The 144179-nt window shown below is 43.4% G+C and overlaps 1 protein-coding gene and 1 non-coding gene across 2 annotated transcripts; both read left to right on the forward strand.

The window, feature by feature from the left end:
- Positions 1–25132: 25132 nt before the first annotated feature.
- Positions 25133–25207, forward strand: Trnat-ugu. Its single transcript has one exon. It is a non-coding gene; the product is annotated as a tRNA-Thr (tRNA).
- A 7691-nt stretch (positions 25208–32898) lies between these two features.
- On the forward strand, positions 32899–116522 carry LOC124798794. The gene is made up of 9 exons (XM_047262323.1): positions 32899–33053; positions 46553–46822; positions 66735–66943; positions 96788–96895; positions 107465–107564; positions 110134–110313; positions 110586–110643; positions 110811–110981; positions 111073–116522. The coding sequence occupies exons 1-9, from the start codon at positions 32899–32901 to the stop codon at positions 115792–115794; spliced, it is 5973 nt and encodes a 1990-aa protein (XP_047118279.1). The 3' UTR covers positions 115795–116522.
- Positions 116523–144179: the final 27657 nt, after the last annotated feature.

The raw sequence follows: 144179 nt of genomic DNA on the forward strand, positions 1-144179 counted from the left end.
GCCCCACAGGTATAGTTGCTTTAAGAAAACAAAAAACTTCGAACTCGTTTTTCGAGATTAAGTTAGTGAATTTGCAGGCTGAAGCATAGGATTGCGAGAGTATTTATTTGTGACTGAATATTAGAAACTGAATGATAAATACACTCCTGGAAATAGAAATAAGAACACCGTGAATTCATTGTCCCAGGAAGGGGAAACTTTATTGACACATTCCTGGGGTCAGATACATCACATGATCACACTGACAGAACCACAGGCACATAGACACAGGCAACAGAGCATGCACAATGTCGGCACTAGTACAGTGTATATCCACCTTTCGCAACAATGCAGGCTGCTATTTTCCCATGGAGACGATCGTAGAGATGCTGGATGTAGTCCTGTGGAACGGCTTGCCATGCCATTTCCACCTGGCGCCTCAGTTGGACCAGCGTTCGTGCTGGACGTGCAGACCGCGTGAGACGACGCTTCATCCAGTCCCAAACATGCTCAATGGGGGACAGGTCCGGCGATCTTGCTGGCCAGGGTAGTTGACTTACACCTTGTAGAGCACGTTGGGTGGCACGGGATACATGCGGACGTGCATTGTCCTGTTGGAACAGCAAGTTCCCTTGCCGGTCTAGGAATGGTAGAACGATGGGTTCGATGACGGTTTGTTCAGTGTCCACTCGACGATCACCAGTGGTGTACGGCCAGTGTAGGAGATCGCTCCCCACACCATGATGCCGGGTGTTGGCCCTGTGTGCCTAGGTCGTATGCAGTCCTGATTGTGGCGCTCACCTGCACGGCGCCAAACACGCATACGACCATCATTGGCACCAAGGCAGAAGCGACTCTCATCGCTGAAGACGACACGTCTCCATTCGTCCCTCCATTCACGCCTGTCGTGACACCACTGGAGGCGGGCTGCACGATGTTGAGGCGTGAGCGGAACACGGCCTAACGGTGTGCGGGACCGTAGCCCAGCTTCATGGAGACGGTTGCGAATGGTCCTCGCCGATACCCCAGGAGCAACAGTGTCCCTAATTTGCTGGGAAGTGGCGGTGCGGTCCCCTACGGCACTGCGTAGGATCCTACGGTCTTGGCGTGCATCCGTGCGTCGCTGCGGTCCGGTCCCAGGTCGACGGGCGCGTGCACCTTCCGCCGACCACTGGCGACAACATCTATGTACTGTGGAGACCTCACGCCCCACGTGTTGAGCAATTCGGCGGTACGTCCACCTGGCCTCCCGCATGCCCACTATACGCCCTCGTTCAAAGTCCGTCAACTGCACATACGGTTCACGTCCACGCTGTCGCGGCATGCTACCAGTGTTAAAGACTGCGATGGAGCTCCGTATGCCACGGCAAACTGGCTGACACTGACGGCGGCGGTGCACAAATGCTGCGCAGCTAGCGCCATTCGACGGCCAACACCGCGGTTCCTGGTGTGTCCGCTGTGCCGTGCGTGTGATCATTGCTTGTACAGCCCTCTCGCAGTGTCCAGAGCAAGTATGGTGGGTCTGACACACCGGTGTCAATGTGTTCTTTTTTCCATTTCCAGGAGTGTATCATACTTTTGTGGATGCTGTTTCCGTGTCTAAATAGAATTAAGCAAAAGCCATAAAACATAAACGTTCATTTTACGTAAAACTAGGGAATTATGGATAGAAAATAATATCATTCCTCACGAAAGAAAAACAAAACATTTCCCACGTAATGTTGAGATATTGTCAGAAAACTAAATGCTTCCTCCAAAGCTATATATATTTTGTTTTCTACGCTGCGGTGAACTAAATGACTCGCAGTGCAACAAATACAGGAACTGACTGTAGAACTGTAGCTCTTTCGCTTCTAAAAAAAAAAAAAAAAAAAAAAAAAAAAAAAAAAAAAAAAAAAAAAAAAAAAAGTCAACAGAGTGTGCCAGACCCCTTGTTATCCTCTCATGTGGCCAAATATTAAAACGATGACCGTCGCATTAATGTCAGAAATTTCGGGGAAGTTAGGTTAACTGCCCCGCTACAAGTGTGATGCTAGTACAACAAGTTCAGTTGATATCGGCTGTAAACGAGAAAACCTGTGACCGTCGAATCCGTTTACCATAGTGCACAATGATACAGCTTTTTGCCCTCCGTCACGTGACTTAGATGTTCGTTACAGAGATGGGAGCGCGCAGTGCAGGCGGTGCTTCCGTCGATAGATCGACCCGCGCCGGCCTGTGGGCCGCGTGGCAGTGCGGTGTTGTACTGTCACCTCGGACGCTGCGCGCTTCGTCTGTCATCTGGCGAGCCAGTGCGCGTGCGCACCGCCGCTCACGTGACCTCGGCTGGGGGGCTTTCTCTGCGGAAGTGAGTCGCCGCCACAGTCGCGGCGAGCGAGCGGTGGCGGGTAGCGTGCGTCCAGCTGCGTCGCGTGTTGTTTGGTGTTGTGCTGCGTGGCAGGGACGAGCCAGCGACCCCGGCCACTGGTGTAAACACACAGGTAGCGTCCATTCTCCCCGCTTTTGTTCTCGTTAGTGTGCATGGCGCTCGCTGCGGGGCGCTGGCGTAGTGAGTCTGTCGGGTAATGCGGGGGACCGCTGTGTCTGCGCAGCTAGTTCGTCCGGCGCGGAGCAGCCGATATGGTCTCAGTTTTGTCAAACATACGTGTTGTGTGTGCTACGTTTCTGTGACTTCGTCTAAGTGCAAGCCTGTTCGTTTACGTCCTCTTAAGTGCGGTTGGATAACAAAACCTGTGCCGTGAGGAATCCTAACGAACGGAATTAAAGGGTGAGTGGTTGTTAACGTACTAAAGTAATACTAGGCTTATATCGCTGGACCTCAATAACTTCACAGTCAGTTTCGATGGTTTGGGAGGCAATTATGTATGGACGTGATATCGAGGTAAGAAACAGCGTTCTGCAATCCAGTTTCTAAGGGAAATATTTAGAGGATGACGCGTAGAGCAGTACACTATTTAGACGCGGACGTCTTGGAGTGATCGTAGTCCGTGAGCAACGGGCGTCTTTTATTGTGTGCATATTCCGGCTGCCATTGGTGTTACGGGCTTGCATTTCCTACCACCGTGTACTCGTTTTCATACACAAATTTCTCTTAGTTTTCGCTGTTCTTTGTGACAGTAAAACTGTTGCCTTTCTGCTCGTGTTCTGTCCTGTCTTGCTATATGGGAGTTCACTACCTGAAACAACACAATCGCGTGACATATTTGTATTGTCCTGTACAATTTAACATTTCACAGCAGCCACTGAGCGTTTTTTTTTTTTTTTAATTCAGGAACAGAACAAAGAATCTGTACACATGTCAGGTTACACACTGAAAGTCAGTTTCGCATTTTTTGTATTACTTATTTGACGGCTCAACCCTCAGGAGCTATCGCAACGAAGCGAACCGCTGTCAGTGCATTATGGAGTGACTTAACGAAAGAAAATTTACTATATATCCAGAACTTGAAACTGTCGGGTATTACGAGCACTTCGTCCTCCATCCGTGTCGTGAGAACTAAATTATATTTTCACTAGATGACTAAAAACAAAAGCGAATGCAGCGATAATGTCTATGGAAGAGGCGCTGATAATTCTCGTTGGAATCTGGTTATTAACTACTTGTCAAAAGTGTAAACTTTTGACAGCCGCTCAGTGGATTACACGGAGGCTATCACGTCCAGTGTATATTGTCATTTTGGCGTGTAGTGAACAGAGTATACCAATTTTCTGAAGGCAATTTGCTCGAACAGGTAACAAGTATGCAGTTAGAAGCCGAACTGGTTGGCTAGTCAGTTAACACATCAGCATCCAAGGCACGCTGGGATCATCACGAGCACCCAGTGGCAATAGAACTTGTAGAGGGGGTAATGCAAGTGACAGGGCGGCTTAGCTGTCATAATGGGGGCGTGGGACCAGCACGTGGTCTTGTGTGTTCCTTCGCTGCCGGAGCAACAACAGACGCCGTTTCCATGACAGCGGGGTGCTGTACCATCAGGGGAAATGGCGAGTGTATACAAATGTGGTTGATGTAACACAATAACTATAGTGACCCCTGGTAGTTGCGTCACGTTTCTATGTCTGCAGAAGTTACTAGGCGTGCCCAGATCTCTGACAGGATCAAAGGGTTTCGGAGAAAGCTATTATTGTTTCAAGCACAACTGGAGGGAGAAAACCGTTCTCATTTTTGGCTGTTTCAAAGAGCCTTGTGCTACAATTTTTGAAGATGTCAGCCTTGATTTTCTGAATAAGTCACTTCTGACTTCAAGTACTTTTTGAGATTTTTAGATAATGACACAATTGAATGACATTCTTCTCTATCGGAATCCGTTTGATTGTAACCTTGTTGATGTGCCAGTTCAACTACAGCTGAAGCTCACTGATTTGCAAGTAAGTAATTTACTGAAAGAGAAGCACACAGAAGAAAACTTGTTGAAATTTACCACTGCTTATACGAAGTTGAGTTTCCGAAACTGAAATAATTTGTCGCAGGTATGACATCAGTGTCTGAAACAACTTTTGTGTATGAGCCCACATTTTCAAAAGTTAAATCAGCATATCGAACGAGATTGACTTATGAACAATTGAAAGCAATTCTGTTGATTAGATTCAGCAATATCATACCAAGTACTGATGATAACTTGACAGCCAAACTTCAGTTTAACAAATCTCACTAACTTCTTTTGCTATTTAGTTTGACAGATTCAGATATATTCTCACTAGTTCTGACTTGACTTATGTTTGCTAACGTCACCCTCTGTGATAGTAAACATCTTAGTTGTCCTTTTTTTTATTTGCGTGCCACGCACAGATGCCGAATTTAGTTTTCAGTTTTCTTCTCTCAGGGCTTTCAGTCGAGCTTGGAAGTATTGTATCGAGTTCAAATGCGGTCCACGCTCGACATTTTGCTAGTTATCTGGACCACTGTGAGAAATGGTTGGTGACGTGTGACTGAAAAGTCTCTGGGAGTTAATGCGTAGACCACCACCTGATCCAAGACTTGGAGACATTTAAAACCACCCTCCAACGTGAGACTTCGCATTAGGTTGGCCCGTCAAGCGAAAACACGACTGCGGACACGCCTTATTTTCTACACAGACTGAGAGGTAGCTTTTGGGGTGTTGTAGGGAGAGGTCTGTGCTTAATCAGAAAGGACTCCGAATAAATAATTTAGTGACTGGATGCAAAAGGATGAAGAGCTGGATAAATGTATTAGGAATCATAGTACTTAGTTACGTATTTCATATGATTTGCACGATTTCTATAGAAACGATGTAGGACGGGTCAGTTGACAGGTTGTGTGCCCACGGCTTGTCTGCTTCTACGTCCATACTCTGCAAACCACTGTGAAGTGCACGGCAGAGGGTGCTTAGCATGGTTTCTTGTTTAAAAAAATCGCGTATACCGCGCGGGAAGAATGACTGCTTAAACGCTTATGTACTTCGCCTTGATCTCCTCTTCTCGGACCCTACGGGAGCGGTACGTAGAATACCTCGACTCTCTTCACTGACGTTCTTGAAATTTCGTAAATACGCTTTCGCGGGACAATCTGCGTCTGCCTGAAAGTCTGGTAAATGGCGATTTCTCAACATTTCCGTGACACACTCCCATGAGCCGAACAAATCTGTGACCATTTTTGGCGCCATTTTTTGTAAGCATGGTGCCACAATTAGAGCAGTGGTTCCCAACCTGGGATAATTATCCACAAAAGGGGTGAAATGAAATTTTCTGAGGCGAAAAAAAAGGTGTTCAGTTGTTTCATTCACGACGGTTACGAAGTGAAATTATTTTTAAAAGGTAATTATTATCACAATTTCGTAAGACTGCAATCTTATTACATAGTTAAACATTTTTTACAGATACTAAACACTAGCATGTGAAGGTCCTAGCTGGGAAACGAATGTGTGAACATAATTTTCCTTACATGTTCCACACTGTAGGCTCCTACTTTGTACCATGCATCTGCGACAATAAAATTGAGATACATATCCTACATGACATTTGCTTAAATGTCTTTTGAAAATGCTTGCTCAGCGTTGTAGCCAGTTCCCGCAGTCGACCAGAAACTGCGTCACTGTTCACTTCGCAACAGATACGAACTAACTGGTAGCACAGCAGGGTAGTAACTTTGCTGTAGGTTCTAACAGCATTATTATTAAGAAATAGTAGTGGTCAGACACAAAGCATTGTCACGCTGGAGTTTTCCAATTTCTGCAGTTCAAAAGTAAAGAGCCCAGCAATTAAATGATTTACAAACAGTAGGCCTACGTGTAGTGCAATATTTTCACTCAGCTGAACGTAATGGATGCAACGTATGTGTGAACCAAGTGTCGTTAGGGGAACAGTACAGAGGAAGAATGTTTTGTAACAAATATTTATCCTCAGTGTGGATAGTTATTTTTCTTTGCAGAAAAGGAGTTGCAAGTAGCACTCGCGACGCACAGAGAATTTCATTGTATAAAAAGGAGGTCCTTACAAGGGAACATCCCCATCGCACCCCCCTCAGATTTAGTTATAAGTTGGCACAGTGGATAGGCCTTGAAAAACTGAATATAGATCAATCGAGAAAACAGGAAGAAGTTGTGTGGAACTATGAAAAAATAAGCAAAATATACAAACTGAATAGCCCATGCGCAAGATAGGCAACATCAAGGATAGTGTGAACTCAGGAGCGCCGTGGTCCCGTGGGTTGCGTGAGCAGCTGCGGAACGAAAGGTCCTTGGTTCAAGTCATCCCTAAAGTGAAAAGTTTACTTTCTTTATTATTGCAAAGTTATGATCTGTCCGTTCGTTCATTGACGTCTCTGTTCACTGTAATAAGCTTAGTGTATGTGTTTTGCGACCGCACCACAAAACCGTGCGATTAGTAGACGAAAGGACGTGCCTCTCCAATGGGAACCGAAAACATTTGATCGCAAGGTCATAGGTCAACCGATTCCTCCACAGGAAAACGTCTGATATATTCTGTACGACACTGGTGACGGCATGTGCGTCACATGACAGGAATATGTTGTCGACCCACCTAACTTGTACACTTGGCGAATGGGTAAAAAGATTCTCCTACCTTGCCCGATTTAGGTTTTCTTGTGGATGTCATAATGACTCCCAAAAAAGTGATGAAAACATAAGAGTTTGTCATGTAAACCGAAAATAAAAAATTAAAATTTTCACTCGAGGGAAGGCTTGAACCAAGAACCTATCGTTCCGCAGCTGCTCACGCTAACCACGGGACCACGGCGCTCCTCAACTCATATTCTTCTTTATACTGCATATCTTTCGCATGGACTACTCAGTTTGTATATTTTGCTTATTTTTTCATAGTTCCACACAACTTCTTCCTGTTTTCTCGATTGATCTGTGTTCAGTTTTTCAAGGCCTATCCACTGTGCCAACTTATAACTAAATCTGAGGGGGGTGCGATGGGGAGGTTCCCTTGTTAGAAATAACGAGTACCAATTGTGCCATGGACTCATTAGTTCATGGTTCAATAAGACACCTACGAAAACTAAGTATCATTTATCTTTCGCCATTTTAAAAATAGTGTTCAAAAATTTTTTTCTTGAAGATTAGTTGGGCGCTAATGTTGCTGATAGGGAGAGGGGGTGGGGATACTAGCTAGTATCTGATTGCATTCAGGGGTAGTGGTCTCAGAAAGATTGGGAACCACTGCACTAGAGCAATATTCAATGACGGGACACACATTTGTGATAAGTCTCATTTGTAGACTGGCAATGAACCCTAAGTCTTCCAGCTACGTTACTTACGGTTGAAGTATTGTCGTCATTGTCAACATATATTTAGACACAGATATTTGCATAAGTTGTGTGATTGTAATAGTAAATTGCTGATATTGTAGTGATAGAATACTAAGTTTTTTGTCTTTTGAAGAGCATAATTTTATATATGTGTATATCTTAAGAAAGTGCCGAATCTTTGCACCGCTTCGAGATCTTACCAAGATTTGCCTCAATATTTCTGCAACTTTTCTCGCACAGTACTTCATTATAGACATAACCATCTTCGAAAAGCCTGAGGTTGCTGTGAATATTGTCTGCCGGATTATTACTATACACCATGGACATTAAGCGGCCCAACACACTTCCCTGGGATGCACCGGCAGTCATTTCTTCTTTTGTCGATGACTATCCAACGAGGGTAACATGCTGCGTCCCACATGCCATGAAAGCCTCAGAGACACAAATACTGCTTGATACCTCAGTACAACAGTACTTAATGCCTTTCAGAAAGTCAATAAATAATGCATCGAACTAATTTACATCGATGGCTTTCAGGGCGTCATGTGCGAAAAGCGCGAGTTGAATTTCGCATGATCGGTATTTTGATAATCCACGCTTGTTGGCATGGCAGAGGTCATTCTGTTCGAGGTACTTCATTAAGTTCTAAGATTCTGCAGTATGATATAGGCTACGTTGGCCGTAGTTTCGTGGATGGCTTATGTTACCCTTCCTAGAGATGGACGTGACCCTTGCGTTTTTGTAGTCACTGGGCACAATTTTTTTGTTCAAGAGACTCAAGATATCTTATGGTTAAAATTGGGGCTAACCCAGCTGGAAATCGGTATAGAATCTAACACGAATCGCATCAGGTCGCGCAGCCTTGTTTAATTTTCTACGGTTTAGCTGATCCTCAACGCCACTCACACTAACATCTGTATACGACTCTTCTTCGCAGTGGTACAAGAAGTAAACTGTTCGTGCGTATGGCTATTTGGTCATTTGCAGAATAATAAGTAACACAATGGCTTGAATAAAAGTGGCCATATTAGTTTCTGTCGCGTTGATATTACAAGAGCAACACATGTTCAGCAACGAACATGACATATATCTCTTTTTTATTTACTGTATGACGCAGGTTACCATAGTGTTTGATTAAATGTACGCCTATGAAACAGGAGTCGTGGAGAAGAAATTGCTTCATATCATAAGGAACAGTCAAATGAACTCCTTCCACAAAGGGACCATCAAATGGTTCCATCCAAAAGTTGATCACCAGACGCGTTAAGACAATTATCCCACTGGAAGAGGATACAAAAAATTCCTGTATCGTAGAACGCGGTCGGCAGCTGACGGATCCACAACAGCATCTACTCTTGCACCTACTAGTCCGACTGAAAGCGACGTCCCCGCATGTTTTTCTTCAGGTCGCCAAAGATGAGAATCACACGATGAAAGAAATAGGGCTGCACGGAGGATGTTGCTGTGTTTCCCAACCAAAACGCTGAAGTGTAGCCTTCGTCCGATTGAGATTGTGGGGGCGGGCAGGGTCATTCCGTCTGATAGTATTCGTGACAGTTTTGACTTCATGGCGCGTCGCAATTTCTGCAAAGAGTCTTCATAGTTTCACCAACTGCGACATGGTCGCGTATACAAACAGTGACTCCAATACTGTCAAACGTTTCTTATTCCAGTCTTTGATCACAATATGAATTCTTTAGACGATGACCGGTTTCAGTCCGTAATGACCATCCTCAGATCTTTTTTACACCATGTCCTAAGGTGATTAGGCCATAATGGCATCTATGCTGATTATATGTTTTGACGATGCCATTATGGCCTTATCACTTTAGGACATGGTGTAAAAAAGATCTGAGGATGGTCATTACGGACTGAAACCGGTCATCGTCTAAAGAATTCATATTGTGATCAAAGACTGGAATAAAAAACATTAGTCTTCATAGTGCTGCACACTTATTGTCATACAACGCACAAACAATTCGACGAGCAAAGGGCCACAGCAGTTGGAGGTGGTTATCATGACCTTCCCGGGACTCGTGTGGATAGCTTTATTTATTTGGCAGGGAAAATGTAGGACGTTTCCACTGTTGTCTTTGCCATTCGCTCTCGGGCTGTCGGAATGCTGCCGGACGGAATCATCCTGTCGCACGATAACGCCTGCCCCGGCAGCGCCAGTGGGACGAAGACTACGCTTCAGCCATTTGACTGAGAAACACTGCAACATACTCCGAACAGGTCGGATTTTTAACAGTGTGATTCTCATATCTTTGGCGATTTGAAGAAAGACATCCGTGGATGTATGTTTCAGTCGGACGAGGAAGCGCAACAAATGGTTCAAAATGGCTCTAAGCACTATGGGACTTAACAGCGGAGGTCATCAGTAGTAGTAGTAGTAGTAGTAGTAGTAGTAGAGGGGTTTTTTGGGCGCACAACAGCAAGGTCTTCAGCGCCCGTTCAGTAACATAGGGAGACGGGTGTCAAGAAAAATCCCAGAACAGGAATATAAAACGGAACATAAAACACGGGTAACAATCGTTGAAAAATACGTGCTTATCCACACCGAAGCGTGGGATGAAGCAGGGTGTCAGCAGTAAAACATGGACAACACAGGATGAAAATGGTGGAGGGAGCTAAAACAATGTAGCAGATGGAAGTGGCTGGCTGACCACAAAGAAAAAAGGGGAGGAGCAGCCACTCTGCAATACACTAAAACCTCCAGCCTAAAAGTTGAGGCCAGAGTCCAGACACATCACAAAACTTTAAAACCCTAGACACACACGTCTCATCGTTAGCTAAAACACAGGGCAGATCCCCATAAACTTGTGCTTCTGCCCGTGCATCACGGTATAAAATGCAGTCTGTTAAAATGTGCCGGACAGAGATGTGCTCAGTCCCTTAAACTTAGAACTACTTAAACCTAACTAACCTAAGGACATCACACACATCCATGCCCGAGGCAGGATTCGAACCTGCGACCGTAGCAGCCGCGGAAAGCGCAACAGTGGGTGCGGTTGTGGATACGTCAGCGATTGATAGAGTTCTAACAAACAGGAATTGATGGTCTGATCTCCCCGTAAGATACATGTCTTAAAGCGTGTTGTGATTACTACTGAATGGAACCCTTCCATGGACCTGTTGTGGCGGGTATTTGGTTTACATTTGACTGCCCCTCATAGATTATAAATTTTTTTGATACCTGTCAGATTTACGTTGTTGGGCGAAGGCTCAAAGATTTTTGTGGCCGCACAGTGAACTGCTTTCTGAGCCAGCCATAGAAACGGGCAAAGTAGTCTTCCATCTTGTTGTTTAGTGGCTGTGGCCATTTTTATTCTCGTTTTACCGAGACTCACATTAGTTGTTGTGGGTCAAAAGCCAGCCCCAAATTGTATGTACGGTGACGTCTGTAACACCGGCTGTGCCACTGGATGGCTCAACGTCACAGTACTGTTCAGGAGGCGGCCAGGCGCACACGAGCGCTCGCGGCGAATAGGCGTCGTCATATAGCGCAGGGGAATTGCAAACTATGCGCCGTCTGCACAGGAATGGCCATGTCTTTCGTTTGCCCTAGCCTTAGACGCAAGCACTTATTCTCAGGGCGCAGTAATTAAAGCGCAGAGTTGTTCTTTTGAAGTCGATGAAAAGCAGGGCGGTGTAGGGGCTAAGAACTTCAAAAGTGAAGATCAGACACACAAACATCGGTTTACAACACGTCAGTGTACAGCGTCCAGCCACAGAACTTAGACCTGCAGTGTACAGGCGGACCTGCGATCTCTTTCATAATAAAACTTCTCGTAGGATTGTATAAAAATTTTCTCCGGCATAAATTTCAACGACGTTAAAAGTTTGTAGCTACGATTATGTCGGTTTTGGAAATTTGTGGGAAGGTCTTATGGGACCACACTGCTGAGGTCATCGGTCCCTAAGCCTACACACTACTTACTCTAACACACACACACACACACACACACACACACACACACACACACACACACACACACACACACACACACACCCATGCCAGGACTCGAACCTCCGACGGGGGGAGCCGCACGGACCGTACGGCTACCCCGCGAGGCCTCGGTGTTTGGAACTGCGTATTTGTGCGAGCAACTTTTTCCCGCAATGAAGAGAACTGAGCCTATCCACTGAAGCTCACTGACAGACTTCAGCTTAAAAGTTTATCGTCGAATCAGCAGTGCTGAGCAAGTGGTACCAGACAATGACGGTTTAATGAAAAGCAAAGTAGGTAATATTCATCGACATCCAGTGTCCTTACGTTTAACGTGAGAATAAAATAGCCACAAAATGCAACTTTGTCAGTTTAAACTACGTTCGAAAATGTAATTCGTGAGAAGTCTGCATCAGTCGTAAGAAATATTTTTCTTTCTTAGCTGCCGCCTGTTCTTAGTTTCATAAATTAACAGAAATTTAAGATTCATTTCATTGTCATTCCTCGTCAGTGTAACAGTGGTAGAAAATAAATTTGCAACGAAAGGCATTAGTTAGCCATCACGAAGCGATACGTCTCCGTAGAACTAACATTAGCGGTCGTAGAGCAGACTCTGTTGACAGTAGTTTCTGGCGCGGAGGTGGTGCGTTCAGATTCCAAAGCGTTGCATCGGGATTGCCACACGGCCTTCCGTGACTCATCAGTCCAGTCATCCACTGTGCAGCGGCGTAGCTTAGCACTGACTACAGAAATATGTAGCTTATGAGGGCCTGCTCTCCCGCTGTACCTCTCCTTATCACACTCTACGCACAGTCGTTGTGCTGTCTGGACTGCTGGGAGCACTTTGGAACTCGAGTGATTGCTTCTGCCGATTTAATAGTTTTACAACCACCCTCTGCAACGTTGGACGTCTGTCCGACAGTAAATGAGATCTGGCGGGCAGCTTTAGAAGAGTTGAGACGTCGCTGAGGATCTGTTATTCATACGACATGCAGTGACTAGTTCACGTTCCAAGCCACTGAGCGAGTCCCGGCTCTGGTGTTCCCTCTCTGCTGAACGACACAATACTCCCCGCCTGCTGCCGAGGTCATCTCTCGTCACATTTCCTCGGTACAGTTCCTCATTACGTGGGGATGTCCGGATGTTTTTCATCACATAGTGTATGAAGTCTGCCCTAGTCTAACAACATAGCATTAAACACGCAAAAAATGCTTCGTGGAATAGCACACCGATATGAATGCATCTCAAAGTAAAAGTCTGTTTTCCATTTTTGTTCTTTCTCCATCTTGTTCCGCGTTATACAGGGTGTATCATAATTAATGGTGTAAGCGCACGCAGTTGAAAGTACACGATACTAGAAGCAAAAAAAGTCTCAGTAAACATAGGGTCGAAAATGCATACTTTAAGAGCTACGAGCAATTTATCATCTTCGATACTGTGAAGCAAATCTTTTCTACTGCAAGCTCTTTGCTTTCCATATTTTGAGAAGTGATAATATGGACCAAAACAAGAAAAAAATGTTCCAGTAAACATGCGCTCTAGAATGCGTATCTTAAAAGTTATGAGCACTTGTTCATTAGAAGAGATGTGTTCCAAAGTACCCCAAATAAATAAGTGCTTATAGTTCTTTAGGTATGCATTTTAGAGCACATGTTTACTGGACTTTTTTTTCTTGTTTTGCTCCATGTTAGCACTTCTCAAAACAAAGCAAAGAGCTTGCACTAGAAATTCGCTTCACAGTACCGAAGATGAAAAATTGCTCTTAGCTCTTAAAGTATGCATTTACTGAGACTTTTTTGCTTCTAGTATCGTGTACTTTCAACTGTATGCCTTTACGCCATTAATTATGATACAGTCTGTATGTGGTACTTGCCACTCAAACTACAAGTATGTATTATTGGTTTCACGATAGAGGTCTGGCGTCACCGTGCGTGACCCAAGACATGCGCCACTACTGAATTTCCTCGATTTGTTTATAAGTGCGGTAGCACGCAGCCGGCCGGTGTGGCCGAGCGGTTCTAGGCGCTTCAGTCTGGAACCGAGCGACGGCTACGGTCGCAGGTTCGAATCCTGCCTCGGACATGGATGTGTGTGATGTCCTTAGGTTAGTTAGGTTTAAGTAGTTCTAAGTTCTAGGGGACTGATGACCTCAGATGTTAAGTCCCATAGTGCTCAGAGCCATTTGAACCAAGCTTAATAATGTTGCAAAGCGGTATGAAATGGAAAGAAAAAGTAAGGGCGGTAGCTGGGAAGGCGAATGGTAGATGTCGGTCTGTTGGGAGACTTTTAGGAAAGCGAAGCTCATTTATAAAGGAGGCCAACTACGAATCTTTTGTGACTCACTCTTGAGTACCGTTAGTGTGTTTGGGATCTGCACCAGGTCGGGTTAAAGGAAGACATCGAGGCAATTTATGTAGGTTCGATCAACACGCGAGTATTATGGAGACGCTTCTTGGTCCCAATTGGGAATCCAAGAGGGAAGACAACGTTCTTTACGCGAAACAGTATTGAGGAAATTTAGAGAACCAGCATTGTAGCTGACTGCAGAACGATTTTACTGTTGTCAACGAACATTTCTCGCAAGGACAGCGTAAACAAGGTAAGAAGAATAAGTGCGTAGACAAGGCAAGGCGAATTAGTGCTCGTATGAAGGGATATAGATTGTCGTTTTTCCACCGCTTCTTTTGCGCCTGGAAATGACTACACTAGTAGTACAAGGTACCCGCCAGCAAAAAATAGCTAGCTGAGCATGTATATAGTTGTACATTGTTAATACAAAAGAAGAAGAAGAAGAAGAAAAGAGGAAGAAGAAAAAGTTCCACCGTGGTTCGAATTCCGCATTAAACTATAGTCATACGTACAAGTGGCTGGATCAGTCGGTTGGAAGGTCCGACAAAGGCAGGGCATACCATATCCAGTAACGCACTGCGGTGTTAAAGCCAGTCTTCTGCTTGATGATGCCTTTACATTTGCAGCATCCTACCTCTTAACTTCAAAATTCAGTTTGATGGGAAGAAATTGAAACTGCTGTAACAAATCTATACTCGTATACGGGGACAACTGAAAAATCAAGTGTCCTCTGTTGTAAAAGACAGTTCATTACTGCTTGTTAATCAAATTACTAAATCTATCCTCGTGTAGAAATTGGGAGAGAGAGAGAGAGAGAGAGAGAGAGAGAGAGAAAAGCGGGGCCTGGAGGGAAAAAATGTCGCTGCAAGACATTTCTTAGTCCATTCGTTCTGATAGCATCACGAGAAGCCATTAAAACATTTGACCCGACACGTGGAAGAAGCTTTTCTATCGCGTGAGACAAATTACCCTTGGGCAGCTGGCGGCTGAAATTGCAACATCTGCCGTGCACTCAGTCTGTGGCGATTTCCGGGACTCACCCTCATGTAACGCCTCACACAAATATCTCTTCCCCGTCTGCTTCCTGTATGTCCGGCTGTGCACGGGTACGTACAGACTTTCAGTTGCACGCAAAATTTGCTCTTCATGTACACAGTTTTGTTACTGCGTCATCTGAACGCTAGCGTACCTAAACCATTCTCACGAGACGTGAACTGACGAAGGCAGATGTAAGCACAGGCGTGGCTGACAAGAGTTAGATTCCCCATACAGGAAATCTCTCATGGTCTAAGATCATATTAGAAGCCATATTTGCTGTGTTTTTTGATTGTTGTAGATAATTCAAAAGCCGACGAACCAAAGCTGAAATTTCACTGCTCTGCTGTTCAGAGTTGAGCTGTCAAAGCTATTTTATACGCTCCACATGTTGTTGCAAAACCCTCAAAATTACACGTATTGTACATGTCATAGCTACACACAGAAATACTCTACATGAATCGTGCTATCGTTCTGGTTCCTTTGAGGTGTAAAACGCTTGTTTCCGTAGTCTTATTTATCAAAAAACATAGCTTAAAGTTTTCCGTTTGTTGCACATGAAACTTCTAAAAAAATAAAGGTTACATTTAACTTCTCGCCACCTTAAGTGTTACACATGAATTATGGCTGGAATTTGAGCAGTTTTTCCGTAGTGACATTAGTTTTTTGCTGGGTGCATCATTTTTGAGTTATTTGCGTCTTACTAAGTCAACAGCACCACTATTCACAATTATTTATATTTAACACAGAACTAGTTCAACGTTTACTGATAGTCATTGTAGTTTGCTTACATATCTTTCTGCACCTTAATTTTGCATTAAAATTTGTTTTTTAACCCTTGGAATCGACAATCCGTCTCATAACTCAAGCTGTATTGCTTTAATAGCAGTTCAGAAACGGTTATCCGATAATGCTTTTCAAGCAGTCTCTGTGTTCTTTAAGATCGCATCAGGCGTTTAGAAGTTAGTAATTTTAAAAGCTGATAGGTACATTCATATCTTTCACCAGTATCTAAAGCATCGTTTCTCTGTTGCGTATGGAGCCGTTGTCTGTTCTTACTTTGTTGCTGTGAAATCTGTCACACGGCTAACTCCGTGGCCGTCGTATTCGGCCAGCAGCAAGGGTTGCCGTGTCGCCTGCTAGTCGGACACACGCCACCTCCGCGCCAGCTATGCCAGCCTGTGCCGGAAAGCGCGCCTCAGCGCGCCACGTCATCTGTCAAAACTCCCCGTCTGTCATCTCTCACAATGTTAAGTAAGCTAAGAATGACCAGCAAATTGCAAAGCATTTCGCCGGCCTCTGTGGTCGAGCGGTTCTAGGCGCTTCAGTCCGGAACCGCGCTGCTGCTACGGCCGCAGGTTCGAATCCTGCCTCCGGCGTGGATGTGTGTGATGTCCTTAAGTTAGTTAGGTTTTAGTAGTTCTAAGTTCTAGGGGACTGATAACCTCAGTAGTTGAGTCCCATAGTGCTTAGAGCCATTTGAACCATTTTTGAATCCAAAGCATTTCGATAAGACGCTGCCAGTGTGTCCAGAGGAAAGTTGTGAATGGTGACAAAAACCCGCGGTGTTTAAATAACCGTGATGGAGATGTTGCTACGAAAACAGAAAGAGCTTCGTCACAGATTTAAGACAAATCAAAGCCTAGTAACAAACAAAAGCTGAACGTACCGAAAATGAGCGTAAGAAGGGCAGTGAGAGAAACGTTGAGTGGATTCTATAGCAAATTTTGCTCAGCCGATCTGAACTGAAGCCTTAAGAAGTTAGGTTGTAAGTAAGCGGGTCGCAGTCACGTATTCAGTCGCAACGTGATCATACTGGCAACAAATCGTAAGACGACGGAAAGAAGATCGAAATACTGAAGTCGGTGTTTCCAAATTCTCTCATTGCGGAATATGGTGATATGATTTGTCCTTTCAACCATCGCACGAACGCAGAGATGGCAAACACTGAGATAAGTGTTCAGAAAAAGAAAATTAACTGATATCGCTCGAGAGTGAGTGGAAAGGCACCACGACTGGGGAGATATTGTGAAATACTACATAGTTTACCCCTTCTAGTAGCGTTTAACGTAGATCGCCTAGCGACGAAGGGTACTTAGAGATCGGCAAAGAGAAATCTTACTTTTTACAATATACAGGGTGTTACAAAAAGGTACGGCCAAACTTTCAGGAAACATACCTCTCTCACAAAGAAAGAAAATATGTTACGTGGACATGTGTCCGGAAACGCTTACTTTCCATGTTAGAGCTCATTTTATTACTCCTCTTCAAATCACATTAATCATGGAATGGAAACACACAGCAACAGAACGTACCAGCGTGACTTCAAACACTTTGTTACAGGAAATGTTCAAAATGTCCTCCGTTAGCGAGGATACATGTATCCACCATCCGTCACATGGAATCCCTGATGCGCTGATGCAGCCCTGGAGAATGGCGTATTGTATCACAGCCGTCCACAATACGAGCACGGAGAGAGTCTACATTTGGTACCGGGGCTGCGTAGACAAGAGCTTTCAAATGCCCCCATAAATGAAAGTCAAGAGGGTTGAGGTCAGGAGAGCGTGGAGGCCATGGAATTCGTCCGCCTCTAGCAATCCATCGGTCACCGAATCTGTTGAGAAGCGTACGAACACTTCGACTGAAATGTGCAGGAGCTCCATCGTGCATAAACCACATGTTGTGTCGTACTTGTAAAGGCACATGTTCTAGCAGCACAGGTAGCGTATCCCGTATGAAATCATGATAACGTGCTCCATTGAGCGTAGGTGGAAGAACATGGGGCCCAATCAAGACATCACCAACAATGCCTGCCCAAACATTCACAGAAAATCCGTGTTGACGTGATTGCACAATTGCGTGCGGATTCTCGTCAGCCCACATGTGTTGATTGTGAAAATTTACAATTTGATCACGTTGGAGTACATACTGTCGAAACTAAAATGAGCTCTAACATGGAAATTAAGCGTTTCCGGACACATGTCCACATATCTTTTCTTTATTTGTGTGTGAGGAACGTTTCCTGACAGTTTGGCCGTGCCTTTTTGTAACACCCTGTATATTAATATAGCGAAATGCAGGAACACCTGCAAAAGATCAGCCATTCGTTGAGAGACTCAAGTTTAACTTGAACGTAAATAAATTTAATGTATTGGTCCTAGGTAGGCAAAGGGATCCATCACTGTTCGATTACAGAATTGGCTACGAATTACAGGAAGCAGTAAGTGCCGTAAAATAAGTAGGAGGGGATAATTTATTTTAAAAAAAGCAAATTCCAGAGTTACTCATAGGAAGAACTTCTAATTCAACCACGAAAAAATTGGCTTACAAAGCGCTCGTCAGGCCGATTCTGGAGCACTGGTCACCGGTCCGGGGCCCTTACAGTTTGGATTAATAGAAGAGATTCAGAAGGTCCAGTGGAGGTCGGTGCAGTTCGTCACAGACTGGTGTAACAAGCGTGATAGCTTACGTAGATGCTCCACAAACTGAAGTGACAGCCGCTACAAGAGGCGACGTACATCACGGACAGGTTTGCTGTTGAAATTCCGAGAGGGCACATTCCAAGGAGAACCGAGCAGCATAACTACGTCCTCACACACACCCCCACACCAGAGTCAGAGCTCGCACTGGTTTATCAACGGTCGTTCTCACCAGGCACCATTTGGCAATGGAACAGGGGAGGCGGAAACGGCAGTGCTACCACCGCCACCACCAACCGTAAAATGGCCCGCGGCGTGTAGCTGTTTCTTCCTGTCGCAAGTCCAGACTGGTAAAATACACTGACTGTAAGCATTCGCTTCCACACAGATCGTGAACTTACTTTTGAAAATCCTGTACAGTTCTTCCTAAGCGCATCGGCCATTTTTATTCTTCTCTTTGTTTCTTTTGCTGTCCGTCCAGTTATGTCCTCTCTGCACAAAACACAGAAACCTATCTGGTTCTCTTTTTCGTTATTAAGTTCTACTCTTTTCTTTTCGATATGTTGATTACACATTTTTCAACATTATTGTTACTGATTCTGTTAAAGAGAAACCACTTTTCCGTCTTGGCTGTGATGTTATCATCACAGTCGTGTATTTCACACTATCAGCTGATTTCGGCGATGTACCGTTCTCCAGCTCATACTCACAACGTAGTAATTCTACGCTCTCGTCCTGTTTGAGTTTTATAAATGTACAACTGTCATTTACATATGTAACTGCTAGCGTAGTAGACGCGAACGGTAACAGAGAACCATCCTAGGCATCTGCTTAAATAACACTACTGCCGTAAACATAAAAACTAGTGGTGTGTTTCACAGAACATTGCCGTTCATGGGTTGATTTAGACATGTATGTAAGCGACTAAGAAACTAGTGTTACTTCAATGGACGATGAGTATGGCTCTTTCTTTTCGTCAGGGTCTACGCCAACAGCTGCATATGTATATGACACACTTATTTTGTGTACACCTACATAGTTAAAATGAGTCAGCACTTGAAAATTTCACATCGTCGCAATCAGCTGGTACTAAGGAATAAATTAGTGACAACACGACAGCCAGTGTGGAAAAGCGGATTGCCTTTTAATAAATTTGTGTCCATGTCACACGCCTTTTTTAGAGGAACCTATTGACAATTATGCCTTCTGCTGAAAGTGATTTATATAAATATATTTGTTGTTATATGTTAGCCATATTAGAAGCTCAGCAGTAAATCGGAGATGGTTCATACCAAGGGCCATACTGCCTCCTTGTTTTCAGAGTCTCTGTATCCGATGATTTGCTGTAGGACAGTTGGAAGTAGGTTTAGTAATATGGTATGTTCTTGTCTGTCCCCTCTTTCGGTGTCGAATGAGTTGATTACATGTGACACGTTAAATGTGTGTACCAACTGGGACTCCAACCCAGATGCCCTCCTCTGGCAGGCAGCGAATTGTTTGCGGACACGGTTCTCTCCTTCCAGAGAATCCAGCCACTGCTGCAAGGTGCTGTGTGATTCGTGAGACCAGCTCGGTAAGAGTAGTGATAACAAATTACATCGCTAGTACACTACTGGCCATTAAAATTGCTACACTACGCAGATGAGGTGCTACAAACGCGAAATTTAACCGACAGGAAGAAGATGCTGTAATATGCAAATGATTAGCTTTTTAGAGCATTCACACAAGGTTGGCGCCGGTGGCGACACCTACAACGTGCTGACATGAGGACAGTTTCCAACCGATTTCTCATACGCAAACAGCAGTAACCCGGCGTTGCCTGGTGAAACGTTGTTGTGATGCCTCGTGTAAAAAGGAGAAATGCGTACCATCACGTTTCCGACTTTGATAAAGGTCGGATTGTAGCCTGTCGCGATTGCGGTTTATCGTATCGCGACACTGCTGCTCGCGTTGGTCGAGATCCAATGACTGTTAGCAGAATATGGAATCGGTGGGTTCAGGAGGGTAATACGGCACGCCGTGCTGGATCCCAACAGCCTCGTATCACTAGCAGTCGAGATGACAGGCATCTTATCCGCATGGCTGTAATGGATCGTGCAGCCACGTCTCGATCCCTGAGACGACAGATGGGGACGTTTGCAAGACGACAACTGTCTGCGCTAACAGTTCGACGACGGTTTGCAGCAGCATGGACTATCAGCTCGGAGACCATGGCTGCGGTTACCCTTGACGCTGTGTCACAGACAGGAGCGCCTGCGATGGTGTACTCAACGACGAACCTGGGTACACGAATGGCAAAACGCCATTATTTCGGATGAATCCAGGTTCTGTTTACAGCATCATGATGGTCGCATGCGTGTTTGGCGACATCGCGGTGAACACACATTGGAAGCGTGTATGCGTCATCGCCATACTGGCGTGGTGGTATGGGGTGCCATTGGTTTATCGTCTCTGTTACCTCTTGTTCGCATTCACGGCACTTCGAACAGTGGTCGTTAAATTTCAGATATGTCACGACCCGTGGCTCTACCCTTCATTCGGTCCCTGCGAAACCCTACATTTCAGCAGGATAATGCACGACCGCATGTTGCAGGTCCTGTAAGGGCCTTTCAACATCGAAACAATTTCCTTTGACAACATCGAAACAATTTCCTTTGACAACATCGAAACAATTTCCTTTGACAACATCGAAACAATTTCCTTTGACAACATCGAAACAATTTCCTTTGACAACATCGAAACAATTTCCTTTGACAACATCGAAACAATTTCCTTTGACAACATCGAAACAATTTCCTTTGACAACATCGAAACTCTTTCCTTTGACAACATCGAAACTCTTTCCTTTGACAACATCGAAACTCTTTCCTTTATAATTTTAATACTACGTTTCATTGTCATTATTGCTAAGTGAAAGATACGTGAGCGCCATACCTTCATGCATATGCGTTTATATAAAGTAAGATAAGTATGTAGCATAAAGTTAATGTACGTGGTTAAAATTCACTTACTGTGTCCACGGCCCTAACGTTGTGTCCTGCTGTTGACAGTTCGTTATTACTGGTCGTAGCAATTCGGGAGGTAGGATATGGTAGCCGATTAGTTCGGTAAGTCTTACCTTGGTCGTCACAAACATTTCACTTTTTTCCCAATACGTCACAGTTTAATCTTGCTTGTCGCAAATATTTGGTTCTGTTCTTTTTTCCGATATGTCAAGAGTTTCCAAGTGGTGGTTAGAGTAGAAGCTAATAGAACATTTTAACCAATGAAATTTATGATCTCGGTTGCCGCAAATATTAGGCGGTTTTAATACGTCGGAATTTCCGAGATAGTGGTTGTAGCGAGTGGGACCTAACAGCTCAGACACCAACTGCGGGTCAAAAGGAAGCAATAGTACTCCATCCCCACCACGTCCTCGTTGCTAAAAGTGAAGGTGCCCTTCAAAAATGTATCGCGCAGTTACACAATAACTGGAGTAGCATTTCTTTTAAAGTCAAGCACCTCGGACAGGAAAGTACTGTAAATGCATACATTTAACTCGTGAGGCAGCCGCCACGCTCAGCTACGGTACTGTGCTGCTCCCCACAGTGAGTTGCTTTCTTCCCCAGAGCGGCTATTGTCTCCTAGTCAGGCCCGCCTGCTTTTCTTGTGTCCTGCGCTGCCGTGCTGCACGTCGACACGCTCTACTTGACGCAGTGCAGGGATTCTCTTTCTTGTCTTACTCCGTAATTCTGTTTCCCTAAGAACATGTAGGAGCGTAACTGGTTTCTATCATCACGCAAGTCAGCGGGACGTTTATTTCCTGCGATACGCACCGGCCCTGGGTTGAATGTCGCTCTTGGAATGACATTCCTTCAGCAGTAGTAGTACTGCTGCACTTCCGCCTGTCTACGGAGTATAGTTTTCAAATACACATTAGCAGCTGCAGTGAAAACAACAGGTAGTGGTGCTAAACCGACTGCAGGTCCTCAAGTTTTGGTCCTATTGTCTTCTTTCTTATATTCAAAGACGTATGACTATTTTATCATTACAATTGTCTCCAGTGCTTTAACTCCTCTTTTGCTTTTTGCTAACATCTTTTGTCTCCGACTTGTAGACTTACCGCCGGCCGAAGTGGCCGTGCGGTTAAAGGCGCTGCAGTCTGGAACCGCGAGGCCGCTACGGTCGCAGGTTCGAATCCTGCCTCGGGCATGGATGTTTGTGATGTCCTTAGGTTAGTTAGGTTTAACTAGTTCTAAGTTCTAGGGGACTAATGACCTCAGCAGTTGAGTCCCATAGTGCTCAGAGCCATTTGAACCATTTGTAGACTTACCGTCAGTGATTGTGTAATAGCTTTCGTAATGTCACTGTTATGGACTTTCTCCACGATATTCAGATACCTTGCGTCGGGGGTTTATTCTGTGTTCTGTATCCTTCTCAAAACCTGGTGGCATATCAAACACAATTCAAAGATATTTCAGTTCTTGACAGCCTTGCTGATAATCCCGTTGTCATCCAAGTATTTCTTCATATTCTATAGCCAAATGCCACTCCGCAAAAAAAAAAAAAAAAAAGTGCTAGACCCTGTTTCTTGCATTCACTGAATATTCGAGTAACTGGAAGTGCGGCTCACGTGACCCTAACCGCGGAGCATGGCACTGTCTTGTCGTACTACTAAGAGCGAGTTGGGCATATTTCTTCTTCATTCTTCAGCCAATTACGTACTCTTGTTCAGTTGCCCTGTTTTTGATGCTTGGTTACTTCTTGTCCTACGTATCTATTGATGTGTTCCATATTGGTCGATAATTTATTAGTGTTTTAAGTACTCTTCTTGCATTCATTCTTGTGACATGATTCTACATATGTTTCTGTAATCATTGATCTGTTTCTTTATGCTTGCAAGTGCTACGCCTAGTCAGACCATTGTATTCCTAATAGTGTCAGATAGTGTATAGCTAAGTACTCTTCTTGAATTCGTTTCCGTAGCTTGGATAGTTCATTCATTCCGGCTGTTACTGTCAAAGTCTCACTGCCGAGAAGTATAGACGCCATTCCCGTCGTAGAACTTCAGCCTGGTTTCTTTCCTCACCTTTTCATTCACTGGTGTGTACATGGTTCCTGTAATATAACTGAATCTTTAAATTTTATCAGTGTTATTAGGTTTGTAATTTTGACAGCCAGTTAAGAGTACAGACGGGGCCCCAGCAGGAAAGCAAGGAAAGCTGTAAGAGCCATCTGAAGATGGATTTTCAGTAAATCCGAAAGCGGTAATGGTTCGTTTTGAATAAACTTTCGTAAACTGCACTTGTGGCTGGTTGCAGTGTAAATTACAAGCCTTATAAAGTGTAAGACAGCCACAGTTCTGAATACGTCTACTTTTGACAAGATAGCACTTTTTCAGTATGTCTTTTTCGTTTGTCAAGGACACACTATTTCCTTATTTTCATCCAGTCTTTTTAGATCTCCATAGAATGCAACTCTCCTGTTCCTGATCGTGTCTGATACTCGCTCTATTATTCATAAACTTCTTTATTACTTCTCATTACTTTTTAATTTCCATTTTCATGTTTTGGTCCCAGATTATCCTGATTATTTTCCTTTCCTTCTCTTCCATTTCACCTGGTTGTTTAGCTGTATTTAACAAAAGGCATTCTGCTGCAAAAAGGCATTCTGGTTTAGTAACAGTATTGTAGTGCCGAAGTTTTGCATTTATGGAAACAGATTTCTTGTTATACATGTTTTTTGTTAGTTGAAAGGCCACCTTCATTTTTCTTGATCTTGCTAGGTTAGCTTCTTCGTCTAATGCATTTGGTCGTATTATTTCACGTAGATATTTAAATTTGGTAGCCTTTTTCACTCTGCCATAATCAGTTTCCATACATTTCGTTGCCTCATTCACATCTGTCATGTACTCTGTTTTTCGAAAGATGTATGTAGGCCTGCATTGTTGCATCTACTATAGATTCAGCTAAAATGGCAAGTTCTGCACAGACAGACAATCAAAACTTAGATTATTCCCTTTTCTTCCAGTTGTGATTTCTTTAATCCCTTCTGTTCTTGTCTTGCACTCCCCGATTACCTTTTCTAGCACACATTGAACAGCTATGGGGACAGTCCACCTATCTCTCTTACGCCATTTTTGATCTCAGAACTCTTGGAGGTTTCGCCTAAAAATTTAATTTTGCACTTGTTGGTGTGTCTTTTATGATTCAAATACTAATTATTAATAAAATATTGCAATGTTAGTTGCTACTCACCATATAGCGGAGATGCTGAGCTGCAAATAGGCACAACAAAAAGATTTTCACACTTAAATCTTTCGGCCAATGGCCTTTGTTAACAATACACACACATACGCACTCACACACACGCAAACGCAACTCACACACATACGACTGCAGTCTCAGGCAGAATCTTTGTATGAAGATGGTATCGGTTCTTTCGGACATGTCCGAAAGGACACATACCATTTTCATATACAGTTAAGGCTAACCGACCATTGACCTCCTCTTGTGCTGGATGCACACACATTGCCCGAACTCTTACGGGTCTCGGTAAGAGTGTCTGCCGCGAGTAATGAGTGTAATGGGCAGGGGTACTACGAATGTAGTGTGTGGACATTAAGTTGGGAATTTGAGTCTCACGGGGAGCGTGCAAGGGATAAATCCCTGCAGTCGCACTATCCTCTGTGCCCTCGGTGGCTCAGATGGATAGAGCTTCTGCCATGTAAGCAGGAGATCCCGGGTTCGAGTCCCGCTTGGGGCACACATTTTCAACTGTCCCCGTTGATGTGTATCAACGCCTGTCGACAGCTTAGGGTCTGGATTTAATTATCATTTCAAAATCTTTGTGTTGTGCCTATCTGTGACTCAGCATCTCCGCTATATGGTGAGTAGCAACTTTTCTTCACATAATATTGTTACATTCCATCCTGGATTTTCCATTGGTTGGTTACTTATCAAATAAATCGATGAAGACCTAAGTCGTCCATACGTTGTTCGAACTAATTTTCTTATGGGCAACATTATTTTGTTACAACAGCCATTCATAAAATAAACAATAGAATTATGTTAAGGGGGGTAGGATGTCAAACGGGCCGACTTGGAGCAGGAGAGGCACCACAGGACATTTTAATTTCCACTGTCTATACTTTTACAAATAAATTCATTAAACTTTAACAGCATGACCAGGAAGGGTTCAGGATTCATACTCATAGCAGTGGAAGCTCAAAAACGTAACAAAACACTTTTTTTTTTACATGTGAAATTTCATCATTTATTTTCACTTACTACCGGCTGCATTTGTTGCCATAGGTACACGTTTCTTCCTAAGTAAGAGAGATTCTTCGATGACTTTTGCACAGCATACAAACCATAGTTACAGCTGTATGAAACTCTAGAAGTTATTTAACTTACGAAAAAATGAATGAACTGTTACATTTTAAACTTCATGTTTAGAAAAAACTCAAGTTTTGTAGTTAATTATCTCAATTTTTTCACAGTTTTTTTAATAGATTTGGAAAATTCTAGAGTTTCATACACATGTAACTATTGTTTGTATGCTATGAAAAATTCATCGAAGAATCTCTTACTTCGGAAGAAAAGTGTACCTATAGCAACAAATGCAGCCAGTAATAAGTGAAAAAATGATGAAATTTCACATGTAAACAAAGGTATTTTGCTACGTTTATGAACTTCCACCGCGATGAGTGAGAGTCCTCAATCCTTCCTGGTCACGGTGACAAAGTTTTATGAATTTATTTGTAAAAGCATAGACAGTAGAAATTAAAATGTCCTGTGGTGACTCTCCTGCTCCAAGTCGGCCCGTTTGACGTCCTACCCCCCTTGATGTCACGAAAGTCGACGGAGATCGACGATCACCAGCGAGCTGCACTTTGGACAGGCACCCCACAAGCTTACAATAGTATTCGTTAGGCAACCTAGCGCCGCGCGGTATTAACCGAGCGGTCCAAGGCGCTGCAGTCATGGGCTGTGCGGCTGGTCCTGGCGGAGGTTCGAGTCCTCCCTCGGGCGTAGGTGTGTGTGTGTGTGTGTGTGTGTGTGTGTGTGTTTGTCCTTAGGATAGTTTAGGTTAAGTAGTGTGTAAGCTTAGGGACTGATGACCTTAGCAGTTAAGTCCCATAAGATTTCACACACGTTTGAAGCAGCCTAAAAAAAATGGTTCAAATGGCTCTGAGCACTATGGGACTTAACATCTATGGTCATCAGTCCCCTAGAACTTAGAACTACTTAATCCTAACTAACCTAAGGACATCACACACATCCATGCCCGAGGCAGGATTCGAACCTGCGACCGTAGCGGTCGCGCGGCTCCGGACTGAGCGCCTAGAACCGCTAGACCACCGCGGCCGGCGAAGCAGCCTAGCTCTGTGTTCCCTGAAGATGGCAAGTGAACGTTTCTAGTATGAGCGTGTTGGAATTTTGCGTTCGAGAAATTATACAGACTGCTAAAAATGCCTCGGGTAACTGTTTGCGACACAAAGTGACTTTCGATACTGAAAGACGGTGATGCTCGCTGTGATAAGAGCGGTTCTCGTGAGCGTGGGTAGTACCCGTATATATGCGCAGTTTGCCTATTTGGTAACTAGAGGTGGTGGCGCCAGTTATTAAATCGCAGTGGCGGCAGTCGCTCGCCGGCCAGCTTGTCCGTCAGCCGCGGCTCGGGTCGGCGTGACCGGCCCGCCGCTAAGTGCGCTTTCACGCGCCCGGCTCGGCCCGTACGTCATTTTCGAGTGCAGAACCGGTCCATCGCGCCGGGCTGCCCCGGAAAGTTGGTGCACCGGCCGCTGCTAAGGGCCCCAGGCAGGTACGCAACAGTAGCGCAGCAGCGGCAGCGAGCGAGGGAGGCGCCGCGCGCAAACGAGGCTGCGCCACCGAGCCGCGCAAGTAACCGGCTGCACTGCGACAACACAGCTTCTCCCGGCGTGTACAGTGTTCACATAACTGACGGGAATGCAGTCGGGTGACGGCGTCTACAACCGCCGACGTATCGACAGCAGCACGCCCTGCAAAACTGCAGCGAGCCAGCCCTGTGCAAGCGAACCTAAACCCTCGCCTTTCGCAGAAACTCCGCACAGATCACACATGCGCACAGTCACTACGACTGAGATGGGTTTTCGAGCTGCAACTGTTCTTTCTGGACTCGAAATCGTATCAGTTGTTTTGAAGAAGTGACAGTTCATTTCTATTTTATTTTCGCTCCTCGATCTTAACAGGACAATACTGTCTTTAAATCACTTGCATGTTACTATTCCTGAGAACCTCTTTCTTTAACACAGAGCGAGGTGGCGCAGTGGTTAGCACACTGGACTCGCATTCGGGAGGGCGATGGTTCAATCCCGCGTCCGGCCATTCTGATTTAGGTTTTCCGTGATTTCCCTAAATCGCTCCAGGCAAATGCCGGGGTGGTTCTTTTGAAAGGGCACACGGCCGACTTCCTTCTCCATCCTTCCCTAATCCGATGACGTCGCTGTCTGGCCTCCTCCCTCGAAACAACCATCCAACCCTCTTACTTTAACAAAAATGTCATTCATAAAGATCAAATAACATGAGGATAGCCGCGCGGTATAAGGCGCCTTGCCTCGGTTGACGCGTCTGTCCCCGTCGGAGGTTCGAGTCCTCCCCCGATGCATGAGTGTGTGCGTTGTCCTCAGCGTAAGTTAGTTAAAGTTGGATTAAGTAGTGTGTAAGCCTAGGGACCGATGACCTCAACAGTTTGGTGCCATATGACATTACCACCAACCATGAGGAAACCTTGTATCCAGAGAATTGTTCTCACTGCACATCAACCATTAATCAGACAGGTTCATATTATTTGCTGATTATGCTGTTTTCAAGAAACTACGTTCGTTGCCAAACCGTAAGGAATTTAAAAGACGCGGACAAAATTTCCGCTAGCCGTAATGAATGTCAGCTGCCATTATGTGTAAACAGAGGTAAGATAATGGAATAAGAAAGAGAGAGAACACAACAGTATGAGACTGCAAGATTGATGTTGAATAACTTGAGCACGTCACATGTATAGTCGTAGTATTCGTGAGGTTTACCAAAAATCGATACCTTTGAAAGGGAGCGTACACTCGGAATTAAGTTACGGAAGAGGGAAGGGAGACACAGATATGTTGGAAGGCTTCTGTGAAAGTGCGCTGCGTCCGTGAAGAAAATCGCGAACAAGACGCGACTGCGAGCAGTTCTGGAGTAGTGTTCCAGTGTTAGGAGTCCTTCAAGTCTATTTGACGACACGCATCGGACGAAGTCAGAGACTAGCTGGTAGGGTCTTAACAGATTGGTGTAGCCCACACGGTATTCTAACAGATGTTAGGCGATTTTGAATGAAATGTTTGTTGCGAAATTCTCTCGGTTAAATTTAGAGAAGCAGTATTGGATACACTGCAGTCAACATCGCACATAAAGAGCAAGATAGCGAAGATTAGGTCACTTACAGAGCATGGTCACTTTTTCGCGTTGAGTACTGGAGGAGACAGAAAATCGCTACGAAGTTCAACATTAAGCAATGGCTTGCAGAGTATTCTTGTAGGTGTGGAAGAGCTATTTCATAGGGCTGTTGCGTATCGTATGTATCCGGTACTGAGCAACGAGCTTCCAGGGGACAGTAGTACAGTTTGGGTACTGCCTTGAAAGGCTTCGTTATTAGCCTGTCTTCTTTGACGGCTCCGTAGTTGCCGTATTCCTCTAATTTCTTATTCTGATCGGAGCAAGTCGTTAGCGACTCGTAGTAACCGAATACATTTCGTCAGTCATGTTTTTTTCCCAGCATGCAATTCGTGCTCGGCTTGGACAAAGTCAGCACCATTGGCAATCTTCCAGCCCATACTCAGACACATTTCGATCTCCCAGACACGTTTCGAGCGCGCAGTAGGCGGCCCGACTGGCCTGAGCGGGAAAAGTCCATTTCACGAGTGTACCGTGAATATCAGGAATTCAGTAAAACATCAAATCTCCGCCATCGCTGCGGCAAGAAAAAGATCCTGCAAGAACCGGCCCAACGACGACTGAAGAGAATTGTTCAACGTGAAAGAAGTGCAACCCTTCCGCAAACTGTTGCAGATTTCAATGCTGTGCCATCAACCCAAGTGTCAGCCTGCGAACCATTCAACGAAATGTCATCGACATGGGGTTTCGGAGCCCGAGGCCCACTCGTGTACTCTTGATCGCTGCGCGACACAAAGCTTTACGCCTCGCCTCTCGGCTCTGCCCGTCAACACCGACGTTGGTCTATCGATGACTGGAAACATGTTGCCTGTTCGGACAAGTCTCGTTTCAAATTGTATGGAGCAGATGGATGTGTACGCGTATGGGAGACAAGTATGGGAGACAACCTCATGAATCAATGGACCCTGCATGTCAGTAGGGGACTGTTCAAGGTAGTGGATGCCCTATAATGGCGTGGGCCGTGTGCAGTTTGAGTGATACAGGACCCCTGATACATCTAGATACGACTCTGGCAGGTGACACGTACATAAGCATCCAGTTCGATCACCTGCATCCATTCACGTCCATCATGCATTCTGACGGACTTGGGCAATTCCAGTAGAACAATGCGACACATGTGCAGAATTGGTACAGAGTGGCTCCAGGAACATTCTTTTGAGTTTAAACATTTCCGCTGGCCACCAAACTCGCCAGACATGAACATATTGACCATATCTGGGATGCCGAGCAACGTGCTGTTCAGAAGAGATCTCCACCCCCTGTAATATTACGGATTCATGGACAGCCCTGCAGGATTCATGGTGTCAGTTCCCTCCAGCACTACTTTAGACATTAGTCGACCCCATGTCATGTCGTGTTGCGGCATTTGAGCGTGCTTGCGGGGGCGTTGACGGTATTAGGCAGGTGTACCAGTTTCTTTGGCTCTTCAGTGTATATCGGACAACGTTCATAGGGAGTCAGAACGATAAGTGATATGTATCTGCGCAACTGACATAAACATTCCTGACGATACACTCAGCTGTAGCCGCGCGGGATTAGCCGAGCGGTCTAGGGCGCTGCAATCATGGGCTGTGCGGCTGGTCCTGGCGGAGGTTAGAGTCCTCCCTCGGGCATGGGTGATGGGTGTGTGTGTGTGTGTGTGTGTGTGTGTGTGTGTGTGTGTGTGTCCTTAGGATAATTTAGGTTAAGTAGTGCGTAAGCTTAGGGACTGATGACCGTAGTAGTTAAGTCCCATAACATTTCACACACATTCAGCTGTGAAGAATAGTGCGTTGTGAGATATTTACTCTAACGCACTACATATTCAGTAGTTACAGACTGTGTCAGAAGAGTAACAGTTCATTGGTAACGCGCCGTTTTCCGCACTGCGTATTTTTGACAGTTGTTTAACGCGCCAGCGGACAGAAACAACTTTTTTTTTCGGTGCATCCGAGTCAAAATACAGAAATGAATCCAGTAGGCCACTTTACCTTCAGATCTATGACACAAAACGTGACGTTGTAAAATGACTTTAACTGTTGTGTGTGTTTCAGCGGAATAACCGTTTGGTCTGCGACGCGCGCTCCGTCACCTGGCCAGTAATGTGTCATCAAACACAACCCGCGCTCATTGTTCAGCGATAACGGCATGCTTTAGAGAGATCCAGTGGCGAACAGCAACCAGTACGTGTGTGGAGAATAGTTTACAACACGTAGTAGTTACACTACCGGTCATTAAAATTGCTACTCCAAGAAGATGTGTAGATGATAAACGGGTATTCATTGGACAAATATATTATGCTAGAACTGACATGTGATTGCATTTTCACGCAATTTGGGTGCATAGATCCTGAAAATGCAGTACCCAGAACAACCACCTCTGGACATAATAACGCCTTTGATACGCATGGGCACTCAGTCGAAGAGAGCTTGGATGGCGTGTACAGGTACAGCTGGCCATGGAGCGTCACCACGATACCACAGTTCATCAAGAGTAGTGACTGGCGTACTGTGATGAGCCAGTTGCTCGGCTGCCATTGACCAGACGTTTTCAATTGGTGAGAGATCTGGAGAATGTGCTGGCCAGGACATCAGTCGAACATTTTCTGTATCCAGAAAGGCTCGCACAGGACCTGCAACATGCGCTCGTGCATTATCCTGCTGAAATGTAGGGTTTCGCAGTGATCGAATGAAGGGTAGAGCCACGGGTCGTAACACATCTGAAATGTAACGTCCACTTTTCAAAGTGCCGTCAGTGCGAACAAGAGGTGACCGAGACGTGTGACCAATGGCACCCCATACCATCACGCCGGGTGATACGCCAGTACGGCGATGACGAACACACGCTTCCAATGTCCGTCCACCGCGATGTCGCCTAACACGGATGCGACCATCATGATGCTGTAAACAGAACCTGGATTCATACGAGAAAATGGCGTTTTGCCATTCGTACACCCAGGTTCGTCGTTGAGTACACCACCACAGGCGCTCCTGTCTGTGATGCAGCGTCAAGGATAACCGCAGCCACGGTCTCCGAGCTGATAGTCCATGCTGCTGCAAACGTCGTCGAACTGTTCGTGCAGGTGGTTGTTGCTTTGCAAACGTCTCCATCTGTTAACTCAGAGATCGAGACGTGGCTGCACGATCCGTTACAAAAAATGGTACAAATGGCTCTGAGCACTATGGGACTTAACATCTGAGGTCATCAGTCACTTAGAACTTCTTAAACCTAAGGACATCACACACATCGATGCCCGAGGCAGGATTCGAACCTGCGACCGTAGTGGTCGCGCGGCTCCAGACTGAAGCGCCTAGAACCACTCGGCCACACCGGCCGGCGATCCGTTACAGCCATGTGGATAAGATGCCTGTCATCTCGACTGCTAGTGATACGAGGCCGTTGGGATCCAGCACGGCGTTCCGTATTACCCTCCTGAACCCACCGATTCCATATTCTGCTAACAATCTCGACCAACGCGAGCAGCAATGTCGCGATACGATAAACCGCAATCGCGATAGACTACAATCCAACCTTTATCAAAGTCGGAAACGTGACGGTACGCATTTCTCCTCCTTACATGAGGCGTCACAACAACGTTTCACTAGGCAACGCCGGTCAACTGCTGTTCGTGTATGAGAAATAGGTTGGAAACTTTCCACGTTGTAGGTGTCGCCACCGGTGCCAACCTTGTGTGAATGCTCTGAAAAGCTAATCATTTGTATATCTCAGCATCTTCTTCCTGTCTGTTAAATTTCGCTTCTGTAGCAAGTCATCTTCGTGGTGTAGCAGTTTGAATGGCCAGTAGTGTACTTTTAAGGCCCTGTTAGCGGATAACGTAGCACGCCGCAGGAGATGCTGTGTGAGGAGCAGCAGCTAGGCTAATTGTCGGCTCGTACAGCCAGTGCTGTAAAGAGAGACACGGTGCCCCGGCGTGGCGCGGCGCAGCGCAAACAAGCCGGAGAAAAAGCGAGCCGGCAGAATGGGCGAAGCTGAAGCTGCCAGGTCATGCGGAGAAAGCGCGCCGCGCCGCGCCACGGCGCCGAGCCGAGCAGCTCAGCCGGGTCACAGCGCAGGCCGCGCGCCGCCGCTTTCGTGGCCCGCTGCAAGGGCACGCCGGCTGGCCGCACACCGCGCACCCACCAGCCGCGTCACGCCGCGTTGTGCGCTAAAGCCCGTCTCACTCGGGGCAAGGTTCGCCGCAAGTTTGCGGGGTGGCGTGCATGCCTGCCGGGTTGCAGGGAAAAGAGCCGGCTATCTTCCATGCCGAAGCTCTCCCAAGGTGCAAGATCGGCAGCTAGTTGTGTTGTGATCAGATGCATGTTGTATCGAACGCAGATGGCTGCTTCAGGTACAGATGTTCAGAGCAAACTGGCGTTATTGGCTGTTTTGGTGCTAAACGATCCAGAAATGCATGCTAATGAGAGAAGAAGAAAGAAAGAATAGACGAAAAACTGGATTAAGAGGAGAAACGCTGGTAAAGGTGTGCTCTCCATGCTTCATAAAGAGTTGAGGTTAGTTCGCATAACACCTACTTTTCTTTGAAAAGTATCCCCATTTCAAAGCTGTTTGACTTTATAAATATACCAATAATGACTGTTATATACGACTTTATTTTATAGGATAAAAGATCGCACATCCTTTTCAAATTTTATACGAATGGATGTATATGGTCGAACAAGTCACACGGCACTTGCAACTCTTTCGAGTGCTTCTGCACGCAAGTGTTTATTATAATATAGTTTGCGCTTTTCACGACGTACAGGCACTGTTCTTCCCTATAAGTACATATCAATGCTTCAGTCGCTTCTTTGGACCACTGCGGTGCCATTATTTAATAATTATAAGAACTTCCTACCGCACCTCACAACAGCAGAAAAGCGACTATCAACAAAGGCTTCCCGCCCAAGCTTTCCGCATCTAGCGTTACAAACGAAGCGTCTCATGATTGGCCAACGCAGGTAGCACGCAGGGAACCTTACAAGAAAAATAGCACCGGACCTGTCCTGCAAATCTTACAAGGTTCCCAGCAAGGTAGCCCGCTAGCAGGCGACGGAACCCGCAAGGTACCCGTCGCGCGAGCCAGCAAGGAAACTTACAGCGAATGTTGACGGGCTTAAGCAAAGTGTCCGAGCTCCGCAGAGGAGAATGGGCAGTCGTTCTAGCGACGACACCGCCCGCAAATCCTCTGACATAACATACTTTGACGACTGGCATATTCTCGCTGACTGGCGCCCGGGAGCGAGCATTTCGGAAACGGTGGAACTGGTCGAATTTCCGCGTGCTACTGTCGTCAACAGCCCGTGACAAGTGGATAAAGGGTGGCGACACCGCGAGTAGCCCGTAATGTGACGCCCACGCCTCATCTCACAACGTTGAAGTGGGGCCAGACACACTCTGTAATGCAGGATAGGCGGCGATCTCTAATGTATCTGACGGAATAGTACAATGCTGGTGCAATGCCTAAGTGTTTCACAGCACACCGTTCGCGACACATTGTTGAACGTGGGCCTCTGCAACCCGTGTGTATTCCGACGTTGGCGCGACAGGTAAAACGCGAGATAAAATATTTCGTAAACAACTCACCGTACTTCTCGACATAGCCTCCTATACTCTTGGTCCAGCGGTCCTCCACCTTTTTCATCCCAAAGCAAAATGGATTCTGTCAAACTCTGATGTCGTCCAGGATACCGAGCAGCATACACAGCACACGCCCGTTGCCACTTCGATCACAATAGCCATACATTAACACGATATCGACCTTTTCTGCAATTGGTAAACGGTCCATTTTAACACGGGTAATGTATCACGAAGCAAATACCGTTCGCACTGGCGGAATGTTACGTGATACCACGTACTTATACGTTTGTGACTATTACAGCGCCATCTATCACAAAGCGAAAAAAGTGGTCCAACTAAAACATTCATATTTCTTTACGTATTACACGAATATGTAATAAAAAATGGGGGGTTCCTATTTAAAGAAAAAACGCAGTTGATGGCAGCGCCATCTAGCGGGCCAACCACAGCGCCATCTGGTTTCCCTCTTCAAGCTAGAGAAATTTCGTTCGTTGTAGTTTTTTCGTTTGACGCTTATTTCGTGAGATATTTGGCCCGGTCACGATCAGTGGACCACCCTGTATAAACATAGGGATAATTTTAATAGGAAAGAAGAGAAACTAAGCGATATATGGACAGCAGCTCTTCAGAATCACTAAACAGTTTTTATCTCTAACAAAACGACGATCAACGGTTAAATTTTATCTTTGACAAGGATCATCTCTGCTTATCACGCGTGACTGTGGCCACGCCCCTTCTTCTACAATATGTATGTCACTCTCAGACGTCCGACCTATCAGCCGTCAAGACTCAGCGGAGGAGATGTCCAGCGCAGTCCTGGACGAAACGTTACGATCAGAAGAGTTTCGTGGACCACCAATTATACTACTATATGTTTACCAGCAGCAATGTTATCCGGTTGTGAACGCCTTAATTCCATCATTAGATATTCTGTTACGCCACTTCATTAACACTCGATGTTGCTTTTGTTCGTGTTGGCTATTCGTACTGCGGCATAACGTGCTTGCTGTCAAATATTCATCGAGACAGTCACATATCTGCAAAGATATTCCGTATGTCTACATCGTGATTAGTAGAGGGCGGCGTAGTATAGTATCGAATGCCGTCTGGAAATCTAAGCATCCGAAATCTACCAGCTCACCTTTTTGAGATGAGTGTATAAAGCAAGCTGTGGTTCGTGCTTCTCCTGTGAGAGAGTTCGTTTTTTTTCCCCGGAAACGAATGTAATTTTTGATCTCAGAATATGCTCGTGGACATTGCAACACACGGACTTCAGCTGTATCGGCCTTCGATTTTGGCCATCCGGTATTATACTCTTTTTATGAACAAGAGTGAACTGCGCTCTTTTTCAGTAACGCTGAGAACTGCCAGGTCCTGAAATAGGAAAGCCGGACTGAGATTTATGTTTCGCCGGACATTTTGCCGGACTATCGGTTTACATGGAAGTAGTGATTTGGCTATTTTCAATCGTTTAAGGGCGATTACTTAGTTAGTTTTTACTGCGTTAAATCTCAAAGTACATAAACTAAACAACAATCAGTAGACAGCCTTATAATTTGGCTACTACGATAGCAACTAAGTGCTCAGTATTATTAATTGCTGAGTGTTCTTTCTAAGATAATCGTCTGTCAGAAAACTGGTAATTTGTTACACTTACGAAGAAAGAACAATCTGTAGAATGAGATTTTCACTCTGCAGCGGAGTGTGCGCTGATATGAAACTTCCTGGCAGATTAAAACTGTGTGCCCGACCGAGACTCGAACTCGGGACCTTTGCAGGAGAGCTTCTGTAAAGTTTAGAAGGTAGGAGACAAGATACTGGCAGAAGTAGAGCTGTGAGGACCGGGTGTGAGTCGTGCTTCGGTAGCTCAGATGGTAGAGCACTTGCCCGCGGGAGGCAAAGGTCCAGAGTTCGAGTCTCGGTCGGGCACACAGTTTTAATCTGCCAGGAAGTTTCAGAACAATCTGTAGTTACGAATTAATATTTGTCACTTCGACCTTCGTTATCAAGAACGTTGCTTTTCGTATAAATCATTTCGTGGAACTCTGACACAATAATTTGAAATTACACAACAAGAACATCATGTTTGTGATCGCGTCAGTTTACAGTCTATTGCGTTCCTATGGCCACTGTGCGTTTATGAAAGAGAAAGCCATTTCATGGCTGGGGTCTGGGCCTGGAATTGCTAAGTAATACTCCGTCAGTTTCAATAATTCCGAATAAAATTCTTCACTGTGATTTGATTTGAAATAAGCTGTCGACATCTCACGAGCCAAAAGATTTTCAGAGGCAGTGGTGCCGTCTTTTTTGTGTTCCGCAGATTTCATGAAATTTTGCGTTTGATGAAAGAATTTACTGTCATCCAACTTTACTTTTTTCTGTCTTAGAACGCCGTTGGATATAAGGTTGTGGTAAATGTCCTTATTCCTCCTCATACGTGTTCGTCGCGTTTGCGTCAATTAGCTCGGAAGGAATCGTAGTTGTGCGTTTTCTACTCCACCACTAAAGAGTCAGACATACCGGAAGTTGTATATATTTGGAAGCCGGAATGTTCGCTGCGCAAGACACCCTACGTAACGGTATCATTGAGGCAGTCCCTGGCGCCTCGCTCACGCCAGCCAGCCTCACTTGTTCCTCAGTGCCTGTCAGCTGTGGGCCTGTGCGGGTGTAGGCTCTCGCAGGCAGCTCACTCACTCCTTGCTTCAGCGTGCGGGAGTGCCTCCACACAGCGCCTAATTGGCGCGCGAATCAAGAGTTTACTTTCGGCTGACTCGTCGAGTGCGCGCACTCCAAAACCGGTTTCTCCGCCTTGCAGCGAGAACAGCGATCTCCATTACCGGCTATTTCTGGTCTTCAGTATGTACGCTCGTGCGGGGAAGCGGTTTTCTTCTACATGTTCTTCTTTCGGACTGGAATCTTTATACATCTACGGACACTGTAAAGCAGGCGGTATGAAATTTTTATAGAGCCTTTCGAAAAGCTGAAAATTTTCGTAGCCATCCACGAACGATCATGAACATTCACTGATAAATCAAATTCTCCGGAAAAACACGAACTCAATCTTCGCGAAAGCGCATAGAGTACCGGGCTACGTGACCTTTCACGACGTGAGCTGACCACTGTTTTACGACTCTGTTATTTGAAATAATTCGCAAAATATTCAAAATCACCTGTTGTTGTTGTTGTTGTTGTTGTGGTCTTCAGTCGTGAGACTGGTTTGATGCAGCTCTCCATGCTACTCTATCCTGTGCAAGCTTCTTCATCTCCCAGTACCTACTGCAACCTACATCCTTCTGAATCTGTCTTGTATATTCATCTCTTGGTCTCACTCTACCATTTTTACCCTCCGCGCTGCCCTGCAATACTAAATTGGTGATCCCTTGATGCCTCAGAATATGTCCTACCAACCGATCCCTTCTTCTAGTCAAGTTGTGCCACAAACTTCTCTTCTCCCCAATCCTATTCAATACCTCCTCATTAGTTATATGATCTACCCATCTAATCTTCAGCGTTCTTCTGTAGCGCCACATTTCGAAAGCTTCTATTCTCTTCTTGTCCAAACTATTTATCGTCCATGTTTCACTTCCATACATGGCTACACTCCATACAAATACTTTCAGAAAAGGTTTCCTGACACCTAAATCAATACTCGATGTTAACAAATTTCTCTTCTTCAGAAACGCTTTCCTTGCCATTGCCAGTCTACATTTGATATCCTCTCTACTTAGACCATCATCAGTTATTTTGCTCCCCAAACAGCAAAACTCCTTTACTACTTTAAGTGTCTCATTTCCTAATCTAATTCCCTCAGCATCACCCGACGTAATTCGACAACAAAATCACCTAGATAGCTAAAATTTATAACTTTACATTCCACATCAGACACTTCAACATGTTTCTAAATGTACATCAGATGACGACTTAAGCTCAGTTGTCACCAAAATAGTTAAACTGTATTATATTTAACAGTGTAGATTACTTAATATTCTCAATTTACAGAAAGTAATTCTTTATCCAATATGTCGTATATAATTGCGATCTGTTGCGCTGTCTTAGTGAATCAGGGGATGTATGCGAAATGTATGTGAAGTAGGAACGATTGAAACTGAATAACTAACAATGTGACTGAGCGCAGGAACCCGATGGTTCGGCCTTGATGTGAGTCACATAGATGGGGGCAAAATACTAACTGCAAGCAGCAAGTTTTTGTTGTTGTACAAATATAAAACTTGGTTTAATCTTTCAGGCAATTAAATATATTCTTTTGTTTCCTTTCGAGGAAAGTGTTACTGTGTAATCTCATCTAAACTGATATCGGAACGGCGATTATTACAAAGAGGACAGCAGTACCGACTTACGTGAACTGAAATATTAAGCTGAGTGGCTACTGTGCCACTGGCCCAATCAGAGGAGACATATCTCGCGCGCTTTGGTTATGGGAGACGGATTTCACGAGCCGGGGAGTCCGTGGTCAGCTCGTGTGGTGAAAGGTCACGAAGCCCGGTGCTGTAGACAGTTAGGCGTGGATTGAGTTACAGTGGTTTTTCGGAGAATGTGATATATCAGTGAATGTTCATGACCGTTCGTGGATGGCGTCTACGAAAATTTCCTATTTTTCAATGAGGATGAACACTTTCTTCCGGGGGGTTAAATTGTGCTTGATGTTTCGCGCATTCATAATCGCAAACGTGGCGTTCAAAAGTGATGATATGCACGCTATTTAAGAGAGCATTCAGAACAATTAAACAACGTGTGATTTTGGTAAACTGTTTATTAACTGATGAATGAAAAGTGTGGTTCTCTCAGTACGAGGGCTGAATTAAGACCGTAAATGGGCACGAGAGAGAGAGGGGCGTGAGCGTCCTGTTGACGTTTATAATGCAGCTAATGTTGTACAGCTTTTCTTAGCTGCGGAACATATACGTCGCTTCAGGGCAGATTCAGTTTCTTAACTGATAGCCATTTCCTTCTGTGTTCCATTCGCCAGTGGGGCGAGCAGAAGGCGCATCTGTACGAATCCTACCTCTCATATATTGTTCTCACGGTCGTGAAGCAACGTGAATGTTGGAAGCAACGATTCTGCAGTTTATTAACCTTTTATACCTGGGATTCACAGTCGTGTAGAACTTTATAAAAGGCATCATATTTAGGCCAGTGACTGTAACACTTTCTTTATTTCACGATTGCAATTTCGGCCCTAGGCCATTATCAGGTGCAGATTTTTGTGGCTTTAAAATGAGCTGGCATATTTATATGTCGTTGTGATTACTATTAAATTCATTCGTGACGCTGTTACGCATTGCGAGCGCACATATCCGTATGTCATAAAACAACATAGTCTGGAGACACTCATGTTCGTTAGCCCATCAATAGGCACTTATGCACTAAACTGCAGCGGCAGATTACTGTTGTTTTATGACATATGGATATGTGTGCTCGCAATTTGTAACAGCGTCACGAATGTATTTAATAGTAATTACAACGACATATAAATTTGTCAGTTCATTTTAAGTTAACATGGCTTAAAGCCACAAAAATTTGCACTTGATAATGGCCTCTTTTATAAAAATCTGCAGTTTGATGCAGAAATTGGTTGTCTAAACGCCCTCAATAGCGTTTGACTAAAAAAGGGCGTCTTCTTCTCGCCAGTTGTGGTAACACTCTCGCACTTGATCTTGAATCGACCTGTAACAAATTTAGCACCCAGTATGTGAACTGGTTCGATATCGTCCTTTCGTCAGAATTGGCGGCAATCCCAAACACTTGGGCAGCACTCAAGAATGGGTGGCACCAGCATTCTACAGTACAGATGCGCTGTCAGGCCTTTAGTCGACTTCACTGGAGCTAGCAGCGTACCATCAACTCTGTATTCCAACATTACAGGAATGTTTCTCCTATCTATTCTTTTAACCACCATATTCACAGCAGGCCTCCAAATGATCGCACCAAACAGAAATGGTTCAGATGGCTCTAAGCACTATGGGACTTAACATCTGAGGTCATCAGTCCCCTACACTTAAAAACTACTTGAACCTAACTAACCTAAGGACATCACAAACATCCAGGCAGGATTCCAACCTGCGACCGTAGCAGCCACGTGGTTCCGGACTGAAGCTCCTAAAACCGGTCGACCACAGCGGCCGGGTCGCACCAAACAGAAATTCAGTCGAATCATCCTGATATTTCAGCAGTTACAGAACGAATGCTGCACACCGTGTCCAGCAGATGGTTGTTGTACATGGAGAGCAGGAACCATCCTATACAGTTCCCCGGGGAACTGCCGGCGTTATCTTCGTTCTGATTAACACTCCACATCCAGGACAACGTACGTCTTCGAGTCAGTCACATCTGTATGAAAATAAAGCGGGAAAGTGGATCGATTGCGTATTTATTTTCCCTTTCACGTCCTAGAGGACAGTATACTGTAATTTTTGGTCCACAGTTACTGTGTACCGGTACGTTTCTTACAGCTCTTCACATTAGCAAATGCGTTGCCTCGGGGCCCCTCGTAAAGTGTTTCATTTTATTTCGAGAAAGCATCGACAGTTTTAGTACGCTAATTGCGTGCAGTGCCACATTTTGTACTCAGAAAATTACTCGGTTGACAGGAACTGGTAGACAGTCGGCATGGTTACACGTAATTGAGAGGCAACCGTAAAGAAAAAGTAATCAGAAACAATGGTGTGTGTGTGTGTGTGTGTGTGTGTGTGTGTGTGTGTGTGTGTGCGCGCGCGTGCATGCAAGAATGCTTATCTCTGTATTTTTCTATCTTCTTCAGACTGTTGTTCTTATAACTTTCTAAAATCCATGTTGACTTCAGGCGTGGCTCAGTGTCCAAGCGAGTAAGTGTGGGACAAGATATTAGTATATTATACCGTAGTATTACGCGCAACTGAGGAGGACAGGACCACAAAAGTTGAAGATATTAGTCATCCCTAGCACTGTTTGCGTCCCTTTTGGGCACCTTTCACCTCTGGCAATGATACGCGTATGTGAAACGTGCCTCCGTGGACCGGAGTCCGCATCAAAGTGTTTGCCCCGCTGGAACTGGGTGCGTAAGCGTCCAAAGGTCAGAGGAAGGCAATAGCAGGCCACTTTCAGGAGCATCATGCCTAGCAAAGCACTGTGCTATCCAGTGCGACCTTCGGGTTAATCACAGCCTTACAGCATTCTCAGGAATGCCAGTACTCCCTAGAAATATTAAATATAAACGCAAGCTGCTTTCGATTCGCAACTTACCACTTTAATAAAATTCATCATAAAATCTCAAAGGTAGTGTGCCAAATTTCGACTAAGCGATAGCGGACACAGTGTCGTCTTTCTTCTGAGAATAAAAAGAAAATAAAGTTTTGAATGTAAATGAATACAGTGGATGAATCATTAGATTATTGAAAAGATACTTCAGACATAGTTTTAATGGAATGGTGTCTTTAGCTTAATCAAACATTCGATGTAAACACGTGAGCACTTGCCGAGTCGTTACGAATCGTAAACTGCTAACCTGGTTGCATGTTAAAATTGTGCATATCAGTACCAGAGGTGTTCTATTGCGCTGTATTTTAATCACTGTATTGAAATTCCGTATTTGCGCCTGAGGACGAATAAGAGAAGAACGTTGTCAGCAACATTAGGGCACCTACTTACTTGATGGCTTCCGTACAATGGCACTATCGGGGAAAATCGGCCGTATACTAAAGAAACACCGAGTTGAAATCGTCTTTTGCCCGCCCAATAAAACACTGGCACTATTGGGAAGTGTGAAAGATGACCTCGGTTTGAGGAAGGCCGGCATATACCAAATGACCTGTGATTGTGGGAAGACTTACATCGGAAAACAGTACGCACCATCGAAGATCGTTGCCGAGAACATCAAAGGCACACTCGACTGAAATATCTAAATAAGTCGGTGGTAGCAGAGCACTGTTTGTCCGAGTTGTCCAAGAAACACTAGATGGATTATGAGCGGACCAAGATGCTGGCTCAGACCTCTAAATATTGGGACAGCGTTATAAGTGAGGCTATCGAAATTCGCACCAGGGAAGATCTTATCAACCGAGATTGCGGCTACAATCTCAGCAAGGATTGGGACCCGGCATTGAATGTAATTCAGAAGACTCTCAGCAAGGAGTACGAACTGGCGACCAGGGTGGACGTAGCTAGCACATCGACGCTACGACGGATTCCGACGACCAAGTCTTCCCGACCGCCGGCGCGCGGACGCGGACGGCGAAGAGAGCGGCCCGGGGGGGAGGGGATTTAAATCGGCCGGCCGCCCTCAGGAGCTCAGTTCGTCAGCGCACCTGACGATGGCGACATGTCTGATCGCCGAAATACTGTGCCCGTTGGACACTATGAACCGGCAGTATACCCGTGGACTGTTCGAGCAACACTACTGTCCGCTTCTATTTTCGGTAAAATGTCTGTGTTAACACTGCATGGGTTTACGTCTGTTTTTTCGAGCAAATACTTAGCTTTTTGCCAAAAATGTATTTTTGGCCTTCAGAACTTTAGTAGTTCTCGTGTTGTAGCGAACACCAACCTCATGCGCGCACGCGTTACCGCGTATTTTCGTTCGGTCGCAAGTACACTGAGACGTTCCTATAATTATCCGCGTGCTCGAGGGCGTAAGCAGCCGTCTGCACGACGTGCTGGCGATGCGCGGTGCACGTCGCGAGTTGACGGAAAAAACTTTTTATCGGCGATGCCTTCACTCCTTCGCTCATTGTATAGTTGTAGTGCCCCCCCCCCCCCCTACCCCCACTCCCTTGGCACGCTCCCCTATCTTTGCTAGCCGGCCGAAGTGCGGTTAAAGGCGCTGCAGTCTGGAACCGCAAGACCGCTACGGTCGCAGGTTCGAATCCTGCATCGGGCATGGATGTTTGTGATCCCCTTAGGTTAGTTAGGGTTAACTGGTTCTAAGTTCTAGGGGACTAATGACCTCAGCAGTTGAGTCCCATAGTGCTCAGAGCCATTTGAACCATTTGAACCAATCTTTTCTTTGACACGCAGGACAGAGTTATTTCCTCGTTTCTTGCCGGCTGCTGTTGCCGACCGGTTCTAGGCGCTTCGGTCCGGAACCGCGCAACTGCTACGGTCTCAGGTTCGAATCCTGCCTAGGTCATCGATGTATGTGATGTCCTTAGGTTAGTTAGCTTTAAGTAGTTCTAAGTTCTAGGGGATTGATGACCTCAGATGTTAAGTCAAATAGTGCCATTTGAACCATTTGACCCTCGTTTCTTTCCTTTCCTGCTACACTGTTTCGTGGTCTTTCGCTGCTTGATGAGTCGGAGAACCACCGAGCTATCCATTGGACCATAAGTTATATGTCGCTTGCCACCTCTTTGTATCAGTCTGATAGTTTATATCAGCATCCTGCGACTCTTTACGGCTATTTAAAAAGAAACAAAGCGGAGGCTGTAAAATGAAAATCTCTGAAGGGATGGGGATGCCATTGTCTACGGAAGAAGTGGTCCCTGTAAGAGGTACCGCCGCTAGAGGTACGTGGGCGGACACGCACTCAGCCGCGCTGGAAACTGTAAAATGCAGGCTTCAGTAGAACAGCAAAGGGGTGTACTGCGTTTCTCTAAGGCGGAAGGAGTGCGGGGAAGGGAAATTCATCGAAGAATGGGACAAGTGTACGGAGAGGACTGAATGTCGGTTGCAAACGTCTAGGCGTGGCACAGGCAGTTCAAGTAAGGTGAAGGACGCTTCTACTCTGTGAGGTGGGGCAGTTCGGCCAAATTGACTGCCTGAGGCACGGCTCGCGTGCTCTAGCCCAGGGTTCCCATGGCGGCCCTAGCTCGGCGGTTTGGTCTGGCCCCTACCCTGCCCACACTTTCATTCTCCGTGTTCTTTTGTTTGCCGTTTTTAATGTTTACTTTTCCTAATCTTTCGTCATCTTGGCTGTGTTCGTTTCCATGGTGTACCGAGCGAGTTGGCGCAGTGGTTAGCACCATGGACTCGCGTTCGAGAGGACAACGGTTCAAACCCGCGTCCCGCCATCTTCATTTAGGATTTCTGCGATTTTCCTAAATCGCTTCACGCAAATGCCGGGATGGTTCTTCGGGAAGGGTACGGCCGACTTTCTTCGCCATCCTTCCCTAATATGATGGGACCGAAGACCTCGCTGATTGGTCCCCTCCCCCAAATCGACCAACCAGCCAATCCTTGGGGTAACACGGTGAGGTGATGCTGGTGGGATTCGGAGGGTGCGTCTCTCGGCTCGTGGCGAACTCTGAGGAGCTTAAACTGCGTTCTGGTCAGAGCGGCTCGCCCACTCTCACTCCTCTCCTATTAGTCTTCGATTTTATCTCTGTCTCTCTGTATCTTGCTTACTGTCGGGCTTCCCGAGATTTGCCTTTTGTATCCTTCTGAGGGCTATTCCCGGTTTGATACATACAGTGTGTTACAAAAAGGTACGGCCAAACTTTCAGAAAACATTCCTCACAGAGAGAAAATATGTTATGTGGACATGTGTCCGGAAACGCTTACTTTCCATGTTACAGCTCATTTTATTACTTCTCTTCAAATCACATTAATCATGGAATGGAAACACACAGCAACAGAACGTACCAGCGTGACTTCAAATACTTTGTTACAGGAAATGTTCAAAATGTCCTCCGTTAGTGAGGATACATGCATCCACCCTCCGTCGCATGGAATCCCTGATGCGCTGATGCAGCCCTGGAGAATGGCGTATTGTATCACAGCCGTCCACAATACGAGCATGGAGAGTCTCTACATTTGGTACCGGGGCTGCGTAGACAAGAGCTTTCAATTGCCCCCATAAATGAAAGTCAAGAGGGTTGAAGTCAGGAGAGCGTGGAGGCCATGGAATTGGTCCGCCTCTACCAATCCATCGGTCACCGAATCTGTTGTTGAGAAGCGTACGAACACTTCGACTGAAATGTGCAGGAGCTCCATCGTGCATGAACCACATGTTGTTTCGTACTTGTAAAGGCACATGTTCTAGCAGCACAGGTAGAGTATCCCGTATGAAATCATCATAACGTGCTCCATTGAGCGTAGGTGGATGAACATGGGGCCCAATCAAGACATCACCAACAATGCCTGCCCAAACGTTCACAGAAAATCTGTGTTGATGACGTCATTGCACAATTGCGTACGGATTCTGGTCAGCCCACACATGCTGATTGTGAAAATTTACAATTTGATCACGTTGGAATGAAGCCTCATCCGTAAAGAGAACATTTGTACTGAAATGAGGATTGAGACACTGTTGGATGAACCATTCGCAGAAGTGTACCCGTGGAGGCCAATCAGCTGCTGATAGTGCCTGCACACGCTGTACATGGTACGGAAACAACTGGTTCTCCCGTAGCACTCTCCATACAGTGGCGTGGTCAACGTTACCTTGTACAGCAGCAACTTCTCTGACGGTGACATTAGGGTTATCGTCAACTGCACGAAGAATTGCCTCGTGCATTGCAGGTGTCCTCGTCGTTCTAGGTCTTCCCCAGTCCCGAGTCATAGGCTGGAATGCTCCGTGCTTCCTAAGACGCCGATCAATTGCTTCGAACGTCTTCCTGTCGGGACACCTTCGTTCTGGAAATCTGTCTCGATATAAACGTACCGCGCCACGGCTATTGCCCCGTGGTAATCCATACATCAAATGGGCATCTGCCAACTCCGCATTTGTAAACATTGCACTGACTGCAGAAGCACTTTCGTGATGAAGACTAACCTGTTGATGCTACGTACTGATGTGCTTGATGCTAGTACTGTAGAGCAATGAGTCGCATGTCAAAACAAGCACCGAAGTCAACATTACCTTCCTTCAATTGGGCCAACTGGCGGTGAATCGAGGAAGTACAGTACAGACTGACGAAACTAAAATGAGCTCTAACATGGAAATTAAGCGTTTCCGGACACATGTCCACATAACATCTTTTCTTTATTTGTGTGTGAGGAATGTCTCCTGAAAGTTTGGCCGTTGCTTTTTGTAGCACCCTGTATAGGATGAAGGGAATCATCACCTCGCAGTTTGGTCCCTTTAACTGCAACAGCCAAGTAAGATCGGGAACGAGATCGCGTGTCGCAGTGCGAGTTTTCCGTGTTTCAGAGCGATGCCGCTGCGAGGCGCGCGCGGCGGCCGCGACTGCAGCCCGGCGGCGAGCGTGAGCAGCGGGGCGAGCTGGAGCAGCGGCTGCAGCGTGGGCGGCGCCGTGGGCGGCGTGGGCGGCGGCGTGGACCTGGTGGTGGCCGGGCGGCGCTACACGCGCGCGCGCGCCAACGCGGACGGCAGCGTGCGCTGGACGTGCGCGACGCGCGGCTGCCCCGCGTCGCTGCGCACCGACGCCAAGGGCGTGGTGCTGCTGCGGCGCGGCGCCAGGCACCGCTGCTCGCTGCCGCCGCCGCCCGACCGCGCCGCCGCCGCGCCGCTCGGCCTGGGCGCGCTCTCCGCCGACGAGGCCGCCGCCTCCGACAGCGACGCCGACGGCGCCGACAACGTGCCGCTCTCGCGCCGCCTCCAGCCCGCGCCCACAGGTCAGTCGTTTTCCTTTGCTTTATCACAGTGTTCCATCTGCGTGAGTACCGGAGGTGCGTCTCTCCTCCCACGCTATTAATCGTAAAACCCTCAAAGCCTAAATACGTACAGTCTTCTTCTTTCTAAAGGCTAACCCTTCTCTGTGCAGCCACAGATTCCTGTCTTCAGCAGTCCTCTTTATATCTGTACACACTGAGGTGAGAGAAGTCGTGGAATAGCGATGTGATAGCGGCACTATCGCGTACACAGGTTGTAGAAGGCCATTGCCGTGGCGGACCTGTCATTAGTACTCTGGTACTCATGTGAAAAGGTTTCTGACGTGATTACAGCCGCACGACTCGTATTAAGACTTCACACGCGGGTTGGTAGTTGTTGCTAGACGCACGGGACATTCCATTTCGGAGATCGTTAGGGAATTCCCCCACCGGACCTGCGCAGAGAGAACGCTCTCTTACGCGAGTATGGAAAAGTGCTGAACAACGAGAAACTGCCAATCCATAAGGATGTTCCTGCCCTAGAGATGAACAGATTGCGCTCAAGACACCCCTCTTTAAAAAAGACAAAAAATACGCATCCTCTCAACCCGGATTATGGCAACCTCTGGAAAATGCGGTGGAGAGAATCTGTGCCCAAAAACCCGCAGAATATGCCATGCATCAATGTCCAACCACCAGGATTCAATTTGCCACGGAAAACTTGGACGACCCTGAATCGAATTCGGACAAACAACGGCAGATGTGCAGACAGCCTCCACAGGTGGGGTAAAATCACCACCCCGAGATGTGACTGCGGTGCGGACCGGCAGACGATTCGTCACATCATGGAAGATTGCCCTCTGAGACGTTTTGCAGGAAACCCCAATGAGTTTCTGACCGCGACTGAAAGTGCAATAGACTGTCACAAATCTGGATGTATGTTTGTGAACTTTTGTTTGTTATATACACTATTTTTAAACACTTTTATATCTACAACTATATGTTACACACTGTGACTACTCTTTATTTCTGTGTCTTATGATTTTTATGTCTTTTCTATATGATGTGTTATATGCCATAAGCTAAATAAATAAGTTAGGGAATTCAGTATTCCCTGATTCACTGTGTTACGAGCGTCCGGAGTATATGACATTTCAGGCATTACCTCTCACTATGAACAACGCAGTCCACGACGGCCTTCACTTAACGACCGAGAGCAGAGCCGTTTGCGTACAGTGCCAACAGACAAGCGGTACTATGTGAAATAACGGCAGAGATCAACGTGGGACGCACGATTAACGTATCCGTTACCATAGTGGCGCCAAATTTAGCGTTAATGGGCTATGGCGGTACACGAAAGACGCGAGTGCTTTTGCCAGCAGCACGATGTTGCTTTCAGCGCCTCTTCCTAGGCTCGTGAACGTACCGTCTGGACCCTATTTCAGCTGGTAAGAGTTGGTAGTCGGATTCAGATGCGGCGCAGACTCCACGAAGCCAGGTACTCAAGTTGTCAACAAGGCCCTGTGCAAGCTGGTGGTACCTCTATAATAGTGTGGAGCTGTATAAAACATTGGACTGCGTTCTCTTATCCAACTCAACCGGTAATTTAAAAAAAAAAAAAGTGTGAAATCTTATGGGACTTAACTGCTAAGGTCATCAGTCCCTAAGCTTACACACTACTTAACCTAAATTATCCTAAGGACAAACACACACACACACACACACACACACACACACACACACACACACCTATGCCCAAGGGAGGACTCGAACCTCCGCCGGGACCAGCCGCACAGTCCATGACTGCAGCGCCTTTTAGGCCGCTCGGCTAATCCCCCGCGGCAACCGGTCATTAACTGGAAATGATTCTGTTCAGCTGGTTGTAGACCATTTGCAGCCATTCATGGACTTCATATTCCCGAACGACGATGGAATTTTTATGCACGACAGTGTGCCATGTTACTGGGCCACAGTTTTATCGCGTTTGGTTGGAAGAACATTCTGGGCGATTCGAGCGAATTATTTGACCACCCAGATCGTCCAACGTGAGTCACCTCGAACATTTACGGGAAATAATCGATGCGTCAGTTGATGCACAAAATCATGCACTGGCAATACTTTCGCGATTATAGACGGCTGTGAGGCAGTATGGCACGTTATTGAACGACTTACGGAGTCCATGCCACATCGAATTGCTGCACTACGTCCGACACGATATTAACAACTATCCTGTGCCATGTGTTACCTCAGTATACTGCGTGTTTATAAATGAATATCGCCGTTTTAACATTTTATAATACTTATTAAACTTAGTTATAAATGGTATGTCAAATGAAAGAGCAACTCACAGTTTTAGCAAGAACCTAATAAATGTTCAGTGTCAGCACCTTTTGTCGTCACACGGCACACATCAAGTCAATAGCCGAGTTCTTCGCAAACGTTGACACGGCTTGCTTTGCATGGCCACGTTCACTCGATCTAACGCCATGTGATTTTTTTCCTTTGGGGCTTCATCACGGATCGTGTGTACGTGTCTCCGCTACCAGCAGACCTCCCTGAATTAAGAGACCGGATTGAAGCAGCTGTTGCTACCATCACTGAAGACACTCTTATCAACGTCTGGGAAGAACTCGGCTACAAACTTGATGTGTGCCGTGTGACAAATAGTGCTCACATTGAACATTTATAAGGTTCTTGGTAAAACAGTTTCAGTTGCTCTTTCATTTGACACATCATTTATAACCGTAAGTTTAATAAAATAAATATTATAAAGCGTTAAAACCCCGATATTCGCCGGCCGGAGTGGCTGTGCGGTTCTAGGCGCTACAGTCTGGAACCGCGAGACCGCTACGGTCGCAGGTTCGAATCCTGCCTCGGGCATGGATGTGTGTGTTGTCCTTAGGTTAGTTAGGTTTAAGTAGTTTTAAGTTCTAGGGGACTGATGACCTCAGAAGTTGAGTCCCATAGTGCTCAGAGCCATTTGAACCATTTTTAACCCCGATATTCATTTGTAAACACCATGTATAAAGGACACCCCACGTACCTGCTCCTATTTTTTATCTAGCATGTTCTCGGTCGTCATTTGGTTTTCTTCCCTCCAGTCTTGTCTATGAAAATGGTTTTGAAACAAAGCCATGTCTAAGTGTCCAGTGAGTTTTGATTTCCGTTGTTGTATAGCTTTCGGTTCTTCTGATTTCTGTAGAACCATCTCATTAGTTCATCTGCTAGTCGAATTAGTTCGTCTGCCGTAGAACCACATTTCCACAGCATCGAGGCCGGCTTTCTCCTGCATTGCTAACGTCGAGGTTATCACTTTCTTATATGAAGACACTCCTAACACAGGTCTTCACAGAATTTTTCTTAATGTGCAAGCTGGTGCACTCGTTCAATAGAAGATTCTTATTTTCGGAATCCCTCTTGAACAGTGTTAGTGGTCTCTTAATCTCCTTGAGGCGAAATTGTTTTACTCCACAATACTACCAAGATGGACGAAATTCGTTTACTTCGGTGCTTCTCATTGCCTATTCTCAAGTCAGTCTTACCTACCTACTTTCTTCTCTATAACCATACCTTTTGTCTTCTTGGTATTTATTCGTTTTTAGTTTTGTTATCTCTGATTAAAAACCTTTAGCATTTTACTTGGTTCTCTCTGTCTCTTCCACCAATGTAATATCATCGACAAATCTGATGCAGTGAATATGCATACCATTAATATTGATTTCCGTCGTCTTTCCTTTCATTGCTGTTACTGCCTTCCACATAAACATATTAAATACGCAGGCTGACAGAGGATATCCTGTCTCAGTCGCCTTTTGACTTCTGCAAGCTGCCATTAACATGCAGTTCGGTACAAAAACTTAATGTACTCAAATTTAGTCGCCTGTCCTTCCAGTGAAGTCCTACATTACGCATTGCTTTAAACAGTGACTTCCAGTCAACCGTATCAGATGCCTTGTCTAGGTCAATAAACGCTACACATTGTTTTCTGTCCAATTCTAATCTTTCCAAAATTTCATATAGTGCCAATATTGCTTTCCATGTTCGTTTCTCTAATCTCACGCAAAATTGATCACTATCTGAGTTCTAACCTGTTTTCTTTTTAGTAGTCTCTGTAGACATTAATAGTGATATTTTAGATGCTTATGGCAGAACGACTAGTATTCTAAAATTTGTACAGTCATTTGCATTTACTGTGTTGGGTAATGCACTAATTCTACTTTTGCAAAGTCTGGTCGTGTGATATCATCTTTTTAACATTAAGATACCACAGTAAACAGCCTACTGTTGATCGTCACTACTGTTTTGTAGGAGCTCTGCAGAGTTGTCATCTGTACCGTCAAAATCTTTGAAAACATAGTACAACTGTGATAAACACAAATTACTCGTAAAGTGGGGTCACCTGCAGCATACTGCACAGTATTTTGACAGTGCCTCTCTTGTTCTCTGTTTTGTCTACTAGTTTAGGAAGACAGATGCATATGATGATGCTTACATCCATCAAAACCAATTGTAAATTAAAGAACAAAATTGCGATCAAACTTTAAACATTGCGTTATTCTAGTCATCATATTTCATTAAACAAGGATTTTTTAAATTTTATTGAGTTTCCGTCGATTAAAAAATTCAGATCGGTCTCCGATAAAGATGGAAACAACGGCCATAAACATTAGTGGGAACAGTGCAACAAAATTGGAACGTATTGGCCATAATAATTATGTAGAAATAAGACACGAAAAGCCGTAGAGCAATATAAACAAACACAATACTGCGATCACAACCAGATGACTAGGTGGTGTGCAGTCATTTTGATGCAGTATGGGCACGTATGGGATCAGCACACAGCTTTACTGGCAGTCCAGACCTTGGGACCATCAAGTAGTTCCTCGACTGACCCCACAAGGCTCAGTCCTCCCAGCAACGAAAAATCCCATACAGTATCGGAAGTCGAAACCTGATCTTCCGCGTGGCAGTCACAGACTGTTCAGCTACGGCGAACATACCTTTTAAGGAAATAGTGGATCTGTATAAAGCATACCTTTCGCAAAACTCACAGCCTCAAAAAATATAAATAAAAGTGGTTTGTACACCACAGTACTTTACCAGACACAGTCCTGTTGGCGGTGGTATGGCGCTGGCTTGCTCTGACCGTCGTACTGACTAACCCAGCCAGTTACAGTGAGATTCCATGGACTCAGAACAAATGTACATCTGGGCGTTTCTCATATTACCAAACTGTGCCAGAGGTGAAAGAAGTGACTCAGGAGTGGCCGAGAGTCGAACCGGAGACCTTTGTAACTATGAATGTAAATCCATCCTCTGTCCGGAGTGTGGGTCTACGGCTGGGCAGTTTCCAATAATACAGTCCCAGTCGCCGTTATTTCGGTTTTATTTTTGGGCTACCAGTTTCGATAATACATTATGTCATCTTCAGGCCTGTTTAAGTGGAGTAACCTTCGTGTTACAAAATTCAACAGCACTTCTAACTGGTCACGTGAAGATTATTTCACATGGCATGCGTGCTTGTTGGAACTATAGTCCGGCATTTTACCACTCGGCTACCGGGCCGAAAATATTTGCAACACACTGACGGAAATAAATATGAACACCAAGAGATAACGAAATGATTAAACACCAAGATCACAGGTTAATGTAAGCGCGAGATAAGCCATTGCAAATGTGAAATGCTGGTATATTAATATCCGGTGTAACCGCCAGGATGTTGAATGCAAGCATTTAAACGTGCATGTGTAGTGTTGTACAGGCGCAGGATGTTAGTGGGATGAAGTTCCATGCTTGTTCAAATTGGTCGGTCAATACTGGGACGCTTAATGCTTGTTATGTATGACGCTGGAGTTGCTGCCCGATGATGCCCTACATGTGCTCTGCTGGGGACAGATGTGGTGACCGATCAGGTCAAAGCAACTTGCCGACACTCTTTAGAGCATGACGGGTTACAACAGCGGTGTGTGGACGAGCGTTATGCTGTTGGGAAACACACCCTGGAATGCTGTTCACGCACGGCAGCACAACAGGTCGAACTGGCCAGTCAGGGTGCGCGGGATTACCACGAGAGTGCTTCTGCTGTCACATGAATTCGCACCTCAAACCACAACTCCCGGTGTAGCTCAGCTGTATCTAGGCCACAGACAGGTTCGTTGCAGGCGCTTGCCTGGCCTCTTCGCGAGGCCCTACGAGAAACACAGGTCGTGGCTTGTACGTCGCAGCACGTGACACTGCAAGTCTTACAAGTGCCTCTCGCAAGTTCTCAATACCACACTACAAAATTAGGAACTTCAGTGGATATCTTTTCAATCAAACATTGAATTCCCGTGGGCAGGGCACTGTACGGAGCCGAGTGTTCGCGGAGTGTGGCGGACAAGGCGACTAGTGTGACGTCACAACTTCGTTGTGGGGCCCGTGTATATCTTGCTAACCAACACAGGGCCATCACTGGCACCGAGCCAGGACCGGCGTTCGTCAGAAAACATAATAGATCACGACTTCGCCTTGCAATGAGCTCTCCCTTAACGCCAGTGAAATCACAAACGGCGCTGGATTGGGCTCAGTGGAATACACACTACAGGATGTCTAGCTCGGAGCTGTCTTTTAAGTAACGCTTTGTAACAGTACGCTGTGTCACTATGGTGCCAGCTGCTGCTCAAATTGCTGCTGCAGATGCAGTACGATACGCCAGGGCCATACGCTGAAAACTACGGTCTTCGCTCTCGGTAGTGCCGTGTGGCTGTCCCGAGCTCGGTTTTCTGGCGACCGTACCTTCCCGTGGCCACCGCTGCCAGAAATCATGTACAGCGGCTACATTCCTGCTAAGCCATTCTGCAGTATCGCGGCAGGAAAACAACAGCTTCTCGTAAACCTGTTACACGACATCATTCAAACCTAGTGTGCTGTTGATATGGTCTTCTTTGTCAAAGATATTCTTTAGTCAGATCAGCTCGCTACAGCCAGTCAGCAGACCTGATTTGAATCCTCACAGTAGCACTATAAGCGTCACTCCTATGCAACTGGTGCGAAATTTGAATACATGTCATGTTTCAGATGTAGAAACACTCCTACTAAGTTTCGTTTCTGTCGAACAACTCCTCATTGGTGTTTGAATTTTTTTCCTTCAATGTAAAATAAATTCAGAAGACGTTGCACGAGACGCACACAATCGGTGTCAGCACCGGCATACTGAGTGTGCTTGCAGCTGCAGCAAGAAGAAAGTAAAGCCATCATAAACCTGAAGGTTTTTCTGAACAAAACCGTTTTTGCAGAGCATGGTGTGCCGTTGCCTTCGTCCGACTTCGGAACTGATTAACCCACCCGGTTATAGGGGGCTCTACTGTTCAACGCGACTCCAAGCCATGGTACAACTCGGCACACGACTGGCTCTATAAAGAGTTCACAGTTGCGTACAACAGATTAGCTACAATAGTAAAACTCTGCATCAGGTGTTCACTTGAGTCAGCTATTTATTAACTAAATAGGTCCTTATGATCAAAAACTGATACACGCTCTATAAATCCAAACACTGGGCCGCTCTAACCTTCATTGTGGCCATGCTAACATTGTATTCTCGCTTTAAACTCCATAGCTACTGCTGAACGATGAGTATGAAGGTCTGACGTAACGACAGTTGGGATTTTGGCTCACCATTACGAAGCTACTAGCACTGGTCGTGATTACCACAGAAAAAGTAGTAATAAACATATGGAAATACTTGGGAGTCCTCTTCGTTACACTTTCCCAACTCTTCCGTGCGGGCCGGCCGCGGTGGTCTAGCGGTTCTAGGCGCTCAGTCCGGAACCGCGCGACTGCTACGGTCGCAGGTTCGAATCCTGCCTCGGTCATGGATGTGTATGATGTCCTTAGGTTGGTTGGGTTTAAGTAGTTCTAAGTTCTAGGGGACTGATGACCACAGATGTTAAGTCCCATAGTGCTGGGAGCCATTTGAACCATTTTTTTCTTCCGTGCGGGGAGATACGTTTTGCCTAAAACAGCTCGTGGACAAAGATTGGAGAGGGATTCTGAGACGGATATCGTTTTCACTGATACTAAGAAAGCCTATTATAGTATTCGCCACTGTAAACTGTGAACTACAATATTAGAGAATGGAGTGAGTGGTTATATGTCAAACGGGTAGAGCTTTATAGAGTGACACCACTTGTAGCATTAAAGTAAGTACAAAAATTCGTTGCAATCCATTTCATCATCACCATGGGCCATCTATCCTCATCCATACGACGTACACGCTCATACCATCTCAACTGTTTTGCTTCGATTGTATACATGTCTTTAAGATGCAACTGTCATCCGTCGATACAATACGCAACAAAAAGACAGGCCTACTGTACTGGCGTTATATCGTAAAGACGTATGTTAGTCTTGTTTACCTGCTTTGGACTGCCTTAACAGATGTGTTCAAATGTGAGTGAAATATTATGGGAGTTAACTGCTGAGGTCATCAGTCCCTAAGCTCGCACACTACTTAACCTAAATTATCCTAAGGACAAACACACACACCCACACCCATGCCCGAGCGAGGACTCGAACCTCCGCCGGGACCAGCCGCACAGTCCACGACTGCAGCGCCTGAGACTGCTCGGCTAATCCCGCGCGGCCCTTAACAGATGAGACATGTAAATGGTCTAAGAACTTTGAGCACTCTACTTGAAAATGGCATGAAAGCCGAAACGTAGACAGTACAGAAGACAAATACAGTAATACAGTAAAACGTCGGTTTACTGTTTCAAAAAAAGCACTTGCTTCATTATCTTGGATGATAGAAGAGTAAAGTGGAATAAATACACGTTAATGTAACGTGTCCTGTTGTGCGGGATAGAGCTCGTTTCCATGTCACTCTTCGTTCATGAAATATAAACGAGATCGCAAGGTATGATCTTCGATAGGACCTTAGCTGACCAGAAACACCTGAAGATCCTTGAAGAATATCGCAACGCGGCAGTCACACCGGCGATTGTATAGGAAGAATTTTAAAGATGTTGACGGCCACAAAAGCATGCAGACTTAAACAAATCAAAAAATATTTGTTTTACTTTTACAAATATAATAATCTCGGAAAAACACTTTTGCAAAAAGAATCTGCCAAGCGATAGTTCGGCTAACCATCTTCCCGGTAAGGCACGTAAATTTTACAGGGCGATTCTAAACGATGGAACAGATTTCAGTTGTTCATCACAGTCACAGTGAAAGATAGAAACTCATTGCGCACGTCACTGGATGGAGGAAGGTTCAAAGTTTTTTGTCCGCAAGGAGACTGTCCCATACATTTAACATGAGCGCCAAACATTTCTCGAAACATCTAAGCCGGCCGCGGTGATGTCGCGGTTGTAGGCGCGCAGTCCGGAACCGCGCGACTGCTACGGTCGCAGGTTCGAATCCTGCCTCGGGCATGGTTGTGTGTGATGTCCTTAGGTTAGTTAGGTTTAAGTAGTTCTAAGTTCTAGGGGACTGATGACCACAGCTGTTAAGTCCCATATTGGTCAGAGTCATTTGACCCATTTGAAACATCTAAACAGTAGTCCATTTTGTTCCACGCTTGAGTCAACAGGTCCCTGTTTACTAAATCGTTAGCTTCGACAATTAGATTTCTCAGCTCTTGATGAGTAGTTGCCATAAGTGGGACAAAAAAATTAATCTCTGTGTGTGGGGTCGGGTGACCAGGGCGTGCAAAAAAAATATTAAAGCTTTTTTGTCCACCTCTCCCAATCCATCGTTGTGGGATGCTGTCGTTAAGATAAAGCCGAACCTCAAGGTGAAAGTGAGGCGGGGCGCCGCCACGCATAAAAATAGAATCATTGGAATTTTCGTGAAGTTGAAGAAACAGCCAATTTTGCAACATATCCAGGTATGACATTCCTGTCACAGTGTCCTCCGCAAGAGAAAGGTCCATAAACTTTGTGGACAGAAATGGCACGCAATACATTATGTTTTGGCGAGTCTCTTTTATGTTCGACGACTACACCAGGATTTTGTGACCCACAAATTCTTAAATCATGGCGAGTTACTTCACCCCAGAGGTGCAACGTCGATTCTTCCGAAGAGATGAGTAGTTTGTAGAAGGTTTCCTCTGGCATATATGGGAGAACTCAAATACTAAATTGTTAACATCTGTTGATGTCGCCGGGTCGCAATTGCTGCAGTAACTGCCTCTTGTATGGTTTCGTATGCAGGTGTTTCAGAATACGCCACACCCTTGTTTCTGGAAGCTGAAGGCCTTCTCGTCTTGGGCACTTTCGAGGGTTTCGTGTGAACGTATCTCGGATATGCTCGAGATTTTTATGAGACGTTCATGGGCGAACAGTGCTCTTCCGTTTGTATATACAACCAACTGCCACGAATTTTGTATGCCAGTCTTAATTCTCCTTGTGTAGAGGCGACTTCTAGCTGAATCGATGGCGGAAAGCACGTTGCACTCAAACAGTGGATTGACATCGTGTAAATTCCAACACAAGAAATGATTTCGCTTGTGATGTGGTCGCAGTGTTGGTAGAAACAAACAGCGCAGCTGTGTCGAAACTGTGAATCTTTCTCTATTCGGTGGCACGTGCGGTGTGTTTCTGTCTTTTATGATTTGTCTGTCATAAACAACCGAAATGTGTTCTTTTTGAATCATGCTGTCTAAGTACACGCAGTGTCAACGTCAGTGCGCTGTCTTTCGTCAAATGAGCGCGTCATCAGTTTCCTTATCGCATCATACGATAGCTCTAGATGGCCGGATGGAAAGCGGCGACGTAGTTGCGCGCTGGCGGATTGAAGACTGGGACGAGGCGGCGTGCTGTCGCTGTGGCCGGCCGTGACGCAGGCGCGCGCACCGCGCCGTATCGTGTGCGTCACCGCAGACTCCCCAAACAAACACAGCCCCGCCGCTGCATCTCTCTCTCTCTCTCTCTCTCTCTCTCTCTCTCTCTCTCTCTCTCTCTCTCTGTGTGTGTGTGTTGTGTGTTGTGTGTGTTACAGCAACAGGAGAAGACAAAGAGAGAAGTGTACGAACAAAAAGGGCAGAAGGCGGTGCACAATCTTTCTTCTCTCTTGTTCAACCTTTATACACACATCAAAAAAAGTTTTGCAGCAACCCGGTTCCCAGAACTCCTGAAGACAGACGTTTACGGCGGATATTGTATCATAGACACAGTGACTTTGAATGTTCAGAGATGTAACTAAGCCCGTCCAAAGATGTTAACAACCGTGCCTGAGCAGCGCCTATTAGACGGAGGGGGTCCGATAGCCAATCAGTTCCACTAATTCCACCAGGAAGGAAGTACACGGCTCGTGTTGTCTGTAGTTCAACCATGCCAACCCAGGCTTTATGGTGTGGGATGCGATAAGCCACAACTCTCGTTCACGTTTGGTGTTTCTGGAGGGGACGCTAACCAGCGCTAGGTACGTGCAGAACGTTGTTAGACCCTTCGCACAACAGAAAAATGTTTTGTTTTTCCAGTAGGATAACGCTCGCCCAAACACTGCCCCTGAAACTCAACGAGTTATGCAAGACGTGCAGCAGCTTCTCTGGGCAGCACGTTCTCCGGACTTGGCGCAATTAGAGCACGTGCGGAATGTGATGTGACGAGAAGTGACTCGTGTGTCACCTCATCTAACAAATCTTACAGAACTATGTGGCCGGCCGTTGTGACCGAGCGGTTCTAGGCGCATCAGTCCAGAACCGCGCTGCTGCTACGGTCGCAGGTTCGAATCCTGCCTCGGCCATGGATGTGTGTGCTGTCAGGTTGGTTAGGTTTAATTAGTTCTAAGTATAGGGGACAGTTAAGTCCTATAGTGCTTGGAGCCATTATAGGAGAACTACGTGAACAGGTCGAGTGGGCGTGGTAATAACGTACCCAGGACACCAGTGACGGTCTGTACGATCGACTAGATGTGAAAGTTAGCGCTTGCGTTGTCGTCCGTGGAGGCTACACCACGTACTAGCATGGGTTTTTTCAGCACTTGTTCATACTTGGTACCTTGTGCTATTGATTTGTATATGTAATCACTTCATGTACCCCATATGCACTTTTGCAACAATAAATGTAGGGTGAATTGGAAACCTCTGAAAGGGCGTACTATTTTTTTCCGCCCGTGTATTAGTGTAATCTTGCATTCGTGGTGTCTACGAGAATATATATATATATATATATATATATATATATATATATATATATATATATATATATATATATATATATATATATGACTTAGTAGATAGTGTCGGAAGTTCCATGCGGCTTTTCGCGGATGATGCTGTAGTATACAGAGAAGTTGCAGAATTAGAAAATTGTAGCGAAATGCAGGAAGATCTGCAGCGGATAGGCACTTGGTGCAGGGAGTGGCAACTGACCCTTAACATAGACAAATGTAATGTATTGCGAATACATAGAAAGAAGGATCCTTTATTGTATGATTATATGATGGCGGAACAAACACTGGTAGCAGTTACTTCTGTAAAATATCTGGGAGTATGCGTGCGGAACGATTTGAAGTGGAATGATCATATAAAATTAATTGTTGGTAAGGCGGGTACCAGGTTGAGATTCATTGGGAGAGTGCTTAGAAAATGTAGTCCATCAACAAAGGAGGTGGCTTACAAAACACTCGTTCGACCTATACTTGAGTATTGCTCATCAGTGTGGGATCCGTACCAGATCGGTCTGACGGAGGAGATAGAGAAGATCCAAAGAAGAGCGGCGCGTTTCGTCACAGGGTTATTTGGTAACCGTGATAGCGTTACGGAGATGTTTAATAAACTCAAGTGGCAGACTCTGCAAGAGAGGCGCTCTGCATCGCGGTGTAGCTTGCTCGCCAGGTTTCGAGAGGGTGCGTTTCTGGATGAGGTATCGAATATATTGCTTCCCCCTACTTATACCTCCCGAGGAGATCACGAATGTAAAATTAGAGAGATTAGAGCGCGCACGGAGGCTTTCAGACAGTCGTTCTTCCCCCGAACCATACGCGACTGGAACAGGAAAGGGAGGTAATGACAGTGGCACGTAAAGTGCCCTCCGCCACACACCGTTGGGTGGCTTGCGGAGTATCAATGTAGATGTAGATGTAGAAGTCCAGGGGAAAAACAAACATATAACGTGTTTTGATAAAAATCCACATTGTAAGTCATTTTTATGCAAGCTTGGACCAGTGATTAGGAAAAAAAAATCCGGCTGACACTCAGCCGTCTACAAGAAGGGTAACGGAAGTGATCCAGAAAACTATCGCCCAGTCTCACTGATGTTGTAAATTATTAAAACATAATTCTGGGCTCAAGCATATTAACATTCATCGAACAGAGTGACCTACTATATGGTAACCAGCATGAATTCATAAACAACGATCATGCGGGCCCCGACTTGCGCTTTCGTCACGTGACGTCCTGATACGGCGTATCAAACGAAACGGGTGACTGTGTCGATAGGCTGGCCGCTGCATGATGGGGCGTGGTGGAAGAGAGTAAGAGTAACTTCAGGCATGTCCCACGGAAGCACGTTGTTTCTGTCGTAAATTAATTACAAGGCAGTCTCATACCTGGCGCATATCGTGAAGTTATTTCTAATGAAATACTGTCTGAAGAAAGCTGCACGAATATTCAGTCAGATATTGTAAAGATTTCAAACTGGTCCGCTAAGATTCACAACTTGTGTGACTTTGAGGATACATAATTTCTAGTTGGATAAATGGCACGTGGGTCTAAATGTTGTAAAATGTTAAGTGAATGCTGCTGAGTAGGAGAAACAATCAATGTTCGGATACAGCATTGTTTGACGCAGCCACCTCGATTTAATATCTGGGCGTAGCGATGCAAAGCGATTTGAAAAGGAACGAGCGCGGAAAGGCGATAATGGGGAAGGCGAGCGGTCGGCTTCGAATTTTTGGGAGTATTTTAAGGAAGTTTAACTCATCTAGTAGGGGGACTGTGTAGAACCCATTCTTGAGTGATGTTCCAATGTTGGGGATCCGCACCGGGTCGGGCAAAAGAAAGACACCGAAGTAATTCAGAGACGAGCGCAAGATTTGTTACCGGTAGGTTAGACGAGCACACGAGTAATATAGAGATGTTTCGCGAACTCGAATGGGAATCCCTGGAAAGACGACGACATTGGAGAAAATTCGGAGAAGCGTTATCTGAAGCTGGCTGCTGAACGATGCTACTTGCGCCAACGTACATTTCGCGCAAGGGAGTTGGGTTGGGTTGTTTTGGGGCAGGAGACCAGACAGCGAGGTCATCGGTCTCGTCAGATTAGGGAAGGACGGGGAAGGAAGTCGGCCGTGCCCTTTGAAAGGAACCATCCCGGCATTTGCCTGGAGCGATTTAGGGAAATCACGGAAAACCTAAATCAGGATGGCCGGATGCGGGATTGAACCGTCGTCCTCCCGAATGTTTCGCACAAGGGCCACGAAGATAAGGGAAATTAGAGCTCGTACGGAAGCTCTTACAGTCTTTTTCGCTCACTCTATTTGCCAGTGGAAAATGAAAGGAAAAGACTAGTGGTGGCACGGGGTACTCTTCACCATGCACCGTGGCTTGCGGAGTATGTATGTAGATGTTCTCTTAAACGTAATGAAATCTGAAATGACGTTTCTTACAAAACGAAAAACGTAGTGGGCTGTGACTACTATATCAAAGATTCAGAACTGGAACCAGTCAACTCATACAAATGTCTGGGTGTAACAATTTGGAGGGATACGAAATCGGACGATCTTACAAATTCAATAGTAGGTAAGGCATGTAGCAGACTTAGTCACTGGCCAGATACTGGGGAAATGCAGTCTATAAAGGAGATTGCTTATAAATCATTAGTGCGTCCCATATTAGAATACTGCTAAAGTGTGTGCGTCCCATATTAAATAATGCTTGTACCTTGTACCCGAATGATTCCGCATTCCGCATCCTCCAGAGCAATGGGGTGCGCTGGGTGTGAGAAGAGATTGATGATACAGCACAGCATGGACTGACCAGAGGCATATTCTGTAATTAAAGGGTGTTCAACCCTCGATGACAGATGACTTGGACACCCCGCCGTCTCGACGCTGCGGACACCACAGAGAAAAAAAAAAGGTTCCGTCTTTGTATTCAGTGAGGGAGGAGCCTGGTTCGCGTCCTGGTGTCTCCTCAGATTTTTTGTGAGGCAGGAAGGTCTGGTCAGAATACCACTCAGCCCTTGTGAGACCAGCTGAGGAACTGCTCTCGAATAACGAAGCAGCGGCGTAACCACGATTCAGCTACTGCCAATAACGGCTGTCGGAATCAGCACTCGGCCAGTCGGAACAGGCCAAAGGCCTAATCCGTAAGTGGTGTTAACGATTACAAAAGTTGTCTGTCTAGACTGCACTTCATTTCTTCAAATGGATACAGGTTTCGGCAGTCTACCATCATCAGAGCTTTCTTCTCTTACGAAAGATTTCATTATAGCTAATGTGCCAAAACGCGTTATCAAAAAATAAAAAAAATATCAATAAATAAATAAATAAATAAATGTCAAACGTTTGTGAAATCTTATGGGACTTAACTGCTAAGGTCTCCCTAAGCTTACACACTACTTAATCTAAATTATCCTAAGGACAAACACACACACCCATGCCCGAGGGAGGACTCGAACCTCCGCCGGGACCAGCCGCACAGTCCATGACTGCAGCGCCTGAGTCCCCTCGGCTAATCTCGCGCGGCAAACGCGTTATCCATTAGAACAAATAAAGTGCGATGTAAACAGACAAGTCCTTGTTTAATATTGTTACCGAAAATCTGGAAAAGTTCTCGTCCTACTTACTTCAAATTTTTATACAATGCTCTAGACGTTCGGACGGACGTAGGTTACATACTGTTTAATACACAGGCTGAACGTTAATAAAACCGACAAACTGCAGGCACGGATTCCTGACTGGAAATGGAGGAAAAAGTGCTTATGAACATGTGTCCGGAAACGGACGGTGTGCGTGCAACGATAGCACATCGTCCCAGAACACAGTACAGAGCTGCGTCACATCGACGTCACACCAAGCAGATGGTCACAGTGGCCTTCCTGGGATTGCAGGTCATATAGATATTGGCTGTCATACAGGATAAGCACAATCATACTTTGCCTTACACCATGTTGGCGGGCCACTTGGCTGGAGCTTGCACTAGGGTTCGTCTCAATACAGTGTAGAACCCGCTCCTCCAAATCTGATGTACGCACGTTCCGCCGGCGCGTTCGTCTGTCTCAAAGGACCCACGAAAAGGGCTTTAAATGTTGTGTGATGTTGTTGCTGTCTGTGAGGGAACTTCTTTTGGCTCTCGACCGTTTCCATCTGCTTGGCCGTACATAAACACCATCTCGTCTCGTTCTCGATATAAATAGCGGACTATGTAACCTCCCCAGAGAAATTTAGAAAGACAATATTTAAATGTTAACGAGAATAGAACCTAGTGTAACCTCCCAGCAAATAAATGTTAATCAATGACAATAAATGTGAAAACTAGCAATCTGAGCCATGTGTAAGCTCCCCACAAAAATGAAAGTTAATTCAATAAAAATGAAATCTCAGTGACAATGAAAACGCAAATAGACCGAAATGTCGATCTTAGGCCCTGTTCTTACCTAAGTAAAATTGCATCTGCTCTTATTTTTTGCCCTAGCTTGGAGGAAATGCATCGCAAAAATTCTTTGAACTTAAGTAAATTTTTTCTTTAAGGAAACTTTTTTCAATAAAATGTTTGTTTTGTTAAAATGCTTGGTTTGAAAACAAAATTATTATTGGGGCGATTCTTGAACAAATTAATTACACTTAAGATGCATTACATTATCAGATGAGCGCAATGCTGCTTCATTACCTTATTTAAAAAATATACCTCGTCCTGAATCTTGACCAGAGGCCCATGTCGACGCCCGCCGACTCCTCACACACAACTCCGACTGTCTCTCGCGCGCTACTACATGCTCTCGCGACTTGCTACGTACAACTGAACTCTCTCGCAACTCGACCGCAACTGCTCTGCCGACTCCCTACATGCAACTGAACTCTCGCGCGGTCAAGCGCAGACTAGCAACGATAAATAACTCTCTGGTCAGAGATTCTGTCATGCCTCGCCATCGCTGTACTAAATACATACGCGTTTCAACTATTCTGTTGCTTCAGTGCGCTGCGTCAATCACACAACGAACACACGGCACATGGTCAGGGGAACTGCCATTCGTCAGCGCCATCTACCGTGCCAACGATGCATTTCGGGACACGTGTTCAGAGGACCTTTCTTCGTCCATTTCCAGTCAGCGGTCTGTCCAAACAGTTTGTCGGTTTTATTAATGTTCACACTATATACATCTAATATATGCGGTATAAAGGGGAAATGTTTCCAGAATGAGATTTTCACTCTGCAGCGGAGTGTGCGCTGATATGAAACTTGCTGGCAGATTAAAACTGTGTGCCGGACCGAGACTCGAACTCGGGAGCTTTTGACTTTCGCGGGCAAGTGCTCTACCATCTGTGCTACCGAAGCACGACTCACGCCCGGCACTCACAGCTTTACTTCTGCCAGTATCTCGCCTCCTACCTTACAAACTTTACAGAAGCTCTCCTGAGAATTCGAGTTCGAGTCTCGGTCCGGCACACAGTTTTAATCTGCCAGGAAGTTTCAGGGGAAATGTTGTTTGCAAAAATCTCGAACATATCTTAGCCGATTTACTTCACATTTTTAAACGATAGTGTATGAACATTCAGACGCACATGGGATATTTATTTTAAATACATACATATTTGAAGAGTTGTGGTGTACGGGAAGGTGTCGTCGTTCAGTGACTGCAGGAGGATACAAGATGACTTGGACAGGATTTGTGATTGGTGTAAAGAATGGCAGCTAACTCTAAATATAGATAAATGTAAATTAATGCAGATGAATAGGAAAAAGAATCCTGTAATGTATGAATACTCCATTAGTAGTGTAGCGCTTGACACAGTCACGTCGATTAAATATTTGGGCGTAACATTGCAGAGCGATATGAAGTGGGACAAGCATGTAATGGCAGTTGTGGGGAAGGCGGATAGTCGTCTTCGGTTCGTTGGTAGAATTTTAAGATGTGGTTCATCTGTGAAGGAGACCGCTTATAAAACACGAATACCACATATTCTTGAGTACTGCTCGAGCGTTTGGGATCCCTATCAGGTCGGATTGAGGGAGGACATAGAAGCAATTCAGAGGCGGGCTGCTAGATTTGTTACTGGTAGGTTTGATCATCATGCGAGTGTTACGGAATTGCTTCAGGAACTCGGGTGGGAGTCTCTAGACGAAAGGAGGCGTTCTTTTCGAGAATCGCTACTGAGGAAATTTAGAGAACCAGCATTTGAGGCTGACTGCAGTACAATTTTATTGCCGCCAACTTACATTTCGCGAAAAGACCACAAAGATAAGAAAGATTAGGGCTCGTACAGAGACACATAGGCAGTCATTTTTCCCTCGTTCTGTTTGGGAGTGCAACAGGGAGAGAAGATGCTAGTTGTGGTACGAGGTACCCTCCGCCACGCACCGTATGGTGGATTGCGGAGTATGTATGTAGATGTAGAGGAAAATGTGTTAGAAGAAATTTTGAGAAGTTCTATACGATACTGTGATCAACATTCACTCGGACGTAGGCTATAGATTTTGCCTACTTACAAATTAAAGCAATGCGAAATACTGCCATTGAAGCTACTGTTCTGACAGTACCAGCAGCAGGAGACGTCTCTCTCACACCGCGTATGTCAATGATCCCAACCGATTTACCCACTTATTTTAAGCTGCTTCAGTTCCAAATCGTTGGTTGTAATAATAAATAGCCCTCAAGGTCAGTGGAAAAGAGAAGAGAAAATGGACAGGGGGAGGTAATGAAGCTGGAGAGAGACAGAGAGAGAGAGAGAGAGAGAGAGAGAGAGAGAGAGAGAGAGAGAGAGAGAGACGGGGAGGGAGGGAGGGAGGGAGGGAGGGAGGGAGGGAGGAAGGAAGGAAGAAAGGAGGAGGAGGAGGAGTTGGAAATAGAGTGGGAGGAGCTAATGGACAGAGGGAGGAGAGTTGGGGGGGAGAAAGAGATAAACAGGGGTCGTTTATACAATTCCCATACATATTTAGCAGTTGCGAAGCATTGCCGGGTTTGATAGTTTTCTGATAAGTGCATCACGGTCGCAGACATCTATAAGGAATTCTTGTCTTCCGTTAGCAAACTGGGCTAACGATAGATACTGAACTTAAACACACAAGGACCACACGAATGATCACAGGCCTGTTTGGGTCACGGAAGAACGTAACGGAAATGCTGGAAAACCTAAATTGTCAGACTCTTGAAGATAGACGCCACGTATCGCCATGACAGACTGCTTACAAAGACTGATGAGATGGTATTTAGTGAAGAATAGGCGGTTACCCTTCATCGCCCTGCGTATCGATCCCCGAGCGTTCGCGATTACGAGGTTACAGCACACACGGAGGCATTCTTGCCGCACGTTTAGAATGGGAAGGAACCGTAACATAGCGGTAGCGTGCTAACTGCCCTCTGCCATACACTTCAAAGTGTGGTTTCGAGGGCTTGTTCGATGTATTCGTGGCTGGTTGTTCATGCCGCCAATTGTCACTCGAGACGATTGACGAGAGTACAGGCGCTGCAGCAGTTTGGGCGAGAAATTCCTGGCCCGTGTGAGGCAGCAATGCCAGGGACGTTAGCGTTCCTCACCCGTCATCGAGTCCAGATTGGCAGCGCAGCGAGGCACGGCGAGGCGCGTCGTTACGTAAAAGGCGGACGTGCAGGCCCGGCCGGCGGCGGGGTGCGCAGAGACGGCTGCGCAGCTCAGCGTAAACAGAGCACCGGCGCCCTTGGGCCGTCATTGAGGCGCGACCGGCGCGCCGCCTGGCAGCCAGCGCGCGAAGCAAGTGTGGCTCCTCCACCGCCACCGCCACTGCTACTACCCTGCTGCCGCCCTGGCCGCGTCTCGCGCAGCCGGCTAGCTTGCCTGCCAGTGCTGCCACACTCTGCTGCAACTTGTATGTTGGCAACGTGTCTGTTCTAACTGCCGACGTTCGCAAGTCGTTAGCGTTATTAGCTCTTTTGATGATGAGCTGTGTACAGAGCAAAAGAAAGGAGCGTCAGCAACACTACTGAAGTGCAAACTATCCCGAGAAAGTATTAACAAAATTTCAAGAACCAGATTTAAGTGATGGCTCTAGGAATATACTACAACCCCCTACGTATCGCTTCCACAGGGATCGTGGGGATAAGATTGGAATAATTACTGCACGCATTCATTCTTCCCACGCTTTATACGTGATGGATCGGGAAGAAACCTAAATAACTGGCACAATGGTACGTATCCTCTGCCATGCACCTCACGTTGGTTTGCAGAGTTTCATGGCAAATCGACGTTACCGTTCATGTGAAACCTTTTTTTTAACTCGATGCGCTGTGTTAATAAGTGTGCATTTGATTACAGTTTTACGCTCGAACTACAGCAAACTCCCGATTAGCCGTGTTCATGTGGACTTGAAACCGTAAAACACGTGCAGTTTTCATGATAGAAGAGTTGTCGGTATAGTCGCGCGAATTGTTTCGTGCATACTCCAAAAACATGGCAACGCATTTCAGTGTCTCGGTGTGTATCATAATAGAGTCCTCGTCTTTTCTCTCTTCATTTGCCGAATACACTTTGTCCACTACATCGGCGTCACTTTAGCTGCTTAAATACCGTTTCGTAGCCATGGCTGATAACCACTCGAGGATACGTCTTCGCAAACACAAATTGGTATTATAAACAAAACCATTCGTTCTAGCTATGACAGAATAGTTGTAGATATAAAATGTCGCGAAATATGCACGGATAATAATCCGAGCCCATATAATCGGGAACTGGAAGTGCTCGTACGTTTGCAGTAATTGTAACACACAACGTTTAATAGGATAGCGAATATATTTGCTTACTCGACGCATACAGCTCTCGAAACTTTTGCTGGTGTTTCAGGACGTAAAAAAAAGTAAAATTGTGCACTTAATAAAACGGAAAAGCATAGAGTATCCTATGACTATAGTATCAGTGAGTTACTGTTGGAATCGGCAAACTCATACAAATACCTATCCTGAGAGAGTTTATTACAAAGTGGCAAGAACCGGCTTTGAATGATGACTCCAGGAACATAAAATCACCCACGTATCACCCACAAAGATCGTGAGGATAAGATTAGAATAATTACTGCACGAACAGGGGCATTCAAACGGTCATGCTTCCTGCGCCTCATAAGTGAATGGAACGGGAAGAAACCCTAGTAACCAGCACAAAGGGACGTACCCTCTGTCATACACTTCACAGTGCTTTGCACAGTGTAGATATAAATGTAGAAACATTTATTTTAATAATTGTGTTTTTACAGTGTGTAGGTACGACTGTTCCATCTCGTACATCAATTAAAGCAGCAGTGATTTCTTTAGTGCCCTAGTTAACTGTTCGCGGCAGTGAAAACAGTGGGAATCTACGTGCCAACAAAGAGTCTTTACAGTGTGTCAGCACATCCAAGTTTTGACGTCAAACACCGACAGGATTCCTGGCAGTGCAAATAAGTCAAAGAATCTTGGAAGAAAAAGCTCACTGGAGCCGTCATCAGAAAACGTGCGGAACTTTCTCCACACAAACCTATTAGCAACCAACGGCGCCCGCCTACTTGGGAACCATCTTGTAAACTTACAGGAAATCATACTCCCTGTGGAACAAGGGCCGTAGTTAACAGTGTGTTCTAACATCTCATCTGTGACGTGTGAATCCTTCCGGGCCGCTGACCTTGTATGAGAATCAATCTAAAGATCGGTAACTGACAACCGAAACAGCACATAAAACATTATTATTGTTAGGAGTCAATAAACCCGTGGTATATGAATCGGCGACGTCCACAAATGGGATCAGATAATTGATTCTGCTCGAAAAGGAGTTCTTCACAGGCTTATTCGAGAAGCAGAGGCAAATTTTGACTACTGCCTTCATGAAAGAGACGGAAAGACGCTCTATTGTGTGAGCACATTAATGCAGAACAAAGAGTGAAATCAGTCATACCCATAAAACATTACGGAGCGATTTGAAGTGGAATGGCGACGCAGCTAATCGTAGTATAGGCAGCTGCCACACTGAGATACTGTGGAATAATTATCAGAAAGTGTAATCCATCCAAAAAGGAAGTAGGCCCTACCTTACAAAACCCTCGTTCTAACAATAGGTAACATGTTGCTTGGCAGGCTAGAGTCAGTACCAGATAAGATTGATAGAGGACATTGTGAAGACCCAAAGAAGAGCAGCACGTTTCGTTACAGCTTCATTTTGCTCAACTAACTCCTAGTGGTAGACGCTGCATGAGAGATAATTTGCATCACAGTGTGATTTATCGGTTTAGTTCCGAGATGGTTTGTACCTAGAAGAGTCAACCAATGTAGATGTAGGTGACTCTGTGATGTACAAACTTTCAGGGATGACGGAGAAAGGTAAAAATGCCAACTTGACGTAACGGACCCAGGTCACAGTTACAAGTAGAAGTCTTTCTGATACCTCGTACAGTGTAATACGTGGATCGGTACTGTTTTCGCTAAGGACAGGCAACTTTCAGAAATGGCAGTATGGACCAAAACAACAAAAGTCTGGTAAACATGAACTATATAAATGCACACCTTAAGATGGCTCAAATGGCTGTGAGCACTATGGGGCTTAAGATCTGAGGTCATCAGGCCCCTAGAACTTAGAACTACTTAGACCTAAACCTAACTAACCTAAGGCCATCACACACATCCATGCCTGAGACAGGATTCGAACCTGCGACCGTAGCGGTCGCGCGGTTCCAGACTGAAGCGCCTAGAACCGCCCGGTCACAGCGGCCGGCTCATACCTTAAGAGCTACAAGCAATTGTACAGCAGAAAAAAAAGTAGCAAAGATGAAAAAGTTCTCGTAGCTTTTGAAGTATGCATTTTAGAACCCATGTTTACTGGACATTTTTTGTTGTTGTTTTGGTCTGTACTATCATCTTTGAAAGTTTCCTATCCTACAATCTTGGCAACAACAGTACAGTACCAGCTCATGTATTCCACTGTTAGAGGCATCAGAACGACTTTCGACTCTTTCATTTCCCGACCAGTGTAATTTACCTCAAATTCATTCGTTTACCCTTCTCCGCCATCCCTGAAAGTTTCTAATATCATAACGGGATCAGCCTTATATTGGTTCTTCCCACGTATACCTCGCCTAAAGACGACGAAGGTAAAAGTAGAGGAATTCAGGTTGGCACAAACGCTCGCCAACTACGTTTACTGCCGTGAACCATTCGCCACTGGAAAGAGAAAGGCGAAGTGATAGTAATAAACGAAGTATCCTCCGCCACACACCGTAAGGTGGCTTGCGGAGTATAGATGGTGTGGGTGAACTGAAATGTCTGAGACACACTAAAATTATTTTTAAAGAGTAACAAGCATAGTATATTACGGATCACTCTGATAAGAAGATATTTTAAGTGGCAATTCAGTAAATCCGTTGTTGCAGCTTCGGCATTTTGTGTGTACTTATGTGTCGATGAGGCAAACAAAAAAAAAAAAAAAAAATCACTGAAAATGTCCCGTAATACGGTACGTCATTTGGGTGCAGACAACAGTAAAGAGTACGGAGCCTTCTGTCAAGTTTTTTCAAAATGACGTCTGGACGTTGATATTGAGATATTCCAGTAATTATTGTTTTAAAATTGTCGCTTGCTGTTGTTAAAACAGCGCAAATCAGAAACTGGCCAATAGCTGACGAAAAAAATTAATAAAAAACACGATCAGGCTACCTTCCATTCAGAAGTGTTGCACGCGGCGACTGTTAGTCTATATAGACTTGTAAATAGTAGATTTTGGCTATCAGTCGTCCTTTTTAAATTTTATCGGCAGATCTAGATTTCAGTTAGAAACTAGCCATTCTCAATGCACAATCATTTTTAATCAATGCGTGTGATGCCTGTTGGTTGGGCTTCATCCACAATTCATTGAATACTCAACGAATATTCAATGAACTGTGGATGAAGCCCGACCAACAGGCATTACATGCATTGATCAAAAATTATAGTGCATTGAGAATGGCTAATTTCTAACTGAAATCTAGATCTTCCAATAAAATTTTAAAAGGACGACTCATAGCCAAATCTATTATTTACAAAAAAATACGATGTTAACAAAGGCGTGCCTTATCAACAATGACTCTAATTACTTCGTAATAGGTAATGAGTCACCTCCAGACAGCTTATCACTGATTCGCAGAATTTCAAAGTGGCCCTGCTTCCGTTGGCAATGAATGCAGCGACCGTCAACTTTAATTTGTTATTGTTCCAACTGCGCGCGACATGAGTAAAGGGCATTGCCGTGAGACGAATCTGGATGACGGAGGAATCATTAGGCGTGTTGAAGACTACAGTACATTCGATTTTGCACGGACGTTTAGCTGCGAAACAGATATGTCCCCAGTGGATTCCACGCAAATTGACCGAAGCTGAAAAACAGGCCTGCTTCACTTGATGAATGGAAGTGCTCAGCAGTTCTAATCGAGGAAATGTAAACTGGTATGTAACACTCTAATACAATACCAAATTTGCATATATTCCAGCAAGCCGAAAACTGACCAGCGAATGACTGCCAGTGTTCCGTGGTGAATCAAACTCAATGAAAGTTGTTCATTCGCGAAACACTTGCAAGAAAATGAGTTGTCGCGATCATTGCTTTACGTAACATCATTCTTCGTGACAATGATTGCTATGACACAACACGCCGGACAAAGGATTATTTGGCGGAGAACAACGTCGAAGTAGATGCTCGTATTCACGTGATTCCTCGATATGAAGACTTCCTTTTAGTTCCTTACGTCAAGTAAGAAATACAGGGCGATTCAAAAAGAATACCACAACTTTAAAAATGTGTATTTAATGAAAGAAACATAATATAACCTTCTGTTATACATCATTACAAAGAGTATTTAAAAAGGTTTTTTTTTCATTCGAGAAAAAGTTCAGAAATGTTCAATTGGCCCCCTCCAGACACACGAGCAATATCAACCCGATACTCCAACTCGTTCCACACTCTCTGTAGCATATCAGGCGTAACAGTTTGGATAGCTGCTGTTATTTTTCGCTTCAAATCATCAATGGTGGCTGGGAGAGGTAGCCGAAACACCATATCCTTAACATACCCCCATAAGAAAAAATCGCAGGGGGTAAGATCAGGGCTTCTTGGAGGCCAGTGATGAAGTGCTCTGTCACGGGCTGCCTGGCGGCCGATCCATCGCCTCGGGTAGTTGACGTTCAGGTTTCATAACTAACCTTTTTCGTAGGACTCTCCATACAGTTGGCTGTGGAATTTGCAGCTCTCTGCTAGCTCTGCGAGTCGATCTTCCTGGGCTGCGAACAAATGCTTGCTGGATGCGTGCTACTTTTTCATCACTCGTTCTCGGCCGTCCAGAACTTTTCCCTTTGCACAAGCACCCATTCTCTGTAAACTGTTTATACCAACGTTTAATACACCACCTATCAGGAGGTTTAACACCATACTTCGTTCGAAATGCACGCTGAACAACTTTCGTCGATTCACTTCTGCCGTACTCAATAACACAAAAAGCTTTCTGTTGAGCGGTCGCCATCTTAGCATCAACTGACGCTGACGCCTAGTCAACAGCGCCTCAAGCGAACAAATGTGCAACTAAATGAAACTTATAGCTCCCTTAATTCGCCGACAGATAGTGCTTAGCTCTGCCTTTTGTCATTGCAGAGTTTTAAATTCCTAAAGTTGTGGTATTCTTTTTGAATCACCCTGTATGTGGAGAATAATTCTCATCACCTCTAGAACCAGGTTTTTGAGATGCCAACATCAGAGAAGAACATTTGATTCCAGAACTGATTCCAAACCAAGGAAAAGTATAAGTTTTAGAGGCGAATAACATTTTGAAAAACAATCGAACTATTTAATCATCTTGAGGTTGAAGATCTTTTGTTCGTGTTTGCTTTAACAATATGTATGTTTTTGGATGGGGTCCGCCTTGAGCAAAACACAATTTTGTTTTATATCCCATGCTAAACATGTTTCATTGCAGTTGCAGCAGCATCATCAGTAGACTTTTATTTTATGGCTGGTAAACATAAAGAATGTTCTTTACTGTTTGTACACATATAAATATTAGTTTCTAAATCGTAATTACAAAGTTTTGAAGAACACACAAAGTTATGTATTCATACCTTTGTGTTTTTATAGTGGGATATAAAACCAAATTGGGTTTCGCTAAAGACGGGTCCCATCCAGAAACGTATATAAATTCTAACGATTTGTACGTAAAATGTTTTTTCCGTAACATGCGGTTTTCTTAAATGGAGAATCAATGCGAAAAGTTACCGGCGGCATGCCGCACTTCTGTAGATAAGACTTCATGAGAAAATGCGTGGATAGAACCGCGACGACATGACACAACCGAATATTTCTACTTAAGTACAGACGTCTCCACAGGATAGATCAAAGCACATAGTCCTGACTAAAGGAAGCTGTCGTGTTATCTTGCTGTGAAAATTAGCTGTTAAAAGACCACAAGAAGTAGATTTTGATGATAATGCTAAGTCGAAGTTCGGATACTAGGAAACGCGGTAATAGTAAAATATTCGCATTTATGCGAATGTCGGGCGCAACAAGTACGTTGACAGACTACGTGATCATGTATTTCCATGTGCTGCTGAAATCTACGGGTAAGTTTCGGTATTTCGTATCTCTCCCCCCCCCCCCTCCCTCCTATTTCTATTAAGTTTCTAATTATAAAGATTTTTTTATTAGAAAGTTTTGCGTAATGAATTCAGGTTAACACCTTTAAAATTTGCATTTTAGGAACTACAATTCAGTCTGTTGGCAGAGTTTAATCGAGATTTTATTATGCTCGGTGAGCATCTAGGGAAGGGAAGAAACTGTTACTTCCTAAAAAAATAAAAGAAACAAAAAACTTATAAATGAAGGAGGAAACAAAGTTAAAAAAAGAAAAATCTCTTCGTCTACGTAGTGTTGTCATAAATAACATACTGATTTATTAAGTTTAACATACAGTAAGACCATGTAACCTTTTTACTAGCAATAGCCCAAAAACAGCATCGCTTGAATTTCGATAACTAACCGTCAGCAAAGTCTCATGTACAACATCTAGCAGTTTGAAAGCTTTCGAACGTGGTATTGATTGTCCGTTGCTGACAGCTCTTTTCCTCAAAAACGTTTTGTGAGGCAGTAACTTAACGACATGCGAAATGGTGTGTAATTGCGTTGAAGAACATGTCTGCAACGGAAACATCTAAATAACCTATATACTGAAAGTTTTTAAGTATCAGCTTTGTTCGAAAATTCTTGCTAGAATGGTTATTTACCTTGTAGCACTCCTGTATTTTAAGTTAACAAAAGTAATTACCAATTTTGAATCCGTCGACGTGAACACTAAATTATCATGCAGTTCCCTTTGCATGTCTTTGTCATTTAAGGAATACTGAACTAGCCAATGGTCGGTTCATTTTGTGATGTCCATTCCGCCACTTGAAAAGATACAGGAATCACATTTATTTCTTTTTGTGAATATGATCCCTTGAGTTTGTATCGATTCTTTTATTGGCGCCGGCATATCGATAGGTATCGAAAGTGTACAAGGAACAATTTCCATATCTGCGACAGTCGTAAAAGCTTTAAAAATACGTGACTGTAATTAGGTCGTTTTCTGTATAATAGTCATGGATAAATTTGTTTTCCACGTTTTTAGGAACTTAATTGTCTTAATCTCGTTATTTTTCTCACTTAATAAACGTCAATGGGTTGTAAATCCAACTTGTTGTGTGATGCGAGAATGAAATATATAAGCAACGCGCGCGGTATGACTGAAAAAGAAAGTGGAGCAGCGGCGGCAATATGGCGGCGGCGCGTGCGGACGAGCGCGGCGCGCGGCGGCCATCTTGATGACACGGGCGCCCGGCGCGACCTTGGAGATGGATCGGCGGTCGCTGCGCCTACCACGGCTCGTGGCGTGACCTCACGCCGGACACCCCCCCCTCCCTTCCCCCTCTCGCCTCGTCCCCTTCTCTTACATTAATAGATCCCCTCTTGTGCCCTCCCCCCTCCATCACCCCTATGGGGGGGTGGGGAGGGGAGGATTGATGACGCTTGGCCCTTCAGCCTTTCCTGTGTGGTGTTCGCTTGTTGCAGCAACCTCTTTTCACTACATTCTGTGTTCGTAGCTCTAGCTGAATGTAGGAATGCAACAATATTTGCGGCCAGTTTCTCAGTTCTTAGATTTCTCCAGATACGTAATTATTTAGATAAATCAGTGCTGTAGTTTCGATAAGTGCTCTAGAACACACATGTGATAGTTAATTGTTTCTGGGTGAGGATTCGCAGTAACCAACCGGTGTAATAGGTTCCCTAGGTCGCTATTACGCGTTGTATCGCGAACTGTGCACGTAAGTAAGCGCAGTGTGGGCTTCGAACCACTGACTTCTGCTTAGAAATCTGGCATCATCAGTAGTGACCGCCTGCGTCCACATTGTGATGTTTTGTACTTCTGGCCGTTTCTAGAACGGGCGTTAGGAGAGAACGTGTAACTTGTACTCACAGTTACTTCTGTTACCATTTGCCGCCTAAAGGCACCTGGTAATAGGCCTAATCATCTTTGGGCTAACAAGTTTCTCGCAGCAGTAGCTTAAATCTTCACGTGTGTCCTTTTTATACACCCAGACGCGTTTCGTCTTTTTTAACAATGCGTCCTCAGTGGGTGCCCTGGAATATTAGATAATTTTCTGTTTTGACATATTGGTTTTCTGATTTAAAATAATTCGTGTAAACCTTTTTATAATAAAATGACATATTTCGTAATGTGCTGCAAGATCGTGCAGTTTTCGACAGGGACGGAAAACTGCAAGATTTTAAAGTAACGGAGCAAACGTTATACCGCCCCTTCTCATTTTGTTTTAAAATATTTACGTGAGTTGATGGGAATCTAAAAATTAATATGGAAAACGAAAAATTACGTAATATTCTGGGACACCAAGGATGCGTCGTTGAAAGGCGAAGCGCCTCTGGGTGTGCAAATGGAAAATTATTGCAACACTGTAAAGGTAGTTTCCTTGCTGACCATTGCAATCAATCTTGTAGGTGGGATTAGGCAATGCAGCGTATTGGCTTCGTATTCAGTACTCTGGCGTCCGTCCAGTGCTTGGTTTTTCGTGGTTTTCCCTTACAGCCTAAGGCAAATGCCGGGGTGGTTCCTTTAGAAAATCACTGCCGATTTCCTTCGCCATCCAAGCTTATGCTCCATAGTCTGCTCACTTTCGCCCGCCAATTGTCATCTATTGTTTCGAAGCTGTTGCTCGAATTAGGTTATTTATTTCTTTATTATCTAATTATTTTTATCTGTTTCTCGCTGTATCTGCTCGTGGCGGACAACATTTCGTGCGTGACTGGAGAGGATTGTGTACACGGGGCCGGTTTCTCGTGAGCCACTCTCTACGTTGCAAGACCCATCGGCATACAGGCTAGTCGGTGTATAGATTCGCCCATGTGCCGCATTTCTGAATCTTTGAGACGGCAGTGACCGACTCTGCGAATTCTTGGGGCTTTGGATCGGCACGTCTTCACAAATCACACCTATAATTCCTCTTTTTATCACAAAGCGAAAGAATTACTCGACGTTCGTTGGCAGTTAATAGTTTGTGGTGAAGTAAACAACTGAACGATTCTTCTAAGATTCCTATTTTTACTGTGATGTAGTGCGTACTCACTCTAAACTGCAGGGAACATATAGAAACCTCTGTGCAATTATTGATCTTGCGAACGAGAATATTCAATACATTACTCAGAAACTCCAGGGAATTCAAAAAATGGCTCTGAGCACTATGGAACTTAACTTCTGAGGTCATCAGTCCCCTAGAACTTAGACCTAATTAAACCTAACTAACCTAAGGACATCACACACATCCAGGCCCGAGACAGCGTTCGAACCTGCGACCGTAGCGGTCGTGCGATTCCAGACTGTAGCGCCTAGAACCGCTCGGCCATTCCGGCCGGCTGTAGGGAATTTGGAGGTTTATAATACGTACAGATATGTGGAAATCTAAATTTTCGCAACATACAGAGTTCTTTACTTTCGCTAGAATTTAAGGGATTACAATCTAATAAAAGGGCCGGGGGAAGAAATGGGTCTGTCCGTATCCTCAGAAAATAAATTTGACAGCTAAAACTGTAATCGTGTGTGAAAAAAAACTGGCAGATTAAATATTGAGAGTCAATTTAACAACATTTCTCCGCATTATTCACCAACAAAGTTTGCGCGAGGCCCGCGGGCTTAAGTATGTGAATGAGGCCAGTGGGTTATCAGAGGTTGCCCATACCTGCTTTAAAGAACTCAACTTCACACATAAAGCAGCTTCAAACTTCTATTTAAGTTAATGAGTTAAATATTTCTCGTTAAGATTGTAGGTGAAAAAAAGTTTACGTAAGATTTGAAATTAGGATTAAATTTTTTTGGAACTCGCTGGTGCTTCATTATGAAAAACAGGATGAGCAACTGGCGCTCCGTTTTAAGCAAAAGCTAGTTTCTCACGTATCTGTGTGCCGTACAATTATGTAATACCGCAGGTACATATGTAAAAAATGTCTGCAAATAAATGAAGCGACGTGCCTGATTCGGGATGAACACGAACTGCGGAAATCAAGTAAGTGATAATCTTTTCCCATCATTTTGTGTTTGTTAGGAGTGGAGGAAGGGTGTCAGCGAGTAAAAGTTTTGTAAGGGTTCGAAGTTAGGTGTGAAGCTTGTGAAAGTCGCTAAGTGCAGACATTCTCAAATACTGGATGAATATAATGTGATTAATTTCGAGAGAAGAGTTGCGCTGCCTCAAGATATCCATACAGTTTCTAATTGTAATACTTGTATTATACTGTGTTAAACTTCTAACATAAGATGAATAGATTTTAAAATTTTAAATTCGGTTAGTAACTAAGCGAAATATTGAAAAACGAGATTTTCATTGCCCTACATGCCGTTAGGTAGGCAACCTGCCAAGTGTGATTGTGAACCAAGAAACCGGAACAACCATTTTTAATATAGGCGCGTTACTTTGAAAGATTGTTCACGAATCGTAATATAAATTACACAAAGAATGCACAGGATAAAGTGAATTGCATCTGACAAACTTGCGCAGTGCATTCTCTATACACGCTCACACTAATTTACTCCTTCACTAACGAGACTATTTCATTGTCCTAGTCCTATATATAAACTGTCGTTTATAAAATGTATAAGGCCTGCAGGACACCTTCAATACTAAACATTGCTGTACTCCTCTATGCAAGTTATTTTTAATGCTGAAATTAGTTATAAAAAACTCCTAATGAAGCTTCAGTAAACACGTCTACGAAATTTTCTATCTTGTCGGATACGCACGATTAAAAATATTTTCATTAAATAGAAATGTCATATAGTGAAAATAATTTTGTAGCAAAATAAACGTGAAGTTTGAGGGAAACAGTCTGATAGCATTTGTAGCGGAAGAATTGTCTGTTTTTTTTTTTTTTTTACGTAAGGCCTTCATTTCCGGAAACTATTGATTTCTTCTTTCACTATAAACATACGCGACATACAACAAAATCTGTGATTATAATGAATTCTTAAGCAGAACCGTCTTCTGTTGAGCCATAATTCACAATAAATTCTCTGAATGAAAATTAATCGTACATCATCCTTTGCTTTATACACGTTAAATGAAAATACTTTCATTGATGCTGTTGCATAGCGTTAGAAAATTAGCTGTATTTCGTAATGGAGGAATATCATAAGAGTACTCACGTTTCAGCATGCTTGACGACAACCAGCTTACTTAATCTGTACCACAAGGCTTTATGAATACGGCGATATCATCTCTGATTTGATACATAGAGACCGACATAACAGGGTTTTTGTCGCCTTCCAGGTCACGTGATTTTGTGCTGCGTTATTTCCTCGCTTTCGCGTATTTAGATTTACATCCGCAGCGATAACAGTTATTCTCCATAGCTGTTACTAATAAATAAATAAACAAATAATTTTATATTACAGCGCAAAATGGGAAAAAGGAGCGTTTCACTGACATTATGTGACAGTTCCAGTTTGATATTGGCGACAGCTCAGTACTCTGTGCTGCCTCCACAGATATTCTTACTGTCTGGTTCAATAATGACGTCTTACGTGTGTCGTTCAGCTTTTTTCTGCGAAAGAAGTATCACGCGCCTGGTTTCTTCTTAAGTAAGTTATTCGTATAATGTTACCACCATATTCTTTAGTTTTCTCTCTTTTCTAATTTTTTTTTTTTTGTAGACGGAATATAAAGCTGCGTTCATTTTATGCATTTCATTAAAACTACGGTTACTCTTTGTTAAAGCGTTTAGTGGTAATATTAAAAGGAAATGTCTTAAAAACGTAATTTCTAAATATGGCTTCTAATCCGCTCTAAAAACATTAAGGAGTTTAGAATAGTTGTCGGAGTAAAATTGTTGTTGATATTCTCCGCGTGAAGCATAATATTTACGTTTTTTCCTTGAAGTATGTTTTCTTGATATCGGATTCGTATTTCATTGGATAAGCCCGACGTCGGCTTAAGACAATTCGTTTTTTAAAATTTTGATATCTGTAGTAAGTCACGTACTAATAAAAGAAAATAGTTTCCAAAGTACATTTGATACCAAGCTTACATTTTCCCTCTGCCAAGCGGTGCGATCAAATTTTTGTTGCTGTTTGCTTTACAACCTTCAAACTCACTCAAAATGACTAGCATCGTGTCCTGAAATTTAACAACCAGCTTGCATCTCAGTGACTGAAGGTAGCTAGAGAGTGGAAAACATAAATGTTGTAGTAGATTTCTATGCAGAACGTCTATGATTACTGAGCTGTCGCCAATATCAAACTGGAACTGTCACATAATTTCAGTGAAACGCTCCTTTTTCCCATTTTGCGCTGTAATATAAAATTGTTCCGTTCAGAGAGAGCCCATGAATATGAGTGAATAAGTATTGGGAATCGCCAACACATTTTTTTTTTCTAATATTTTCGTAGTTTATATTTCTTACTTTTTGCCTTTGAAGTCTGGCCCTGTATACGTTGCAGTTAGTATAAATAGAATCGGCAGTTAGTTGTAAGGCAACGTCACCGTAATTTGATTTCGTTTTTGCTTAGTACTGTCTTTGGCTTTTTGCTCTTAGAACATGCATTGTACAGCTGTATTTTCATAAATTTCTTTACTTTTGCTCTCGGTTAGTTGCTTCGTTGCGTTCTACCTGGTATGTTGGCGTGATTCTAGTTCAGTAAAATTTAAAATATGCAAGGTTAGTTCGTAGCTTCTGTGTAAGCGGTGCACGGCATTTGTTATCTTTTTCGAATGATACCTCGTTTAGTTTTCAAACAGAAGTGACTTAGCCATGGCATCGAATTTCTTCATTAGCTTCAACATGGCGGGCGGATTTTTCGGCAGATACAGCGCCTGGTATCATACCCGGCACAAAGACAGTTTCCTGAAAAAAGACTGCAAAAGCTGTGTCAGTAATCCCATAGCTTGATGGTAGCTTGTCATAGCAAAAATGTTGTTAAGTACCACAATACTGAGGTAGCTGATTCGTGTAATTGGTAGGTTTGTTTTGTTAGCAGTTCCTTATATGTACGGTATACTTTTTATTGTGGTTTCTCGTAACATGTTACAACCGCCTACAGCATAACTTAAGCTTGTTAATAAACATTTTTGAATTATGTTGATTATGTAGATAAATGAGCAAAAGAAAACGCTTAAAAACGGTTTCAATAAACACAGGGTAGCGTTAAAAGCGACGTTGTGTCGTCCTTAGGGAAAAGTTTATGCCCCATTTTCGGGACACGCTGACGGCCAAGGTAAAATTCAGTAGCTATATAGTGAAATTATTCCAGGAAAGAAAGGATTATCTGCCTAAGGGCAGATACATATAATGCGATAACCGCAGTACAGATTTTCGTGCAAACTTGTGCGTTACATCGAGAACCGTCAAGCCTGACACTATTGTATTCGATGCTGGATTGTCGGCCGCGTCCGCTGGTCCACTCCTTGTCACGGATCGGTTTTGTTCACATCGCACCTTGGTGTTGTGCACCACCATGGACGAGTGGGTCGAAGTAGAGGCAAAAAGTTTACCGAGCATTTACGTTTTTGCACTGTTTGTATTATGAAGCAGTGTCCTATGTTTTCCGAAAAGCTTGTACCTCAAAATTTATCTTCGAATTGTTGGTTGTATTTTTTGTTGATCAGATAAAAGCAAACGTAATAATTTTGCTCTAACGCATCTTTTAATTGCAAAAGTCTTTATTTAGATGTTTCTGCAGTTGCAAAAGAAGTCATAGCCCAGATGATGATCCAGTGGCCCCAACCTTTATGAGAATGCAATCAGGTATTAAGTAGTATCTGATCATTCCACCCATCATACTCAACGTTATCGCCTAGCTAAACTTTGGATCGAAAAAGATTTTTCTTTGAACAATCATTCTCAAAATGACGAAATGATACGCAGTTTTCGTAGGTGATTCATTAAACCACGAAATAATGAGTCAATGAGACAACTCATACTCGTATTTACTTTTAACAACCTTTTTTTTGTAGCATGATAAGGCAATTTTAAATACGTCGCGAGTGCTACCCGCAACTATTTCTCAGGAAAGGAAGCTATATCCATAGTGAGCGTAGACACTTGTGAAACATACCGCCTTTGCTACAGACCTCTCCCTAGCGACGCTTGTTTCATCCATACCCAAGATCCACTATACGTAGGCATACTGTTCGTGGACCGCTTGTGTGCGGGACTCCATTCTTACGAGCTGGCGGAACTCTGCCAATGCTGTTATGACTGACATTTGGCACTAATAATAGCAATGTATGGACACTACAGTAGCAAGGCAGACATTATGTCTAGTCACTGTTCCTCTGTGCCGGCAGTAGTTAGTTTGTTGTTCCGAAGTTAATAAGGAAGGAATTTCTGGTCTATTGCGGGAACTACGTAGCAACTCGGGCAATGCATTTTCATAAGATATCAAGCACATGTGATGTATATGTCGTAATTTCCTGTCGTGGATGCGTGGTACAAATTGTGCGCAGTGTACGAACAAAGTGAGGAAGATGTTCGTGGCCTACATTAATTTCAAAGCTGAAATCTCCACCAAATTGTGTCACGCATTAATGTTCGTATTTTTACTAGGTTGATTACTTCAGTGCTAAGGTTTTACTAAACGGTGATAATAGTAATGATCTTTTAAAAATTTTGTTGGTAACCGGAACACAGTTGGTCCTTTCTGTTTTTGCACCGCAAAAAATTACATTTTACCCCCTCAGGGGGTAACTATCAACAGGTTGGGAACCACTGTGATATTCGTAGAACTGCAGCTGTGGGCGCATGAACACAAAAACAGCTTAATTTCCTGCTTTCTCCAAATTTAGGTGTCATAACACGAAGCAGGAGTCCTCACATTTCCTTCGATTAGTTCTGTTCTGTATAGATTTATATCTGCTGGGGAGATATTGCTGAGTCGTTTAAGACGTGAGAATTCTTACGCTGATTCTGTACTGCAATCCGAATAACAAAATAATGTGTAGCTAGTCGTTCACAAAAGAGTTACCAAAGTAACAGTCAGAGGACGAGCTTCGTCACTTCTTCTGCTTTGTCCGCCTTTGTTTGAAGGCCACAGTCAGCGATCAAGATATTCGTCGAACTTTATTTCTGCCAAGATGTCGGATGTTGTTTATGATTTTTCGCAGCGCAGGAAAGATTTTTTCACAGTATAGTGATTTTCCAAAATTTTGTAAACGCGATCAAGATTATGCGGATAAAACCGAAAGATAACCGGTAATTATCAAAATGATAGAGGTGTTGCGTTTTTCCCCGTCGAATGATACGCGGGAAGACGTTAGAAGAAAATCAGTATGCTGCTCATAACATAACAAGCGGGAGTTCAGCAGAACAACAATTAAAAAAAAAAAATCGAAGCGTGGCGGTTCTTTCGCGGACAATGCACAAGCTTCCCCAGAAGTCCGTTAAAATTTGAAAGTGCAGTAATTCCACGGGATAAGGTAGGCAGAGAGGTAAAAACTGACACGCATGCCTGAAATGAGTTGGGGTTTTGCTGAAACGAGAAAAGTGTGTAAAAACTGGCAAACAGTTGGCGCTGGACGGCAACACGTGAGTCCCGTCGCATGAGAATCGTGTATAAAATGAACTGTACTGAGTGAAGCAGACGTGTGCGCGGCGTATTGTGTTTAACAGAAAACGACACTGTTCGTGAAGCTTTGCTATCACACTGGAGAATTCGTTACTGCAGCCATAAGAAGGTTATTCGAACGGGTGAACGTCGTGAGAAAAGTGTCGCTATGAAGAAAATGATCACTGTTCGAACCCACGGCTTGTTAGACGATCAGCCCCCAGTGGGCGACCAGACACAATAAGTACTGCAGCCCGGACAATTGAGGAAGAAATAGAGACTTTAGCGGGGTCATGTCCGCATGGTGAAGTCGTTCCCTAACTGCAGCTATTGTTGAAGAATGACGGCTGACATGTTGAGCATTAGTTATAAAGAGCATTGTTTTTGCTAAAAATCAGTTCTGATAATCACTGCTTTCGCATTATATGAAGCGTCGTCTGTTAGTCATTTTGTGCACTTTTTTTTGTTTCAATCAAATACCACGTCATTTCGAGCATGTATATCAATTTTTACTTCTGTACCCTACATTATGCCGAGAAGTATTGAATTTTTAATTGTTATCGGACTCTTGGGTCAACCTGTATATGTTTCTCCGTTGTGGTATTTTAATGAACTTCCATTAAATTTTAATGGCTATATTTATCTCCAAATTTCAACCTATCTCTTTTTTTCTTTTTTATACACAGTGCTAGAGTCGATCCAAGAAATGCTGTCTGCGTTGGTAGCCATTCCCACTATAATATGCTCATCAAAGAATAAGCCTAATGTGGACATTACACCATGCATTCTTGTGCGTTTGTAGAATGTCGTTGGATTTTGTTTAAGTGGGGCGGAAGCCAAGCCGTCTGTAGTACAGCCAAGTGCGATATTGAGCACACGTTTTGTGCTGTGCGTTATACGCACATGTAATCGGCGAAAATACGGGACAACAGCTTCATCGTCGCGTTTACATTGGACAGCAGTGGCCAGTAGGCTGGTCGAACTAACCTGCAGCGACGTGAAAAGTTGCCGCTGAGACGTAAAGAGACGCCAAAGAAACAATATACCTTCGAACGGCATTTAATTTGTCAACTGAGTGAATTAATATACGGTAAAACTCCGTCAATACGCTTCTTTCGGGACCAGACCGAAAACAAAATACTCTCGTTCTTAGCTAACATAGTACTGTAATCAGAAACAAGAGCGATGAAAATTCCTAACTTAATTTTTTTTGTTTTGTTTCGTGATCCATGTGTGGCGTAAAAGCATATCTCTGGGATTTCGCCCCATAATTAAATATAAAGCCAGTGAAGGTATTAAAGCCAGCTGTCTGGTGATTTCTGAAGTCTTTCCAAATCCCAATCCGAGTAATACGTACTGGAATTTTCATCGGCTACGTTGATAACCAGGTGACCAGCCAAAGGACCCGTAAAACCACCAAAGCGCAACATATTCTCCTCATCTTCTACGACAATCCTATTCTGCATCACGCAAGCGTCCGCCAGTGATGTGTGACAAAAGATTCGTGCAATAGTTCCAGTACATCTGCCAGCTAAAACGTCTTGTTATTTACTGCGATGAGTCCCTTAACTTGAATGCAGATCAGTTCTATAGCTGCGATACGGAATGAAATGCAAATACGCAGCATCTGTGCTGTATGCTAGAGGCCGTGAAAACTGTTTCTTCACGTTTCTCCACGTTTCTACGACGCGTATCACTCTGGCACGTATGAGACCACATCTGTGACGTTGTCCAAATCAAGATTATTAGATTCGACATTTTTGTCCCAAATTTAATTTGTAATGTTTGGACATTCTTTATCAACAATGTTTTATAAAATGTCGGTAACTAATAATTTATATTTACAATCAAAACTGGAATTTTTCGTGTGATGTATACTTAGAAACAAGAAAACGTGCATTTTTCATAAAAATGAGTAGGTATGTGTAAATTAGCATGTATTTCACGAATTTTTATATTTAAATGGTGTGGGTATTCAAGCTGAACGAAAAATATCGAGAAAAGAGAGAAGTCCCCTGCAAGATACGAACCAGCGATGCACAAAATATCCTTTTACTTTTCTCCATTACTATCGATTAAGGCACGCATTAACTGTGTGCGCCGAAAGGAAAACTTCAAAACAGACTTTTTCTGTTAACTTGTGGAAACCATTAAGTAAAACCTGTCTCTCGCCATTTTAATGGTGTTTCACGCACGTGTTTCACCACGAAGCAGGAATCAGCGTAGCCATTTTCACTTTACCTGTTAGCAGCGCGGCAAACGGAGCGCAACGAGTAGAGTCGACAGAGGCAGCGACTATGCACGGTGTTTGAAATAAAAAAATACATTGCTAAAGTATGATTAACAAAACGTTGGCAGCTGTTACTGCATAAGAATATCATAAAATTTCATTTACAGTAAAATTGTAGCAAGATATCAAACACACAAGTAGGACCTACTTCTAAGAGCGTAACAACACCAGTGTACGTGTGCTACGACTATCGGCCAATCATCGCGTTTGTGTTTGTTTACGTAGGTTTATTCTTATGACGAACGAAGTGTAGTCTGAAATACTTCGCAGCAGCGTAATAGCTGTTTCAAAAGTGAGGTTAAATTTTACAAAGTTGGTTGGTACACGTGCACGCTTGATTGGTAAACTCCTGAATAGGAGACAGCGATGTATAAACGAGTCTGGTCGTTTGCAGGGACCTTGACGCTCCGCAGATAATTCCAGCCACTGATGCAACTCGTCACCCGTTCTCGTCAAGTGATTTGTTTCTTTGAGCTCATTTCTTTTATAGTACGCAAAAGAATGTCTGTAGTTAACAGCACAAGTGAAGATAAAAATGGTACCGCTATTAGGATCTGCAAGGCGAATTCGATACAGCAGGGGTGACGGCAATGTACCAAGGAAAATATTTGCGCGCACTCGACTCGGAAGACATTGACGTGATTATTTTGTACGAGCCTACACGGGTGGGAAGATAATGTATTGGAGCGCACCTTCTTCACTCTTGTGCGTCCATTTTCAACAAGCTACCACAAGAATTACAAAATTCGAGCATTAATACACTACTTTATCAATTATTAACTTTTGTGATGTTAATTCCATATAGTGATTTCAGATTTCCATTGGCGTCGGGTCAAAAGCGGTCGCTTCAATTGGCAAAAGCCTTTCCACATACATTGTTTTTCTTCTGTATCTCGTTTCATCCCAACCAGAACCCATAACTTTTACTTCATCTCGAGAGCCGCGGGTTGTTTCATTTGTGAAGCTTGGGCAAACTCTTTTCAGGGACCTTTATTTGTTAACGAATTATTTCGGGAACCGTACAGTGTGCGAGCGTTAGTAGCGTGTAAGGCAGACCGTTCTGACTCGTGATGCCAAAGCAATTTCATAGGATCACCCTCAACATCAAATAAACAAATGAGTTTCCTTAAAAAATAATGTATTTTATGATACAAAAAGTTTCTTTGGTCGTAATACCTATATTACTACGTATTAGAAAAGACTTCAAAAATTTGTCGGTTGTCTTCTACTGTGATGACGGTTGTAACTATTTTGGTACCGCGATACACAGAACTGGCGCGGTGTCTTTACCCGTAATTGTGGACATCGCAACAACATAACAAAATTATCGTTATAATAAGACGAATTTTATATTTTCCCACGTAACCTGTTGTTAAGGGCCAACGTAAACTAAAAACTAATGCCTATGAAAAGAAATAAATTTAAAAGTGATAAGTGTCAAACGAATATTCTTCTAAGTGTTATCTCAAAAGTTCATTGAACCGCAACGCTTATAGTAAAACTTAATGATAAACATTAGACGCCACTTTATAAGCTTTTAATTGAATGTTGTTCTAAAATGCTATTATTGCGCGCTTGGTTACTTCCATGCCAGACCGACACCACAAATTGAGCCCGTGGCTCTGTACATCGCGAACATATTGGACTCGAGGGTAACAGAGAACCGCCATCATCGCCCCTTTGCGTGTGCCTGGTTGTTAAGTTAGTGATTCATCGGGTTCCACCACTAAACAAATTTATGCACGGTTGCAATTACGTTAAAACGTTATGTATCAGTTACAGACTTGTTTACCGAAGTATCTGTTACAACAAAGTGGCATAAATAAAGCCACCTGAAGATGAATAAAAGGTATTCCAAACGCGTTGCAGCTATAAGTATTTTCGTATCTTGGAAATCGAGGTGCCCTTGGAATCTTCTCGTGATCGGAAGGCGCTTGCGAATATCCTGCAGTTTTATCCCCAGTTCTTGCGTGTAATTTTCTGTTTCGAAGAACAGCGCCTCCTTGGGTTTGTTGTTCCGAAAATGGAGGAAGACCTTACTCAGACGTTTAGGATCCATTCGAACAGTGAGCCCATAGAAAAGACCATTACCTATTGTGTCTTTGTATTGAGTTTGTGGTGGTGTCACTTCCGGAATTAACCATTTTCTTTGATCGGGCCTATGATTTTACCTTATTTAAAAATTTTCCGTCAGACATCTTGTATTTATAGCAAAGCACTCTGAGGCTATCTGCTCGTAATTGTGCAGTAATGTCGTTGTTGGCATTAAACTGCTTGTTTTTACCATTAAACAGGTTTCTTGTGACCCAAGAAAGACGTGGAATCCGGAATACGTTTCGGCACCTGTCGAAGTAAGAGAAGAGTGTCGACAAACATTGTTCGGAGTTACTGGTACAAACAGAGATTATTTAATCACGTTCTGTGGCTAAACGAAACAGCCTAAACACATGCGCTGATATTTCCCGAGTTATTATCCGTATGATTACATAGCGTCGGAAGACTGCTTCAGCACTCACTTGGCAGCTTGTAGATACATTGTATCCAGAATAAAACAACTCCATGATTCACAGATTGCAGTGGCGTGGGCAATGTTGCCGGCTTGACAAGGTCTGCACCTACTCAAAATACAACACAGCGAGCACAGGGCGCTCGAGTAGAAACAGTGGCAGTCACTCGATTCACTAAAACGTCTATCTCGATGCTATTTTACGTGTGTAGTGCATGTATTGTATTGTAATTGAAGGAGCAAATTTTGAAGATAGTGCGGTTCGCAACCTGAATAAATGCTCTGCAGTGATTTCTGGCGGCTTGCGTATTCTGCGGTGTGTGCGACTCAAAAAGTGGTTGCCGCAGAGTACAGTCGCGTGATTGCAGTCATGGAACGTGGCGCGCTCACGCACGGCGGTTAGTGGGCGAGCCGGCCGCGCGAGGCGCCACAGTCGCGACGAGTCCACCAATGAGCGGCCGCCGCGTACAAGCCGGTGCACGCGCACTGCTTTTTCAACGGCCGCGCGGCGCGCGAATCTGGCTCGCACGAAAACTTGCGCAGCGAGTCCTCGCGAAGCGCGTCTTCTGAGTCATACACATGAAATGTAATTTCAGTTAATAATGTTTCAAATAAAGATTGCACATAAAATTTCATCTGCAAGGGTTTTCAGTTTTCTTTGCTTGCACTGATGGTGTATTATGAAAGTTGTATTTGCCTCTCGCGTATCAGATTGGCTTAATAAGCTTAGGTGTGAATATCTTTGACTTTCTTCTTTGGTAACTGAGCTGATTTTATGCTGATTATGCATTAGGCTACGGTTTTCTATTTTTTTCGGTTGATATAACGTAGTGTCTAAATTTTAGCAATCTGAATTGTTCGTTGCTAAAAGATTACTTTCGGTGTTTCTTGTACATAATGGCTCATGGGAAGTATATATTTTCATTTGATTATTAGGAGATTTCGCGTATATTTATACCAATGTTTCTTTCAGATAACTGTTAGACATACGACCATTACTGAAACACATTTACTTACTTCTAAAGAACATCACGCAAATGTCTTTCATCATTGGTGGTGTACTGCTGAAGTAGTTCACGGAAACTTTTCATAACTTTCTCAATCAATTCTTGAGGAATGGGATCTCTTTCCGGTTGGCGGCTTTCATCTTGTCAGTATTGTGGATTCGCCATAAAAAAACTTCGTTCTTGAATTACCACACGGATAAAAATGGAGGTTGAAGAGCAGGTGACACCGCCGGCCATGAGATATCACCGACTAATGAAAGTAATCGAAGTTTATATATCATTCGTCATTGAATTATGGACCGTATCACGCTTAGACAACAATATTAGTGCAGTCGTGCAATGAAAATATTGTTAATCATGACCGCATACCGCTTGGAACTGACACGCAGTCGCCAGTAGTTAGTTCAAATGTGCGCAAAGATTTCAATTTACTATCCTGTAGCACATCATACGTCGAGCTTTGGGCTACCATGGGCCGTTATATCATTGAAATACAGGTTCGCGTCAATGTGGTATTGGGAGTTTGGTTTATTGACAAACACATTCAGACGAAAGTTTGCATCGTCAGACAACGCAAGATTTTTCAAGATCCGTGTCAATTCTGTCCAGCAGTTGTGCCCACCTACCCACTTTCATCTCCCAGCCGCAACTGTTTTTCAAAACCCTGTTTTACAATCCTCATATGCGGTATTCTTAATGTTTTGGAATGGCAACAGACAGGTCGCTGTGGACTTCGTTGAAGAGCTGCACGAACTCGTTGGATATTATCTGGCTTTCGAAGTGTCATTTCAGGGTCGTTATGCTTCATGTTGCGTACAGAACCCATCTCGTGCCAGTGTTTCGTCCACCTGGAATTGTTTTGTCTGGAGCACGGATTCCTATCTTTTTCCACGGCTCATTGCGCGTTAAGAAAGCCGCAGCGCTCTCCACACAACATTTACACTACCGCGCCTCAATAAGCATTTACACTGAAAACTGTTCCACACTGAACTGAGTGGCATACTATGTGGGTCCAATTAGAAGCGGTAAACGGCGCAAGCACATCTACATCTTGCCAAGGTGGCAAATTGAGAATGTCCTCCTTTCCGTGGGCCACACTGTAGTTATTGACTACCTGTAAGTGTTGCATATGCCTTTATCTTTTTGTACGCGCATCAACTTGTTTGCCGGCTTGACTCAGCATTCCTCCATTCTGTGTGATGTGAGGGTGTTTCTATATCGCGCGACTGAGATGTGGCATTATTATTGTTCTAAAATTTGTCATTTGTTGTTAAAATAGTGGCAGCTGAGATATAGGCCAAATGATATTTACAGCGTTTAAAGAAAATGCAGATTTCACGCGATAGTTTTTAGTTGAATGTTTTTCTTTCTCGACGATGTTACACGGCATCGCTTCTTTAGATTTTGGTAATAAATAACGTTTAGAAGAGGATTTTTAAATAGGTCTGCAGAATCTTGTGGACCCTCTTCTGTTGGCGGTTATCTCGTGAAGGTCGACAGAAATAGTTTGTTGTTCCGAAAGACGAATGCTGTGCGCAATATTTTTGAAGGGGGTCAGCATGTGACTCGGCGTCATACAGGGCACCATTAGACGTGTCGAAAATGGGAGTTCACTCGATTTTACACCAACATTTAAGTATGAAAACGATCTGTTCCCGACGGATTCTGCAAATTTTTAGCTGCAGCTTAAAAGCAGGCCCGCATTATTTGATGCAAAGAAATGCTCAAAACTTTCAGTCGAGGAAATATAAAATCAGGATGCAAGACGGTAGCGGGACTTAAAAGTTGGATATAAGTTTGCGAGTTGGGAACGAAGCAGTGACCAACGAATATCATTTTATCTTGAAACTTTTCCACTGGTCCGTGTTTCCATAAAAACAATAACATGGGCTGTAATCAGCTGTTCCTCTGCTTGTACTGGGCACTTCAAAACCCTTATTTTACACAGTTGAACACTTTATACCAAACGGTATAAAAAAAAGTTGTTCACCACCCTTCAGCGATGAAATAATGAAAAATGAACGAAAACTTCGCTTCACTGTTAATGATTACAAAGCCGCTTGTCACACAGCACGCGAATCCGTAGATTCTTTGACGGAGAAAACCGTGAAATCTCTCGTTGACGTATTTTCCATAGTTATCTAATTTCGTTCGTTGTTTTGGAACAACAAATGCTTGATAAAATAAATAAAATTCAAAAGCATCATTCAGTACACCTGAGAGAAGTATGTCGCTAACAAAATTTTAAGGGATAAAAAAAAATCGCCGTGGTTTTATAGCCATGTGAGAAAGATACAACGCAAGCAACGAAACTTTCAACTCCAGATCAAGAGAGGTGAAAACCTAATTGTTAAACAAGAGGCGAACGAAGCGAAAATGAGGTTAAGGACAGCAATGAGAGGAGCATTCAATGATGTTTAAACTAAAATTCCCCCCCCCCCCGTCTGACTAAAAACCCTAAGTAGTTAGGGTCTTTCGTAAAATCAGTGGGTGGATCGAAATTATCTTTCGGGCACTCACTGACCGTAGCGGCATTGAAACGGAAGATGACAGAGACAAGGCCGAAATACTGCATTCGATCTTCCGAAACTATTCACCGCGGAAGATCGTAATACGGTCCCCCTTTTCAATCATCGCACCTAAATGACGGATATTGAGACAAATGTTCGCGGGATAGAGAACTAATTAAAATCGCTTGGCAGTAAGAAGGCAACGGAACCAGATCAGACACCTGTGTGATTGTACAAAGTTTATGCGGAAGAACTTGCTCCCTTGGGTCCGTTTAGTCTGAAACCTGATAAATCATCCGGCGTACCCTGGAGAAAATATAGTAGGCGTAATGCATTCAAGTTTGTGACATATTGTAAACCAGAAACCAGTGCCGAAATTGGTAAAGTTAAATCGTGGGTAGATTTAGAAAATCAATGTAAATGTAAGAATAAACTATTTCAAGGAGTAAACCCTTTTTATATTGGTGTTCAGATCGCAGGCGACGAACCTGCTGAAAATGACGTAGTACAGAGTGAAGTGAAATATGTTACATTCATTGTAAGAAATAGTGTATATGACGTTTTGTAGAAGGAAGGGAACTGTCACGTTCTAAATAAAGATTATTGTTACAGCTCATGTCTGCGTTGGAATTTTTTTATTCCAGTTGGGAACACATAAGAAATTATCCTGATGACCTACGCCTCGCCTTCCTGGTTCCAACTACGCAGCAACGTATCGACGATCTAGCATTAACATTCTATGGGAATAAAATTAACTATTCCGCTGCTGTCATTGTTCTAGAAGAATTGTGGTTTTATAAGCCAAATTTGCAGCAATTGATACTTCAATTTAGGGACGCCTACAGGGAATTTGTATTCATGCCAAACGGTATACGATGTGCTCAGCGATATTTTAATTTCAGACAGGGTAGATACAGACCTCTGTGGTACAATTATTAGAACCTCAATAGTTATCACACAGTCCTTCTCAGACACAGCCGTAGGCCATCCTAGGAAATGGCCTCACGTCCAGTGAGGTCTCCAAGTCAGGGTAGCAAAAAATATAGGCTTGTACACAAGTTGAAGAATGGAAAAATCCAGGTGGCAATGTACATGTACATTACCTGACGCGACTTGAAAAATGGCAGGTCATTCCTGTTTTTTAGAAAGGTCTTAGGACAGTTGTACACAATTATATCTGTATGTTGCTGACGTTAATCTGTTGTGAAAGTGTAGTATATGTCTTAACCCTCACGTATGACAACGTTTTTAGAGAACGAAAACCCCGCCTGGAAAAAATCAACACGGGTTCCTGAAACAGAGATTTTATGAAACTCAGCTCCCTCTTTTCGTTCGTGAAATCGAGCATGCCGTACACATCTTCGCTCACGTGAATGTATTGTTAAGTAATTTCAGGAACGCTTTTAATAAAGTTACGCATTGTCGTAGAGTGAAAAAAATACTGACAGTACTACAAGGAAGCGCGATAGGAGCGTTCATGTATACAATATGTATAAATGGTCTAGTGAACAACCCCCGAAGCTCCCTGAGGGTGTTTGTACATGACGCGGTTGTTCATGAGAATGTAGCAGCGACAGAAGACCAGAGAAATTGAGGAAGACCTGCGTAATTGACCAATGGTACAGTGACTGGCAGTTGCCCCTGAACGCAAATAAGCGTATACATAAAAGAAAAAAAAACTACTACTGTACAACTACACAAAATAGAAGCTATCGTAAAATACATTGTAGTAAACTTCCGGAGCGAGCTGAAGTAAAGTGAGTGGGAAAAAGATGCTAGATGGAGATTCATAGAAAGAATATTAAGAAAATTTAGTCCTTGCAGGAAAGAAGTGGCTTAGAAAACACTTGTACGATCGATCCTTCAGTTTTACTCATCAATCTGGGACTCTTATCGCGTTGGATTAACGGAGGTTATAGACAAGATCTAATTCACAGTCCTGACGTGGTGTCATACTCGTTGCTTGACATACAAGTAATGTGACATTTTTGCTCGCACAGAGGTATACATCATGTTTTAAGGTCGGTAATATTTATTCTTCAAATATTTAGCAATAGTTTTCAGACATTCACAAAAATTGTAACTTCTGATGTGTTTTCAGGTGTAAACAAATGAATAAGTCAGACACTTGGCGAACGCTGCGCTGTATACAATCGCACCAAAAAGTATGGGCACAGTTACATTTTAGTGGTTTTATGTTAAACGAAACATAACGTAGGTTACAAATATGTCCATTTAACTTGTCCGTAAAGTAACATGCAGTGTTATGAAAATAAACATCGCTCTTCTGCATCCAAAAAAGTATTTGCACACGCGTATGAATCGGAGAGTGTGTTCGTTTTCTTCCTTGATGTTCACCTTCTAATAGCTGGTGTGCATCCCTTCAGCATCTATAACAGCACGTAAACGCCTAGGAATGCTTTGTATTAAATTCCGGGTGATATCAGGGGTAATTTTCGACCATTCCTCCAGGAGCACTTTCTCCAAGTCGTTTTTACCGGACGGACGCCTTTTTCTGACTTGTGCGTCAAGATGAGCCCACAGTTTCTCAATTGGGTTCAAATCAGGGCTCTGAGGTGGTGTTAGAACCCTTCTGGGGGCATTGTGCAGTAACCACTCCCGGGTTTTCATGGCGGTATGTTTTGGGTCGTTGTCTTGCTGGAAATGAAACACACCAGTAAGGTCCAATGTCCGTGCATTAGCTTGTAAATTACCTCGCAACTCGTCGATGTATCCCATATGATCCATTGTACCGTGGATTACAGCTAGATTTCCAACGCCGGACGCCGCCATACAGCCCCAGACCATTACACCGCCCCCACGGTGTTTGAGTGTGGGATGCATGTGTGATGTCGAAGTGCGTATTCGGCTTGCCAAAAACTTTCTTTTTTGCATCCGAACAGATTGAGCTTCGTTTCGTCGCTAAATATCAGTGTTTCAAAATTCCATCGGCTTGCTGATGTAGTGCTTGGCAAACTGCAGGCGTTTCTGCCGATTAATTTCCGATACGTATGGCTTTTTCCTGGGAGAACGTCCATGCATGTCAGCCTCATTCAACACATTTCGTATAGTTTGAACACTAACCGTCTTGTCAGACGTTGTCTACACAACCTCAGCTGCACTTTTAGCAGGTTCCTTGCGAGCAAATGCGATGGTACGGCGACGCTCTCAAGTTGTAAGCACTTTCGGACGTCCAGGACGACACTTCCGGTACCTGAAAACCCAGCGATATACCGAGAAGCCACGTTCTGTGACAATACTTTTTGTGTGCAGAGGAGATACATGTTTGCCCTTAACCCTGCATTTCTTTGTTAATGGTAGGCACTGTGGGCAGAATTGTAATGTCTGGTATGTACGTGTACCGCAAGGTGCGGCGTTTGTGACCAGCAACTATAAATACGCACTTGTGCCAATACTTTCTGGTGCGATTGTAAGTACATTTACACTCCGCAAGCCGCCCAACGGTGTGTGGCGGAGGGCACTTTACGTGCCACTGTCATTACCTCCCTTTCCTGTTCCAGTCACGTATGGTTCGCGGGAAGAACGACTGCCGGAAAGCCTCCGTGCGCGCTCTAATCTCTCTACTTTTACATTCGTGATCTCCTCGGGGGGTATAAGTAGGGGGAAGCAATATATTCAATACCTCATCCAGAAACGCACCGTCTCTAAACCTGGACAGCAAGCTACATCGCGATGCAGAGCGCCTCTCTTACAGAGTCTACCACTTGAGTTTGCTAAACATCTCCGTAACGCTATCACGCTTACCAAATAACCCTGTGACGAAACGCGCCGCTCTTCTTTGGACCTTCTCTATCTCCTCCGTCAACCCGATCTGGTACGGATCCCACACTGATGAGCAATACTCAAGTATAGGTCGAACGAGTGTTCTGTAAGCCACCTCCTTTGTTGATGGACTACATTTTCTAAGGACTCTCCCAATGAATGTCAACCTGGCACCCGCCTTACCAACAGTTAATTTTATATGATCATTCCACCTCAAATCGTTCCGCACGCATACTCCCAGATATTTTACAGAAGTAACTGCTACCAGTGTTTGTTCCGCCATCATATAATCATACAATAAAGGATCCTTCTTTCTATGCATTCGCAATACATTACATTTGTCTATGTTAAGGGTCAGTTGCCACTCCCTGCACCAAGTGCCTATCCGCTGCAGATCTTCCTGCATTTCGCTGCAATTTTCTAATGCTGCAACTTCTCTGTATACTACAGCATCATCCGCGAAAAGCCGCATGGAACTTCCGAGACTATCTACTAGGTCATTTATATATATTGTGAAAAGCAATGGTCCCATAACACTCCCCTGTGGCACGACAGAGTTTACTTTAACGTCTGTAGACGTCTCTCCATTGAGAACAACATGCTGTGTTCTGTTTGCTAAAAACTCTTCAATCCAGCCACACAGCTGGTATGATATTCCGTAGGCTCTTACTTTGTTTACCAGGCGACAGTGCGGAACTGTATCGAACGCCTTCCGGAAGTCAAGGAAAATAGCATCTACGTGGGAGCCTGTATCTAATATTTTCTGGGTCTCATGAATAAATAAAGCGAGTTGGGTCTCACACGATCGCTGTTTCCGGAATCCATGTTGATTCCTACTGAGTAGATTATGGGTTTCCAGAAATGACATGATACGCTAGCAAAAAACATGTGCTAAAATTCTACAACAGATCGATGTCAGAGATATAGGCCTATAGTTTTGAGCATCTGCTCGACGACCCTTCTTGAAAACTGGGACTATCTGTGCTTTTTTCCAATCATTTGGAACCTTCCGTTCTTCTAGAGACTTGCGGTACACGGCTGTTAGAAGGGGGCAAGTTCTTTCGCATACTCGGTGTAGAATCGAATTGGTATCCCGTCAGGTCCGGTGGACTTTCCTCTGTTGAGTGATTTCAATTGCTTTTCTATTCTTCGGACATTTATTTCGATGTCAGCCATTTTTTTCGTTTGTGTGAGGATTTAGAGAAGGAACTACAGTGCGGTCTTCCTCTGTGAAACAGCTTTGGAAAAAATATCGAGAAGAATCTGCAGGTGTGCGCGTCATGCATATAAATACGATATAGAGACTTGGCAGTGCGCGGTAAAAGGCAGCTGCATCTTTCGAAGTAGTCCACATCAGCTTAGTAATGACTCGATTTTCATGTATTCGTTAACTAAAAATAGGGTGACAGCCCGAAATGTAACTTTATGTAACTAAAGTAGTATAAAAAGTGTCCGGCGATTGAACCCGTAGTTAGCACGCTAATGGCAGTGTTTTTGTTGCGGCAGGTCCGAGTGGCTGGCCGCTACTTCACCCAGTCAACCCGTACCTGACGTGCGGCCTGTGCAGCGGATACCTCATCGACGCCACCACCATCGTCGACTGCATGCACTCCTGTAAGTACACGCTGTCGCCTAATCAACAAGTTAACAGAGTCTAATAGAAGGCATGTCCAGAAAGAAAATATACGAGGCGTGTTTTTTAAGCAAGTACCGTTTTGAAATTTAAAAAGAGACATGCTAAGATATCTCAATTATTCTATTTTTTACATGAAAGCCTGTACCTTAATCTACGCACTGACGCCATTACAATCTGATTCTTCCTTGTTTACGTTGTGTACTGAGTGTTTAAGATGCCTCCGATAATTGTGAGTCCCGCTGACTGTGAAGTACGGGCTGCTGTAAGATTTCTTAGTGCTAAAGGCCTACAAGCGACCGATGTTCGTCGTGAGATCTGTGCAGTTTACGGAGAAAACATTGAGTGATGAAATGGTAAGAAAGTGGGTGAGAGCGTTTAAAGATGGCCGCACAAATATGCATGATGAACAACGGAGCGGGCATCCTTCGTTCGTTAATGAAAGTTTGGTGCAGGAAGTGGACAATAAAGTGAGTGAAAACAGGCGCTTTACGATTTCCTCCCTGGGGGATGATTTTCCTAATGTTTCTCGTAGTGTTTTGTATGACATTGTGACCGAGCACTTGAATTACCGAAAATTGTGTGCACGTTGGGTACCGAAAATGTTGATGGTTGTGCGCAAAACCAAACCTTTAGACAGTGCATTGACTTTCCTTGAGCGGTACCACAACGACGATGATGATTTCTTAAGCCAACTTATTACGGGCGATGACACATAGGTGGCCTAAGTCACACCAGAATCAAAGCAACAGTCCACGGAAGTTGAGCAAGGGCACTGTTTTGCTGCAAGACAATGCCCGTCCGCATGTGGCGAATCAGACCAAAGATCTCATCACTTCTTTTCGATGGGAAACTCTCGATCATTCTCCGTACAGCCCCGATCTTGCGCCCAGTGACTACCATCTGTTCCCGCACTTCAAGAAACACCTGGGCGGTCAGCGTCTTCAAGACGATGACAAAGTCAAAACAGTGGTGATGCAGTGGTTAACAAGTCAGGCGGCAGACTTACATGTGGAGGGTACTCAAAAACTGGTACAACGTTATGACAAGTGCCTCAATATTGACGGAGATTATGTAGAAAAGTAGGTTAAGGTACAGGCTTTCATGTAAAAATAAAATTATTGATATATCTTAGCACGTCTTTTTTTAATTTCAAAACGGTACTTACTTATAAAAAACACATCTCGTACTAGGTTGTTAATTAAAAACAATTATTTAAAAAACTGCAGGATATTATTGATGCACTTGTTGGCTATTTTTCCACACGATTGCCATCCCGTTTGGTGCCTGAGGTGAACCGGAACACTAGCTTCTTTATTTCCTCCTCAAAGAACTCCCACGCCGGCTCCTTCCCACGGTTCAGAACCTCGTTCTGCACCTGTTCGTTGGTTCAGAATCTAACTGCACTCACATGTCTCTTCAGCAAGTGAACAGATGATCGTCTGAAGGCGCCAAATCGGGGGGAAACGGAGGGGTTGTTGGAAACATCCCAACCAAATGAGTCAAAGAGCGCCTCGGTGGCTGAGGCTGCGTGAGTACGGGCGTTGTCGCACAACGAACACTCATTCCTGTCCACAGCATTACCCTCCTTTCGCCTTGAACGGTTCTCTTGAGCTTTTTGGGGGGTCTCGCCATATCGCTGCTCGTTGATGCTTTCTCCCCGAGGCAAAAACTCGACCGAAACGGTGCCTTATTGGTCCTAAAACAATGAGACCGTGATTATTTTGCCCGAAATTGTGGTCTTGAATTTTTTGGAAGATGACGAATAGGTGTGACACCACTGCGACGACTACATTTTCATCTCAGACGCGTAATGTGTGATCCACGTTTCATCTCCAGTCATAACAGAGCTTAGAAAATCCTATTCTTCCAATTAAAGTCGCTAAAGAAGCTCGCGGGCGCTATTCACCCTCTTTTTCCTGTGCTACGCTATCAGCTGTTTTGGGACCCATCTTGAACGCGGTTTGCAGTATCGCAGCGTTCCTTTGAGAGACCCGTATAGCAGAGTTCCGCAGAAAAATTTCATCTGGTGTCAGTCGGCGGTCTTCACGAATAGTTTCCTCGATTTTTCGCGCTAACTCATTAGTTAAAATGGGAGTTCTTCCACTTTTTTTTTTTTTTCAGCGTCAAGGAGACTCTGGTTCCGCAGCTCTAACGACGGTTGTGAAGGAGCGACTGGAAAAAATCTGTTCAAAATTACTTTGGGACTGACTCTTCTGAAGAAGCACTAGGATACCCGGATCGTAGTTGGCACATCCTGCGTGGACATATGGGCAAACTAGTCACTGCATAAATATGGAACCGGCATCAAGGTGTTCTGGAAGAACTGCACTAGGTTTACATGTTAGTTTTATTCGCAGCAATAAATACTTAATACGATATACCGTACCTGCAGTTCTGGAAGATGCATTTTCGGATGTCGTTACCGTATTTTTGATGTGCGTGAACCTTTTTTGTTATTGAAGTGAGGCGAACACATCGAGCGAATGACATCTTAAAAATACGTCACATTTTCATCTAATTCATCTATATGTACATACTGGCTCCGCAAGCGACCTTACGTTGCGTGGCAGACAATACTTTGTCGTACTACTATTCCACTCGAAAATAGAGCGAGGGAAAATCTACTGTCTACAAAGCCTCCGATGGAGCTCCAGTTTCTCTCTTCTCGTCTTCGTGGCCGTTGCTCAAAATACACACCGGTAGCAGTAAAATCGATACGCAGTCACCCTCAAATGCTGGTTTACCCTCACGAAAAGAGCGCTGTGTTACCTCCAGGGATTCTCCTGTGAGTTCACGAAGTATCTCTGTAATAGTTGCATGCTCATAGAACCTTCTCTTAACCACTCTACCAACACGCCATTGTGTTGCTTCAATGTCTTCCTTTCGTCTGATCTGGTGGTGATACCAAATAATCGAACAATACTCAAGAATGGGTCGTGTTAGTTTCCTATACGGGGTTTGCTTTACAGAAAAACCACACCTTCTCAGAAATTCTCCCAATAAACTGACGTCGGCCATTCGCCTTCCCTACCACAATGCTCACATGCTCGTCCCATTTAATATCTCTTTGTAACGTTACACCTACATATTTAACCGACGTGATTGTGTCACGCGGCACACTGCTGATACTGTATTCGAACATTACGGGTTTCCTTTTCCTAATCATCCGCATAACTTAAATTTTTCTACATTTACTGCTATATGCGATTCATTATGCCAGCCAGAAATTTCGTCTGTCATCTTTACCCTTCCCGTACACCAACAGCATTATCAGCAAATAGCTGCAGATTGCTACTCACCGTGCACGCCAAATCATTTATATATGGAGAGAATAATAGCGCTCCTATTACACTTCCCTGGGGCACTTCTAACTAAACCCCTGTCTCTGATGAACCTCGCCGTCGAGACCAGTGTGCTGGGTTCTTATTACTTAAAAAGTCTTCGAACGATTCACATGTCCGGGAACTGTGCCGTATGAAACTTCCTGGCAGATAAAACTGTGTGCCAGACCGAGACTCTAACTCGGGACCTATGTTCCGTAAGGTCTGCAAGGGGGCACCATGTTAGATGCTTTTCAGAAATGTAGGAATATGCGAGCTGCCTGTTGCCCTTCACCCATAGTTCGCAGTATACCATGAGAAAAAGGGCAAGCTGTAGTTTCGCACGAGCAATGCTTCCTAAAACCGTGCTGATCTGCGGACAGAAACTTTTCAATCTCAAGGAAATTTATTACGTTAGAAATCAGAATGTATTCAAGCGAAAAGTTTTAAACATGGCTGCTTGGTTCAGTGACCGTTTATAAATTGAAAATGAAACAAATGATCTCTCGGTCACACTTCTTTAGTCTTATTGACCAGGTTTGAACACTTCTAAGAGTGCTTTCATCAGAATTTAGACATGCAAAGTGGTTTATAACATAATTACAAATTTGTGGAAGAAATTGTTTTTAATATATAAAAAAAGTGTACGTACTGACTAACAATATTAGACACGCACAGCACGCATCTCGTGGTCGTGCGGTAGCGTTCTCGCTTCCCACGCCCGGGTTCCCGGGTTCGATTCCCGGCGGGGTCAGGGATTTTCTCTGCCTCGTGATGGCTGGGTGTTCTGTGCTGTCCTTAGGTTAGTTAGGTTTAAGTAGTTCTAAGTTCTAGGGGACTGATGACCATAGATGTTAAGTCCCATAGTGCTCAGAGCCATTTGAACCATTAGACACGCACAGTACTCACATGTCAAGTATAACATAAATAACAAGCGAGAAGGGCTTTAGCCACAAAATTCGACAAGAATGTGTGAAGGCGAGCCTTTTAGGACTGCTCATACCTGTACAGCCATAAATTTGTAATTATGTTATAAACCGTTTTGTATTTCTAAATTCTGTGAAGGCACTCTTAGAAGTGTTGAAACGTGGCTAATAAGACTAAAAAAAAATGTGTGGTCGAGGGCTCATTTGTTTGATTTTCAGTGTTCAAGAATTCTGCAGCAGACCAATGTTGAGGATATTGGTCGGTAATTTTGCGGGTCCGTTCTTTTGCCCTAGGCCTACTTATATTCAGGAGTCACCTGCTGTTTTTTCCCAGTCGCTTGGGATTTTGCTCTAGGAGACAGAATCGCGATGAATGCAAGCTAAGTGACTGACCAGTGGCCGTAGAGTACTATTTTTTTAAAACCCAATTGCGATTCCATCCAGACCTGACGATTTACTTGTTTTCCTAGGCCAGAGTTGCCTAATTGACACAGAAATGGCGCTGTCAGAGGGGCGCGGGGTGGTCGCGCTGCGAGTGCATCAGAATATGTCGTCTTCATCAGGCGAAGAAGTTGATGCTCACGATCTTTTGCAACTCGAATATACCGGCGCATCCGTTCCAGCAGAAAAAGGGAAGAAATGTAGCACATTAGACGTGATGAAAGAAGTGAACGTGTGTCTCTAATGTGTCCGACATATTTACAAAATGTGTCAAAAGCGAGAGTTTCTCTTTTGCTTTAGACGAAGTTAACGACTGCATTCAGAGAGAAGAAACGAAACCGGATTGTTTTGGTCATAACTCTGATTTTTCGTATGACTTTCATTTGAACGTAAGCCTAAATATTGCTGATTTTGTGAGAGATGTTAAAAATATTACGACACGTTCCCAAAATCTGATAATCCGTAGATATTTCACTGCTGTAGACCACAAATTCCTCGTTACGGGGCGTATTTTCCTATCATGTAATATAGTTTGTCCTTAGATGGAGAAACAAACTACCCTTTCACTCACTGGATTCCAGATGAGACCAACGCCGAGGACTACGGATGCTTCTGTGCAAGATCGGACCAGATGATTTCAGGAATCTAGCGCACTAGACAAAGCGGGGCACAGAGGCTCTTCACAAATAAGAGCATTTCTGGCTACACACTCCTTCAGACAACACTACCGCACTACGGGGAAAGAAAAGTCGTAACACCTGCAACAGTGCATTTGTTTAAGCCTTACGAAGAAGCCGAGGGGTACTGGAAAAAGGAACCTAGATAACATCAGAGTTTTCCCTTTGTGTGATAAAATTTGGTCAGTAAAAAGTGCCAAGTAGAAAGCCTTACTTGACGTGTGATGATACCAGCTGAAAAACGGAATTTCCACAAGCAAGTAACCAGTGAATAGTGGATTTGAACAACTGCCTGGCAAAACGCATTGATTGACGACAGAACATATTATGCTGGGGATACATGTTTAGTGTAATTGCAACAAGAATGGTGCTAAATATTTCCGTATCTTAAGCTGGTGCTTGTGCAGTTTTGTATTCCAGTAAACATTGTGTTTTGGCCTTTGTTGTTCTTTCTCAGACCAATGTTTCTGTTTCTGCAATAAGTAACATAGAAAAACCAGAATGTTCCAGGAGCACAACGTTATAATTACAAAGATTCAACGTTCTTCGTGCATAAAGAAATACTACTTTTTCAAAGATAATGCAAGTGAATATCTAATTATTGGTACAAAATTGCGTGGTACCTCATAAACACTGCCTGCCCCATGAAAGCCCAAATACCCAGAAAGCATAAAATATCCAGAACAGAGAATACTTCAGCTGCCGGTATATCAATGGAAAGATCTCATCTCTCTTTCATTGGTCGCTGGAACACGCCCTTTTTTTCGACAATATGTGAACGAAAATAGTTATTGAATGTTTGATGAATGAAGCTGTTAGTGTTGACAAGACAAATTTATGCTAACTCTGCTGCTAGATCTGCAATTGTGTACCTCTACTTTTAAAATGAAAATATCTCCTAATGCAGTATTAACTAAAACTGTGATTGTAACTGACTCCATAAACCATATACGAGAGGAAAAACACGAGCCACAAATCGCTTAGCTCGCGGCCATAACGTTGAGTGTTGTGCGTCGTAGCTCGTGGAGGCTAAACGTAAAAAACTAATCACTTTATTTGCTCGGGACTGGAAAGAGGTATCACTCTCCTTCCACTGTTAAAACCAATTTCGATATGTTAGCTATATTTGGTACGCAGCAACCTACATCTTAAAACTCAAAAATTTAAACTGGCGTGCGACTACTCTCTTCACTGCAAACTTTCCAAAATATGCCCGGTGGATTACTTCTTTTGGAAGTATCACAGTAACTATGGGTGATGGCGAAAATAACCCCAGTTCACTACCAAGCTGTGATTGATTATAAGATGCCGAATTCTTGTTCCGAATACTTCTTCAAAATCGAATAAGACAGACTCCAAAGTGGAGAACACAATGGTATTTAATTTTTTTAGGTGAGAAGTACGAGGGTGAGTCAAATGAAAACCTTAAATTTGTAATAACAAATCGAAATTTCGCGCCGTTATCCTGTAAGTTGGTAAGCGTGCAAAAATCAGCGTGCAGAATGGGCTGTAGGTGGCAGCATAGTGCAGATGCACACACAGTTTCGCAGTATCAGTATAAAGATGACCGCCCCACTTGCGACTTGCACCAGGGAAGGACAGCTTTCTGTTCTTCTGTTTTTGCGTAGTGAAGGTGTGAAACCTATTGAAATTCATCGACGAATGAAGGTTCAGTAGGGTGATGCATGTTTGTCAAAGCGGCAAGCCTACGAATGGAGTAGGAAGCTCGCAAATGGTGTGACTTCAGTGGAAGACACTCCTCGTCCAGGTCAGGCACAACGAGTTGTGACTCCACAGAACATTGCAGCAGTTGAAGCCATAGTGAAAGAAAACCGCCGAGTGACACTGAATGACATTGCAGCATGTTTAAAGATTAGTCATGGCTCAGCACAACACATTGTGCATGATGTGCTCCAGTTTCGCAAAGTGTCTGCAAGATGGGTGCCACGGCAGCTGACTCCTGAAATGAGGCAACGACGTGTTGATGCTTGTGAAGAACTTCTTCGGCGCTTTGAACGAGAAGGCGATGGCTTCCTTGCAAGAATCGTTACTGGGGACGAAACCTGGGTTCACTTCCACCAACCGAAAACGAACCCGTTTAGAACCATCAGCAGGGAAGGTTATGCTGACTCTCTTTTGGGACGAAAAAGGCGTCATTTTAGACCATTACATGCCTAGAGAGACCACTGTCACCAGTGCTTCATACACAGATCTCCTAAAAATTATCTTCGGCCTGCAATCAAATCAAAGCGACGTGGATTGCTGTCAGCAGGTGTCCTTTTGCAACATGACAATGCAAGGCACCACACTGCCCGTACAACAGTTGCAACAATCACAGACCTGCATTTTGAGTGTCTTCCTCATCCACCGTACTCACCAGAGGTTGCCCCAAGTGATTTCCATATGTTTGGACCACTTAAAGACGCAATGGGAGGAAAGAAGTTCCGTTCTGATGAAGAGGTACGCCACGCGGTGCATGAGTGGTTGCGCGGACTACCAAAAGAATTTTTTTCTAAAGGAATTTGTGCACTTTGTAAGCGCTGGAGGACTTGCATTGAGCGTGGGGCAGATTATGTTGAAAAGTGATACAGCTTTGTATCACTTCTGCACAATAAATAATATTTAAAAAAATATTTAAGGTTTTCATTTTACTCGCCCTCGTAATAGTTTTACTGAGAAACTATCTACAGAGACGAATGTAGCTTTGCTTCGTCTGCATAAAATAGATTTTTTTAGGTATATCAGACGACTTAAATTAATGAAACCAGCGCGCCACTCAGATGTCTCCGCCACTCGTCCCTTTGGTGTACCACTCGTGGCGACAAATGGACGTGGCGCGTACTACGAAGCGACGCGTCTCCGCCACGCCATCTCTGTGTGAATTGCTACATTTGTTAAAATGAATGTGGCGCGAAACAGCTCAACATCCGTGGCACGCCATTTCTGTGTGAACTGGGCCTACAGGAGTCTTAGAATAGAAGCCTTCGACCCTCTAAGCGATTTTACACGGGACTAGAATTTTCCTCTGATTGTCGTCAAAAACTTCTGCTAAGGTATGAAAGTGGTAGTTGCATACCTCTCACATCGATCTTTTTACAGCCGCGCGAATCTTTACCAACCCTTACCTATCGCCGTTTGCGCGTTTTCTTTTGAACCGAGAATGCAACAGCCTTTGCTTCCTCAGTATTTTTGAATTTTCTTGTTAAACCACAGCGGGTTTTTCGTCATTAATGTACTTGTCTAGGCACATACTTAACCAGAGCAAGATTTACAGTCCCTTTAAACTTCACACTTAATTCCTCTTCATTCATCATACTGGAACTAAGTAATATCAATTCAATGTATAAGAGGGATAATAACGACGACGACTCTCCACTCGGCGAAAATAACCATATTCCAAAGGGTTTACATTTTTTCTTAGCAAATGAATTCATACTAGTTTTCGTTACATTATTAATTTCTATTATTATTATTTCATAAATGAATCCAGAAATAAACATAGTAAACAGTTCAGGATTGTGTAATTGATAATAGAGATTTGAAGTGTGCACATTGTGTGCGTAATTACAATGTTTCTAAAAAATTTTTTTTAACTGTACATTCAGGACTAGTACTTCTCGTTTATAGCATGGAAACTAAAATATTTTACAAAGTAGTTTCTTTTCGTAAATTTCATCTTGAAATATAACGTAATGTGTATAAAAATATATGAAAGTTTTCAGAAAAGCAACTGAGATAATACTGACCTGGCCAAAATTCGAAAAACAATATTGGTATCGACAACTACTGTTGAGGAAAAGTAATGCTAGAGGCGGATGTACCGTTTGACAGTGGGACGTGAAACTCTTATAGAGGTTGGTACAGCTCCATTAGGCTCTGTTTTTTGAGCTTTTTGGAAGCCCTTGAAATCTGTACTCGGTAGAAGCCAGTGCCCCTAATATCGATGTGACGAGAACTGGTATTTGAAGGGGCGACCTAATGCCTATTACATGTTTAAAAAATATCTCTCGAAATCAAAAGCACGAAAAATGTTGACTGTCCTTACGTAAATCCGAGTGGAAACATTAGCAGTGCTTCCTGATTATTTAACTTCTGTAATGCATTAATGAAAAATGTTTTACTCTCGCTTTCTGGTGGGGGTCTCCGCCTCAGAGCCGTGAACTAAAAGTCCCTCAGACCTAGTGGATAATGTTGAAAGTTACATTTGGTTATTTGCAGGTGATGCTATTTTATATAGAAAAGTTGAAACTCTATAAAACTGTGGCGAAGTGCTGGAAGACGTGCTGTGGTTGGGCACTATGTGCAGGGATTGGCATTGGCATTTGACCCTCAGCATAAACGAATTTAACGTGCTGTGTATAAATATGTCATTAATTGGTAGAGGCTTCTTTGGCCGAATTTTTCAGTGGACGTCTGATAGGAATCGAAGTCGGCATTAACCTCTCAGTCCATGCATGCTCTTCCTCATGACAAATTCCCATTGGCGTCTCATTGAATACGTGGCACTTCAGTTCGCAAAATCGCCAAGATTTTTAAAAGAATGGTTAATGGAAGTTCAGCCATTTGAGACGCGTTTGATTTTATGGAAAGATGCTTTCTTCCTCATAACTGTGCCTTGATGACTGACCCGAATTTCATTCAAAACGGACATCTTCACAGAGAACAGGTCTATTGCTCTTAGTAATGTTTCGCAGGCGTCTTGTCGCGCCCACTGCTTTCCAAACTGTTATTTTCTCAGTTGATTGATGGTTGGCTAAAATCTCCTCCAGTGGTGACGGTGCGACTGGACCAATGAACTGAAGTTTTCCCTAAAGCTTTCGGTTACATTTGGCGGTGAGCCGGGTGGTCAGCATGACGGTGAGAACTGTGTGGGAAGTTACTCCTGGTGCAGCACTTTCCAGTAGTGTACAACCGATGGGTGCCACTTGTCTTTGTAGTCCTGAAATGTTCCTTCGACCCACAATGTAATAAATTTGTCTCTGTGATGCCAAAAATCTCACTGCAATGCCCTCGTTATTTACGATATTGTGACTGGTTCCAATCGCCTCAAATGTGTACTCTTAGGACTTTAAATGCTTGAAAGAAATACGCAGCAAAGTCAAGTCTTATGTAAAAATATATGTAAATAAATAAATTTTGTTTGTTTGATAAGTTTGTTACATTTGTGTTTCTCTGTTTTCCAGTTTGCCGAAGTTGTATAATACTGCATCTGCGAAGCAATTCGTTCTGCCCAACTTGTGAACAAATCCTCCGCAGATTTGATCCTCCACTCCACGGCCTCAGGTAATTCTCGCTTTCTTCAAACACCTTATACATGAACGACTGATGACCATTTTGTTGCAAAACTATCTAAAATTGGTTGTTTATATTAATTAAATTAAAGTTTGTCATTTCGCTGTCGTTTGGATGTTTCGTAAAGTGGATGCCTTAACATGAGTGGAGGTTATTTGTAGTTCATGTGAGACACTACAGAGGTCACCAGTGTGAGGGGAAATGTGACCGGTAGAGATATAAGGAGTGGGACAATAAGAAACGAAAGACTGACTTGTGTATCAACAATCTGTACCAAATACTTATTTATTTGCTTGCTTGTTTACTGTGGTGGCTAGTCAGAACAAAGTTCATCTCTTTGTGCCATCAGTTAGCCCCAGCCATCATTTTCCCTTCAGCGTACCCTTCTTTATATAGCCCCAACTTAGCAATGTCTTTCCTGATGCTATTCCTTCACTGTGTCTCCAGCCATCTCACGTTACATGATCATAACAAGCTAATTACTTTGTTCAACTTGTGTTATCATTCCTGATTCCCCACTAGTGCTCTGCAAGTAACTATTTCTACTACATCTCTACCTGTCTCCTTTTCTTATTGGTTAAAGTGTCGGCATGAAGACTGTGTTTTTTAAGGTAACTGCCACTTCTCCATCTCTTGGGTAAAGGTTGGTGTCTCAGCTCCATGACTGGATTATTGCTGTGTTTGTGTTATGGTCATTGTTGTGCTTGAAACAAACTTACATGTGAGTAATTTACCAGCTGAAATATACACCCTGTTTCTTGCTTGGATTGTAGTCAGTATTTCATTACACATTAGGTGCCTATTTAGTGGAGCACTATAGTGAGAAACTCGTGAATGTACCACATTCAAATGATGATGGATACTAACATATGTGATACAAAGGATATAATATTGCATCTATCAGTTCTTTGAATAAATTAGACTGTCCTCACAAGGCTAATAAGTGTTCATAGTGAAGAATAGAGTTTTTTTTGGTTAGAGAGACAAAGGCATCTTAGTAGAAAAATTTCAACTTTGTCTTGCAAGTAATTTCATTGCTGTATAGGTCAGACAGTTTTGCAGTGCACACTTTAGTACCATTCTTCTTCTCTGGATGTAAAAAACGGCAATTGAGGTCATAGAGATAACACACAAGTAGTTCAGAATTTGCCTGGCTGGCATAAAAGTTATACAGGTTTCAGTGTGACAGTTAAATGTATCACATGAGGGTTGGTCTTAAAGTGTTAGAGGGTAAAACTTAACTGGCATGGAATTAATGTCAAAAATTTCTATAACTGTCACCACAGTATTTATATAATTAGAAGTAGGGGTCATTCATAGTACACATCTATACCTACACACATGTTTGCAAGTAACCACTCTGATGTTGATGGCAGAGTGTGCTTAGCATAGCACTTCTTTTTAAAGCTTCTTCTCATTAAAATTGCGTTTGCAGTGTGGGAACAATCATAGCTTAAATGCCTCTGTGGTTTCTGTGATTAGTCATGTCTTCTCTTCTCATTCCATATGGGAGTGATATGTGGGTGAGGGGGGGGGTGAAGCATATCTTCAGATCCTTCACTTAATACCGATTCTTGCAGGATAAATGAGATCTGTCTTGAAGCATCTGACAAATGAGGTTTTCAGCATCTCTTTGAGATTCTTCAGTAAATCGGAAACTGGTGTGGTCATTGCTGCGTCCCTTTCTATACCTTTAGTCCTATTTAGTATGGGTCCCTCAAACTTAAACAGTATTCTAAAATGGGCTGCCAATTTAAACAGTATTCAAAAATGGACTGCCCTACTTATTTGTAAGCAGTCTCCTTTGTATAGTACCTGTATTTTCCCAGTATCTTGTCATTGAACTGAAGTCTGCTATGACTAAGCCTACAGAATCAATCCATTTTATATCCTTCAAATTTTTACACCCAGTTACTTGTATGACACTACTTGTGGCTTCCTGATGTGATAATCATAAGATACTATTTCTCTGTATTACGTTAAGAGCACAGTTTTGCATTCCTGAACATCTAAAAGAAGTCATCAGTCTTGGCATTGCTTTCAAATCTTATGGTCTGACTGGATATTTTTGCAATTTTTTCATTCAGTACTTCTTTATTTATAAAGGAGTCATTCGTCAAAAGTCTGAGGTTTCCATTGTCTTCCAGTTCTAAATACACAACACAAACAAAAGCATCCCAACATACTTCCCTGGGGCATGCCTGAAGTTAATTCAACGTATTGCAATGATTCTACAGTCAAGATAACATGCTGCATCATCCCTACCATAAATTCTAAATCCTTTCAAATATTTTGTTTGATACCCCATATAATCATACTTCCATCAGTGAATGGTAAATGTATTGACAGTATGAGATAAACACAAATTTTACATTACCATTCTCCCATTTACTAAAGACTCTCAAAGAAAAAGACATTTTGTAAATAATGACTTCTTTCAAACAGTAAAATTTCGGGAAAGTATAAAGAGTTTTCACCTTATCTAATGAAAAACAATTTTTAGTGTCACACTTTCTATTTAAATGGCAAACAGCAATAATATAAACCTCTGTTTTAATAGGAGAGACCATACTCTGCAAACTCTGGTGTACAAGATGGTGCCTGAACTTTACCGCAAAGAGAGAGAACGTCGTAAAACGTTTGGACAACAGGACCCACAGCAGCGTCGAATACCTAAGCCGGCAAAGAACATACTTACAGACGAGTTCAAAATAAATATTTCACTGCAATATGATGAATGGTGAGTGACAGTGAATTTGGAATTATTTTTGGTTACTAACCAAAATGGCTGGAAACACTTGCATGAGCTATGTGACAAATTGATTGATAAAGTGAGAATTATTGATTACCAGTTCCATGCTTTGGTTTTTGTGTGTGTGTGTGTGTGTGTGTGTGTGTGTGTGTGTGTGTGTGTAACTCTTCCATTTTCTATCAGATACATTATGGTTGATTAAAGCGCAGAAATCTTTTTGTTATCTAATATTAATAAGCAATCTGGTCTTTCCTTTTCAGTGTGGAAAATGAGGGTGGTGGTGGTGGTGGTGATATAAAAAAGGAAGATAAAGAAGCAGTAAGTATTTCATAGTATTTTGCTTTATTTTCCTTTTGACAATAATATCTCTGTAAATCCTATGCCTTCTGGTAAGAGAAGCAGAAAGCAGAGTGGTGGGGAGAGGGTGACTGAATTCTTTACTGATGCCATGAAATAAATATTAATGAAATGGTTTTCTTTTCCAGAAACGGTACCTCAATTGTCCAGCTGCAGTTCGCATAAAATATTTGCAGCACTTTATAAGAATGAAATATGGACTCAGTGAAGCCCATAGGGTGGATATAATTTATAATGACGAGTGTCTGCCACAAAACTTTACTCTTAAAGATGTCATGTATATTTTCTCTCTGGACAAGGTGAGTCCATTTTTGAAGTGTTACTTGTATAAAGTGAATACAAAATAAGGAAATTTTTCACTTGTGTAATTTATATATTTTTATATTTCAGTACAAAACAGTGGAGTTTGGCTTCAGAATATATCTTCAGGATCCCGCAGAACAGAATGTTGGTGCTCAGAATGCATCTTCTGTGCAAAAAAAGAGTCGGAGACAATACAAAAGGAAATCGGCAGTGAAGAAAAAACAACCTGTTGCACCGACCCGGAGCAAGCTTTCCAGATCGCAGTCTACACCCAATGTATCTGTTTGCATTGACTCACCTGAACCGTCATCTATTGTGCCTGCAGTAAGTGAAGAATTTGATGTTACGACAAAGAGTAAAAGAGGGAAGGGTAGAGGACGGGGCCGAAGGGCACGAAGTGGGACACGTAAAGACAAAATTTCTTTTGCATCCCTTGATGATGATATGCTGAGAGCAGGTCATCTCTTAGAAATGGAACTTGATTCCATTGCTTCTACTAGTAATTACCAAAGTAATAGTGTGACTGAATGTGAAGACATTAATCAACAAATGACTGAGAAAAGTGCTTCTCCTGAAAGAGTTACTCATCAAACAGGAGCCTCAACCAAAGACAATAATGGTGTCAGTATGCCTTTTGTTCCTGTTACTTTTTCAGAGGATGCAACTCCTACAGCAGAAGTTGGAGTTGCAGTTGCAACTAAAGGTGATGCCTTTTGCGTGGAAGAAAACCTAAGAACACCTTCTGAATCTTTCAAGATCAAACTTGGCGAAACACAAGACAGTTTAGGTGAAGTAATTTCAGACAGTGGAAGAGAGAGGATTCCTATCTGTAAAAGTGCTGTAGCGTCTCCCAAACATGATTCTTCCTACAACTCGTGTACTCCTCATAATGAAGGTGCTGCATCACAGCAAACTGCTACACATGGGAAGTTGGTGTCCACAAGACGTCATAGCAGAACGATGATGTCTCCTCCAAGAACTACCTCCTCCAAATGCAATAATTCTGATGTTTTTGATAATAGGCACAGTACACAGTGTAGTGTTAGAGAGCAATTCTGTGATGTCTCTATTGTGGATAATAGTGTTCTAACCCAAGGCAGTCAGTTATCATCAGTTTCTGGTAATCGATCTTCAAGTATGATTGGAGTCACAGAACAGAAAGGTGGAAAAAGTGCAACAGCTGACTTAAAAGTCGATGGGAATGGCCAAATTCTCAGCAACTATCAGCAAAATGTTAATGTGCTAAGTAGTGAAAAGCGAGACAAAATAGTAAAGGAATCAAAATGTCCAGTTGCAGCAGATTATGTTCCTCCATCAAAGAGACTGTGTGTAGAGCAAGAACAGAGCTTAGTGCTAAATGAGAACATAGGGGAAGGCAAAGATGTGTTGGAAGGACTGGAAGGTACAGATGGTAATAAAGTGGAATCTAAAAAGAAAATATGTACAACTGAAAGACAAAGCACAAAATTTCTTAAGACTGCAGATGCAGTGAATGCCTCTGTTAACAACTATGAGACTGAGCGACCTGAGGTGAATAATGGTTTCAGAGACATGAAACAAAAAGTCAACAATAATATGGAATTGATAAGCAAACATAGGGAACAAAAATTTTCGGGAAGTAGTAAACAAAAAGCAAAGATGAGATATCGAAACAAGGTAATGAAGCAGAGGAGAATGCAGTTAAAAGGAACTGCACTTTTCAAAACACTAGAGCCACTATCGTCAAGTCTCCGTCGAAAATGCATGGTTAGTAAAGTATATGGTTTGGTAGGCTTCAAAAATATGAATTGCAACAAAGGGAGATGCAGATCAAAAGATACTTCTCGTAAAGATAGGAAAAGACGAATCATGCATTCAGTACTTATTAAAAAGTTTGACATTGATTATGGTGCTGCTACTCATTCCAGTGGTGACATTTCAAACGTAGTGGCTGTGCAGTCATTAGATCAAGGCAAGTCAGAACTTCATGACCCATCTCCACTTCATAGGGATAATTGTAAAACATGTCAAAATAATCAGAGCTCAAGTGTGATCTGGAAAAAAGTTGTCACACCAAGTAGGAAGAGAAGATTCTCAGAGACTTGTGAGAAAACTGACAAAGAGCATGTTATTGGTGGGAAGGTTAATGGGCTAGCAGCGGTAGGTGTTAATGCTGATCTTTCAAGAGAGACAGATGCAGGATCTCTGAAAACTGTCAAAAATGAAAATGAAATTACTGATAAAACACAAGACACCAACAATTGTACAGATGGCAGTCAGGCTGATGCACTTAGTAGTTCGCAGAATAACTGTGGTACAACATCCTTGACAACTAACAATACAAAAGAAGCTAGTTCTCGTAGCTCTTTGAGCATTGACAATGTAGATGGTACAAAGGTACCAAATACTCATAGCAGAAGTGGAAAAACGTTGCAAAATGAAGCTATTAATATTCAGAACAGCCAAACGGACCATGCTCCTCTCATTACAAATCCTTCAAAAATGGCTACCGACAGTGCTGTAAAAAATGAGCTTGTACAATGCAAAGAAAACTCGAAAAAAGAACCCAACATGTCTTCCAAGGAAAGCACAAGCTCCAATAAATCTTCCAAAGCAGGTGACAAAGACAGTAATTACTCTGATAAGTCAAGTAATTACTCAGAATTCGATGATTTCTCTGAGGAAGATGAATTAATTTTGAGAGTTTCAGAGCATGAGGATGATGAAGTAACATCGAGGGTGTCTGATCGTGAAGATGATGAAATTATGAATGAAAATGGTGTACAATCGCAAGAGCTTCAGAAGAGTGCTAATGAAGAAAAAATAGTCGCAGATGAGCCAAAAAATAATTCAAACGAAGTATCAGAAACCAGTGGCAGCTCAGAAGCCAAATCTAAAGAGGGGGGACAAAAATTCCCAGAAGTTCCTCTACCTGCTGGCCGCGAAATGAAAGATGCTGAACGAATCTCAAAGGAGAAAGGTAAAGAGCCCAAGAGTGGGCAGAAAAGTTGGTCGGAGACAAATAGACCTGATAAAGTGATTTCTCATAAAACTTCATCTGCCTCTCATTCTGTCAACAACAGAACTGGAAATGTTGTCAGTCCTGTTAACAGTAGTAACAGTTCTCATCAACAGTGTGCACCCAAAGGCAACAACTCAAACCCTGTGATACCACAGACTGTTGCCAATAAGACCGATAAAAAACCTAAAGTGGGAAATTTATATGAGCTTACAATAAAACCCAAAGAAAATACAATTGTTCCACCTCCTTCCATTACAATTAGTAGGCTCAATTCTAATTTAAAACCAAAACAGAGGACTGACACAAGCAATTCCACTAAGAATAAAAGGCCCTCCCTCGAGATACTGCCGGTCAAACCTTCGGACGCTCAGCACTCTGCAGCTACTGACAGGAGTAAAAGAATTAGTGTCGGCAGCCCATATTTCACCCCAAAAAGGAAACCAGCTAATTTGCCACTTTTGAAACCACCACAGCTTCTACAAAACATAGTCTCTCAGGCACAGAATTTCCCCACTGAAACAGTGACAAAAAATGGTTTACAAATAATACCAACTAGTACTAAAAGTGAAGTAGTTTCTAGTAGTTCTCGGAAACCCGTTGCTACAACAACCAATGTGTCAAACAATGTTAACAGTAAATCTTCTGAAAATACATCAAATAAAAATACTCGTGCTGGAGAAGCAGTCTTGGATTTGTCAGAAAAATCGACAAGGTATAAGGTATCATCGCCAGAATCGTTGAACCAGACTCCGAATGAATTACAGCCACCAAAATCGTATGTTACTGCAGCTCAGATTGCACAAAATAGAGCCTCTCTCTGTTCGACTCTGGCCTCAAACTTCCAACACTTCCAGCATCATTTTAGTGCTAATACACCACCTCAGAATGTTCCACAGGCTGGTATTGCCAGTGCACTGGGTACAGCACTCTCCTCTGCTTTGCGCGGTACGCTGACCTCCTCACAAGCAGCACGTGGTATTTCAAATGATGGAATTCACCCTGCTGTGACAAATCCGGCCTTTATGGTGAACAGAAACACACTATCTGGTGCATCAATGCAGTATTGTAATGCTAAAGATGAAACTGAAAAATCGGTCAAGCAACAGCTATATCAAAACATCCAACAGAAAACCAAAGCTGCCCATACAGCTGCTGCTGCTGCTGCTGCTGCCTCAAATCAAAATGTTAACAGTCCTGCATCACAAATGATGTATGGAAGAAATGTGAGGATGCAGTCTGGAGTCCACATGGGCCACGTCCACACACCTTCAGTTTGTTATCCAGAAACCAGTCCCACTGGACCAAAAGAATATCCTGATCCACGATCTCCTATTCCCTTGTCTCCAACGACACCTGCTAGTTCACCACTTTCTCCTACACATCAGGTGATGGCAAATTTTGGGTGCTTAAGTCCTACTTACAATCCACATCCACTGTACAAGACATTTACCCCTGCCAGTTCTGAAATAGCGTATGATAGAGCAAAAAGGAATCTCATGCCTGAACACAGGAACCCTGGACCCAGTCAAACAGTTCGTCACATCCCAAACCCGTCAACTCTTCAATTCAGACAGCAACGCAGAAACTGCTCTCCGTCAAATGCACCACAGAATGTGCCATCCACCTCAGCAAACAATTCTTTGAGCAGCAAAATGCCATTCTTGCATCAGAGGCTACTGGAAGCTAGTAACAGTGCCTCAAAAAATGTTCCAGCAACAAGCACGGCATCTGCTTTGGCATTAAACTCTGGAAATTTTGTTTCACATGATAAGACTAAACCCTCAAGAAGAAACCCTGCTAATAAATAACTCTTAAGCTGAATTTAACGTAGTTTTCTCTTGTGAGATGTCTCTTCACTATGGAGCTGTTTCTGACTGTGTGAGAGAAGTACATGTATTAAACATATATTGTCAATGACTTTTTACAAATGCAGTGTATGTACTTCATGCTTCTGTAAAATGTCTCATATTACCTTTTTAAGGTATATAAAAACTGAAAAGACTATAATTGGTAAAAAGTATTTTCATAAATACTGTGTGAACTACTCAGTTTGTGAGATTGGAAAAATTCTTTTACCCATGTACAGCTGAGAGATCATTTAAAGATCTGAAACATTAGTATGTAATGATATTTTCTTTAAAATAAGTTTTGAAGGTTACTTCTTGAAATATCCAGTTGTAAGTATTGTTTTGTGCATTTGGCCAGTTGTAGCCATATTGTGAGGACTAGCATTCTTCTGATCCTTCTGTTTGTACTTATATGCTTATTAGTTCCTAATTATTATTATTATTATTATTATTATTATTATTATTATTATTATTATTATTATTTGTAATGGCTGAACTGTTACTTCCCTGAATCTTCATGTTCTTTGCACTCTGTTACTAAAATGTGTAAGATGAGACTACAGTTTTGCGTAGTTGTATATTGTGTATACTTGTAGATGCAGTTTGTTTTCATATGTATGATATATTGTTATTTTATTAGTAAAAGTATTAGGTATTAAGTTTGATCAATGTATATTACCTGTTGTACAAAGGTGGAAAATATATGTATATAAAATTTTAATAATCAACTCCATGGTCTTACTGTTTATCATATTTTATTCAGATTCTCTCCACAGCTTATTTCACTATTTAGGAAGAAAAGAAACTCCAGACACCTGCTGCAGCTTTATCGATAACATTCTGTTGAATTTCTGAAAAGCAAACACACTAGGTACTTCAATAAATGGTTAACTTAAGTGCAGTTTATACCATTCTTATACTAAAATTTTGTAAAATTTCTTTCATCTGTTTTCATACCAAATAAATAATCAGTGATATTACCAAAACACATGTAACCTTTGTGACAGTTAACAGATTACGTATCCTATATGGCCAACAGTGTACAAATACTTTCCATATATGTTTACAAACACAAAAGAACCACTGAATCATACAAAAGCTACAAGTAAAATAAAATTCCCATTACTTTTTGAACACACCTTGTGCAACTTGTACAATGTATAGTTACATGATACAGTGAAGTGGTAGTTGTTAAAAGGGCTGCAAGCATGGCCCACTGTACTGCATACAAAGGATATGATCAGCAATGGATGACACTGTGGCAGGCTGCAGCTGAATGGCACATCAAGGCCTTGATGTTGAGTTGATTTTTACGTAGATGTGCTATTCTTGAAGACACACTTCAGCTCTTAGCATAACTGTTTAAAGTGTAAATATGCAATGTAACATGAATGGAAATTGCTAAACCACACCTAAAAAAGGCTGAAGATCATGAATCATAAGCTTCTAGAATCAGTGTTATTTTCATCAAAACAACGAAAAGTTTCATATGAAATACTTTCCTTCCTTCATTGCTTATGTGTGACCTACACTACTCCAAATATCACAAGATTCAGCTTCTCTAGTTGTAGTTTATGGTTAATGCTCAAAGTAACAAAGGCTTGTGTATCAAATACCCATACAACACATGCAGGTGACAATCTGCTTAAAATCTCCCACAATAAATACATGGTGTCACTGGCCGTAGCTGGTGGTGCTGCTATAGACTTGTATAAATGTGTGTACTGAATTTCAGATGAAACCGTGGGCCACTTGAAAGAAATGCAGCAAATGAGGTAGACTTCCAGGTCAGAGTCCAGTGTGTTCTACATGGGTGAAACGCACATTAAAATACAACCAAGTAACACATTTTCGAGATAATCTGTTCATTGTTTTAAGCAATGAAATTACTCAGCCTCATCATGTTCTCTTTAAGTGGACTCTTGGATTGATTGCTGAAGGATTACACAATGCTCACACTTACTGGATGCAGTGGTACTTGGAGACACTCACGTGCAGAGCTAAACCCAGGATTTTTTGAGACCAAACAGTTACATAATCAGCCAGAAGTGCTTTTGAAAAACCAATATTTTTTGCTGTAATGATTTCAGCCCAGTGCGTATCTTAAAGTATCTAAATTTGTATTAATTGTCAAATCCTTCAACATTCTTTAATTGAATAATAGATTAGACTTAACAGATATTTCACGGAAGAATCTGCTCCACTTTGCATAAGTCATAGCATTAAACATACAGTGATGATCTGAATCTTCTACATAGCCAATAAAATAGTGAAAACTACATAAATTGTTAATATCTCCAAAATAGGTGAACATTAAATCATACACCAATTTTAATGTGCGTTATTAGAAACACGAGTGCTTCTTCAGGAACCTGGCCTACCAATAGAACATATCTGAAATGTTGAGACAACCTCTGACAAAGAATGAAACACACAAAGAAATATCCGGGCAGCACTCTATCGCAGATTTCATATGCACACATTTTGTGACAACCACAAACCCACATCACCTCGGAGCATAGTGTCCACTATACAAATTCACAGAAAAACTAAAACTGTGTTCACACACTAATATATATTATCTTGCATAAGCATAACAATGTTTTAACTAAACTTACTTATATTTTGTGCCCGATACACACACATTGTTGTGTTGTTAATATTATTGTTGACATGTCTGTCATAACTGGTAGATCTGCCTTAGTAAAACATTATATTAAAATTGTAGTGTGTTGTGAATGCATGTGTCGCGGTATAGTTATTGCCCCACATTACCACCATATATGATCACTTTGCCATCCTTGTCACTTTCATTGAAAACAATGCTGCATATTGTGCAACCTCCGCCTAAGATCACTTTGTCTCTCAGCATCTTCTTGCCACCAGGCCTGACACATTCTTTCTCAGCACCTCAAGGCATGAACGCACCTGGCTGCCGGCTTATGTTTGCTGCTTGTCATAAGCAGTATTTTCAATCTCTGCTGCCTACTTCAATTTCCCTGCACCTTGTTTGTTTTCTTCCTTTGTATTAGTTACCAGTGACTGAACTGTCTGTAAAAGATTGAAATTAATAATTACCTTTTAAAATTTTATCTTCATGTCTGTATATGTCTGTTGTTGAATCGTTTTAGCAAATGTAAAACATTCTGTACCAGAAATACTGAAGTCTCCAGGCCATTTAGAAAATCCTAAAATCTTCTATTTTTTTAAAATTTTACACCACTTAATTCACCTATTCTCATAAATCATGTTCTCTGTTGACATATTTATGCCTTTTCTTCTTAAGATGAAGATTTCGTATCCTCTCAATTAACAGTCAGATACCACTACTGTCCTATGTCGACCTGTTACAGTTCAGCAAAGTCACACAAATGTGGTGCTAGGTTCCTGATTTTAGACAGTTTTCTCACATAGTTACTAGGCATATGAAAAAGTGAGGTTAGGGCTATCACTGAAATACAAAACTTACCACTGAAAGCTATGCAGGCGAAACAATAAACACACGCAGTGATGAAGCGTCTCCGTAATGGAAAACACTCCTATTAAAAAAACACTGACTACAAGATGCATACAAACATAACAATAAAAATGTCACAAGATCATCTACAACTTACAACTATGACATTACGAGAGAACAGAAGCTCTCGAAATGTGATGCTACAGAAGAATGCTGAAGCTTAGTTGGGAAGATGATGTAACTAATGACGACATACTGAAATGAATTGAGGAGAAAGAAATTTGTGGCACAACCTGACAAGAAGGGATCAATTGATAGGACACATTCTGAGACTTTAAGGGATCACCAATTTAGTACTGGAGGGAAGTGTGGGGGGTAAAAATTGCAGAGGGAGTCCAAGAGACAAGCAGATTCAGAAGGGTGTAAGTTGCAGTAGTCACTTGGAAATGGAGAGGCTTACAGAGGATAAAGTAACATGGAGAACTGTAGCAAACCAGTCTTTCAACAGCAACAACAACAATCACATGACAAATACTATCCTGAGATAAGCATCTGAGACCTACACATTGCTGGCTAGCGACATTTACATTCTGGATGGTGCACTGACTGAGGTAATAGCCTTTGTGTCACTTTTTACACAATTAGTAAATGAATTCCTTAAGTGAACTCATGTGCAGTACATTATGAAAAGCTGTTAGGATCCAACTGAGAAGTCTATCATTAGTGACATCACTTAGTATATCCTATAGAATATCTGCCAGCTGACCACTGCTTTGTTCTCTGCCAAAGACATTAGTGGTGGATTGTGTGGTCAGCACCCAAACACCCAACTCTCCAGTTACGAATGTGGTCTCTTGCAGATGGTTCTCCTGCTTCTCTGTGAAATAATTTTCAGTTGTTAAGATACTGATTGGCACTTGAAGTTATTCCATCAAGAAAGTACCTTGGGTTTGGGTAAGAGTTTCTGTTTTATCATGGAAGTGTCCTCATTTGCCACAGAAGTATCCTCATTTGCCGTGCGGTTTTAGGGCTTCCAAAGTAATCAGATTATTCAGTGCAACAAATCTAAAAAGTGAGAGGGAAGACAACTGCTTCTGATTTGTGATGTGGAAATGTAACAAAAGGCAGACAAAACTCAAACTGATTCCATGGGCTGAGGAGTGTTGAAGAGCTGTCTTGAAATTCCTAGTGGAGAAATTCGTCAACATATTAGTAATTACGAAGAAGAATCAGTACGAGAGGTGAGAATATTTGAATCAGGTCAAGTATTACCACCATTTATGTGGTAGTGTTGTTCAACTTTGGGCATGAATAACACCTAATATTCGTCAAAACATTGTTAATAAAAGACCTTAACAAAGGGCTACAGAAAACTTTCACCAACAATTTCCACACACAGTCAACTGAATTACAGTAAATTGTGATAGTCTTATATGGGACACATCAGTTGGAGGCTAGTGGAATCCAAAATGCATTGATTTGGATGATTTGTGGGTAAACTGGGGCCCAGGACATTAGCTGCTCTTCATATTCCTGCAAACAATTTTAGTAATGTTACTTAGCCTACTGTCCTTATGGAAAAAGCAAAATTCGATTAGATAGAACATTAGCTGTGTGGAGACAGAAATTCATAGAAGTAATCTTGATGCAGCCCACAAGTATCATCATTCCTTCCAGATAAGCAAATGTAACAGGTGGCACAGTTGAATATCAACAAGATGAAGTATGCACACTCTAATAATAATAATAATAATAATAATAATAATAATAATAAGTGGAACAAGGAGAAGAAGAAGAAGAAGAAAAAGAAAAACAAAAAACAACAAAGGAATTATCCGAATGGGACTGAAATCTGTAAATGTGATGTACATGTATAGACAGACAAATGACTACAGTTTCAAAAAAATTGGATGATTTAAGAGGAAGATATTCACAGACTGAGCAACTCAATAATTCGTTGGGACACCTCTCGCCCTTATGCAAGCAGTTATTCAGTTTGGCATTGATTGATAAGGTTGTCGGATGTTATCCTGAGGGACATCATACCAGATTCTGTCAAACTGGTGCATTAGGTCGTCAAAATGCTGAGCTGGTTGGAGGGCCTTGCCCATAATGATCCGAGCATTCTCAATTGGGGAGAGATCCTGCGACCTTGCCGGTCAAGGTATGGTTTCACAAGCACGAAGAGAAGCAGTAGCAACTCTTGCCATGGGCAAGCGAGCATCATCATCCTGAAATGTGAGATCATGATAGCTTGCCACGAATGGCAACAAAACTAGGCACAGAATTTTGTCGATGTAGTGCTGTGCTGTAAGGGTACTGTGAATGAAAACCGAAGTAGTTCTGCTATGAGAAATATGGCACCTCAGATCATCACTCTTGTCTGTCAGTCCATATTTTGGGCGACAGTCTGGTTGGTACACCACCACTGTGTAGGGTGTCTCCAGACGCATCTTGGCTGGCCATCAGGACTCAATTGGAAGAGGGATGCATCACTGAAGATAATTCTAATCCAGTAAATGAGGTTCCAGGCTGAAGGTGTGTCTGGAGACGCCCTGGACACTAGTGGAACACAAACGATACCAACCTGTTTGTTGGTCACCATATGACCTGACAACGAGGAGTGATGGTCTGGGTTGCCATTCCTGTTCGTAGCAAGACCCATTTGGTTGTCATCAATGGCGCCCTTAAAGCGCAGCAGTATGTCGACAGTATTCTATGCCCTGTTTTCTCCTCCTTCAAAGCAAGCCATCCTGGGCTTAAATTTCAGCTAGATAGCGCCTGCTTGCACATGGCGAGAGCTTCTACTGCTTGCCAAACACTACCTTGGCCATCAAGGTCACCGGATCTCTCCGCAACTAAGAACGTTTGGAGCATAATGGGCAGGGCCCTCCAATCAGCTCGGCATTTTGACGATCTATGGCGTCAATTGGACAGAATTTGGCATGATGTCCCTCAGGAGGACGTCCAACAATTTTATCGATCACTGCCAAGCCAAATAACTGCTTGCATAAGAGCCAGAGCTGGACCAAAGCGTTACTGATTTGCTGTATTTGTGTAGCTCCTTTTGTTGAACAAATCATCCATTTTTTTCTGAAATTGCAATGATTTGTTTGTCACAGCTACCGATTTCCATCCCATTCGGATAATTCCTTCGTGGTGGGTCATTTTTTTTTCTTAGAGTGTATTTCAAGCTGGACTTCTTATGGGAGGTTATGTCTGTGAGTATTGGTAAGTAATGAGGAGCTTAATGAACGTGGCAGGAGAACAGCTTTCGTCTTTGTATTGAAATTATGACCGATGAGGACCATTGATCAAGAGGGTGTTGTATATGGTTCACCTGTGTCTGAATCCCATTTACATCATATGGGTGCTCGATGTGTCAAGAAACTGATATCTGTTTTGAACTGCAGTATATTCGCAGGGTGCTCAGTAAGCAATGCAACATATGTATTTTCTGGCAGCATGTTGGATTTATTCACGATTGCAATGCACCATATTATTCCTCGCTCTTTTGGCTACAAAACCCTATTTTTTGATGTAATTTCCGTTCAATGCGACGGCCTTACGCCACTTAACTGGGAGCGCCTGTATGTCCACATGGTACCACCCTACCGGTCGATGTCTGAGCTAACATCTTGCTGCAATAGTAACCTCCCCATCATCCATGTATCGTTTCTTGCGGAGTGCATCCTTCATTGGGCTAAACAGATGGAAGTCGCTAGGTGCGATCCTGGCTGTAGGGTAGCTGAGGAAGAAGATTCCAATGAATTTTTGTGGACGAGTGGGTCAGCGCTACCAACAGAGCTAAGTAGCGAGAGATTATGATCTGCCGATAATCTCGAACGAGAGTGTGTGCATGTGACAGACGCCTCACCCGACGACTCATTGTGCTTCTGTTCACTGTCAAGTCTCTGTAGACATTCTACAAGCGATTATGAATATATGCGATGCTCTTGTTTTCCGCTAAAAGAAGCAGTGACATCTCTCTGCTTGGAACATATCTCCGTTACAGACGCCACTTTAAAGGCCGTGTATAGTGCTGGCACCTACTGGAGCTTCTTGAAACCATAGGTGCTGAAGTGGGAATACTCCACGATGTTTCATACCAAATTCCGCATTTTTAATGGACATTGGCCAAGGAAAAAAATGTGTTGCATTACTTACTGAAAGCCCCTCACACACCTAATCCGTGCCATGCTCTAGCTCTGGAATTGGAGCCCCCTCCACAATAAGGAAGCGTTTGACCATCCCCATCTCGAAATCCCAGAAGTCCTCTTACGTCGTCATGTGTCTTTGTTCGTACAGAAGATTTCCTTCATATGAAGATAGTAACTGTTCGGAAAGAACAGATACCAATGATGACCATGCATCTTCTCTAGAAAGAAGTGATAATTAATCGAAACCCTCAGCTGCCAACAGGTGCTGTTGATATACCTCAATGGGGACAGCCGAAAATGTGTGCCCCGACGGGGACTCGAACCCGCGATGTTGGCAGCTGAGGGTTTCGATTAATTATCATTTATTTCTAGAGAAGCTGCATGGTCATCATTGGTATCTGTTCTTTCCGAACAGTTACTATATTTATACAGTTAAAAGCTAACCGGCCATTGACCTCCTCCTGTGCGAATGAGCACACTTTGCCCGAACCCTTACGGGAATTTTCACCCTAGTTAGCGCGAGTAATGAGTGAATGGGCAAACATCCTTTAGGAACATAACGAATGTAGGTTGCGGACAGTTGGGGATGTGGGTCTCACGGGAAGCGTGTACGAGGTAAGTCCCTGCAGTCGCGCTGTCCGCTGCGCCGTCGGTGGCTCAGATGGATGCCGGCACGGTAGCTCCGCGTGTTCAGTCAGAGGGCTGCGTGCTCTCTGTAATAAAAAAAAAAATAATAAAAAAAAACTGAGTCAAAGAATCAACGATCAACATAACAGATGTCTTGTGACGTCCGCCCAGACCAAACGCAACGAAAAAAAAAGATGGATAGAGCGTCTGCCATGTTCCCGGTCGGGGCACACATTTGCAGCTATCCCCATTGAGGTATATCAACAACACCTGTTGGCAGCTGAGGGTTTCGATTAATTATCATTTATTTCCTTCATAGTTTCCTCGGTAACTCCAAGGCTCTTCTTGGAGATTCTTTTCTGAGCTGCTTTTTTCTGTCCATCCATCTGATCTGTGTAATACAAAACATTTTCATATTTTCATTTCATTCATTATACAGGAAACAACTATGAGGTGATCTAAATATCCATATTTGCTACATTCCCTTTATATAAATTCGTTTTAATGCCCTGGGGTAATTAGGCATAACTATTCAGTAACTACGCTTGTGTTTCAATTTATGTTTGGTGTGAGCAAACAGCTCCTGACTCACCCACCAAAACTGTTGGCTCGGGTGTCTGGTGGGGTGTACATTGATGCCTCAGCCTGCCAAGAGTTTTCCACGAATCTAGACTCTCATCAAATTATTACTTTATCTTTCTTACCAACAACCTTTGCGATACACTGGGCATAGTATGACGGCTTCTCTCGAAAATATGGAAATTGAAAGAACTCATAGAAACCGAATATACTGGAAATCTCAGGTAATTGTAACAAAATGACCCTGGCCAGGCTTGCCAAATGTCAGGACGCACAAATGTGCTCTCACACCCAGAACGATTAATGTTCTGTGTATGTCATTGCACGGTCTGGGCCCGTTTCTAAGTTGGTTGGTTGGTTGCCTCGGGGAAGGAGACCAGACAGCGAGGTCATCGGTCTCATCGGATTAGGGAAGGACGGGGAAGGAAGTCGGCCGTGCCCTTTGAAAGGAACCATCCCGGCATTTGCCTGGAGCGATTTAGGGAAACCACGGAAAACCTAAATCAGGGTGGCCGGACGCGGGATTGAACCGTCGTCCTCCCGAATGCAAGTCCAGTGTCTAACCACTGCGCCATCTCGCTCGGTGTTTCTAAGTAACTAACTGGTGCACTTATCGTTGCATTAGCTGTTCGAGGTTTCTTAAACTTTAAATGGAAATTAACCGAGTATTAAAAATTTGGAGAGGGAGGAAGCCATAATACTCAAGTTTCTGACCTATTGAGGAACGGTATTTCCGAATCTGATTTCAGATGCTATCATTCTGAGGGGATTTAATCACGTGCTCAAGATGGCGGCAACTGATAAATTCAGTTCACAATTCAGACGGTTCCTTTCTGCTCTAGGAGGCGCAGTGATACAAAGGGAACAACGGTCAACAGTTGGAGCCTAGGCAGGATGTGAAAACTTATGTGGACTTGAAACTTTGTCTGTTCCCTAAGCCCAGTAGGTAGACCTCCCAGCGGGTGGTGCTGGGCCTGTTTTCTGACAAGGGAACCTCCCCATCGCATCCCCCTTAGATTTAGTTATAAATTGACACAGTGGATAGGCCTTGAAAAACTGAACACAGATCAATCGAGAAAACAGGAAGAAGTTGTGTGGAACTATGAAAAAATAAACAAAATATATAAACTGAGTAGTCCATGTGCAACATAGGCAACATAAAGGACAATGATAGCTGATGAGCGACGTGGTCTCGTGGTTAGAGTGAACAAGTCTCTGTTCACTGTAGTAAGTTTAGTGTCTGTGTTTTGCGACCGCACCGCAAAACCGTGCGATTAGTAGACGAAAGGACGTGCCTCTCCAATAGGAACCGAAAACATTTGATCGCAAGGTCGTAGGTCAACCGATTCCTCCACAGGAAAACACGTCTGATATATTCTTTACGACAGTGGTGACGGCATGTGCGTCACATGACAGGAATATGTTGTCGACCCACCTAACTTGCTCACTTGGCGAATGGGTAAAAAGATTCTTCTACCTTGCCCGATTTAGGTTTTCTTGTGGATGTGATAATCACTCCAAAAAAGTGATGAAAACATAAGAGTTTGTCACATAAACTGCATCAAATGAATGCAACAGTTTCAGAGTCGCACAGTTTTCCCTGTGCTCTGTCAAAACATATGTTTTTTTTACGTTTTCAAATGTTTCCGTGCGTAGACCGTCAAATTCTGTATATGTCCAAGCAAATCTGAACATGTCCTGGAATTTTGGAGAGCGAAGTTGATTATGTGTGAGTGCCTGAACTTTGATAATTATCTGAAAATAAAAAATTAAAATTTTCAGTCGGTAGAAGATTTGACCCAAGGACCTGTCGTTCCATAGCTGCTCACGCTAACCACGGGACCACGGCGTTCGTAAGCTATCACTCTCCTTGATGTTGCCTACCTTGCACATGGACTACTCAGTTTGTATATTTTGCTTATTCTTTTCACAGTTCCACACAACTTCTTCCTGTTTTCTCGATTGATCCGTGTTCAGTTTTTCAAGGCCTATCCCTGTGCCAACTTATAACTAAATCTGAGGGGGGTGCGATGGGGAGGTTCCCTTGTGAGGTAGGAAGGTCACTACAGAGTGGACACACAAACAACGATCCCCTTCAGTGCGAGGTCACAAAAGGTCAATGATGTTTGCGGCATTCGGCCGTTCATATACTGTCTACCATGCAACCGTAATATCGGCTGCTATTGGCAACAGGGGGCAGGACTGGAGGTATGCAATGGTGAGCACAGCATGGGGCTACGGAGCGTAGTTGAACTGCTTAGTCGACGAGTGACTCACAACAGTGCTACAATACTAGTGGTGTTAATGCAGAGCAGAGCAATGGCAACGATAAACAAAGCAAACATTGCATTCTGTCTACAACAGTGGCCACAGTTGAAATTTTGTCAGAAAGGAACCCAGAGCATTTCGCAGAGTAAGAAAGGGGTGACAGATGAAATATTAGCGTTTCTGCGAGAGGAGTCGGTGGAATGCGTGGTGTCGTATACGCTCGACTGTGCGCACAACGTACATGAGGAGTTCAATGATGACGATACGTACTTCACAAGTGAAAGTGAGACTGAAATAAGCCGGACAGAGTGGCCGAGCGGTTCTAGGAGCTACAGTCTGGAACCGCGACCACTGCGGTCGCAGGTTCGAATCCTGCCTCGGGCATGGATTTGTGCGATGTCCTTAGGTTTGGTATGTTTAAGTAGTTGTAAGTTCTAGGGGACTGATGACCTCAGAAGCTAAGTCCCATAGTGCTCAGAGCCATTTGAACCATTTTTTTTTTTTTAGACTGAAATAGGTAGCGAGCCACGTAGTTCATCGTCCTCGTCGTCGGACAGGGAGACACAAACCTGTCTCGCTTTCCAAAGAAAGGGTACAGTACCGCCCGACGTTGAAAATAGGTACAACATACTTCATTATTTTTCTCAGAACAACACATTTTTTTTGTAAAACTAACTCAATTTCGATTAATACAGCGAAGCCGGATACCAGTGTGGGAAAGAATGACAATTTATTTATTCAATTGATCACATGTGCACTCCCACAAAGTAAATCCCTACATCCAGTTTGGTGAGATCTGTGAAATGAATGAATGTATGGTCGTCTGCTAACCGCAGATAGTGAATGTGAATATATGATCATCTTTGAGACGATCCTTTAGCCACCTTTGGTGGGACCAAAGAGATGAAATTTACCTGAGCTTTGAGCGCCTGAAATGTGGCTGACCAATACGGTAGCAAGGTGCTTCCCCCACCTCGACAGAGGTGCGAGATGACCTGGAGAACGGCCATTTTTCAGCACTCTGCCGCTGGATCTTGTGCTGTTAAGACCTGTTTTAGTTGTGCTCCGTAAAGACAAAAGAGTGGAGACATGATATGCATGTGGAATATTTAAGAGTAGTTTGAAATAATAATTTCTCTATTTCAGGAACTTTTGTGGGGAGAATTAAATGTCAGGCAGGTAATATTAATGGGATTGTAGTAATCTTCGGAAGTGACCAACGGTCACAATGAAACCATGTTGAAATACTTCCGTGTGCTTAAGTTAAGCTGAATTACTAGCGTGTGTACAATAAGTTGAAATATTTAAGAAATACCGTGTGTACCATAAGTTGAAATATTTAAGAAATGGCGTGTGCAGGATTTGAAATTAGAGACTAGTACTTTCACGTGGTGAGTACTGTGTGAGTCTCAATCTGTGTATGAGACAAAGGATAAAGAGAAGTACTCGTCCATGGTATCAGTTGAGGACTCGCGTGTGTGAAGAATATGTTCTTAATATTACTTTGCGTGATATGATTCCGTGTGACGCTAGATTCAAACTCTGAGAGAGAAGCAAGGTGAGTCGGCCGTCTATCCAGCAACGCCACTTGGCTTGCATTGCACAGGAAGACGTGCAAATGTCTACAGAGTTCATAGTAGGAAAGTAGAATTACAAAGTGGGGCAGTGTCGTGTGAAACTGGGATAAATACTAATTGAAGTTGGAAAGCTGAAAGTGATAATGTTGTGACTATTTAGTGTTTTGTATTCCATGTCGTAGTGTGGTGTATGTCATGTAATTTGGGTATGTGTGGTTTGCATGGGAGAGTAGCAAGGTAGTTTCAAAAGATTAGTGGGTTATGCTTGTTCCTTCTGTACTGCTCGGTCTGGAGGATAGTTTCGTGATGATGATTGTGAGAGTCGAAGTGTGAGGTATAGCAAAAGATCCACCATCCTATCCAGAAAGTGCACTGTAGCGTTAGATAATTACGAGACCATAATATAGAGATTCACCAATGTAAAGCCATGCCCACTGGGCGGAATTTCTCATGTGTTATTGTTGTAGGTTATAGAATTTGTGTGTTTAGGTTAGAGAATTTATCGGAATAAATAAGATAGTGAAAAGAAAAAGATTGGTGGACTTTTCCTTCGAATTGTATGTTGCCATAATGTCCCGAATTTATAATGTGTGCGCCATTCATATTCAGTGCGGTGGCCACGTGTTAACAAAAGCCGTTAAATAAAAAAAGAAAGAAAATGTGGTATTGCCAGTGCGTAGTGTACAGTCAGAGTTCTGTAAATTACTGATAGTCAGATGCGTGTTTCCGTTGCGTATTAATCATATAGGAGGATAACTTAAGTGTGAGTACTAGAGTTCATGTTACTCGATAAATAAGAATGAATCCACTCGCTTGGCAGACCTCTCATCTTGCAGGCCTGACAGCTTGATGCCACAGTATGAGCAAGGCATGTGGGTGCCTCTCAGAACGAGTACTAAACATAATTACGTAGATCGATGAGCATCCGCAGAAAAAAAAGAATAGAGAGAGAGAGAGAGAGCAGTTATGAACAGATTTCGTGTAAGTCCGCAGCAGTACGACATTATAGGCCATAAGAAAAACTACCGGTATTCAAGGGAGGACAAGGTGCACTTGTTACAAAAACTGGTGTTTGTGCGTTGAGGATGCTCGATACAGACTGCAAGATGTGCATGATATTGACCTACTACGCTATGCACATCAAATTGCGTGCGACATAGATTACAGTGAATTCAAGGAAAGCGGTGGATGGTTACATAACTTCAAACAGTGCTACAGGATTGGAAGACATAAGATAACGAAATTTCAAACAAAACGTTAGCTTGACGACGCACAGCAAACTGCGTAATCGGCCCGCAAAATTGTAGATGAGATAAATGAATTCATCCTCTCGTTCAGTAAGGAATTTTTTTCGATTCCCACCAATCGGGATTTGAAGAGGAAATTTATACGAAAGTAGCACCAGAAATTAGAGGTACCAAGAGAGCGGTATCAAAATCAACTAACATCAATAGCTGAAGGCATTCGGATACAACTATCCCGACTTTTAATCTGGGTGATAAATTTGCTGGAAAATTATTTATTTTGCTGCAAGAAGTTGGAGGCGCTTTGGCCCCTACGATTCTTTCTCGTGTGCGTGACCTTCCAAGGGCGGTAGGGAATATTTACGTCACAGCAAGCAGGAGTGGGAAAATGGGCGTAAGAGAACTACAACCCTGGTATGAGCACTGCTTTTCGCCAACAACTGATCAAAATAAGCTGCTTTGCTTCATTACTGGTCCGCGTATAAAAATTGTACTTAAAGCAAACTATCCCTCCTGAAAAATGTATGACATTGTAATTCATACCACGTTGAACCACATTAGTTTCACGATAAGCTCCACGACACTGTTTCGCATTCGGTTGCATGCTGTCACATTCCATCAGTTCTCATCACCCCATTATGACAATATGATTCTACAGGGAGATTCACGAAGATATGCAAATATTTTAATATGTTATTCTATAAGTAAAACTAAAGAAAGAAGTTCATATAAACTTAGGTCCGCAAATTTTTAGTTACGAAGTTACAGCTAATAAAAGATTTTGCCAGAAATTTACCAACTTCGCTGATATGAAGCCATCACAAAACTGTACGAGGTTAAAGTAAAGGACTATTCCCATTTATTTTGTTGCTACTGACCTCGTGAATCTAATGAAACATGTCCCAGACGTGTATCTGCAGTAGTTTTCCAGAACATCCAGAGAAGCAAAGATGTAATTTCGTAAAATGTTTAATTTACTAACTGTTTGGCCCAGTTTGTTGTTTAAATTCCACGCAACGGCCTTGGTGCGCCTGGGCATTGAGTCAAACAGAGCTTGGATAGCGTGTACAGGTACAGCTGCCCATGCAGCTTCAACGTGATACCACAGTTCATCGAGTAGTGACTGGCGTATTGTGACGAGCCAGTTGCCGAGCTCGGCCACCATTGACCAGACGTTTTCAATTGGTGAGAGATCTGGAGAATGTGCTGGTCAGGGCAGCAGTCGAACATTTTCTGTACCCAGAAAGGCCCGTACAGGACCTGCAACATGCGGTCGTGCATTATCCTGCTGAAATGTAGGGTTTCGCAGGAAGCGAATGAAGAGTAGAACCACGGGTCGTAACACATCTGAAATGTAACGTCCACTGTTCAAAGTGCCGTCAATGCGAACAAGAGCTGACCGAGACGTGTGATACGCCAGTATGGCGATGAAGAATACACGCTTCCAATGTGCGTTCACCGCGGTGTCGCCAAACACGGATGCGACCATCATGATGCTGTAAACAAAACCTGGATTCATACGAAAAAATGACTTGTTGCCATTCGCGCACCTATGTTCGTCGTTGAGTACACCATCGCAGGCGCTCCTGTCTGCTATGCAGCGTCAAGAGTAACCCCATCCATGGTCTACGAGCTGATAGTCCATGCTGCTGCAAACGTCGTCGAACTGTTCGTGCAGATGCTTGTTATCTTGCAAACGTCCCCATCTGTTGACTCAGGGATCGAGACGTGCCTGCACGATCCGTTACAGCCATGCGGGTAAGATGCCTGTCATCTCGACTGCTAGTGATACGAGGCCGTTGGGATCCAGCACGGCGTTCCGCATTACCCTCCTGAACCCATCGATTCAATATTCTGCTAACAGTCATTGGATCTCGACCAACTCGAGCAGCAATGTCGCGATACGATAAACCGCAATCGCGGCAGGCTGCAATCGGTGATGGTACGCATTTCTCCTCCTTACACGAGGCATCACATCAACGTTTCACCAGGCAACCTCGGTCAACTGCTGTTTGTGTATGAGAAATCGGTTGGAAGCTTTCCTCATATCAGCACGTTGAAGGTGTCGCCAGCGGTGCCAACCTTGTGTAAATGCTCTGAAAAGCTAATTATTTGCATATCACATCATCTTCTTCCTGTCGGTTAAATTTCTCGTCTGTAGCACGTCATCTTCGTGGTGTAGCAATTTTAATGGCCAGTAGTGTATATGCTTTCGTTAAGAGTAGATACCTACCTGAACGTCCTGCATGGTTTGTAACTCCCAAGTAGTTCGCCTTCGATCTTGATGGGGTGAACCTTTGTGTTCACTGTGGCGCGCCATTTTTCATTCGCTGCACATGGTGCATGTTAATGTTTTGTTTTGAACATTTCTTGACTGCCGACGATATCAATTTTGTGAAGTGTAATATGTACATAACATAGAAGTACATACCTCCCGGACACTCATTTTCTGTCGCCTTCCAGTTGCACTTGGTGAGTCATTAGCAGCTAACATTTTTGCTGTCAAAGCTGTTAACACAACCAACACAACACAATACAGCCGGCCGGTGTGACCGTGCGGTTCTAGGCGCTACAGTCTGGAACCGCATGACCGCTACGGTCGCAGGTTCGAATCCTGCCTCGGGCATAGATGTGTCTGATGTCCTTAGGTTAGTTAGGTTTAGTAGTTCTAGGGGACTGATGAGATAAAAGAAATTATTCAGGTAGTGAAGGGAGACGAAAATTTAATAGTCATGGGTGACTGGAATTCGAGAGTAGGAAAAGGTAGAGAGGGAAACGTAGTGGGTGAATATGGATTGGGGGAGAGAAATAAAAGAGGAAGCCGTCTGGTAGAATTTTGCACAGAGCGTAACTTAATCATAGCTAACACTTGGTTTAAGAATCATAAAAGAAGGTTGTATACATGGAAGAATCCTGGAGATTCTAGAAGGTATCAGATAGACTATATAATGGTAAGACAGAGATTTAGGAACCAAGTTTTAAATTGTAAGACATTTCCAGGGGCAGATGTGGACTCTGACCACAATCTATTGGTTATGAACTGTAGATTAAAACTGAAGAAACTGCAAAAAGGTGGGAATTTAAGGAGATGGGACCTGGATAAACTGACTAAACCAGAGGTTGTACAGAGTTTCAGGGAGAGCATAAGGAAACAATTGACAGGAATGGGGGAAAGAAATACAGTAGAAGAAGAATGGGTAGCTCTGAGGGATGAAGTAGTGAAGGCAGCAGAGGATCAAGTAGGTAAAAAGACGAGGGCTACTAGAAATCCTTGGGTAACAGAAGAAATATTGAATTTAATTGATGCAAGGAGAAAATATAAAAACGTAGTAAATGAAGCAGGCAAAAGGGAATACAAACGTCTCAAAAATGATATCGACAGGAAGTGCAAAATGGCTAAACAGGGATGGCTAGAGGGCAAATGTAAGGATGTAGAGGCTTATCTCACTAGGGGTAAGATAGATACTGCATACAGGAAAATTAGAGAGACCTTTGGAGAAAAGAGAACCACTTGTATAAATATCAAGAGCTCAGATAGAAACCCAGTCTTAAGCAAAGAAGGGAAAGCAGAAAGGTGGAAGGAGTATATAGAGGGTCTTTACAAGGGTGATGTACTTGAAGACAATATTATAGAAATGGAAGAGGATGTAGATCAAGATGAAATGGGAGATACGATACTGCGTGAAGAATTTGACAGAACACTGAAAGACCTGAGTCGAAACAAGGTCCCGGGAGTAGACAACATTCCATTGGAACTACTGACGGCCTCGGGAGAGCCAGTCCTGACAAAACTCTACCATCTGGTGAGCAAGGTGTACGAGACAGGTGAAATACCCTCAGACTTCAAGAATAATATAATAATTCCAATCCCAAAGAAAGCAGGTGTTGACAGATGTGAAAATTACTGAACTATCAGTTTAATAAGTCACAGCCGCATAATACTAACACGAATTCTTTACAGACGAACGGAAAAACTGGTAGAAGCCGACCTCGGCGAAGATCAGTTTGGATTCCGTAGAAATGTTGGAACACGTGAGGCAATACTGACCCTACGACTTATCTTAGAAAATAGATTAAGGAAAGGCAAACCTACATTTCTAGCATTTGTAGACTTAGAGAAAGCTTTTGACAATGTTGACTGGAATACTCTCTTTCAAATTCTAAAGGTGGCAGGGGTAAAATACAGGGAGCGAAAGCCTGTTTACAATTTGTACAGAAACCAGATGGCAGTTATAAGAGTCGAGGGGCATGAAAGGGAAGCAGCGGTTGGGAAGGGAGTGAGACAGGGTTTTAGCCTGTCCCCGATGTTATTCGATCTGTATATTGAGCAAGCAGTGAAGGAAACAAAAGAAAAATTCGGAGTAGGTATTAAAGTCCATGGAGAAGAAATAAAAAGTTTGAGGTTCGCCGATGACATCTTAATTCTGTCAGAGACAGCAAAGGACTTGGAAGAGCAGTTGAACGGAATGGACAGTGTCTTGAAAGGAGGATATAAGATGAACATCAACAAAAGCAAAACGAGGATAATGGAATATAGTCGAATTAAGTCGGGTGATGCTGAGGGAATTACATTAGGAAATGAGACACTTAAAGTAGTAAAGGGGTTTTGCTATTTGGGGAGCAAAATAACTGATGGTGGTCGAAGTAGAGAGGATATAAAATGTAGACTGGCAATGGCAAGGAAAGCGTTTCTGAAGAAGAGAAATTTGTTAACATCGAGTATAGATTTAAGTGTCAGGAAGTCGTTTCTGAAAGTATTTGTATGGAGCGTAGCCATGTATGGAAGTGAAACATGAACGATAAACAGTTTGGACAAGAAGAGAATAGAAGCTTTCGAAATGTGGTGCTACAGAAGAATGCTGAAGATTAGATGGGTAGATCACATAACTAATGAGGAGGTATTGAATAGAACTGGGGAGAAGAAGAGTTTGTGGCACAACTTGACAAGAAGAAGGGACCGATTGGTAGTACATGTTCTGAGGCATCAAGGGATCACAAAGTTAGCATTGGAGGGCAGCGTGGAGGGTAAAAATCGTAGAGGGAGACCAAGAGATGAATACCCTAAGCAGATTCAGAAGGATGTAGGTTGCAGTAAGTACTGGGAGATGAAGAAGCCTGCACAGGATAGAGTAGCATGGAGAGCTGCATCAAACCAGTCTCAGGGATGAAGACAACAACAAGAACAGGGGACTGATGACCTTACAAGTTAAGTCCCATAGTGCTCAGAGCCATTTGAACCAGCCACCACAATACATACTAAAGACTGAGCTTGCGACCTCGCACTCAAGGCGTTCCTTGTGAGGTCATACGACACTTCTGTCTCACCATTTTCCAGCTCCTCTTTGGATGCGTCCAGTCGACTCCGTTGTGAACGTGCTCTGCTATTGGCACTTTGTGTCAGATTACAGTTGTGCTTGAGCAGAAGATAGCCATGTCTCTCTCTCTCTCGGATATCACCGTTTTCACAGGCCTTGTGCGAGTACGTTATGCTGCTGCCGTGAGAGGACTTCTTGAGCAAAGCGGTAAAAACTCACCGGAACCATTCCCTTTGTCACCTCGATTGATAAGTCGAGGATTCAGCTCCCTCTCTTCCAGTTTCTCTCTCTCTCTCTCCCTCCCTCCTTCTCTCCCCCTCCATCCTCCTCTCCCTACCCCTAGCAAGTGCCGCTTCCGGGAAGGGTGGGCGCGTCGCGTAGGGGTCGAAACCATCCGGCGATTTTAACGACGAGGCTCAGTCTGCCGGCCAGTCTAGCCTGTATATGGTATTTAGGCGGTTTCCAACATCCCCCTAGGTGGGATCACACATACCATCCCTGTGGTAATGGGGTGGCGACAAGAAATGCATTTCGAGAACCCCTTAAAGTAACTGCGCCAGTTCTGTAAATACAGATGCCGATACGGGACGAAAGCACAAGAAAACGTAGTAGTTTTGTATGGTGGCTATAATTTCGCACCTTACAAGCTCTCATCGACATACTTTGCCGTGATCTACAACCACATTAGGTATTATCAGTTAGTACATCATAAATATGAATATTTAAAGGACATTGTCACATACGCCTTGTAAATAGTTGTTAACGCTTATTGCACGAAAGGTGAAGGAGTGTCTTTATTATCATACTAGTAGAGGTTGGAACGACAGTGGAAATGAAACGGCAGACGGAACTCAAGCCCTGGGTGTAAGGCCCACACAGGTGTGTTGGTCCTGCTTAAAACACAGGAAATAGCAAGACGGACGTCGTAGCACCTAAGCGTTGCAGCACAATAGAGTCGTGACCGGCAAGTTTTGTAGCCGAACAGGAAGAATTATACTACGGAAACTACGAAAATCTTGGACTCAGGTGAGAGGAACGAAGAAGCGGCACTTCGGAAACCACGCAGGCTGGGTTATTTCGAAGGATTTTTACTCAGAAGCGTACCATTGTACGAGTATAGGTTTTTCCTGGCAAACTTTCCGCGCTGGACGACAAAAGACTAATATATGGTTGGTCGGCGTTCGGAGGAATCTGTAGAGAGGGAGAATATTCCGTGGTTTCGGTAATATGATTCGTTTTCGGAATTACGAGGGTGGGGAGCCGAGCCTTGCTGGGAGGCCAGCGGTGGAGAGACGAGGCCTTCCATTGTGAGCGCCCGTGTGTGACGGTCGCGCGATATCAGCTTTTGTTGGTACAGACGGACTTGCTGTCTTTGCTCTCAGTAGAGCTTATAGTTAGAACAGTTAGGAACTGTACTGTTGCGAACCTATACGATTCTGGACTTCACCTCCGGGTTTGGAGTCGTCGTTGAGTACGCAGCGTTCGGTAATTGAGAGCACTTCGTCTGCCTATACTTACGTTGAGACGTTACCTGAACTCCGTCCTTGTGGTTGGGAGTTCGCGTTTCTCGTCTGTAGAGCACAGAGAGGAGGACAGTATTAGAGTATAGTAGTCAGAGGACCGCCTTCTGCCGTCCTAGAGTTTGAAAAAGTTTATTTGTGGTTGGAGTTCTTCCATCGTTGCAGACGAGTACGAGAAGCATCACCTCGACGCACCGGACGCAGTACATACGCTGATATCGCAAATTGCTTCAGCTTATTAGGGCTATCAAAGTTAAACAGCTGTGATCACATTAGTTTACTTCCACTGAGGTTTCACACCACCGTAGATCATCTTTGAAAGTAGTGTCTTCTAGTGGTTGGTACACAGATGATGTCAGTCATTTCGCGTTATTGATATTAGACCGCGCAGTCATAATAAGGGGCAGAGTTGGGCAATTGATTAGTAATTTTACTTATGAAATGTAAACTTTGTAATATAAGGGTTTTTTAATCTACAATAAATATATAAACAGGAACAAAGTTTATAATTTAGTAGCATTAGTTGCCTTCATCATTTTATCGTTTATTGTTTTCCGATGCGCACATTCATTTTACACCCGCCTGGAGTGGGATATTGGAGTTTCGTGTATTGATTCCAGTATTCATAGGTTGATATATCTGTCAACGTCTCCCTTATATGAGAGTTGTATTAGAACGTCAGTGAAGCTGCCCTCGGCTTTATGTCTATGTATTCTGATATAGTATATCTCATTGTAATCTTTTCAGTTGCAAGTTCGAGTCCTACCTTGGGCATGGATGTGTGTGATGTCCTTAGGTTAGTTAGGTTTACGTAGTTCTTATTTCTAGGGGACTGATGACCTTAGTCCCACAGTGCTCAGAGCCATTTGACCAATTTTTTGTTAATCTTTAACCGTTTTTCTTAATGTTGAGCCCCACGTCTCGTATTTAATTGGGAACCCCTGAAAGTATGGACGAAGTCAACAGCAACTCATGATCGAGACTGAGCAGGAAATCAAATCATTCCTTTGCTGCCTCAGATTTCCTCTTCAAGGGACAGAGCCAGTTGCTGTAGTCTGGGAATCTGTGGCAAACTACGAGTGTTTGTAACCCGCACCCGAGGGTACGGACACAGCGGAAGGGTAACAGATTTCCGAAACTCTCGGGGAATTTTGATGAGAGACTCTAGAGGGAGTTGAACTCTTCGTTTACCGAATGAAATACCATATTGCTACAAATCACTGGAAACGATCGGTTTTGCAGCCGCGTTAGGAAAGGAGAAGAGTGCACTGAATTGTGATGCCTGTAGCCCGATCGCGGCTGCGGCAACGTGCTCGGAGACTTCGGAAATCTTCGGTAAACCCTGTCGGTTCTCCGGATCCACGATCGTGAGCCTACGGACTGTAACAAGCGCGAGTTCGTCACGTAACTTTGTCTTCATCGTATTATAATATTTCTGGCTCTTGGAGGCATAGCTTTATTCCCTCTTATCACATCTCACTCGAGCAAAGATATAGTAGTAACTGACTCATGACGCCATAAAGCAGAGTGATACGACAAACGATACTCTAGTCACAAGGGGATCGCGCCTACTCATCATCACCGATTTCGTCCATATTTATGGTATAGGAAGGGCTTGGCCACAAATGATAGTGACCGAAGTGGCAGATCCAGATAGGGCGAAGCATCAGCCATTTCTGTGACGTGGACTCCAGGCAGCGGTTGGCGCAGTGGAAAGAGTACAGAACAATAATCCGAGTGTAGCTGTGGGAAATTTTTTTCTGTTTTCACTTTTTGCGTCACACTGCAAATAAAACGAACTAACGCTCAATATAATATATTTAATAATGTTTTGATCAAGTGCATGAAAATGAAAGACGAAGGAAAATTTGTGACTGCAAATAAATTTCCAGGAAAAGAATGTAACGCGCACGCAAGAAATTCGTATACAAAATCAGATACTTTTATTATTTTGCAGTTGACGATTTATACGTGCTGGCGCGATATTCATTGTAAAAATAGGGGAGCAGTAACTTTCGCAGCGTCTTGCACACGTTATAAGCGCCACATTTTCACAGTTATGTGGAAGTTTTAAAGCTTCTTCGGAAAAGCAAACTTGGTTTACATTCACAAAAGTTTTTCTCTCATCGTACAGTTTGACGGCAAACCGCGCGTACGCATCATTTCGCCTAATATTGGCGAGCGTAGCAGCCGGTCGGACAATGGAATGTGTTTTGATACAGTCTTTTCGGGATGTGATTTCTTTTCATCTCACTTTTGAAGCTTTTTGATACTTCTCTTTACCTAGCAATAAAAACACACCACTGGTTTGCTCTAGCGGAGTGCATTTGGGAGGATCACTCTGATACTGTCAAGATGGCAATCCCCCTCCGTCGCGGAAAATCTCGTGGTGTAATTGTGGGTTTGTTTGTCTTCCCCACGAGTCTTCCCCAACGAGTTCTGTTGCGCGCACTGCTTCATCATTTTAGTAAAAAATAATTGTATAAGACTGTGTAAGTTCAGATTTTGATGAAGTAATGGCGATATTCCTACGAGTATTTTTTTCAGAATACTTATCCAGCGATTTTGTGAATCCTCGGTGCAAAATTTCCTTTTCACGCCTTTTACGAAAATATTATTAAATACTATATGATGAACACTATTTGTGGTTTTTTTTTGCAGTGTAAGTAACGTAAAAGTTGAAATTAAAAAAGTTTCCGCGTGGAGACTCGAACCTACGACCATCGGATTAACATTTTGTACTCTTTCCGCTGCATCGAAACGACGTTAACTAAAGATCTGGCCCGACCATCGCCAAAAACGCTGTTTCGTATTAACACTTGACCGTCTGGAGCTGCCACTTATGACAGCTTCAGTTCTGGGTCAAGCCCTGCATAGACCATAGATCTGGAGGAAATTTATGGCGCAGTTGCCTTCTCACTCACACCTGTCGTGGAAAGCGGCGCCAGCTGAATCGACATGCGTTCTGACAGTTGCTGTAATAAAAAAAAATACGGAGCATTACCCTGGCCTGCGCACCAAAACTCGTGTTTCCGTTGATCAATTACTGCCAAATTAACATTGAGACGTTGTTTATAAGAGTATCGATGAATCTCTTAATACTTTGTCATCACTACATAATCGAAACATCTTTTTACTGTCAACTTTTAGAAAAACACGCGAGTAACTAGAACACTTTGTGCGTCATCGGCCTCGCGCGGAATGAACAACTAGTGCAGAGGGTTCACTCGGTAAGTGGAGTGGCTGAACAGTTAGGAGGGATAGATAGCAGTGCGCGTCTAAGATCACGGTTCTGTGACCAGTGCAGTGTACGACTGCAGTTAATGAAAGTAATTTGGTTTGTGAAATGTCAACAATGTTCGCTATTCAGTTTGCAAGTGGTAAGGAGTCGTACTTTGCTCGATAACAATGGTTAGTAACTTCGCGTGTGATTTCAGTAGTCTTACGCATTATTACGTGATATCGTTCCACAGTTTGAAATTTTTTCTGAAGAATTTTACATAATAAAAAAGAATTGCTGCATCCCATTAAACTACGCACTTCATTTTTTTATTTAGCGTGTGGCTAATACAGACATATCATAAAATTAAATTACATATACATATGTACATATTGACACACAAGAAACTTAAGTTTGTCTTTACAATTGGATATCAAGTCCTTCAATCCAGCGCACTACAACTGGAGTTGCTAGCAGGAAGTCCTGCTCGGCGCCGTGATAGGCTCGAATCCTGCATTCACTGACAATGTGGTGAACAGTATGGTACGGAACCCTGCAGTCACAGGCTGGATCAGGCAGCTTCTTCCACTTAAAGAGAGCATCCCTGCATCCGCCGTGGCTGGTACGGATTCTATTGAGAGTAGTCCAGGTCTTGCATGGTAGGTCGAATCCACTTGGAAGTTCAGCACCTGAGAAGATGTTATGCAGGTGCACATCTGTCACTGCTTCCCACCGACCTTTCCAGTCTTCAAGAGGTTTGAAATCCTTAGCAACCATGTCAGCAGCATCGCACAGAGTTGGATGGCGTGATTTCAGTCTCTTACGATTTAAAAGTGACAGGTCGCTATGCACAGGTAGGTTAGAATTCCTGGAGATCTTGTGTAATTCTTTCATAAGAGCAGTACGTCTGCGTAGATCAGCAGGTATTATACCGGTTAACAATGGAAGTCAATAAACGGGAGTAGATCTGATTGCGCCAAATATTATGCGCATTGTCGTATTCAGCTGGATGTCAACAAGCCTTGTATGAAACTGTTTATCCAAACAGGTGCACAATACTCAGCACTTGAGTACACCAAGCCCAGAGCTGAAGCCGGCCGCGGTGGTCTCGCGGTTAAGGCGCTCAGCCCGGAACCGCGCGACTGCTGCGGTCGCAGGTTCGAATCCTGCCTCGGGCGTGGATGTGTGTGATGTCCTTAGGTTCGTTAGGTTTAAGTAGTTCTAAGTTCTAGGGGACTGATAACCACAGAAGTTAAGTCCCATAGTGCTCAGAGCCATTTGAACCCAGAGCTGAAGATCGCAGGGTGGTTGCTGAAGATCCACAGGTAGTTCCGCACAGCTTATAGAGGATGTTGTTTCAACTTTTGAGCTAAGTTAAGAAGCTTAGTGTACGGTCCAGGCAGCCAAAAAAATGGTTCAAATGGCTCTGAGCACTACGGGACTTGACATCTGAGGTCATCAGTCCCCTAGAACTTAGAACTACTTAAACCTAACTAAACTAAGGACATCACACACATCCATGCCCGAGGCAGGATTCGAACCTGCGACCGTAGCGGTCGAGCGGTTCCAGAATGTAGCACCTAGAACCCCTCGTCCACACCGGCCGGCCCAGGCAGCCAGACTATCCAAAACTATCCATAGGTCTCCTGGCAATGACATACGCACTTCATTACTTATGTAAGAGAGAGCCTTAGAGCGCACCTTGGTAGTTACATTAAACCCTGGGCTCGATATTTAGGTGGTCTTCTGTGCTGAGACGACGACGTCACTTGAAGACGCCAGGCTGGTGGACGTTTTTGAAAGTCTGTGCCTCGCTGTGACACGACAATGCTTGCTACTCCAGCACCGTCTGTGGCAACACAAAGGAGCTAATCGCTCTGCCATTCGTACTGATGTCTGACTTTGTTACGCCCTGTTCAGTTGCCAGGGACATTTTATCATTTACTGTTTGTGCGAGGATGGCCGTAATTCGCATAAAAGCAAAGGCAGGTTCTTTATTTTCATAAAAGATATAAATAAAAAAGTTTGGAAGGTAGGAGACGAGGTACTGGCAGAATTTAAGCTGTGAGGAAGGGCCGTCAGTCGTGCTTGGGTAGCTCAGTTGGTAGACCACTTGCCCGTTAAAGGTAAAGATCCTGAGTTCGAGTCTCGGTCCGGCACACAGTTTTAATCTGTCAGGAAGTTTCATATCATTCCGCTGCAAAGTGAAAATCTCATTCTGGAAACATCCCCCAGGCTGTGGCTAAGCCATGTCTCCGCGATATCCCTTCTTCCAGGAGTGCTAGTTCTGCAAGGTTTGCAGAAGAGATTCTGTGAAGTTTGGAAGATAGGAGACGAGGTATTGGCAGAATTGATGCTGTGAGGACGGGTCGTGCTTGGGAAGCTCAGTGGGTAGACGACTTGCCCGCGAAAGGCAATGGTCCCGAGTTCGAGTCTCGGTCCGGATCACAGTTTTAATCTACCAGGAAGTTTCATATAAGCGCACACTCCGCTGCAGAGTGAAAATCTCATTCTGGAAGATAATAAATACACTGATGTACAAAATTAAAGCAACAAACGGAAAATTTGCAAGGTTGCGTTTATTTTGGCACGAAACAGTATAAACATATGATAGTATAGTAGAAAGAGTGTAAAAAATGCAGATCGTAAACAGCTGAAACATGCATAATGATAGACAAAAATGTTCTTCGGTTTTTTTTTCGAACTCAACGGATTTGCACATAGTTAATGTGCTCAGTATGGGGTGTAACCACCTTTGGCAGCAACGTAAGGGAATGCTGTGAATGATGTCGTTAGGCTCACGCCGAGGCAATAACGCTCATTCTTCCTGCAGAGCTGCTCGCAAGTCTTGGAGAGTTGTTGGTGGATGCTGACGTGATACAACCCGTCTCCAAAGTGCACCCCAGACACTCTCTAATAGATTCAAACTGGGAGAGCGAACAGGCCACGCCGTGAGTGCAGTATCTTCCGTTTCCAAGGAAACGTCAACAGCTCTTGCTCTATAATATCGATCATTATCGTCCGTCAGCGCGAAGTCTGGGCCCACACCACCTCGCAACAGCAGCACGTGAGGTCCCAAGATGTCATGATACTCGATCCAGGCAGTACGTTGGCGACTAGAAAAATGGCTCTCAGCACTATGGGACTTAACATCTGAGGTCATCAGTCCCCTAGAACCTAACTAACCTAAGGACATCACACACATCCATGCCCAAGGCAGGATTCGAAACTGCGACCGTAGCGGTCGCGCGGTTCCAGACTGAAGCGTCTACAACCGCTCGGCCACACAGACCGGCTTGGCGACTCAACTCTTAGACGGTCCCTTCTGTGAAGACACGTCAGAGGTACACAATCAGCAGGTCTCCGGCAATAAAGGGCACTCTGTCAAAGTCTTCTGTACAGCGTTTGCCTCGATACAACACGTCCAGTGGATGCTACGAGGTCAGAGGCCAGTTGCCGTGCAGTACTAAGGCGGTACCATCGAGCCCTTACAGCCAAATAACGGGCCTTTCTCTCTGATGTTGAAAGGTGGCTACACTGAGTCACAGAGCCAGAGATTGCGCCAAAGAGTATTATTCAGCCGCCTCCACTGGCAGTGCTTGTTCAGAAGGTGTGGTGGTTAGTGCTTTGCTGAGAGAATGTTGATAGCTGTATTATTTGTGGCCATGTCGTGTGCAGTTGTTTTGATGGGCTAGACAGCAGATGTTGTTCGAATGGAGATGTTGTAATGATCAGAGTGTATTTTTCGTCAATATATATGAAGGTAAAAAACATTTTTTTTATTTTTTTTAAATTTCTTAACTAACAATGTCTCTTGGTCACAGGTTCAGTCAACAAAGCATCTGGCTTGTGTTCATGTATTAGAGTGTAATTCTGGTTTCTATGTGCAATCATAGTATTTCTGGTTTTTTTAAATTACTTCATTGTAAATGGCGTTTAAAGCATCTTGTCGTGTTGAGGAAGAACCGTGCCAGATGTGTACGTTGAATCACACTTCCACACACAGAACAGTTACACTTGTGCTTTGTTGTTTTGTAGCTTTTACAGTCGCTGGGGACTTAATTAATTAATTAATTGTGTTAACAGAAATTTCCTTTCATTCCTTGTTGTTACTCTATGCAGTCAGATTGCATGCTAATACTAGTCAGGGCCAACCGGTTACGAGACTGCGTAACCGGACAGACAGCAACTAAAATTAAAAATATTTGCATTATATTTAATTAAGCCCCCATGCACGTGGCGACCCTGCCAGGATGGTTCCTTCAAAAGGGCACGGCCTACTTCCTTCCCTAATCTGATGACCCCACAGATTGACCTCTTCCCCCAAACAACCTAACTAAGAACTGTGACGGCTTAAATACTGTTTGCCAAAGATTATT

This window comes from Schistocerca piceifrons, chromosome 5 (genome assembly GCF_021461385.2).
Source record: "Schistocerca piceifrons isolate TAMUIC-IGC-003096 chromosome 5, iqSchPice1.1, whole genome shotgun sequence".
Taxonomy (NCBI): domain Eukaryota; kingdom Metazoa; phylum Arthropoda; class Insecta; order Orthoptera; family Acrididae; genus Schistocerca; species Schistocerca piceifrons.

Bases quoted from the DNA above. Each gene is read 5' to 3' on its own strand.
- LOC124798794 (XM_047262323.1), top strand. From the start codon at position 32,899: ATGCGGAGAAAGCGCGCCGCGCCGCGCCACGGCGCCGAGCCGAGCAGC. The intron at 33,054-46,552 runs GTGCGCTAAAGC...TCCGTGTTTCAG, and splicing joins CAGCCGCGTCACGCCGCGTT to AGCGATGCCGCTGCGAGGCG. The intron at 110,314-110,585 runs GTGAGTGACAGT...TTTCCTTTTCAG, and splicing joins TCACTGCAATATGATGAATG to TGTGGAAAATGAGGGTGGTG.